This window comes from Leiobunum rupestre, chromosome 1, assembly GCF_980474605.1.
Source record: "Leiobunum rupestre chromosome 1, qqLeiRupe1.1.hap1, whole genome shotgun sequence".
Lineage (NCBI taxonomy): Eukaryota > Metazoa > Arthropoda > Arachnida > Opiliones > Sclerosomatidae > Leiobunum > Leiobunum rupestre.
The window spans coordinates 69,749,192-69,866,401 of NC_143384.1; the positions used below are offsets into that span (position 1 = coordinate 69,749,192).

At 36.4% G+C, this 117,210-nt stretch overlaps 1 protein-coding gene across 1 annotated transcript; it reads right to left on the reverse strand.

Annotated features, from left to right (window-relative positions):
* Positions 1-875: 875 nt before the first annotated feature.
* LOC149966214 (glutamate receptor ionotropic, NMDA 2B-like) lies at positions 876-112,693 on the reverse strand. The gene is made up of 14 exons (XM_090167503.1): positions 112,542-112,693; positions 67,771-68,021; positions 61,014-61,330; positions 57,043-57,263; positions 55,336-55,486; positions 55,074-55,257; positions 30,696-30,821; positions 30,420-30,640; positions 29,423-29,583; positions 20,248-20,429; positions 11,467-11,702; positions 8,883-9,064; positions 2,317-2,476; positions 876-1,767 (listed from the first exon to the last, which is right to left on the reverse strand). Exons 1-14 carry the CDS (start codon positions 112,691-112,693, stop codon positions 1,747-1,749), a joined length of 2,565 nt encoding a protein of 854 aa, XP_090023629.1. The 3' UTR covers positions 876-1,746.
* Between the last annotated feature and the right edge of the window lie 4,517 nt (positions 112,694-117,210).

A 117,210-nucleotide genomic window follows, 5' to 3' on the forward strand; every position in this document is an offset into this window, starting at 1 on the left:
CCGCGTGAGCCTTCGGGGTGCGTCAAGTTAATAAGAATTCTTCGGGAGAAAGACTAAAGCCCGGCTTGCACCAACGCTTGCAATATTTAAAAAAAATGTTTTCTTTAGAAAGTTTTAAAGTAGCTCTTTTTCAACAGATGTCGCTAGCGTCGAAATCAAAACAAGATGCTTACGCTATATTTTGACCTAAAAGGCGGGACATAAAAGTACCCCTCGCGTTGATTCGCTCGTTTGTTAATTTGACAATATATTTTGTATGACATTATAATTTAGGTTAAAGTCCACTAAGTAAAGTATAAGTTGTCTAATTATAATATTCTACAATGGTTCTCTGACGACGTTATTGTCTCGCTATTTTGCGATTTAGCTTCCTTTTCCATTAATAGATGGCACCACACTCTCCAGTAAAGTGGTTTGTTTCGAAGAATCTGATAGATTCATGGCCATCTCTAATAACAGGGGCCTTATCATAATGCAGGTAGAAATGATAGAGCTGACTGTTGCTTTTAAGTTACTTGCAACAAAAATAAGTCTTTTCAGTAGGCATAAGAGCCACGTAATGGGCAACTCCTGTTTGCTATTATCAAACAAAAAGCGTTTACGTAGCAGACGAAAATACAGAGGTTTATGAACTTGTGTTGGCCGCTACGTGGCTAAACTGAAAAAGCTAATTCAAGATGGCTGCTCAAGTTAAACAATTCGCGTTGAACGATTTAAATAGAATAAAAATGAAACTAACCTAGACTAATTTATGGGTTTTTTTGGAAATTCTTCAAAAAGTTAAGAAACAAATTAAAATATATGATTTTTTTAATTTCCTGAAACGTTTTTACAGATGATATAGTAAAAAATTTCTTTTCAATTATTGGCTGATTTCACAATTTTGAACGTAAATGAAAGTTAACAAGCATTTGTTTTAAGTTTTTTCAAAACATTTAAGCACTTTTTTGAGAAATATCAACAATTTAATTTTTGACACTTGACCCTTTTGATATTGAAATTACAATTGAATTTGTTCGTTTCGAAATGTAGATGGCGTTAGTGCTTGTCATTTTGGCACCAGTATTTGAGCTTTTGTTGGTACGTAGAAGACTTTAGCTAACATATGGCGCCATCTAACAGAGGGTGTACAAATTGAATTTTAAGCAGTAATTTTCCTGTTTTCTTTAAATATTTGACATAGCAAAATGTTTTCAAAAGTTTTAATCTGTTTCTTATATTCTCCGGTTGATGGCGCCAACGTAGCTAAAAATCATCTATTGTAAATGTTTTCAAGGAGAAATTTCTTTCTAAACAAACCTAGTAGATGTTTTGAATTTTTAAAACAACACTGCCATATCAACAATATTTATTACAAATTTAGATTATTCATAAAAATTGACGAAAATAGCTTCGTGTATTTGTAAACAATTTACAGATGTCGCTACATGCATACATCTTCAATATTATTTGGTTTTTTTAAAAGCTCTCTCAAAATTTATTCTTAAATTATACAAAATAACCGTCTAGAATCTAGATAAAAAAACAGAATTAATTAAATATTAAAATTTCGTTTTGCAAACTATTCGTAGTTATTTTAATTTTTGGAGATTACAAATATAAGCAATCACCTTAGCCAACGAGACTAATGTCATCTGTACTTCGAAACGTGTACCATAAAACTTAAAATTGAGCTCAAATTCATGAGATTGAAAGTTCCCAATATATTACTCTCGAATAAATGTCTAATAGTACATCCTTGTGTCGTCATGCTGTCATGCTTTCATGCTGTAACAATTAAAATACAGAATATCGTAACACTTTTTACACCGTTATATTTTTTTTAGATTTTTTTAGTACTTTTTTATATAAAAATTTGAGTCTTTTGAAAATTTCGATAATTTTTCTGGTAACACAGCCTCCTTGCTGAAAGAGCTCTTTACGACGTTCAGTCAAACATTTAATTTTATATGTTTTTTTTAACCTAATAGCCGTTTTTTGTTGTCGATAATTATTTTGTGTTTTTTTTCAATTTGTTAGAAAGTAATAGCTTGGTTTCTTACGGGTGGCTTGGTTGGCTGGCTAGTCGTGATTTTCGGACACGAAAACGCCCCGAATTTGAAATGGTGCTTAATTTATTTATGAGCTAAAAGCCAATTTTATGTGACTTAGCAGTCATAAAAGGCATTTCTTTTCCTTTTCAAATATATTTTTTTCCAATTTTTTCTCTGACATTTATTCAGCAAGAAGAGTGTATAACTCATTTTTTATCCAGTTTTTTAATTTACAAATGAAAAACACCGAGTATTGTAATAATAACAAAATTAATTATAGCACCGTTTCGATTTCCGCGATTTCGTCTCTGTAAACACGATGAGCCGGAAGTCTGTGGTGGTGAGGGCAACAAGGGGAAGTGACGTAGAAACGGCCAGTTTCATTGGTCGTGACGTAGTTACGGGTTAGGTCTCGAGGCCTGAGTAGGTTTTCGGGAATGACACTGCAAGCAAAAAAAAATATTACATCAAAAAGATCCCCGTATAGTATCGCCCCCTGTTGTAAAATGAGAGCAATTTTTTTTTATTTGAAAAAATTCTATAAAATTAATGAATGTGTGTAATATTCGTTTTTTAACTGAGGGGCAGTTCACTTCGATGATTAAGTTTGCACCCTTGATCGATTAAATCGAGCTAGTGATTAAGCCGATTAAATCACGATTAAACTTATTTAACCACGATTAAGACGATTAAAAAGATTAAATAACGATTAAAAAGATTAAATCCAGATTAAAAAGATTAAATCCAGATTAAAAAGATTAAATCCAGATTAAAAAGATTAAATCCAGATTAAAAAGATTAAATCCAGATTAAAAAGATTAAATCCAGATTAAAAAGATTAAATCCAGATTAAAAAGATTAAATCCAGATTAAAAAGATTAAATCCAGATTAAAAAGATTAAATCCAGATTAAAAAGATTAAATCCAGATTAAAAAGATTAAATCCAGATTAAAAAGATTAAATCCAGATTAAAAAGATTAAATCCAGATTAAAAAGATTAAATCCAGATTAAAAAGATTAAATCCAGATTAAAAAGATTAAATCCAGATTAAAAAGATTAAATTTAAAAGAATAAATCAAAATTAAAAAGATTAAATCAATTGTTTGGTGCTTAGCCTGGATTCTCTGATACAGAACGTGATAAGTGCATCTGCTCCGTTACAATAAGCGTTTTTGTCCTTAAACCCAAAAGTAAATTGTGGGTTTTGAACTTAATTAGGCTAGCGCTTTCAATAGGCCGATAAAAATTTTATCATACGAGGAGACTTCCCATCAGTACTTCCCCCGCGTAAACCTGCGAAAAAGAGGATTTCTCTGATTGGTCGGAATTTACGGCCAACTTCGACGATTTTTTTGCAGTCTAACGAATTCGCAATTCGCGAATCGGCAAGTTTGAAGCGATGGATTCTCCAAAGAAAAGGTTTGTTAATAAATGTAAAATGACAGACATAGTTTGGAGAATGTAAGGCCCCTCGTTATTGTGTGTCTAGATCGTTGTCCCCTCAAAGACGGAATCCAACTACGTCTAACGTCATTCGCGACTGCGGCTAGAGAGACAAACCGTAACGAAGAATAATCCCCCGTTGCCCTAATATGCTATTTTTCCCCAATGTAGATGTATTTAGCAGACAACACAAAGTAGAAAACCGAAAAAAACCTTATATCAGGTTCTATTTTGATATTTTTGCCAGTGTATATGTATTTAGCAGACAAAAAAAAGTAGAAAACAAAAAACCTTATATCAGATTCAATTTGGTATTTTTTGTCAGTGTAGATATATTTAGCAGACAACTCAAAGTAAAAAACAGAAAAAACCTTATATCAGGCTATATCTTGATATGTTTTGCTAGTGTAGATGTAATTATCAGACAAAACTAAGTAGAAAACCGTTAAAAACCTTATATCAGGTCCTATGTGGCTTAATTTGAAATATGAACTAGCTTAGGTATAAAAAGGCAGAAAATAAAGTTAAAATAAACAGATATTTAAACCAAAAGGCAACGATAGATAATTTTAATATTTTTTTCAAAATGAAAAAGTATTGCACCCATTTAAACGGTTTTGGCGTTTTAATTTATTCTTTAAAAACCGTTTTGTTTTCTAGAGTGGGGCCAAACTCGGAGTGAATTAGGGCGAGTAATTTTCCCTCACACTTTTCTCACGGTTCCACTAATAAAAAAGTCCCACTCTTAGGTCTTAGGTTTTGACTTTTTCGTCACTCGCGAGAAAAGAGTGAAGGTAGTCAAGGTCAGCTCTTTCACTCTGATCAATTTTCAAGACTATTAATTTCAAGTTTCCCGCCGGGAATGAGAGTGAAATTAGTGACCTTGCCCAAACCTCACTCTTTGCGGAAAAGTGCGATCGGCGAGTGACGAACAGCGAGAATGTTATTTATCTCCAATCTCACTCTTGAGTGAGTGTGAATCTCTAAAAATCAATAGCGATTTTGCCCATCAAAAGAGTTAACTTAGTCGCTAAATCTGGTCTGGCTGGTTCTCAACAACCCTGGTTTTACTAAACGGAATTGAAACCCAGTTTTATAAGCCTCCTCTGAAAAGGGTTCTAAAAATCACTATCCATTTTGCCCATTTCTGGTTTTAACCAAGGATTTTACTTAGTCGCTAAAACTGGTCTGGCTGGTTCTTGGTTTTACTTAGCGGAATTGAAACCCAGTTTTATAATCCTCCTCTGAAAAGGATTCAAAAAATCACTATCCATTTTGGCCATTTCTGGTTTTAACCAAGGATTTTACTTAGTCGCTAAAACTGGTCTGGCTGGTTCTTGGTTTTACTTAGCGGAATTGAAACCCAGTTTTATAAGCCTCCTCTGAAAAGGATTCTAAAAATCACTATCCATTTTGGCCATTTCTAGTTTTAACCAAGGATTTTACTTAGTCGCTAAAACTGGTCTGGCTGGTTCTTGGTTTTACTTAGCGGAATTGAAACCCAGTTTTATAAGCCTCCTCTGAAAAGGATTCTAAAAATCACTATCCATTTTGGCCATTTCTGGTTTTAACCAAGGATTTTACTTAGTCGCTAAAACTGGTCTGGCTGGTTCTTGGTTTTACTTAGCGGAATTGAAACCCAGTTTTATAAGCCTCCTCTGAAAAGGATTCTAAAAATCACTATCCATTTTGGCCATTTCTAGTTTTAACCAAGGATTTTACTTAGTCGCTAAAACTGGTCTGGCTGGTTCTTGGTTTTACTTAGCGGAATTGAAACCCAGTTTTATAAGCCTCCTCTGAAAAGGGTTCTAAAAATCACTATCCATTTTGCCCATTTCTGGTTTTAACCAAGGATTTTACTTAGTCGCTAAAACTGGTCTGGCTGGTTCTTGGTTTTACTTAGCGGAATTGAAACCCAGTTTTATAAGCCTCCTCTGAAAAGGGTTCTAAAAATCACTATCCATTTTGCCCATTTCTGGTTTTAACCAAGGATTTTACTTAGTCGCTAAAACTGGTCTGGCTGGTTCTTGGTTTTACTTAGCGGAATTGAAACCCAGTTTTATAAGCCTCCTCTGAAAAGGATTCTAAAAATCACTATCCATTTTGGCCATTTCTGGTTTTAACCAAGGATTTTACTTAGTCGCTAAAACTGGTCTGGCTGGTTCTTGGTTTTACTTAGCGGAATTGAAACCCAGTTTTATAAGCCTCCTCTGAAAAGGGTTCTAAAAATCACTATCCATTTTGCCCATTTCTGGTTTTAACCAAGGATTTTACTTAGTCGCTAAAACTGGTCTGGCTGGTTCTTGGTTTTACTTAGCGGAATTGAAACCCAGTTTTATAATCCTCCTCTGAAAAGGATTCAAAAAATCACTATCCATTTTGGCCATTTCTGGTTTTAACCAAGGATTTTACTTAGTCGCTAAAACTGGTCTGGCTGGTTCTTGGTTTTACTTAGCGGAATTGAAACCCAGTTTTATAAGCCTCCTCTGAAAAGGATTCTAAAAATCACTATCCATTTTGGCCATTTCTAGTTTTAACCAAGGATTTTACTTAGTCGCTAAAACTGGTCTGGCTGGTTCTTGGTTTTACTTAGCGGAATTGAAACCCAGTTTTATAAGCCTCCTCTGAAAAGGATTCTAAAAATCACTATCCATTTTGGCCATTACTGGTTTTAACCAAGGATTTTACTTAGTCGCTAAAACTGGTCTGGCTGGTTCTTGGTTTTACTTAGCGGAATTGAAACCCAGTTTTATAAGCCTCCTCTGAAAAGGATTCTAAAAATCACTATCCATTTTGGCCATTTCTGGTTTTAACCAAGGATTTTACTTAGTCGCTAAAACTGGTCTGGCTGGTTCTTGGTTTTACTTAGCGGAATTGAAACCCAGTTTTATAAGCCTCCTCTGAAAAGGATTCTAAAAATCACTATCCATTTTGGCCATTTCTAGTTTTAACCAAGGATTTTACTTAGTCGCTAAAACTGGTCTGGCTGGTTCTTGGTTTTACTTAGCGGAATTGAAACCCAGTTTTATAAGCCTCCTCTGAAAAGGATTCTAAAAATCACTATCCATTTTGGCCATTTCTGGTTTTAACCAAGGATTTTACTTAGTCGCTAAAACTGGTCTGGCTGGTTCTTGGTTTTACTTAGCGGAATTGAAACCCAGTTTTATAAGCCTCCTCTGAAAAGGATTCTAAAAATCACTATCCATTTTGGCCATTTCTGGTTTTAACCAAGGATTTTACTTAGTCGCTAAAACTGGTCTGGCTGGTTCTTGGTTTTACTTAGCGGAATTGAAACCCAGTTTTATAAGCCTCCTCTGAAAAGGGTTCTAAAAATCACTATCCATTTTGCCCATTTCTGGTTTTAACCAAGGATTTTACTTAGTCGCTAAAACTGGTCTGGCTGGTTCTTGGTTTTACTTAGCGGAATTGAAACCCAGTTTTATAATCCTCCTCTGAAAAGGATTCAAAAAATCACTATCCATTTTGGCCATTTCTGGTTTTAACCAAGGATTTTACTTAGTCGCTAAAACTGGTCTGGCTGGTTCTTGGTTTTACTTAGCGGAATTGAAACCCAGTTTTATAAGCCTCCTCTGAAAAGGATTCTAAAAATCACTATCCATTTTGGCCATTTCTAGTTTTAACCAAGGATTTTACTTAGTCGCTAAAACTGGTCTGGCTGGTTCTTGGTTTTACTTAGCGGAATTGAAACCCAGTTTTATAAGCCTCCTCTGAAAAGGATTCTAAAAATCACTATCCATTTTGGCCATTACTGGTTTTAACCAAGGATTTTACTTAGTCGCTAAAACTGGTCTGGCTGGTTCTTGGTTTTACTTAGCGGAATTGAAACCCAGTTTTATAAGCCTCCTCTGAAAAGGATTCTAAAAATCACTATCCATTTTGGCCATTTCTGGTTTTAACCAAGGATTTTACTTAGTCGCTAAAACTGGTCTGGCTGGTTCTTGGTTTTACTTAGCGGAATTGAAACCCAGTTTTATAAGCCTCCTCTGAAAAGGATTCTAAAAATCACTATCCATTTTGGCCATTTCTGGTTTTAACCAAGGATTTTACTTAGTCGCTAAAACTGGTCTGGCTGGTTCTTGGTTTTACTTAGCGGAATTGAAACCCAGTTTTATAAGCCTCCTCTGAAAAGGATTCTAAAAATCACTATCCATTTTGGCCATTTCTGGTTTTAACCAAGGATTTTACTTAGTCGCTAAAACTGGTCTGGCTGGTTCTTGGTTTTACTTAGCGGAATTGAAACCCAGTTTTATAAGCCTCCTCTGAAAAGGATTCTAAAAATCACTATCCATTTTGGCCATTTCTGGTTTTAACCAAGGATTTTACTTAGTCGCTAAAACTGGTCTGGCTGGTTCTTGGTTTTACTTAGCGGAATTGAAACCCAGTTTTATAAGCCTCCTCTGAAAAGGATTCTAAAAATCACTATCCATTTTGGCCATTTCTGGTTTTAACCAAGGATTTTACTTAGTCGCTAAAACTGGTCTGGCTGGTTCTTGGTTTTACTTAGCGGAATTGAAACCCAGTTTTATAAGCCTCCTCTGAAAAGGATTCTAAAAATCACTATCCATTTTGGCCATTTCTGGTTTTAACCAAGGATTTTACTTAGTCGCTAAAACTGGTCTGGCTGGTTCTTGGTTTTACTTAGCGGAATTGAAACCCAGTTTTATAAGCCTCCTCTGAAAAGGATTCTAAAAATCACTATCCATTTTGGCCATTTCTGGTTTTAACCAAGGATTTTACTTAGTCGCTAAAACTGGTCTGGCTGGTTCTTGGTTTTACTTAGCGGAATTGAAACCCAGTTTTATAAGCCTCCTCTGAAAAGGATTCTAAAAATCACTATCCATTTTGGCCATTTCTGGTTTTAACCAAGGATTTTACTTAGTCGCTAAAACTGGTCTGGCTGGTTCTTGGTTTTACTTAGCGGAATTGAAACCCAGTTTTATAAGCCTCCTCTGAAAAGGATTCTAAAAATCACTATCCATTTTGGCCATTTCTGGTTTTAACCAAGGATTTTACTTAGTCGCTAAAACTGGTCTGGCTGGTTCTTGGTTTTACTTAGCGGAATTGAAACCCAGTTTTATGAGCCTCTTCTGAAAAGGATTCTAAAAATCACTATCCATTTTGGCCATTTCTGGTTTTAACCAAGGATTTTACTTAGTCGCTAAAACTGGTCTGGCTGGTTCTTGGTTTTACTTAGCGGAATTGAAACCCAGTTTTATAAGCCTCCTCTGAAAAGGATTCTAAAAATCACTATCCATTTTGGCCATTTCTGGTTTTAACCAAGGATTTTACTTAGTCGCTAAAACTGGTCTGGCTGGTTCTTGGTTTTACTTAGCGGAATTGAAACCCAGTTTTATGAGCCTCTTCTGAAAAAGGGTATTCCTACTTGGGATAGAAGGGTCGCTGCAGTTCTTTTTCCAACTCTCTAATTTTTCTCCTTGCCAAGTCCAGCTCCTGCTTAGTCCTCCAGAGCTGGTTGTCACAAACCGGGTCCTTGCAGCGATGAAATTTGATCATGTCCGATGCCTCGAACACTGCTCCTCGAAACGAGAGGGACTTGCCCATACTCTGCGCGGAAAACAAATCAATTTTACCTTTATTACAATGTTTTCCCATCGAGACAGTTCCGCCATCTATCGATAAAATTTAATTCCTTTAAAGGAAATATAACCTCTGGTATTTGGTGATCCGCTCTTGCCTTTGGCTTTAGTAATGTTTGGCGCCACTGTACAGGGTCATAGCCCCCTGTATTAGAGAAGGCCAGGAAATCTAAAATCTCAAGGGGGCGGCAAAAGCTAATAAAGGATGAAAGATTGTCCACTAGGTGACGCTGTTTGGAGGCCTAAAATAAGGCGCGAAATTTAAAGCAAGTGTCGGCTCTAGTATAATTGCATTCTTTATCGACATTTGTCGCCACCGTGCAAATTTAAACAAGTTGATTAGGCACATTACCCAGCATAATTTACCTATATGGCGTGGCAAAAAGCACGCTTTTAGCTCATTGGGTAATCGTAATCACGTATCAGAAAAGACTATTTGTAATCACGCGCTCATTCGACCTCGCTTGGATTGGCTTTTCGGCAAACACGTAATTGTCGACTTGAAAATAAACGATTAAACGTTTTTGAAAGTCGATACTAGGTGGAAGCACCTTCCGGGCGATCTGAGCAACCATAGCTATCTTTGATACATAGACCCAATCAGAAATAACGTAGGCAATGATAGAGCCGACACTTGCTTTAAACACGCGTAAAATTAAAAACTGATTTTAACGAGTTTGAAAGTAAATTTTTGATACCATTGGCCTTCTCTAATACAGGGGGCTATGACAGGTAATTAGGAATCTTACGGGATAGGTATTTATCAATATTATAGTGGGGTGGAGGATTGACTAGGAAGAGGAGCCGGGTGCGATACCAGTTTGTGGCACTGGGTGAACGACTTCCGCGTTGACGTTTGTAGGCTCTGCGGTTTGGCGGATGCTTGTACTGCTTATGTTATATATGAACCTTGTTAGGTTTCCGTTTTTTAAATTGGTTTCGGAAAAATAAAATAGGGCAGCATTGAGTTGAGAATAATATAGAGCCCCATACTGGTTTTTCTGCATAGGCTTCAAGCAGGGCCGGATTACCCAATAGGCTGACTAGGCCTGGGCCTAGGGCACCAAAACTACAAGGGGCACCAAGAAATTTCGAAAAAATTAAATTTAAATTTACTTTTCAGAAAAAAATTATTCCGGAGTAATTTTAGTATATGCGTCCACATTTTTCAATACCATGTAAGGCAATATCGTTTATTAATGTCTACATTGAAATTGTATTTTCCATCCATTTGTCAATTACAAATTGCGGGAGCGCTTCGCTCGATCGCCACGGAAAGGGGCACCAAAATTAGCTTGGGCCTAGGGCCCCACAAGGTCTAAATCTGGCCCTGGCTTCAAGCTTAGCATTAGTGGCAACGGGACTGAAAATCAAGGAACTTTATCAAAGTACGCCTGGCGCCTCCTGTTGACAATATTAAACAGCCTTTGACAGAACCATTGAGTTGGGAATATTAATCTAGAGGTCCAATGAAAACGTCGGATTTCAGTATTTCGCGAAACAAGTTTTTAAACAATAAGAATACTGCCGTCTACTCCCAAATGACGAGAAAACTTTATCATTCTACCCGTGGCGCCGTCTATCTCTCAATGGTTCGTTCAAATATGACGGGTTTTCCGGCAAATTTTTTTTTTCAAAAATATTGGATGGTGCCACGGGTCATATGATAACGTTTTCTCGTCATTTTAGAGGAGACGGCACATTCGTAATTTTCAAAAACTTGTTTCGCGGGGAGCAGATTTGATTGGATCTCTAGATTAATATTCCCAACTCAATGGACACAACATAAATGTCTCGTGAACACGCATGCGCGCGCAGTCTGGAGTGAGACGAGAATGCATTGTAGAAGATGATTTTCCTTGATTTTCAGTCCCGTTTCCACTATGGATAAAATCCGGTCTGGGGCTCTATATTATTCTCAACTCAAAGTAGGGCAGAGTCGAGGTTTCGGACATTCACCAAAAAATTGTACGGGATTTTGAAATCCAGGATTTTAAGATTTCTTGTTGGGTTTGGGATTCCACAATTTCTCGTCGGATTTCATTATTTCTCGATTTCGCGTCAGATTTCTGGCTTTATTTTCCAAATTTAGAGATTTCTGGATTTCTTGTCAGACTTCGAGATTTTGATCAAATCCAGCCTGGATTTCGGATTTCTTGGAAAGTGTACAGGATTTCTCTGAATATCCGACCCCTCGGGCAGAGTTAAATACGTCATAAAGTGAGTTTCCATAAAATATGGTGATCCGTGGATTGGAAACGGAGGAGGTATATTCTATAATTATCTCGTACAAGATCAACTATAGCTATATTTTAAAATTAAATAGACAACATTTAGAGCACACGAAAGACTGGACAAAGGTTTTCTCACCAAACTCATGAGCGTGCAGCAGCCGCCTTTGTCCTGTTTGGCCAAGTGTTTCCGGAAGTAGCGGAAGTAAATGTGTTCCAGGACGAGCAAGAAGACGGTGAACAGGACACCGGACGCGAGCAGCAAGAACGCGGACATGAATTGACTGATCCCCAAATGGTTGCTGGCGTTTCTCTTGTGCTTGCTCGGTTTGCAAGCCCCTTGTAACCAAAACCGTTGGAGACGCTCCAAGTCGCCTGCAAAGACCGACCAGGAAGACAAAGAACCATTAGCAACGGGAACAGAAACGCTACTTAAAAACTTGTTGAGGTTATCGGTAATAGCATAAGCCTATCGAAGGTCCCTTATAACCAAATTTTTGACGATCACATACCCGTTATTAAGAGGTTATGTGGTTATGTTCTCAATTAGGCATTTCCCCAAATGAGTTTCGCGTGTTGCATGATGAATGCGCAGAAGCCGTGCGCGAACGTTTTTAAACTTAGAACCACGCGGGAGAAATCTCCCCCGCCAGAACTTAGCACCGTAGCCAAGGCTTATTCAACATTTTATTGCTTTCAAAGTTAAAATTAACAATTACCTTGGCAAAATAAGTCATCAGAACGTAACCATAGCTATTAGAAATATGAGTTGTGTTGCTGATGGTATTTGTTTTTCAAATTTGAGATTTATACGCGTTTTGTGTGGCATTTATCAACCCGAGCGTGGCTACTCTAACAAGTAAGATGTAGAAATTTGGAAAACGCAGATGGCACTACTGCCCTATCGTCGTACGTTAATTTTCTTCTCGCAAGGACAAAGGCGTTAACACGGGGCCCCTATGGTAGACCTTTTCTTATGATACGCTTATGGTAATAGTAAGGGTAGGGAGCGGTTGGCTCGCGTGGTAGGAAGTGCTTGCCTACGCATTGTAACCCGGATACCTGATTTAAAAAATGACATTAGAAGTCGCTAGCCGCTAGGAGCAACAAACACAACACCCCACACAAGGTGAACGCGGATTTTCTTGTGTACCTTTTTTATTGGCTAGACGCTTTAGCGCCTGCTGCCATCGGAAGGGGAAAATTCGGAAATTGTCTTCCCCTGCCCGTAAAACATTCAGCGTAAAGGCTCGTCCAATGAAATTTGTACACAACACTGCGTTAGCGTGTTTTAAGGCTAGCTGCGTTCTCCTTCTGTTTGTTGCTCTTAGCTAGCAGAGTTGGGAGTAGTATGGAGTCTTGGGTATAGCTTAGCTGATTATTATTTTTTATTTAGACTCTTTGAAAATAAGAAAGAGGTCTAAATTTTGATCTACTAATGCGACTGAAGAACACTGTTTTTTAACCATTTGTAGACGTGTAACGAAAAGAAGCAACTTTTCAGAATTTTTCAGTGCCCGAGAATCATGTCACAGCCCAGAGGAATCTTTCAAGCAAAATACTTTCCATAACTCCACCATAACCTAAGAGACAGTTCAGGAAAAAATATTTTAATAATTTTTACATGAAGGGCTTAACTTGGAAGAAGTAACTTGCGTATGAGCCTAGCTGATTATTACATACGCACGATTTCCACAAGTCAGGGAATTTAAAAAGGTTCTAAAAAGGCAAGGAATTTTAAGAATTTGTAAAAAGTCAGAGAAAAGTCACGGAATTCAATTTCGTCTTGAGACTATTTACTGTGGTACTGTGAAAAATTCTGTTTATTATATAGTACTTCGAAAGTTCCAGATGGTAACTATATTTACAATAATTATATTTTTCGTAAAACATAACATAAAATATATTAAATTTATAATATTTATTTATTTATTTATTTATTTATTTATAAATGCAAAATATAAAGTTAAAAATTGTCTGATTTTATCCTTAAGAAGTCGAGGGAAAGCACATAAAATGGTCATAGACAGGGAATTTTAATCATAAAATATTGTGACAACCCTGATACAACTTCGGTAAAATCAAAAGTTAATAAGGAGGAACTATAGTCTTGGATTGATATCATATTTTAGATGAGTTTTATATTTTTTAAAATGAGCTCTTAAATTGCGCTCGTCCAGCATGTTCTAGTCAAAACTTTGAGGCCTATTTGATAATGCCAAATTAGCAATTATTGTACTTTGATATATTTAACCAATACAAAACAAAAACTACATAAATATTATTATTAAAGAGGACTACTTTTTACGGCGTCGGAGTACACTTGGTGATAAAATCCCTGTAAATAGGTTGCCTCTCCAATATATCATACAAAAACAAAACTTTTTCCCCAAATCGATTTTTCAAAATATATTTAGTCACATTCACACACTATTCATTCTTACATCTCAGCACGCCGTGGCATTTAAAGATATGTTTCACGTGCGTGTTTAAAGGGTTAATTGTGTTGAATTTTGCGTATCTCAAGGTGCTAAATTTGATCCTTATCCAAATTATCAATTTCAAAGATTTTCGAAGGTCGAGATCGCCTTGTTTATAGCAGTTATTTTTTATTGTAAAATGGATTAATTTACGTGCGTTTTTGCCTTGTGCATAGTATACGTTGAGAATTAGAAAATATTATTTTGACACTACATGTTTCTGTGACATACCTAGGGCTACGCCAACGGGGAAATACAAAGGGACATGGACAGGAAACCCGTGGCGGAGGTATAACAACTATCCGATAGGGGTAGGTGGTCGTCCTCCAACGACCCACAGCATTATTTGCCTCCCAGATGCATATTACAAGAGCGCGCCACCCTACGGGCTCCCCGACTTTATTTTCTTTAAATTAAAAGTAGTAGATAAGAAACTCTTAGAAGTACGCGCCAATGTCACCAGATGGCATTCTTCAATGCGCAATAATACCTGACGGCCACATTTCCCCATCCATTCCTATTGATTGAGGATTGTTGGTGTTAGAAAATCAGCCACCCGCGGATGGCAAATCGATTACCATTAGCACGCCATTTTAAACAATCGATTACTGGTAATCGATTTGTCGGTTGCGCTTTATGACGCGCTGTAATCATTTTTAGGGTCCTTGCAAAGGAACCAACTATTTCGTTCTTGTTTTCATTCAGCCAAAGGCTAAAATTGCTTTCGCGAAATACTTCGCCGTTCGACGTTGATAATGTACACAGTGGCGAACCTAGTGGAAAGATAAACAACTACGAAACGGTAGCTAAGGTACTCCATGATTAAATTTAACTAGCTTCTTCAATAAACAAATATAACCCCTCCGCCCGTTGTTAGATGGCGCTACGGAAGATAGTTTCTTAAAATATACGGGTTCTCTTTCAAAATCGGAGCGCCGTGACTAAAGCAATAAACTTGGGAAAAAGGCCAAGCATCGAAGGGGAGGAACTTTGGATCTTCATAAAAGATAATCACGCTTCAAAAGCCCGTTCAATCTTTCCACAATAATAACACGACCTCGTTATTGACATATTCAAAAAGTTTCGTTAAAATTAAGCCTAAATTAACGCTCGCTTGTTCCGAGGAGAAAAACGGGGACCTTAAACAAAAGACCGCGAAAAAATTCCAGAAAAGATGAACGCGATAAATTTTCCGCGCTTTTGAATTTTACTTTGAAAAATATTTAAAGGCAGTTTTTTATTGATAATTTGAAACTTTAAGCTACGAAATTTGTATTAAAAAAAATGCGCCCCGTCGCAAACTGGTCACAAAAGAATGCATGCGCCCTATGTGTAAAGATATAGTAACTAAAAAGCGTTATTTTTAATAACATGTATCCCTATTTTTCCCAGAACTTTCTAGGTGTACGTGAAATCTCCTTTATTTGACATTTAAGAAAGATATTTTCAGCCTTGATTTTTACGAAAAATATGACTGTTCATACATTTTAAACATTTTTCATTTTTTTCAACACTTTTCAAAAAGCAATGAGTTATATTATATTTTAAAGCAAGTGTCGGCTCTAGGTGAAGTAGCTCTTTTTTCAACAGATGTTGCTAGCGTCGAAATCAAAACAAGACGCTGAAGCTACATTTTGACCCAAAAGGTTGTTGTTTACAATATATTTTATATGGGGTATATAATTTAGGTTAAAGTTCACTAAGTAAAGTAAAAGTGGTCTAAACATAATACTCTTCGTTATTGTTTCGATATTTTTAATTTTAGCTTCCGTTCCCATTAATAGATGGCTCCACGCTCTCCACGAAAGTCATTTTTTTCGAAGATTCGGATAGATTCATGGCCTTTTCATAATACAGGTGACAATGATAGAGCCGACAGTTGCTTTAATATTTCACTGAACTTTTAATTTTTTGAAATACCTGGTAAAATTAAAGTCCATACATTTTCTAAATGATAGATTTTCAAACCATTTGAAAAAAAGCAATGAATTCAATTACATTTTAATATTTCAGTTATGTTCCCTAAACTGTTATTTTTTTTAAATCCCTGATTTTGTAGCTAAGGTAATTGAAAAGAGTAACGAACCTATTTTATATAAAATAATCCCCATTTCGCGATTATTCGAATTACTGGATTTTGGCATAAAGTTTTATCTAGTTCTTTTAAATTCGGGCTTGGGAGAAACTGAATGAAATTTGTTTCGGAAGGGTAAAAAAGAAAGTTAATGAATTGTATCCTCGGGGGGGAACTACCTTCTCTAATTTCTTTTACCAACAACGAGGAAAAAGATTCATTTGTTAAAATTACTTTCACCCATTTTTCTAATTTCAACTTGATATTTTTCGTTTTAAAAATTCTCTTTGTGCTAATGAATGTTTCCCGAGCGAACTTCACCGACCAGGTCGGGAAAAAACCTTGTTAACTAGCGATCTGAGCGTTTTCTAATGTCCCCAAATTTTAGAACAATGGAAAAGTTTGCATTCTTTTACATTAATTTTGGTTACATTTTTATTTTATATAGGCTATACCAAGAATTTAATTAGGCAATACGCTGTACCATAAGTAACGTAAAACCTATAAGTATGTCAATACGTAATAAGTAAACATAAGTCTATAATATTTTCCAAAAGTTTGTCACTTTCGGGAATATTTTACTGAGAGCTAGTAACGGAGTGACGTCATCACATTAAGAAAATCTCCTCCTAGCGAGGCGCTGTCAAAGGCTGCGTGTGACTCGTTAGCAAGCGGACCCAAATTTACCACATCGTAGCGGATACAACAAGCGCGTGAAAATTGTTACATTAAAACGCCGGTGTGGCCCTCTAATTCGTAAAACAAAATTAAGGAGCATTTTCTTTCACGCGCCACACCAAAATTAAGGAGCATTTTCTTTCACGCGCCGCACCATTTGCGAGATTTCTCGCGTTAAAAAGGATACAATTTTTCTTAATACCTGTACTACAACTAATTATGCCAATTAACTTTGATAAAAGTATTCCTGGTTATTATTTTCATTTAGTTTTTGTGAAAGTTATTAGATTTGAATATTGAAATTAAGCTTTATAAAAATCTACCAAAAGGACATTAAGAATCTAATTTCCACCCTTCAACAGAAGGGTTTGATATGCAACGAGTCAAAATTTGCATTTATGTTATTTTCCCCTCAGAAACTAAGAAACAGCACTAATCCCATTCAAACTTTAGGCGCAACAAATATTCAAAGAGTCCAAAATTATAAGTATTTGGGTGTCAACGCCTTTGGCTTCTCTATCCACTGTATAATTGTTTATATATCAAATCTAAATCTATTTTACATAACGCTTTGGTTCAGCCACTATTTGATTATGGATCATTGTTCTATAACTCAGCCACCCAAAAAAATCTTAAAAAATTACAAGTAATACAAAATAAATGTGCAAAATATATTTTAAAGAGAAATAGGAGATCATCAGCTACAGATGCCAGAAATGAATTAGGATGGATGAATTTAAAAAAGAAATATTTATACAATCTATGCATAATCATGTTTAAGATAAAAGAAAGCCAGAGTATGCCCTTTATTTGTTTACAAATATTAATCACAATACACGTAACTTTCAATCTAATTTTTCACTAACTTATAAAGAATCTAATATTACCGACAAAAGTGTTCAAATACGTGGCATTCGTCTATGGAATTCTCTGCCAAACACTGTTAAACAAATTAATAGTTCTTTTTATAAACTAACGTGGCCTTCTTGTTGAAATGTCGCTCTTACGTCACAGTCTCTTACTTTGACAAGCCTACTATCGCGCGCTACAGTCGCGAGGAATATAGCTTTTTCTAGAGCGCGTGCAAATCGCTCGTGCGAAGAATACACAAATAAAGCTGGGTCTTGTGACGTAAGAGCAACATTTTAACAAGTTGGGCAAGACCACTTTTTATTTTATAAAATCAACAATTCCCTGCCGATGTTTAAAATGGAAACTAAGCGTTTTTTGGAATCCTTGAACATTTAGTTTTTAGTTTTAGTTTTTGAAATTTAATTTAATTTAATTTAATTTAATTGTGACGGACTCCATTGTAAACCACAGCTTTATTGATCTGAATTGGAATATCCATTAAAAGCTTTTATTATTATTATTATTATTATTATTATTATTATTATTATTATTATTGCAAATTTCCCAACAAATAAAGAGATTAGTGGTTTAGCCCTCTCCTTGGACGTAGCTTTGATTGTACAAAAGTTTCAACCCTTTCTCGAAGTCCTCTGAATAAGGCTTATATCTCAAAGATTCCGGTTATTATGGGCCAGAAATTCTTAAGTTTCAGTTCGAAATAGCGGTTTAACACCCACAAAATAAAAATTCTATAATTTTCAAAAAGGGAGTTGGATTTGTGTCCTATCCACCAATCCCTTAGAAATTAAAATTCCTTAAATCCCTTAAAAATTAAAAATCCTCAAATACCTTAAAAATTAAAAATCCTCAAATACCTTAAAAATTAAAAATCCTCAAATCCCTTAGAAATTAAAAATCCTCAAATCCCTTAGAAATTAAAAATCATCAAATCCCTTAGAAATTAAAAATCATCAAATCCCTTAGAAATTAAAAATCCTCAAATACCTTAAAAATGACAAATCCGTTTATAATTGAAAAATCATCAAATCCTGGTAAAAATGCATTGGATTTGCAGACCCCATAAATTTGTTTCTAAATGTCTGACCCCTCGTTTGGTTTACAAAGAATATACAAACGTAAATAGTTTTTGAACAACGGATTCTATCTCTAAACAGACGAAAATCTAACGGATAACTGAATTTCCCGAGTTAGTCGCTAGTTCGCTCTATTGTCCCCGAAAAGACTAATTGGATTACGTATCAAACTTTGCTAACTTTTAAATATCAACATTTGATGGAAGTCATTCTTGGTCGACGTCAAAACGTCCAATGGCCGAGGCCTAGCTCAAATTAGGGCCCTTCGTAATTCCGCTCTTTTGGCTTTGAACAACAATTTGAGCACGATGTTTAAAATTACCCGCCCCACTCCCGTTTTCGCGGTTCCCCTATTTGTCTTTGTAACGTGCTTTTCTATCAGGCGTGCCTAGTCCAGTACACCTCCGCCTCGTTTCTAGCTTTCCGAATTTCCAGCCCTTGTCTCGAAAACTAACTCCTTATTTCCCGCACCGCGCACGTAGGCGCGCGCGTCTGCCGCTGCTACCGCCAGGGGGAACGACGGAGAAGCTTCCGTATCGATAGTGGCGACTGTGTGATCAAAGAGTTAGCCAGCTAGCTTTCTTTCGCGAGTCCTGTTTTATTTATGTTCGGCCGAGCGCCCAGAGATGGCGCTACTATACCCGCATTAAATATGTGACCGGGTTTTCGGAAAAAGCAATATATAAAGAACTCGCTTGATCTAAGCCTTGGTCTACTGCTTTTATACGAAGCATTCCTCTGGGAACTTCAGATTAAAGGGAATAATTTTTCCGGTGGCAATTTTTGGGAACGGTAAAAGACGGCTCATATTTTTTTGCCGCGAACCAGAATAAGTGGGCGAAAGCAGCGCCTTCAAGTGGAATAAGACGGGTTTATCTTTCCGCCGTTTGTTGAAAGACATATTAGGTTTCTGAATTTAATTAGAAATGGTAATCTTTCTATTTAATCATACGTTAATATTTTCCTTAATTACGACATTTTCTATACAGCACAAGAGAGCTTTTTACCCAAACATCTATTGTTAATTTCGTCGCCGTTTTGCGTCCGCTTAATCTCGCGTTTCCCTTAGCCAATTACATCGCTTCGCTAAAAAGTTTTAGTTCTGTAATAACTTCATTCCAACACTGACTATCAGTGAAATAGTTTTCAACAGACATAACTATGGACTACTATTATAGACTTATGGTTCTGATTAACTATACGAACAGTTTTATCTAAAATTTATTTTGTGTTGTTACGGGTTCTACTTTACCAATAAAACTAAATAGAAGAAAGTTAAACCGCAATAGAACGAGAAGGGGTACTTTGAAATTTAAACGTATTAACAGCCATGTGATATTGAAAACTTTAGCAGTATAGAAATATGGAAAGAGAGTGACGTTTTAAACCAAATAATAAATTTAAACGAATAGTTTTATCTAAGCTTTATTTTGTGTGGTCACGGGTTCTACTTTATCAATAAAACTAAATAGAATAAATTTTTCCATAAAGCTGGTGGAACGTAGAAATTAGACAGTATTAACCGCGATGTGATAATCTAAACTTGTAGCTGCAATCTTTCTACACTATTTCAACAAAATAGGAAATTTAGAGCAATAGTTTTATCTAAGCTTTATTTAGCGTTGTTACGGGTTCTACTTCATCAATAAAACTAAATTGTAGAAATTCAAACATAAAGCTGGGTACGAGAAGAGGGTAAAAAAATAAACGGTACTAAAGTCAATTTGGGAATGGAAACTTACCGTTTTCCTTGTACTTAATCATCCAGTGGTTGAACAGGCTCAAATATTTGGACTTTTTGGGCATTGCGAATCCGTAGCCCGTCATGGCGTACCACGAACCCACGGTCAAAAGTCTGCATTCGTTGTCTTGGCCCACCAAGTAATCTAATACTGTGGCGTCGTAGATGAAGGCATCCAACTCTCTAAAGTAAAAACGAATTCAGGTTAATTTATCTCTTTTAGCCCCATTTCTGCCATTTATACTCTGAAATCCCCGAATTTATTTATCCTTATTAAAGTTTCCACTCAAACGCCCTCTAGGGAGCCACACTGCGAATAAAAAAGCCAACCACTTGAAACGAAACCATTAGGAAAACCCTCCTAAATACCGAGTCTATCCCTTAATACCCACAATCCCCCCAATTTCCGAAAACCCATAATTCAAGCTTTGACCTTGAAAAGCGTAATATATATTCTTTTGGGACTTGGTCTGGAATGAAACGGATCGTATTACTCAGTAGGCTAGACCGTGTTGTATATGTGCATTTAAAGTGACGTCATAGACACTCTAGTGGAAGCAGAACATTCACCGTTACCTTTGATATATTTCGAGTGGAAACACTCTTAAAATTTTATTTTATTTATACAGAGTATCCTAATAAAACGACTATTTAACCCACTGTCTCCTCAGCAAGTGCCAACTGTTAAAACGTAACCTAGTCTATAGATCAGAACTTTTCCAAATACGTTTCCCAACGCCATCTGTTGAAACGTAGCCCAAAAATTAGTTGACGCCAGTTTTTGGAAATAAATTTATCAGCGCCATCTGTCTCTAGGTAGCTGAACCAGGCGATAAAAAGTGCAAAATTATCGCTAAAGTGGAACCGGTCTGATCTCATAATGTATACATAATATCAAGTACGGTAATACTCTTTTCAGACAAAACTTAGAGAACAAAAGTTAATTTTTAAGTCTGTGTATGCTAACTGCAAAATGTGTTGACTTAAATGAAACGAAGCTTATATTGTGTTCGTCTGTAGAAAGTATCAAAGTAAGGATATAAAACTCGATAAAACTGGCCATATTGTAAGCGCCATCTCGGTTTTACTCGACAAACAAACAAACAGACAGTGAGCACTCGTTTAGAAAACACGTCGCTTAACTCGATCTCAACCGAGTATTCCCGCCTAGAAAATAAAACAGCCTTATATCAGAAAAGAGAGCGAAAATTTCCTTCTACTTCGCTCCATAAACGCGGCTGCGTATAGACTGCGAAAGCTTTTTTAGGGTTGCCCTAGGTTACGTCAGGAATGTTCCCAGGTCCCTCCAGAACACACCGGCTACTCTATACCGAGGGCCGTCCTTATCAAATCCCTCTTCGCCCGCGATACCGGGTTAGACTCGTCCGGGCGAGTCTCGACCTGTAAAAGGACGAGGGGGGGGAGAGAGATAGAAGATAGCGAGAGGGGGGAGGGCTGAAGATGAGGATCTGGAATCGGGGACAGAAAGGTGATAAAGTCAAACTGGCGCGGGGGCCTTGAGCCGCTGCCTGGTGGGATTTGCCTGGTGGGGTTGGAAGTGGGGGGGGGGCTAAGAGAGTGAGGGGGGAGGGTAAACATAGAGAAGGATGATTAGAGGCAGTGCAACAACAATAAATCAAAAGAAAAGCTTAGGAAGGAAATTCGGGTCAGCGTCTGATGATGGATCTTCGGGTGCTCCGATTACTTTAGCGTGTTCAGACAGGCCCATTCCCCCCCTCGCTTCCGACCCCCTCCGTTCATTGCTAAATTCTTCTCTCGCATTTCTGCGCCTACTAAAGTGGCTGGGGAGCCTCTGGTTTCTGTTGCCTATTTTCCTGGCTTCTTGAAGAAGCTTTTTTTCTTTCGTTAAGATATTCCAAATAACTTTGAAGCTATCTTTTTCGCTCCCGTGGAAAATTTGTAAGTATAAGAAGATTTTTGGAGAGAAATTTGATTTGGATGGCGGTCACGGCTCAAAGGCGGTTGCGTCTGATGATGGTAAAGAGGGGGGAGAAGACATTTAGCTAATTTTCGTGATTGTTTCTCTTATTTATAGCTGTTTTGGTTTCTGGTTGCTTTATCTTAATTGCTAACTCATTTCTGGAGTTGGGTAACTCACAAATGCTAGTTTTCGGAACATTTCGTAACTATATCTTTAATGAAAAAAATGAAGTAATAGATGTTTCTATAAAATAAAATGAATAAAAAGTTTAAAAAAAATACAATATGTTGCTCTTAAAGCAAGTGTAGCCTAGGTGAAGTAGCTCTTTTTTCAACAGATGTCGCTAGCGTCGAAATAAAAACAAGATACTTAAGCTACATTTTGACCCAAAAGGCGATACCTATAGCGTTGATTGGATATTTTGTAAATTGGTCAATATCATAAATTACCGTAAGTTTAAACCATATTTTTACATGGGATATATAATTTAGGTTAAAGTTCATTAAATAGAGTGTAAGTTGTCTAAATATAATACTCCACAAAGGCTTTCTGACAAAGTTGCCATTTGGCTATTTGGAATTTTAGCATCCTTTGCCATTAATAGATGGCACAACACTCTCCATTAAAGTCGCTTTTTTCGAAGAATCGGAAAGATCCATGGCCGTCTCTAATAACAGGGGCCTTTTCATAATACAGGTGGCAGTGGTATAGCCGACAGTTGCTTTAAGTAACAAAACATGTCTTTATTAGCTCGTAGACTTGTCAAAGTGAGAGGCTGTGACGTAAGAGGCAACATATTCTATTTTTTACTTTATATTCATTTAATTTTATAGAAACATCTATTAAGAGCAGTGCTGCAACGCTATTTCATATAAAGAATATTAATTCTTTTTTATCGAAATAGCACCTCCATACCTTTTTGGTACTAAGGCTTAGAGAAAAAGCAGGAAAACGATTACTTAATATGTGAAATTTTGAAATTTTAAAAATATCTTGAAATAATTTAAAGCAACTTGTCGGCTCTATCATTGCCACCTGTATTATGAAAAGGCTCCTGTTATTAGAGATGGCCATGAATATATCCGATTCTTCGAAAAAAGCGACTTTAGTGGAGAGCGTGGTGCCATCTATTAATGAGAACGGAAGCTAAAATTCAAAGTAGCGAAACAATAACGTCGTCAGAGAGCCATTATAGAGTATTATATTTAGACCACTTTTACTCTACTTAGTGAACTTTAACCTAAATTATATATCCCATATAAAATATTTTGTAAACAATTACTATAATTGAAGTTATTGACAAATTTACAAACGAGCCAATCAACGCGAAGCATACTTTTATGTCCCGACTTTTGGGTCAAAATGTAGCTTCAGCATCTTGTTTTGATTTCGACGCTAGCGACATCTGTTGAAAAAAGAGCTACTTCACCTAGAGCCGACACTTGATTTAAGTTAGCTTAAAGTAAGAAAAACTATTTAAATCTAAATGTGAAATAATAACCATTATTTATTATTAGCTTTTAACGAAAACTAGAAAATTAATCACATTCATTACAAGCTAAGGAACCCTTCAATCGTGTCAAGTTATATTACCAAGCTTCGTACATTAGCCCTTAATATACTGGCCGTTCAATAGCGACCTTTTGATGGGTAAATACTTGAGTAAATACGAGCCACCAAAAGCTTTTTAAATAAAAAATAATATCCCCATTTATTAAAGAGGTTAAGAACGCGAGCTACGTCTGGAGTGGCCAACTTATACCAAGGCATTTCCTAAGCCTACCGCGTGTATAGGTAATAGACTTTAGGCTTAGGAAATGCCCTTGGAAAAGCCTGAAATATTCGACGTATTAGCTTTCGCTGAATATATATAGCGGGTATAAATATATAAAGTAAATACGCCCTAACCAGATAAGACAGGCCAAGGCCAGCCAAATTTCTCCCTTCGCTATCCAAACTAAAAAGTTGTTCTCTATGGGAAAAGGCGCAAAAAAAGAGATAATAACTGTCAAAGGCTTAAGCTTCCAAATCCTCGTGGCCTCTTTTTGCCTCCGAGATAAAAACCGTCTCGAAGAAACAAAGTTAGGCTTAAGTTTTTATAAGCCTTTAAATACGCCAAGGCTTAAGGGATGGTCTTTTGAGGGTTCATCTAAAAAAATTCATTCCCTCGATACCTTATGCCCTGATGCCTAATGTCACTGTTGATGTTGCTTAGGCAAAAGTAACCAAATGTCTCGCGAGAATAGCACGAGGTTTTGAAACACTAGGCGGATTCCTTGTAATGACAGCAATATTTCATAAAAGATTCGCTTAAAATAGCCCGACTCCCTACAAAAAAAGCAATATTTCTTGCAAAATTAGCCAGATTCCTTGGAATAACAGCAAAATGTTTCCCAGATTCCGGGCAATAACAACAATATTTCTTGCAAAAGTAGCACAACTCCTTACAATAAATGCAAATTTTTTGTAAAAATAACCAGATTCCTAACAAAAACATCAGTATTTCTTCCAAAAAGTCAGATTCCTAACCACAACATCAGTGTTTCTTCCGAAATAGCCAGATTCCTAACAACATCAGTATTTATGTCACAAATAGCTCAATTCCTTACAACTTCAGTATTTCTTTCAAAATAGCCAGATTCCTAACAACATCAGTATAATAGTATTTATGTCACAAATAGCCTGATACCTTAAAAAAAAACCATAAATATTTCTAGCTACGTGGCTCTATGTAAACTGCAACGGCTAATTTCATTTTAAAAGTAATAGAAACTGCGCTTTGGGTAAAAATGTAAACCATTTATAATCAATGAAATATATTTAATAATTTATAAGTGTAGTATCGTTTCACATCAGCTGTTAAACATATCTAGCGATTAAAATTGGATCGATATATGCGATTAAATTAGATTAAACTTAATGATTTAAATTAGATTAAACTTAATGATTTAAATTAGATTAAACTTAATGATTTAAATTAGATTAAATAATTTAAATTAGATTAAACTTAATGATTTAAATTAGATTAAATAATTTAAATTAGATTAAATGATTTAAATTAGATTAAATGATTTAAATTAGATTAAATGATTTAAATTAGATTAAATGATTTAAATTAGATTAAATGATTTAAATTAATTAGAAGTTTCATTTAAACAAGGAATACCTCTGCGGGTGGTGCCATACCAGAGTGAATGAGAGGTCAAGAATAATCAGGCCTCGGACAACCAATTTAGAAGGACTCGATCTGGTTCACATTATTGACGGGATACATTTAACACGTTGTTGACGGTGCCGGGTGCCGTAGCATTTTACGTCATCTAATTTATAACAGGTCCTTGATAGCCTGTAGTCATAACAATGAGAATTTATTTTTGGTTATTACGAAGGAATTTTTTGTAATTAGAAGTTTCATTTAAACAAGGAATACCTCTGCGTGTGATGCCATACCAGAGTGAATGAGAAAAATCATATCACCTCGGGCTAGAATCGAACCCACGACCTTTGGGTTACCGTCCCAACGCCACTACCATTGTAAAACTACACTTAGATTAGTTGATTTAAATTAGGTTATAATAAATTAAACTAAATTATATTAGATTAGATTGAAATTAGGTTAAATTAAATTAAACTAAATTATATTAGTTTAGATTAAATTAGATGAAATTAAATTAACCAATAAGATGAAATTATATTAACCAATAAGATGAAATTAAATTAATCAATAAGATTAAATTTAATTAATTAACTAAGATTAAATGAAATTAATTAAATTAGATTAAATCAAATTTATTAAATTAGATTAAATCAAATTTATTAAATTAGATTAAATCAAATTTATTAAATTATATTACTTTAAATTAATTTAATTAGATTCAATTAAGTCCCAGAATTTGGTAAGGTACGCCAAAATTAAATTCGAAGTTTTTTCCGCTAGAAGGATAATATGAAATTATTCTTGCTTACATAGTGCATCTCAGCACTCGATTCTGTTGAAACGTTTAGTGATGTACTAGCTTGTTCATTTGTAATACAGAAACGAGCTGAAAATTGTTCCTCGGTTAGTTTTGGCCGGTGTATCGGAAGTTTTTGTGTTTTGCTAAAATCTCTTTATTTTAATCGTAGTTGGGGAAAGTCCTCCAGTCCAATATTGATTGGATTTTCGTTTTCAGGCGACTAAGTACGGTGTCGAGGTTTATGGTTAGCTGATTTTTGTGTTACGAGTAAATTGGAAGCGAATGGGCGCTTTTCTTCGTAATTAAAAGGTCTTGTGGGTTGTAAATTTCGACCGCTGTTTCCTCGCAGCTGCTCAAACGTTTTTACTTTTGAAATAGGAACATTGTCTTCCAAAGCTACGTTCTGATGTTTCTTGGCAAGACGGATGGATCCTGATTTAGCTCTATCTAACCGAGACTTTCCCGCATATGGAATTCAGATGAATTTCATATTTGAATTAATTTTCTACTCGTTTGGTTTTGGACAAAAAATTCCGTTAGGACTATTACCTTTTTTTTGCGTCGACGCTCGCCGTCGTGGCGTTTAAGCGCTATTGAAATATAGATTTTATAATACAATATTTCTTTTTTCAAATTAAAACTGTGATATGTATTCTGGAATTTGTTTGAGCAAATTTGTTCAACAACAATTTAGTAATTGATTTGATAAATCTTAAACTTGTAGAAACCAAATTAAAACCATGCAATATGCCAATTTCTAAATCAATTCTTTTATCATTTTTTTGTTTTATTTTGTTATATGGTTAATAACTTTCAATTTCTTCCGAGCACATTTCTAAGTTATTTCTTAATCATTTTCTAAAAACCATTTAAAATTAGCGTTTAAAGTCACACTTTAACCATTATTCTCGATACTCGCCTAATGAATTCGGTTTTTATATAATATATTCCACTTTCTAAATGTAGAACAGCTCTAATTACTTTTTAATTTACTTAATTTAATTCATCCTAAGGGCGTGCGAGTTCTTACCCCATCTGGTGGGAGAGGCTAATACTAAACATTCAAAAGGTTTCATCTTAATAGACCTTACAATAAGCCTGCTTTGTTGTCGTCTGCGAAATGATGCTTCAGCAATGAATCTAAGGATGAAGCTCTCATCATTAATTTGAAAAACCAATCGGGACTTTGTGGTTCTGCGGGACTAGCAACGTTGGAAATTTGCTGTACAATTGGCGAGAAATAGATATAATTATTTTAAATATAAAAAACTAGAAGTATATAAGGATAGTTACTTATTTAAAACCATATTTTCCCTAATGAAGCATTTTGAAAAATCGTCGAATATCCTTAGCAGTAACGTAAAATGACTACCTCGAAATTGTCCGTAAAATGCTCAAGGGCAGATACGCCGAGTACTTATTTATTAATTATTTAATTATTATTTCTCAACGCAGAATACGTTATTCCGAGTTTTCAACTATTTACGCACCCCTGATCATAAATACATTCTGTTATGAATACATGGTGATGAAATTTGCATTTCAAAAGCACAATGTGGCTTGACCATATTGTTTTTCCTTATTTCATTTTACGATCGATGGGTAATTGCTAGTCCAGATCGTGGTTTCTTCTCGAACGACCAATTTTTATGGTTGCTTGTATTAATTTATTGGCTGAGCTTTTTTAGCCTTCGGAATTTGTGTAAGCCTTCTGTTTAAACTGTTTTTTTTTTCTCAGAATAAATAGCAGAGCTGAAACGCATTGAAACGCTGGATTAAAAAGCAATTTGATACTTGGAATTTGTTTTTCCGAAATCTATCTAGACAACGAAATTCTTATTAGCCGTTAATTGGAGGGATAATTTTATTCCGAAAATGTCAAGTTTAATTAACAACGGTCCTAAAAATCACTTAAAGGGTTTTGACACGAGCCTTCCATCAATTTTTTGGGGATTATGTCACGTGAAATCAACTTATTTCATAGATAAAGAGTTCATCAAGCTAGAAGTATTCGAATGTCGTTTTGCCGTTGAAGAATCCAACTCAACGCGCTGCTACGTCATCTCAATTGCAGCGTCCAAAACGCCATCTGTTGTAACTCCTGTTAAATATCCACTATTGAATTTCAATGGCGTAAATTAATATAAGCAAGCAGTTATGCCATAAAAATGAAGAAAAATATAGAAAATAAATAATTCTTAGATATAAACAAGTCAGTAGTAAGCGCTAATAGGATGTCCCTTTGCAAAACCTACTAAACCTCAATTTATTAAATTTGAGATATTTCAGTTTCTTTATTTTGATGAACATGTGTATTTCTCTCTATGAGTTTAGCGAGGAGTTTTGGCGATTCAAAATTGAAACCTGCCCTTGAAATGGATCAAGGGTTGTTGCAAAACGTCACATTTATTTCATTATTTTCAGCTATGGTAAAAACCCGCAACAGGCTGGAGTTCCTTTTAACAATGATACGACAGAACCACTAGTTTGCTTACACTAATTATTGCTTTTAAAACCGCTGCAAGTTTTTATAAAGATAGGAAAGCGGAGTACTAGAAAAAAAAACACTTTTAAGATTCAAGGTGGAGTGCAAAGTGGAAACCCCACCCGAAATGAAATTTTGAATACGCCCTAGCTCTTGGTGGTAAGAAGAAGACTAACTTACCCACCCTTGACAGTTTTAAAAGCGTGATTTCTCCCCTTGACCGTTTTGAACGCGTGACCTACCCCCCTTGACAACTTTGAATGCGTAACTTACCACCCTTGACAGTTTTTCATACGTGACTTACCTCCCTTAACAGCTTTAGAAGAGTGACTTACCCCCTTGACAGCTTTAAAAGCGTGGCTAGCCCTCTGACAGCTTTGAAAGCGTGACTTACCCCTTTGGCAGCTTTGAAAGCGTGACTTACCCCTTTCGACAGATTTAAAAGCGTGACTTACCCCTTTCGACAGCTTTAAAAGCGTGGCTAGCCCTCTGACAGCTTTGAAAGCGTGACTTACCCGCCTTGGCAGCTCTAAAAGTGTGATTTACCAACCTTGGCAGCTTTAAAAGCGTGACTTACCCCCTTGGCAGCTTTGAAAGCATGACTTACCCCTTTTGACAGCTTTAAAAGCGTGACTTACCCGCCTTGGCAGCTTCAAAAGCGTGACTTACCCGCCTTGCCAGCTTTAAAAGTGTGACTTACCCGCCTTGCCAGCTTTAAAAGTGTGACTTACCCGCCTTAACAGCTTTATAACCGTGTTTAACCCCCATTGCCAGCTTTGAAAGAGTGACTTACCCCCTCTTTACAGCTTTGATTCCCTCTTGGACGGTAGATCTGTTGAATTGCTTCATGTAGTCGTGCATCTCTTTCTTGTTCTGCTTCAAGACGGCCCACGTGTTGCCGTGAGGAATGGTGCCGAAGCGAAATGGTGGTCTGATGGAATGAGGGTTCGTCAACTGCTCACGGACATAAATTCATTATCACCTACGTTGGAAGGAAAAACTGATGCATCAACAGGGTTGTCTGATTTCAGTGACTTAAATCGAGATTTAAGGCAAGTGGCAATAGCCCTGGAAACGCGATGCTGAAGCTACCCTGGGTACTGAGATCAGGAGCTTTTATTGCTGAGATTTCGTAATAAATAAGACTTTTCAAAGTGTCTTTAATACGAGAAACATAATATAATTAAATATCCATTTAGTAAATTACAAAGTGTCTAATTATAATACTCTACTGCAATTTTCTGCTTTCTTTATTAATTTGTATTTTGTATTTCAGTACGAATTGCTACTGATCGATGGCACATAACTGGCTTTTTTTTCCTTTTTGATAGAACCGATAGTTGCTTTAAAGCCTTGATTTAAACCAACTATGTATTTATGAAAATGTTGGGTCTGTAGCCATACCAATTCAGAGCCGCAAACTAAACTAAGTACTTAAGTAGTTATTGAATTTAATTCAGATTAATTTAAATTTTAGTTACCGCTGGACGCACACTATTAAAAAATAATACAAAGAGGGATAAAATGTTTAAAAATTTATAAAATCAATAAAAATAATATTTAGTTAGGGACCCAAGGGTGCCCAACTTGCGAATTTAAAATATCGCCATTTTGAAGGTCAAATCATCTATTTGGGTTCGCTTAAGATAAGCTAATACCTATGGTACGACGATAGGTCTCAAATCGAAGCCCAATTATTAAAGGTATACGGGCTACAATCGAACATTTTTCTAAAAGAAATCGACAACCCTGCCGATTATAATCGAATGAAAAATATATCGGCCACTGACCAGTTTGTCATCAATCCCCGAGAGCTCGTGGTGTTCTTCCCTGGTGATCATAAAGGCCGCCAAGTTGGCAGTGTAGATGGCCAAGAACACCACGGCGAACATGGCCCAGACGTTGGCGACAAAGCGGGCCGTGTAACTCCTCGGGCAATCCACGTTGACGGCAGCCCCGAACAGGATGGCCCAGACCAGCCAGTAGGTGCGGAATAGAGAGAACTTGTGGGCTACAAGGGGACAGTTCTTAATCCGGGCCAATGGTTGCTTTAGACGCGTACTTACAACGTGGAGGTTTGAGCTTCATGTCGTAGCCGACTGGACTGACCCATTCGAAGAGGAATATCGTGAAAGCGGCTACTTGGATGCAGATTAGCAGGATCATCAGCCAGGACGTGGTGTCGAATGGTTCTGAGGAAGCAAGGAAAATTTTAAACGTAAACATTTGTGGAAATGTAACGGTAATAGTAAGTGCAGGGAGCGGTTGGCTCGCGGGGCATGAAGGGCTTTCCACCTCCCTCCTACGCATTGAAACCCGGCCATCTGAATTAAAAGGCAATAAAAGTCGCTAGATGACTTGGGCCTAAGGGTATTAGCCAAAAAAGTGTCAGAAAGGTAAATCGTTCAGTGGGAGCTTGTTGCACTGAGGGGAATGAACTGGGATAGTTGGGCGGGTTTAAGAGTGAGGTACGAGCTACGTCATCAAAATTTGAAATTTTCTCCACTCCAGCGCCGCCGAGTGAGGCGTTTTAGAACGTATGTCTACGGGTGAGGAAATCGAAGAGAGAAAATCGCGCCAAACCATAGACTAAATATAATCTAGGAGGACGTCCTCCCAGATATAATGTTGCTAGTACTATTCCAACTAGTAGGTTATGTAAGTCTATAATGAGACTAGTTCTCGCTAGATGTTTTAGCAGGCGCGAAGGTAAAATTGACGCACTTTTGGGTCTTATGTCGCTTTTGGTATTAGCCTAGCCTAGCTTATTATTAACTTCGATGGTGGATCAATTAAATTCATATTTTTCCGATTGATTTTTAGGGTTAAAAGTTCCTACTATTTTATTGCATAGGTCGGACTCTCGCTTTTTAGTGCACTCCTACCCCCCTTTAGCACCAACCCGAGTGATCAAGGTGGTGCTAAACACCGCACTGTGTAAACTTTGGAAAACAACTATAGCGATGTATCGCGGATGTAGCAGAATGTGAAATGGAGGTTTTAATCTTAATTTACTAAACACTTTACACTGACTTTAACTTAAAATATTGTGGTAAATGAAAGTAAAATAAATTACATTGTTTGAATGAAAATAATTTATTGACTACAAGCACACTGCGTTGTATCACAGAAGTTGATATTATTATTGTATCGAAAAGTGAAAATCAAAAGTTATAAAATTGTTTTTATGAGTTTCCACTCTGTTCAAAGAGACATCTAAAAATGGCTCTTTGAGCAAAGTGAAGTCCCCAAAGACATATAGAAATGGTTCTTTGACCAACGTGAAAAACCATAAAAACATTAAGAAAGGCACTTTGATCGAAGTGAAAGATCACAGAAACAACTAAAGTGAAAAACCATAAAAACATTAAGAAATTCACTTTGATCAAAGTGAAAGATCACAGAAACATCTAAAGTGAAAAACCATAAAAACATTAAGAAAGGCACTTTAATCAAAGTGAAAGATCACAGAAACATCTTAAGTGAAAAACCATAAAAACATTTAAAATTGGGTATTTGATCAAAGTGAAAACCACAAAATTGGATTTATAAAAATGGCTCTTTGACAAAATACGGACTGTGTTTCCAAGCCGGAGTGTTAATTATTTCGGAGCGATTTGCCTTGACCAACTGAATACAGTATTCTTTGAGCCACGTGGCGTCATACGTAATGGCCACTTCCAAATACTCCGTGACATTTTGGGGGGACAATTGGCAGCGCAGTATAAACATCTGGCAATGAAATTTCAACGATTCCAAACCCATCCTGGACGACGCAATTAATAAAGACTTGCACGTTGAGGCGATGGACGGTGTTCGTTTGGTATACATAAAAGATACCATGTCCATCAGAGTAGCTTGATCCATAAGATGAGTAAATTCGATAACTTCGATGTTCTTTTCAGCCGTGAACAGCTGAGCAAGAATGCTAGAGCAGGTGGCTAGGACGCATTTGTGACACGCCACTCTAAAATCACCGGTGACGCATTCGACGTCGGTCAGGACGCGTTTTTCAAACATTTCCAACATGGGTGTGAAGGAATAATTAGAAATTCCATACTCGGTGACGCAGCAATACATATTTAAGGCGCCGTTTTGTAGCAACTCCTGATTTATCCAGTTTTTGTAGGTTGTAAAGCAGAATTTGTTTTTGAGTTGCGTCATGGTTCCGCCCGCACCCTGTTGAAAAGCGACGGAGCCTTGCCGGCCTAAGATTTCCACAACGCAGCTGCAGAATCGGAAATCTATGTCACTGTTTTTCTTCACGATGACGGTGGTTTTCGTCTGACCGTTAACTCGTCGCGTAATTAGTTGCAGTGACCATCGCGGTTTTTCTTCGGGAAATTCGGGGCTCACGAAATGATTGCCCAATGATAGAAAAGTCTCCTCGAAATCGATAATGGTGAAGAATACTTTGATTTCGTGACTTAACGAATAGCCGGTTGACGTTTCAACGTTCCATGTCGCCATTTTAATTAATTAAATTCTAAAATTAGATAGCGAAGGCTTTATGTTAGTGTTACCGGATTAAGGTTGAACGACGCGCACTAAGTCACGATTGGCAGAACAAAAACAAATTCTTTAACTTCGGAAACATGCTGGTGCATACGTTCCACTGACGGCTTCGAAATTCCTAAGTGTCTGGATTTTTTAAGTTACGTTGTCAAAATGTGACTCTGCTAGGGGCTACTGCCATTGTCTTTATAACCTATATTGCTGCGTTGTGCCTTTTTTGTCGTGATTTTAGAACAATGAAATATTTAGGGTACAATAAAATGATGATAACTTTTGGTGTGTTATTTATAACGACTAAACTGCGTAACAAAATCGCGGCTCAAGAAAATTTATAAGTCTTCTATAATTTGTTCGTCCAAAATATATACAGAGTGGCGATATTTTGCTCGGTAACCTAAGGCGAGAGCTAAAACCCACTAAATAGCTAGTTCTTAATCGATTTTTTTCAACGTGGGATCAAATCTGCAGTTTGCCAAGTTACAAGTTACAAAGCGATTGGTGGCGTTGGTTAGTTTGTACGAATAAAGCATTCGATTGCTAACCTTTGTGATAAGCCAGGATACACGAAGAAGAAAAATTGATTGGACGATACCACAGATAAGTTAATAGGCTTATAAGAACGGAGTCCATAATTGCGATTTCTCCGTCGTGTACCCTGCTGTATGCTATACTAAAAGGCTATCATGATTAAAACTACTGGTTTTTAAAGGCTCGTGTGAACTACTTTAAAAACTGACATTGGAAACGTATTAAATTGCTAGTTTTAAACGCAGTATAGAAATTTTCGTGTAACCATAGCTTAAAACTATTTTTATTGAATTAGCCTTTACAGTTAACTTAGAGCTACGCAGCGGTAAACCCAAGAAGTTCTTAAATTCCTGGATTTTAGTCTGTTAATCGGACGATCAGTCAAAAATTGTTGCAAATTCAGCAGCTTATGAGTTTCTGGTGGCTCTATTAATCTGAGGTATCTCGTGGTAACGTAAAGCGCGTATTTATCGGCGCACTATTTCAGTCATTTCAATTGTTTACGTCCGCTACTCAAAACAATGTTACAAGGAATAAGCGATTCTACTTTACTTCCTTTTTTAAAAAAATCTAAATTTTGAAACGGCCCATTGTTATCGCCCGCCTTGGTTAAATGACCTTATCAGGTTCTCCGTATCGCTTAAACAAGAAAAGGAGTAATATTCTTCGCGCAAATATCCGCGTATTAAAGAGACCACAGAGGAGTAGCAAATAAAAATTGATGGTGTGAGCGTCTTCTCGCTTATTAAAATGATTCCGTGTTCGGAAGCTGGCCCGCTTATCGCCTAGTTTTAAGCCCGGAGTGAATTATTACCTGCCATATGCTAATTAACTTAAACGCCGCCGGTCGACTGAGCCGAAAGATAGTCGACACACTAGGTCCCTTCGCGGCGCCCTCTGCTGTTAATATCCCCAAAGTCTATTTCCACCGTGACGCTGTTAATTGAATTTTTAACGCGCCATCTATAGGGTTAATTTGGCCACTTTTACGTCCGATTTTTCTAGTTCACTGGCCACGCGTTTGTTTTTCGCGCCAGTTAGGAGAAATTAGGCCCGGACAAGGACCAATAAATCCTTACAGGAACTCGCCGTTTTCTGTAGGTGGAATTTGCTAAAAATTTACGGACATGGGGCTTTAAGGCCGAAATGATAAAATGGATGCCCGACGGCGAAACACTTGTGTTTGGACTATACTAAAGAAGAAAATACTACGACGGTTTTTGTAAGCCCCATCCTCATATACAACTATAAATAATTTTGAATCGGAAATTGTATTGTCCAAACATATGTGTTTCATCGTCGGTTATCTGGTTTTATCTTTCATTTTGAAATTGTATAATACATTTAGGCAGATATATAGAACTACTGAGTAATAGGGAAAAAAGAACAGATGACACTAGCGCCATCTGTTATAATATTTTGAATTTGGGGTAGAATTGCAGACCACCTTCGAATTTTAATGGATTAGGACGGAACATTTCAACTATAGGCTTCGTACGTAGTTTAAATTTTTGTCATAAGTATCGCCGCCTACCGACCGACTTCAAAATTGAATATAGGAAAGCTGTCTGCACGTTCAAAATTATCTCAAAAGTCGTCTGCTATTTCTTCACATTTTTAGTTGACGGATATTGAGGCAGATGGCGCTATATTTCCTAAGCTCGAAGCTATTGTACAGATATAATTTTCATTAAGTTGCATTTTTTATTCAATATAAAACTCAGCTAGTAGATCGCGACACTTTTGACCTATGGTAAAACATGTAATTATCCCAGGAAAACAAATTCTAGTTTAGCTAGTTCTCAAGTGGCGGCGCTGCGGTCAAGTATATAAATATTCTGTAATACAGGTAATTTGAAGTAAACAAGGATTTATCTTCCAAATATACGTCTATAACTTTATCCTTACGTGTGTCAGTTAGATAAAATATTTACATATCTGCATAGTTACGGAAAAATGACGTCATAGCCGAGAAGAAAATGCCTCTAGCGAGAAAAATAGGCAACTGCACGCACTAACTATGACGACGTGCGAAAAGCACATATAAAGACTTAATGGGTTAGACCCAAGTCCTGTCAGTATTTATTTAAGCTTCAGACACTTACGTGCAACATAATTATTAACTTATGTTAAAAGCAATTGCAATTTATTAAATATATTCACAAAGCCAAATTTGGTCTGAATAGATAGTTGGCGTATTCATTCTCGAAAGAGTTGTCTTTCTGGCATGATGCAATTTGGATGAGCCAGCTTTTAAATTCAACACAATGGGAATAATACCTTACTTAGAATAAGCCTAATCAGATAATCAGTCTTAAGCCTCGGCGGAATTCCGTATCGGCAAACACTGATCGTCTACTGTTTGCCCTATCTTGGTGACAAAATATTGTAACTAGGAAGTTTAGTTTTTAGAAAATTAAACTTGCACTGTTTGTATTTCTTTTAGAAATCATGTTGCGAGCAAATAACGCAAAACCGAAAATTACGAGCATAGTTAAAAATCATACAAATAAAGTCATTATCCTTAACAGAGAAATCAGGAAAAAGTTGGGGAATTTGAAAAGTGGCCTAAACATTCAGGAAAAAGTCGGGGAATTTAAAAAGTGGCCTAAAATTCAGAAAAAAGTCGGGGTATTTAAAAAGTGGCCTAAAAATTCAGGAAAAAGTCGGGGAATTTAAAAAGTGGCCTAAACATTCAGGGAAAGGTCAGGGAATTTTAAGAATTTGTAAAAAGTCAGGGAATTAAATTTTATCTTGACACTTTTTGGAAGTAATTTAAATCTAGATCTTTAACAAATTCTATGATTATCATTTATTTCCTTGAAAATTTGGCTGATTTTTTCAACATTGCCATAACCTTTTTACTAAAATAGAAGTCAATTTAAATTTATTAAGTAAAACATAAAATTACACTTATAGCCTTAAAAAGTCAAGGGAAATCTCATAAAATGACCAGGGGAAACCGGGAATAGTCAGGGAATTTGAATCTAAAAATTTTGGGGCCACCCTACTTAAGTATAAATACATTTTGGCTGAAATCATTAGACCGATACACATATGACAAGTAGAAAGATTATTTTTCAGAGACTCGACGTGAAGTAGCTCTTATTTCAACAGATGTCGCTAGCGTCGAAATCAAAACAAGATGCTTAAGTTACATTTTGACCCAAAAAGCGGGACATAAAAGTAACCCTCGCGTTGGGAAATTAAAGTAATTTTTAACAATATATTTTTATGGGATATATAATTTAGGTTAAAGTTCCCTAAGTAGAGTAAAAGTGGTCTAAATATAATACTCTCTGACGACGTTATTGTTTCGCTATTTTGAATTTTAGCTTCCGTTCCCATTAATAGATGGCACTACGCTCTCCAGTAAAGTCTTTTTTTGGAAGATTCGGATAGATTTATTGCCATCTCTAATAACAATGGCCTTATCTCAATGCAGGTGGAAATGATAGAGCGGACATCCGAAATCTCACCAGATGGCGCCCAAAGAGAGATTCAGAAAAATATTTAAATATCTAAAAATCGCCAAGAAAATTGTTTTTTTTTAATGTTTTTTCTACCGACTTTTTCCTAAGTTGAACTTTTTTCATAATACATGACATAAAATTGTGTTAGTAGGCATTATTTTGTAAAAAATAGGTGAAGATGTAGTACAAATAAAAACATCAAAAATGACCTTTTTTTAAACAAGGTTATACAATTTGCTAATGTTTATTTATCGCACGCGATAGGTGTTTTTATGAATTAACGTGGCCTTCTTGTTAAAATGTAGATACTACGTCGCAACTTTAACTTTAGTAATATTACGAGCGCGCGCTTAGGGAGCGAGAAACCTCTGATTTTCACGTGCGCGAGCAAACCGTGCGTGTCAAAACTATTCTAATATAGCAGGAATCCATACCTCTACTTGGAATGCTGATCCTGGCGTATCGCGTATGATAAGATCACTCTGACAGCATTGGCCCCGCCTACGAAAGAAAAATTCCGCTCTACTCGCGCTCCATTCTCACGTTGTTGTTTGTTAAGTTGGGTGTAGGACTTTTCGTCGCGGGACAGTTCGGCCCAGGTCATTTTGTCCCCGGACATTTTGTCTCTTAGGATATTTCGTCCCCGGACTGTTTGTCTCTTAGGATATTTCGTCCCCGGACTATTTGTCTCTTAGGACATTTCGTCCCCGGACTATTTGTCTCTTAGGATATTTCGTCCCCGGACTATTTGTCTCTTAGGATATTTCGTCCCCGGAAAAGTTTCGTCCCCATTGAAAAAAAAACTGAAACGATGAAATAAACTTTAAACACTTTATTAAAACTCAAATTCAAGCAATCTTTGTCTTTGTATTTAAAATTTGTACAAGTAGGAGACTAATTTCAAAAATTCTAACGGATGTTTTTTGTCATAATTTTAAACGGCATTGCGAAGTCTCTTATTTAAATCAATATATTTCGGTTTTTTTCGAGAGTTGTTTTCACCCACGGCACTTTGTATTATTTTTAATTCGGTAAGTCCCTGTTCTCGTACAATGGAGTTCAAAAGTTTCCAAAGTTTAGGGTGACAACTTTCTACGTTGGATTGAAAGCCACGGTGCCAGGACTCAACATGCGTCCCAGGTACGTGTCCTCGTAGTAAGAGGCAATGCACAGCTGAATTCACCACGGCGTGTATCGAGTATAATTGATAATATATGACCGGCGCCACTTTAAAGGTCCCATAGATAAACTAGCAATCTCAGGTTCCTCTTTGTTGCAAATACTAAACGTCCGGGGGAAAAAGACGGAAGGTCCGGAGACGAATTTTCCGGGGACGAAATGTCCTTGAAGACAAAAAGTCCGGGGACAAAATACCCGGGGACGAAATGTCCCGCGACGAAATGTCCGGCACCGTGTTAAGTTAACATAGTGACGTCAAAAAACCGCCAGCCACATCGAGACGAGAATTTGCCGCGATAAGCATTCCAAGTTGAGGTATGGATTCCTGCCTCTGATCTTTTGAACCCATTGTCTAGGTATATTTTACAAAGCAAATAAATAAACCACACAGCGCCATCTATTAGGATATTTTGTTTTTGGTGGCATAAAGCCCACAATGGAAAAAATAAACAAAACCAACATTTGTGCATACAAGAAGAAGTTTGGCAAGCGAATCTGAATTTATAAAAAAAACTATTAGCGAATCGATCTGTAATATCGCAAACAGTCGAGTTACCACATAATCGCCCGCAGCTGCCGTATTGTGATCCGTATCGATTCGTTTGAATCGTTTAAGCACGCGCTATGCGCTATTGATAGATTCAGTCTCTATTTGTTAGCCTTGGAAGATCCCCCGATAGAGCAACGGTTAAGCCGTAATCAGGTTATTAGTCGCTGCCGCCCTCTAGCGAGAGCTTAAATTGATTCTTGTTCGGTTGTTTTGGTAATTACGTTCCGTTGACGCGCGTAGACTCATTGGCCCGGTCTGCAGTAGGTCTCGTTCCTATTCAGAAAATCCTTGAAACACCTTCGGGGATTATTGTATGTTCCTCAGTATCTTCAATACTTCATTGTGTTAGCCCGTCTGAATGGATACCATTAAAGAGAGTTAGAGTTTAAGATTATTATCCTAGGCTGAGTGTTGAGAATTGTACGTTTGTCGAACGAATTAGTAGACTAATATTTGCTACGCTATTGGATAAAATTGGCATGACGTCAATTGTATCTAGCACGTTTCTTGAGTTTGATTGACTCTATAAATGTTCTTATTTCTGACGCACGTAGCCTTAGTATCTACGTTGGAAATAATTAATTGAAATAACGAATTGCAATACACCAAATCCCTTATCGATACGTGAACCATACAGTTTAAATTGTCTGGGATGTCATAATTTACAGAAATATATTTAAATATAATACGATAATACCATTGGCCTTTCCCTATCATTTTACTTTTCATATCTGCACTGTCTCCTATTTTATCGGTGCATCTCCTTATAGCACCTTCTATAGAAATTAATTCCGTTTTTAAAAGTGCGCGTGACTTAATTTATTGCATCACTGAGGTCACAGATGCTAGTTAATTTGGCGGGCTCGAATGTAAATAAGATTTAATTCGTGTCGCTAATGTACTCATTTAGACTACAGCAGCGCCAACCGTGAAATAATTATTCCCTGATAGAAATGCTTCTTTCATACAGATGGGGTAAAGATAGTTTCATCCACTGGTATTTAAAACCATGATACGGTTATCAGAGCCCTCTATTTCTTAATATTTAGTATTTTTTCATCGTTCAATGCGACGTAACTGGTCCTTGAAATTTAGCTTTTTAATTTCTAGGGTGTAGCCTACCGTTGCCATACGTAATCATGATCTAGGCAATTTGGCGGTTTCAGTAAAATATATTTTGTTTGGCTTCTTCTACGCGATACATTCAAGATTTCGCGTTTTCGGGTCAATTGAAAGCGGAAGTTTGTCTGCTAAAATTCACATTTTCTATTTGGAATAACTTATAAAATAATTAATATTTTAATATGAAATTTCGACAGTGTTGACAACTATACATACTCTAATAAAATATTAAATATAAATTTTTGGGTGCAGGTAGACTTTACGATGGACGAATGGTCGTCCTTTTAAAGGCCGACTACGTAAATCTTCGGTTTACTCTGTCTTTCACTGGAAGTAGGCTGACTGCATGGCACACGTGTATTGCCGTAAGCCTACTTCCAGTGAAAGACAGAGTAAACCGAAGATTTATGTAGCCGGCCTTTAAATCTGTTTTTGTGTAAGCAAGTTTTCATCCATTGAACGGATATAAACGGTTTCGAAAACTAAAATTTAAAGATTTTGGTGTCAAGAGTATTTATCGTATGCCTATTAAATTAGTTGACACCGAAAATTTTAAAAATTGGATCTTTCGAACCCGTTTTAAAACATTTCTAGTGTCTAGTGTAAACGCGGCTTAAGTAGTTTACTCTGGTGCCAAAAGTGTAAATATTTTTGCTATTATTATATTTATTCGCTTGCTTAATTTACTCTACTTACACTAGAGTGTAAACTATCGGTAGAAAGCGTAAAATATAAATGCGTTTTGTTTAGAACACAAACTAAGTAGGCCAAGGATCCCGTACACTCTGAACCGAAAAAAAATCTCGAAATCAACTTGAAAATTCCAAAATCTGGTCGAAGTAGAATAATAAACAAACCCAGTATTAATTCAGGTGGCCGAGTTAATTGCGTAGGGGGGTAGTGGCAAGCTCTCCACTCCACACGAGCCAACAGTTCCCTACACTTACTATTACCGTTAACCTCTACAAGTTTTATGGATAGGGTTCATTCTTGGCTTCTTTTAAAACATGAAGAGCTTAGCGTTTCATTGAATATCCGTGTACGCAGGAATCCATACCTCTACTAGGAATGCTAATCGTGGCAGATTTCCGTCTCTATGTGGCTGACGGTTTTTTGACGTCACTATATGTTAACTTAACAAACAACAACGTGAGAGGGGAGCACGCGCCAAGTTAATTTTTTATCTCGTAGGCGGGGCCAAAGCCGTCAGAGGAGTGGCGTAGTGAGGGGCCCCCAGAACCCGAAATTGCGGGTGGGCCGTGCCCGAAAAGGGGTATTTTGAAATTTTATCTACTAATCTTAGAAGCAAAATTCAGCCCCGCTGGACCGGCTTTCTTTCCAAGCGAAGCGTGTTAGATCGGAGCTGATTTCTCCCTTTGGTTTTGATTTCTATCTCCCAGCTTTTTCTTTCGGACACAGCCTATTTTGCAGGGCTACCCTCAACTTCTAAAAACATTCCGCGGCCTGGAAGTCTTTGGCTTTTATTTTTAAATTACTGTCTATAGCTCACATAGTGCGCGCGTTCTATAAATAATCATTGAAGGGCAGAAGGGACAGAACTGTCTGAATCCACTATTACTTCAAAGTTTAAGTCAAGAAGAGGAGCAGAAAACGAAAAACTCGCAAACAGAAAGATGAAAACGTTAAACAAGAACTGCAAAAAATCCCAAAACTAACGACGTTTTTCTCTAAAAATTGGCTTTAAGGACACAACGGTTAGTGAACCCCTCATAGAAGTTGATTCGGCCCATTCGGATGTATCTATACAATCTGAGGAAACCGAACCAGTAATCGTGGGGGCTGACGAAACGGGAAACCAATCATGGCCTAACAGTGGATTGTGAACATTCTAATTTTTGAAGTCCCACTTTAGGTGGCCTGTCGTCGTCGGTTGCAGGCGGGCCCAAAATCTGACGCTACGCCACTGCGTCAGATTGATCTTACCATACGTGATATGGCAGGATAGGCATTCCAAGTAGAGGTATGGATTCCTGGTGTACGTTATTGTCGCCAACTGGAGTGATATGTTCTTGCTCTAAGCTACTTTGTTACACGAAATTGCTTTTGAAATAAGTGCAGTTTCTTGTCCAATTGAGGTAACTCCCATTGAATTAAATTTCGAGAACTGTCGCGATGGCGCTGGCAAATGCAATCCTCAATTCTGGTAAAGTAATACAGGATTTACGGCGAATACAAGGCCATACGCGGTGTGGAACTTGTCCCTCTTAGGGACTAATCAAACTGATGAGCTTGATTGGCCGTTTCTAGTTGGCTTCGAGATGAGCTGGACACTTAGCGGACTAAGGATGTAGACCCGAACGCGATTGTCTACTAATGAATGTCCTCGCCGATGTTGTTCGAAGCCCTGAGTTATGGAGAATAAACTAGCCGTGTCGAGCGCCACCTAGATCGTGTACCGTGTACTATATTGTGACCGACCAAGATTGTATTGGGGTTAACAGAGAATATATTAGTTTCATGATTTCCGGGAGATATGCTCCGCCTAGAAACTAGCGCCGCCGATCCAACGCCGCCGTCACCCCGAAACGCCTCCGCCGAGGCCGCCGCCACCGATAAATTTGTTCCCGCCGCCGAAATTTTGCCTTTTCTTTCGTCAGTTTTTTTTTTGAGTTTTCAAAGGGGGGCACAGTGTTTTCAAATCGACTTTTTGCGGCCAAAATTAAATACTGATAAAATGTAACATAACATTATATATTCTTATGTGATTTTATGCGTAGAATCTGAAAACATTTATCATTTTTTTCTAAGTGACACCAGGAGGTCAAACGTTTTCTTTACGGAACCTTTCGGGATTTTTTAGCGCAATTTATGTTTCGGGTGGTCATAGAAGTTACTTGAAAGTTTGGTAAGTCTATAATAAATACAACCGCTGAAAATTGAATATAAAGGTTCAAATTTCATCAAAATATGGCATTTTCAAATGGCTTTTTGGTAAAAGAGTGCAAGTGATTGCAAGTAATTGTACAAATATCTCGTGGTTAATTTGGTGTAGAATACAATGCAAAAACTATGAGTGGTAAACGTCGTCAAGGTGTGTAGATACAGCAACTTTTATAACATACAAAAAATCATATTTTCATCGGGAGTTTTATCGTGTCTTTGATCATCTTGTTTTCTTTGAAACTACTACAAAACGTACCACAGGAGGATAACATATAACTTTTCCCACCATCTGTTCTTATCTGTCGGTTTATTTAAAACATTATATACGAACATATTAAAAAATAATTGCTGTAAATAGTTGGCGGGATTTCGAACTTGGACGGCTTACGTTTACATTTTTATTCGAGTAAATTACGTATATTTAAAAAAGATTTTGGTGACAATTTATAACAATATTGAAGATTAGAGCCCTTTGAAGCCATTTTTTTTTAAATAATTAAGATATACATGTAGTAATCCAATAGCGTTTCAATTGGAAATATAAATTTTACTTAGCTTTACGCTGTGTTGACTGATACTGTACTGAAAAAAGGTGTGCGACCAGAAGTTAATGAATAATTGTGCCCTGAAAAACTTTGAACGTATCATATATACGCCGCAAAGTACGCAAATTGAACAACGTTGTTACGTGTATACAAGTGTTGAAAGCGTAACATACAGAAAAAAAATTATTAGATGATAGTGTCGTAAAAGTTGACTGAAAAGTGATTTGAAACCTCGATATAAAATGTCTGTTTTTCAATAATTAAAGGCAAAAATTAAAATCTAATTCCTTTTAAACCTACTTAAATATATATTTATCAAAATAAAACTGATATATCTGAAACATTCACTAGTTCAGCCGGTCTAGTCTGTTTTAACCGTTAGGTTTTCATCAATTATTAGAGCAAATGCCTCTGGCGGTGTATATCTACGTATATTGTTTATTTCTTTAAAGTTATTGAGTATCTGTGGTTCCCTTTTTGGACTTTTAAGGGCTTCTTTTAAAAGATTCGACAATGTGTTTTGTCCAGCTCGCATAGTACACAACTGGACAGTCTTCAAAACTTTCGGCAAAGGTTGCTAAGTCAAGCTACTCGATAGAGCTGCCACATGTCTTATCTTTGATCACGAACTCATCAGTTGCCAATCTATAGTTGGCCTTCCTAAACCATTCTTGTTGGGCGGGTTATCGCTATCTGGTGTAGTTTTGAGTCTTTGAATGGTGAAAGGAGTATCCAACCAAGTAGCATGCTTCTTGAAAAATCGGGTTCTAACACGCCAGCAGCTTTCGTATTTCGAGTTCGTGTTTCTTTATGAAAATTCGCCTGTTAGTTGGTAAGATTCATTATTTTATTAGTGTGTCTTCTCACTTCCAAAACTACAGCTAGCTTCGGCGTCCGAGATCGATTTAACCAGATCTTGATGAATGTTTGCCATTACAAGTTAAGAAATTTTGTCCAAAACAACCAAAGAAACCGGTAGCCCAAATGTCTTAAAATTGGCATCCGCTACGCAGTTGCATCTTAACTTTTTAAGAAAGGGAATAATATAATACAACTAGTGTGAAGACACTGAAAGGTAGTTCTGGACTGACGTCACAACGGCGTAAATTTCTAAATCGACCCGTTTACGTTTGAATGAATAAGTGTAGCTGCGCGTCTGAACGTAATCCGGATAAATCGAACTTACAAGTTAGTGCAGGATATTTCAAAGAAGATAATAATGTATATTAATATAATATACTATCAAAATGACTTAAATTGAGCCCTACGCCTAATTATATTCATAATATTTGCGCATATCCGAAGGTTTAAATCAACACTTCACCTATTCTTTATTTGGCCTGCTGGAATCGCGAAGAGGAAGTTATGAATGGAATATCTTAATTTTAGTTTAAAAATGGCTTCAAAGGGCTCTAATCTTCAATATTGTTTTAATTGTCACCAAAATCTTTTTTAAATATACGTAATTTACTCGAATTAAATTAAAAATGTAAACGTAAGCCGTCCAAGTTCGAAATCCCACCAACTATTTACAGCAATTATTTTTTAATATGTTCGTATATAATGTTTTAAATAAACCGACAGATAAGAACAGATGGTGGGAAAAGTTATACGTTATCCTCCTGTGGTACGTTTTGTAGAAGTTTCAAAGAAAACAAAATGATCAAAGACACGATAAAACTCCCGATGAAAATATGATTTTTTGGATGTTATAAAAGTTGCTGTATCTACACACCTTGACGACGTTTACCACTCATAGTTTTTGCATTGTATTCTACACCAAATTATCCACAGGATATTTGTACAATTACTTGCAACCACTTGCACTCTTTTACAAAAAAGACATTTGAAAATGCCATATTTTGATGAAATTTTAACCTTTATATTCAATTTTCAGCGGTTGTATTTATTATAGACTTACCAAACTTTCAAGTAACGTCTATGACCACCCGAAACATAAATTGCGCTAACAAATCCCGAAAAATCCGTAAAGAAAACGTTTGGCCTCCTGGTGTCACTTAGAAAAAAATGATAAATGTTTTCAGATTCTACGCACAAAATCACATAAGAATATATAATGTTATGTTACATTTTATCAGTATTTAATTTTGCCCGCAAAAAGTCGATTTGAAAACACTTTGGGGGGAGATATTTTCCCCCTAATGCCGCCGAAAAAAAAACAAATCCGCCGAGGATTTTTGAAAAATTGGCGAGCCCGTCGCCGCCGGGTATTTTTCGCCAAACGCCGCCGCCGACCCAAATTAAATCGGCGCTATGCTCTAGCTCCGCCTACATGGAGAGAGATTACGTGAAGAAAGGCGTGGTTTATCTACCAGGAATCACGACACGAGCCGGGAACTGTCCACATATTATCAGTTCACCTGAACTCATGATAAAATACGCGAAAAAGTTGATTAGTCCATAATTAAAAGGGATAATATAGCTAAATCTTAAACAAATTTGAAAATAAAAAACTTACTAATAACTCGTACCAATAGGTCTTCGAGCAAACAAAAAACGCGAATCTCGGATCAAATAGATCTTCGAGTAATAAACTACATAAAAACTAAATAAAATAGCCAGAAATTCCAACGGTAGACCGGTTTCGTTCTATTTGGAACTCATCAGTACCGTGCGGGAAATCTGGCTGGTGACTGTTATATCTAGATGAGAAACTAAACCTAAACATTAAAAATTTCAAGACGCGTTGCATAGCAACGGAAAGCCGAAAAGGGGGTGGAGAATAGTATATACGATAAGTTAAGTTTTTGAGGAGTGAAATAAATAAGTTGGCCTAAGGGTAATCTATAATATCTGGATAATAAAGTCAGTTTGTACTCTAATAAATGTAAAAACAATACCATCACTCTTCGGACTATATTTATCCACGCCTCGAAAAGAAGCTGCCCCGTTAGCATTAATGTTTCATGCGCTTCCATAGGGCCTTCCACTCTATGTCTGTGGGTTACTCTATGGTACCCTATGTCGCTATGTTTCTATCCCTATTTATAAGCAGCCCAAAGTCAAGGTTGCTAGAGACGCGAATCTGGTGTGCTCGCGCAGCCCTTTTCAAAGCCTTCAAATAAGAGAGGAGATGAAAGTGACAGGGTCTGACGATGACGTTACTAAAACATTCGATTAGCGCCTCAGGCGTTATAAAGAATGCTAATAAATATATCAAAAATACATTTCTTGTTTACGGCAAAAGTCAGAGCAAATATAGTCCGAGGACATACAACTTCTTAAAATCGGGACGTCGGTGACAGACCCTTGAAACGTAAAGGCAAACAAATTTACCATTTCAAATCAAGCGTGAGCACCCCTTGGCCCAAAGTAACCTCTGAAGTTGACAGGTATCATTAAAATGTACGGATCGCTACTCGGTCTATATATACTCTGAGTCAAACGAAACTTTAAAATAAAGTAAAATAAGCCACAGCAACCAGTACAATTAGCACGCATGTTTAGTCTTTCGTCGTGCCATCAGTGACCTGCAGAGGATGACCCACCCTTCAAAGGTGACTATTCCTTCACTTTTAAAGTCGACTTAGCGAGAGGCTAATAAGATTAATTTTTCGCGCGTAGGATTTTTTAATGAGACCGTTAAATTGCTCATTAAATTTGGATTAAAATAAATTCTTTGTAAAATCCGAGAACAATGTTCCACACACACTCTTAAGAGATCACTTTGAGAACTTAATTCTTTTAAATTGCCCAATCAAATCCAGGTGCGATAAAGTTCTCCATAATGTGTCTGTTCAAGATTTGGCGAAGTTTGAAAAACAAGTTGCCAAAAGTAGCAATATAGTCCGGCGTTTACGTCAGCATCTACATTCCTGAAAACGATCATTTGGCGAGAATAGCGCATTAATAATATTTTAATATAATATCAATTTAATTCTAAATTTTCATTTAACATTAATTTAATTCTTAATAGTAATTTAATTCTTAATAGTAATTTAATTCTTAATAGTAATTTAATTCTTAATAGTAATTTAATTCTTAATAGTAATTTAATTCTTAATAGTAATTTAATTCTTAATAGTAATTTAATTCTTAATAGTAATTTAATTCTTAATAGTAATTTAATTTTTAATAGTAATTTAATTCTTAATAGTAATTTAATTCTTAATTTACATTTAATATTAATTGAATTTTTAATTTTCATTTAATATTAATTTCATTCTTAATTTTCATTTAATATTAATTTAATTCTTGATAGTAATTCAATTCTTAATAATAATTTAATTCTTAATAGAAATTAATTCTTAATAGTAATTTAATTCATAATAGTAATTTAATTCTTAATACTAATTTATTTCTTAATACTAATTTGATTGCTAATAGTAATTTAATTCTTAATAATAATTTAATTCTTAATAGTAGTTTAATTCTATATAGTCATTTAATTCTTAATAGTAGTTTAATTCTAAATAGTCATTTAATTCTTAATAGTCATTTAATTCTTAATAGTAGTTTTCTAAATAGTCATTTAATTCTTAATAGTAGTTTAATTCTAAATAGTCATTTAATTATTAATAGTAGTTTTCTAAATAGTCATTTAATTCTTAATAGTAGTTTAATTCTAAATAGTCATTTAATTCTTAATAGTAGTTTTCTAAATAGTAATTTAATTCTTAATTTTCATTAAATATTAATTTTAAATGTAGTTATTTATTTCTTAATTTTCATTTAGTATTAATTTGTAAGTAATTTATTTCTTAATTTTCATTTAGTATTAATTTGTGAGTAATTTATTTCTTAATTTTTATTTAACATTAATTTTATTCGTACTTTTTATTTAATATTAATTTTATTCTTACTTTTTATTTCATATTAATTTTATTCTTACTTTTTATTTAATATTAATTTTAGTCTTACTTTTTATTTAATATTAATTTTATTCCTACTTTTTATTTAATATTAATTTTATTCCTACTTTTTATTTAATATTTATATATTTTATATATTTCTTAATTTTTATTTTATATTTATATATTTTATATATTTATATATTTTTTAATTTTTATTTAATATTTATATATATTTATATATTTCTTAATTAGTATTTAATATTTATATATTTTATATATTTCTTAATTTTTATTTAATATTTATATATTTTATATATTTATATATTTTTTAATTTTTATTTAATATTTATATATATTTATATATTTCTTAATTAGTATTTAATATTTATATATTTTATATATTTCTTAATTTGTATTTAATATTTATATATTTTATATATTTCTTAATTTTTATTTAATATTTATATATTTTATATATTTCTTAATTTTTATTTAATATTTATATATTTTATATATTTTATATATTTCTTAATTTTTATTTAAAATTTATATATTTTATATATTTTATATATTTTTTAATTTTAATACTATTTTAATATTTATATATTTTATATATTTCTTAATTTTAATACTATTTTAATATTTATATATTTTATATATTTTATATATTTCTTAATTTTAATACTATTTTAATATTTATATATTTTATATATTTATTAATTTTAATACTATTTTAATATTTATATATTTTATATATTTTATATATTTCTTAATTTTAATACTATTTTAATATTTATATATTTTATATATTTCTTAATTTTAATACTATTTTAATATTTATATATTTTATATATTTCTTAATTTTAATACTATTTTAATATTTATATATTTTATATATTTTATATATTTCTTAATTTTAATACTATTTTAATATTTATATATTTTATATATTTTTTAATTTTAATACTATTTTAATATTTATATATTTTATATATTTCTTAATTTTAATACTATTTTAATATTTATATATTTTATATATTTTATATATTTCTTAATTTTAATACTATTTTAATATTTATATATTTTATATATTTCTTAATTTTAATACTATTTTAATATTTATATATTTTATATATTTCTTAATTTTAATACTATTTTAATATTTATATATTTTATATATTTTATATATTTCTTAATTTTAATACTATTTTAATATTTATATATTTTATATATTTCTTAATTTTAATACTATTTTATTATTTATATATTTTATATATTTCTTAATTTTAATACTATTTTATTATTTATATATTTTATATATTTCTTAATTTTAATACTATTTTAATATTTAATTCTTTAAGTACGTTTTTGATTTTAACCTCCAGTTCTAACTAGATAGAGGGCTATATATAGAACAGACGAAACGAAAAGCCTTAAATATACTATCCCTCCAAGGGCCTCTCTACCTTTGGTAATGATGTCAACCAAAAACGGAATTTATGAAATTGGTTCTTTTATCAGAGTATAATTCGGCGCCATTTCTGTGGGGAAAAAAAAACAATTTTCTTTATACTCGCGACGTCTAGCGGATTAAGTTGGCAAAGTGATATCTCATTACGGGTTAATCGAACGAAGTAATGGCAGAATCACCCTCTCTTATTATTGCGGCCATTACTCCAATTATACGCGTCTTCCTTCAAAGGCCACTCGCGTCCAACGGCGAAATCATTATTTGACGCCCTCTACCGGTCGAGTGGGCAAATGCAACATTATCGTAATACGTACTTACGACCACTACGCCTACACAAATAAAGTAGGCTCTCGTCCATTTCCTTCGACATTAGCGCGAGCTTCAAGAACGTTACCCCGAAACGCCTACCTGTACGCTTACAGAGACAGTGTCGAAGTATCCGTTCTACACGTAGACGTACGTAATTGCTAAGCCTCCATTACCGTATAAGAAAACCCTTCTGAAGAAGAGGAATAATGGCTCTAAATTGTAGATCATTGGAGGCATCGGAGACGTGCGCGTATTGACAACCCTTAACGTCAGACTGGCCGCCTTCTACAAGCCTTCCCTCTCCGGGAAGTTAATGTCTCGGCCAAAGGCGGGGCCGATGCGTTACTGAATGTCAGTGGGCGCGTGGGACTAGTGTGGGCCTAAGATTGAAATGCCCAATTAGAGACTCATTTCGGGTTTCCATGGTAACGACCTTAGAATGGTCACGAGGGGTCAATTACCCGCTATTCAGAGTGGTCAATTGGCCAAGGCAAGGCCGCTTGATTAATTATAATGACGGACTGGAAGAGCGGGAAAGAATCGTTCTTTTTATGGGCAACAGTTCCTAGAAAAGTTCCCTCCGTTTTTGTTGATAATTTGTAGTCTAAGCCTTGACTCTAACAATTTATATTTTTGGTTAATTTTGGGAAGTTTCTAGAGCAGTAGACCGGTTATATCAAACTATTTCAACTCCTATATTTCACCGATTAAAATCCGATACTTATATTTTATCATTTTTAAAGCATTGACATATTTTAAACCGATATCGATATTTCAACCGTTACCACTTTTTACGTTAAATCCCTAATGATTTGCATGTATTACTTTATCGCACAGTGTAGCCGATGCCGCCGTCGCCGCCAACAACGAATTTTACATAATTACACAAAAGTTACATCTAGAAGAGTCAATGATAGGAAATATCATACCCTAAGTATAGAGCATAGCGCCGAATTAATTTCGGTCGGCGGCGGCGTTTGGCGAAAAACACCCGGCGGCGGCGAGCCCTCTGATTTTTCAAAAATCATTGGCGGCGTTGATTTTGGCGGTGGCGGCGGCGTGAAGGGGAAAAAGTGTCTCCCCCAATTTGAAAATTAAAAAAAAAAATCCAAAATGTTTGGGGGGAAAAAGTTACGTATTAAAACTCAGACAATTTCGGCGGCGGGAATAAAATTTAACGGCGGCGGCGTCGGCAGAGCAACAAAAAGTAAATGACTCGGCAGCGGCAGTTCGGCGCCAGAGAAAATATCACGGACGGCGGCGTTGAAACGGTGGCGCTAGGCTCTACCTCAGTATCCCATTAAGAACCTATACGACCGGGGCCCAGAAGTTGGTCATTTGCCCATTTTTGTAAATTTTCCCCTAGAAATCTACATACATTTGAAAAGTTAAGTGCGATTTGAATAAAAATTATTATAATAGTTAAGTAATACCCTCTTTTCACTAAATTTATAGTCGTATCATAAAAATTTTCTTTGTTGAAAAATTTAAGTACGTTAATTTTGTAATGGTGCAAGGCGTTTAAGATAATTGTTGAACTATTACTGCAAAATGTTCTTAATGTATTAAGTGGATTGAATGTCTCCTGATGTCTGGCCATTTTGTTTATAGATTTTAACCAGATACCGATATTTCCACCGTTATCACCGATAAATAACAAAATGTGGGTTTGTCAAATATCGGTTATCTGTGAGATAAAATACTAATTTTTCCCCCACCGCAATTTATTTATTAACTTAAATAAATATAATTGTAATAAGTATGACAGTTCTAATTATTCTAACGCGTTTTGGTTTTGTTTTACCAATGAGCATATAAATCATTACGTGGTTAAGGACTGAGAACTCTTCGCGGGCTGTATCTGGTCTATGGAGTGTCATGTAATGTGTGCAAGAGAAATACTGCCTCTTTCAAGGATCAACCAAGGCTTATTGAAAATTAAAATCGATTATTTCAAACACGTCCTACGTTTATGAAGCTAGTTATTTTCGAATTTGAGACCTAAATTTGTTTTTACCATCACACTATCATGGTAGTAAATTTGCCCAGGAATAGAGTGAAATTTAGTTGATTTTATAAAATAAAACGTGGTCTTGCCCAGCTCGTTAAAATGTTGCTCTTACGTCACAAGACGCGGTTTTATTACCATATTCTTCGCACGAGCGATTTGCACGCGCGCTAGAAAAATCTATATTCCTCTGGCGACTGTAGCGCGCGCTCGCAGACTCGTAAAAGTAAGAGACTGTGACGTAAGAGCAACATTTAAACAAGAAGGCCACGTTAATTCTTAAAAAGAACTATTACGCCATCCCTCCGAGATAGACTATCATTAACAGTTGGCAGAACATTTTAGCCAGCCTATTATTTTGAATTACATTTTATCGGTCAGGTTTCTCGCTTTATCAAAATCCGTCTATAAATATCGCTTCTTCGTAGAGTGAGGTACGTTCCGTCCTAATTTGTTTCTATTAGCACCGCTAGATGGCGCTCGCTAGATGGCGCTCGCTAGATGGCGCTCGCTAGATGGCGCTCTCTAGTTGGCGCTCTCTAGTTGCCGGCTTTCGTACTAAAAACTGTCGAAGTGTCTTCTCGTGTTTCGAGTGGCTTTATCACTACCGCTCCAATACCATCCGAGTACGCGGCGCCACTTTGCCTTGATTATTCATAGCCTACTTGAAGTATACGGCCAGGTCTACGCGTCCAGGCAGATAAGGCCGGTCTAAAGTTGACGACAAACCGCGGTTCTTCGAAACTTTATCTCATCGAAAAGCAACTCCCGTACTTCTATTTGTCCCAATAGTCACATTCAAAAGTCTCCGTTAGAATACGGAGGCTGCATTTAAATTTCGGATTATTTAGGCCTTTCCCCGGCCGAACTATTCGAGATTCGATCGCCGGAGGCGTTTTTAAATGTTTTTCGTTTTCCCCAAGCCGTTACGTTACGTCCCCTAGCGGCAAATTAGCAAAGTTTCGAATTAAAATCTTCCCTTTCGTCGGGAGTTCTTTCGCACCGCAATCACTTTTGTTTTTATCGTTATTACCTTATCTCATTTGCCGAACGCCAAAAGTTGTACGTGGTATTTTGGCTAAATTGACTGGTTAAGTTTAAAATATATATAGCCATTTTATACTTTAAAAGGCTTTTCTTGTTACCATTCAATGAGAGTTCTTAATTTGACGCCGAAATCGACTATTTAACTTCGTTCCTTTATTTTATTTTATTTTACAAATTTCAACACTCGAATATACAAGAAGTTCAATTACCATGTTTCAAATTGTATTAGTATAGGGTAAAATGATTTTGGGCCAGTCGGCTGTTTGACTTTACTTTGAAAGTAATTCGTTAAATATACGTTCATCGGTAAATTATCCGAAAGCTTCTTTACCGAAAGTTTAAAATGTTTTCGCGTTTAAACCCATTGAGTTGGGAATATTAATCTAGAGGTTCAATCGAAACGTCGGATTTCAGTATTTCGCGAAACAAGTTTTTAAAAATAAGAATACTGTCGTCTGCTCCCATCGGCGTCCCAAATGACGAGAAAACGTTATCATTCTACCCGTGGCGCCGTCTATCTCTCAATGATTCGTTCAAATAAGACGCGTTTTCAAGCAAAAAGATTTTTTTTCTTCAAAATAATGGATGGCGCCAGGGATCATATGATAACGTTTGCTCGTCATTTTAGAGCAGACGGCACATTCGTATTTTTCAAAAACTTGTTTCGCGGGGAGCAGATTTGATTGGATCTCTAGATTAATATTCCCAACTCAATGTTTAAACCTTATTCAGTATTCGTTTTCATTAGATGAGGTGGAACTGTTTTAGCTTTCATGTTTTAAACATTTAAATTAGTACAAAAAACAACAAACGCGCCACCACTGGAGAAAGGTCTTGAAAAATACCAGAAATTGTTTGGCTGAATCTGATCACGAGGTGCTGAAAGGGAGGTGCCGAGGAACTACTGAATTTGAACACAAATGTTTCAAACTCCGACGTGACGTGATTATTTATCATTATTCGTAACCGAAATCTATCGCTACGCCCTCTTTCAGCGGTAGGCGAAAACATTGAGAAGTGGTTTAAAGGGAGTAGAAAGTGTAGTGGATCAACAATTTTCATGTTTTGTTATTGTTTGACTCTAGGGTGTGCTATTCCTACCGCCTTTTGTAATAGTCGAACGCAGGGTTTAGCCTACTTTTCATTTCACTTCGGAACCCACAACCGATTTTAAGGGACCTTCTCCTATTACTCCACACAGCGACGACATTTACCATCTGTGCAATTTGTAGAAGACACCATACGGTAACAAACTGATATAGAGTAGAAGGCTATCAGCGAAACTTGTGAACACTTTTCATACGCAATGTCTTGTTTTTGAGGCGTGAAATTAACAAGTGGGCCTAAAGTTAATGTACAATATCTGGATTAAAACAAGTTTACCCGTTAGGATTAATGTTTCATGCGCTTCCATAGGGCCTTCCACTCTATATGAGTTGGTTACTTTATGCATTAGTGCTTCTAACCAGGGCCACCGAGAGCGAACCCGGGCCCCGGTAAAGTTTTAATTTTGGCCCCCACGAGAGAGCCATTACTACAGAAGATAGCCATACCTTTTTCGGAGAGAAACCCGGTATAAGTACACCTCGATTGTTCAAACGTGGGCCGCTAGTCTGCAAAGGCCCCGGTAATTTGTACCGGCTTCCCCCCTCTGTTGTCGGGCCTGCTTCTAACCGATTTCATCCATAGGGCCTTCCACTCTATGTGAGTGGGTTACTCTATCAGCGGGACTCTTATTTTGGCTCATATTCGGCCCTTTAGTTTCTAAATATTGTTAATACGCGTCGTCTGCTTTAATTTCTAACTGTTATCTGGTTACCAATTTCATTTTTAATTTAAGTCCTATATTATTATATAAACAGATTTTGCGTCCTATATAATCCTATATTTTTTAAATCCTATATTTCCTATAAAGAATTTAAATTTGAGACTGGGCAACCGGCTTTAGTTCTCAGGGAATTGAAGAAAAAGGAACTCACCTAGAAAGGCTTTGGGCGAAATGATTCCGGTTCTCTTGGCAACGGTGATGGCGATACCAGTTTCTAGAAACGGGACCGTGAAGTCCACCGCCTTCTGCCTCTCCGAGTTGATTTTGATGCTCGTCACCACGATGTCAGCTTTGTGCTCCAGGAGCTCGGCTATCAACCCGTTCCAAGAACCATTCTGCGGGAACGCCACGTCAAAGCTCGTTTTTAAAAGTGCTCTTTTGGGACACTCGCGCTACTGGATGAAGATACTGACCGCGCTAAGTACTCCCCAAGTGCCGTCTTCAACTCTAGAAAGGTCGTACGTGAAGCCCAGGTCAGCGGCGAAGTTTTGTAACAGATCTATGCAGAATCCAGAGCAACATTGGAAGTACTTGGGGTCCTTCACGGCTTCAGACATGTTCACGCTTTTAAATAATTCAGATTTGTTAGTTTGAGCTTAGATTTCTCTAGATTTGTTAATTTTACGGAAAAATTTCCAGAAAATTTTCCGCCGGAAAAAATAATAAATTGAAACATAAATTACTTTATAACGGTTTTTAATGTTTTTATGATAAAACTAGTCTAGAGGTTTAGTTTTACTTTTAGATTCGAAAAAATGAGGCGAAAATGCCGCTTTATTTAAATTTGCAAACATTATTAGACTAATCGTGGAATTAAAACTTTTTTTTATTTTTTTCCGAAAATACGGAAAATTTCCGCTGAAATATTTCGGACATACAACTCTAGATATTTCAGACAGTCTAATAGTTAATATATTCCTTGGACTCTTACATGGTCTTTAAATTTGAAAAAAAAACTACACATTTTGAGAGAGTCTACATTTGTTTACGATAAGTTTTGAAATTGGTTAAAATCGTGTAAAATTAAGAAAACAAGAATTAAAATATTTAAAAAAATTACTTACTTTTATAACTTAGAAAATAAATAAATATTTTCAGTAAATATTTATTTAAAATTAACGCTATCTTTAAAATAGGGGAAATTTGAAGCAAGAAAGTCTGACGTATGGGCGTCATTCAAATTCTTCTGTAATCTAACCTTCTGAAGTTGAATACACTGCTTTCGCAATAGTGCTTCTAAGGGAAAACTGATCGGGTCATTTTGGTCCTTATTATCAGATATCTGAATATAATCAATTAGTAAGATTAATCTTTTATATGCCCTTCGCTCAGCAAATTGATCTCCTGAATCATTCTCCGAAATAACCTATCTGAGCTGATCTGGTATAATTCATCTGACCTGACCCAGTTAGCTGTCTGTCGGTTTACAATGAATCCTGATTAGTTTCCGGTTTAATCTATCTGCTTGCCATTTTGACCCGTATCAACTGATCTGATAATCAGATATCAATCTGATCAATCGTTATTATTTCCTCGGGTCGGATAACCTGAGAATTGCTTTTAAGCGCTATACTTCAAGCAGTACCGGATTTAAAAATCAGCTAGGCTAGGATTTAAAGCCAGTATTCCAGGCGGCCGGGTTACAACGTGTAGGATGGTGGTGGAAAGCCCTTCATGCCACGCGAGCCAACAGCTCCCTCCACTAACTATTACCGTTAACCTCGACAAGTTTTTCTGGAAGGGGAAACCGAAGAACTCGGGGGAAAACCCCTTAAACCAGTAGAGAGAGAACTTGCAAACTCAATGCAGGAGTAGATTTTGGTGGGGGCCTATGTAAGGAAAACCTAAAACGCCAAAACTCGCGTGTCCCGAAGCTGAGAAAAATGATTTTCAAATAATAAAGCCACAAGCCTGATATGTTTTTCTCATAAACCGAATCAGTTAGTGGGGGCCCATATCCCTGTGACTAGTAGGCCTAGTCCTAAATCCGGCACTGACTTCAAGCTATTCAATGTCGAAATAAGGTCAGCTTTCATTGCATTTTTTAATTAACGCGCTACTAGCATATGAGGCGAGCACATTATTTGCGAAATGAGTTATTTTTGTTTGTGGTCACGTACCCGATGAATTCCGACTCTGGCGCGTATCGGCAGAGAACGGCCCTAGTCGATTTGCAGTCGCCAGTCTCGTTGTCAGGCGGGGCCATGTTGACATAAGGTGGCTCTTCCATAAAGGTCACCTTCAAGTTGAACTTTTCCGGCACCCCTGGTGGCGGCTTCGGAGAATTTCCTGGCCACACAATATCTTTGATTTCCAGACCATCTCTCGTCCATGTACCAATCTGTAGTGGCCGCAAAAATATTATTAACTATATTTTATTTTGAAGAAAGACCATTTTAAAAAAACATTTGATCAATGTGTTAAACATTAACTGTATGCTATCTCATTGTTTATGGTATTTACAGGGTTGCCACAGTTTTTTCACAATCATTCCCATACTTTTCCAGTTTTTCCATGACCATCTCCGGAGATTTTCCCTGACTGATTTTGTGCGAAGATTTTGTATTTTTTAACCTATATTTTAGTAATAGTTTCCTATTTGCAACCGAAATTAAATTCCCTGACACTTCCCTGATTTTTATACCCATATTCAAATTCCCTGACAATTCCAGGCTTTCCAGGTACCGTGGCAACCCTGATTTATTGGCAGAAGTACACAGGAGATAATTATGCATCTTATTATGATGTTAATATTGTTTTCTTCGCAGATTTCCGCTGATTTTTGACAAAAACGTTATGGAACAAAAATAGTGCAAGACTAATTACATCGCATAGTACATTACATTACATTACATTAGAGAAACATAAACTATATATTCCAGAACGTTTGGGTCATATAGAGTAACCTACTCACATAGAGTGAAAGGCTATCAGCGAAACACTTTTCGTACGCAACGTCTTGTTTTCGAGGAGTTAATTAAACAAGTTGGCCCGAAGATCATGTACAATATCTGGATAAATAAGTCAGTTTATACTCTAAGAAATGTTAAAACAACACCATCGCTCTTCGGACTATATTTATCCCCGATTTAAAAAAAAGGTTAACAGGTTAGGATTTATGTTTTATGCGCTTTCGTAGGGCCTTCCATTCTATGTTAGTGGGTTACTCTATGGTCGGGAGTACCTAGATGTTCGAAAAGAAAAAGTTCTTTAAAATCGGTTAAGGGGAACGGCCAAGCTTTTCCAAATATGGTGCAAAACAAATTTTTCGCGCTTTTACGTTGTTTTTCCGTCTCACCGACTTCTCACCAGGTGTCGCGGCGGACGCGCGCTTTTCGATTTCCCGAAATTTCTTTATTTTATTAAAAATTAACCACTCAATATTTTTTGATGCGGTTTTCGCCATAAATTTCAGTTTTTAATGGGCTATAGGGCTATCTAACTGGTTAAAGCTTGACCGTTCGCCTTTAAAGGGAGTTTAAGCGCGCATTCAGTTCGCCGGCTAACGCAATCAAGTACTGGGACGAATTTTCACAAATGGCACACCTTTCGCTAACCCAGGGTATGAGTATGGGTGTTGTCGAAATACATTTATTTGTTTCTTCGTGTGCCCGAGTGCTCCGCAAATGTCTCTCTTTGTATACTCGTATTTATTTCGCCAAATTCGTCTTAATTGTACAAGGCTTAGGCGAATTTCAATTCCATTAAGTATTTACGCTTTTTTAAGTGTCGGCTCTGAGGTGCAGTAGCTCTTTTTTCAACAGATGACACTAGCGTCGAAATAAAAACAAGATAGTTAAGCTACATTTTGACCCAAAAGGCGGTACTTATAGGTACCCCTCGCGTTGATTGGCTCGTTGGTAAATTGGTCAATAACATAAATTACAGTAATTTTAAACAATATTTTTTACATGGGATGTATAATTTAGTTTAAAGTCCATTAAATAGAGTAAAAGTTGTCCAAATATAATACTCCATAAGGGCTCTCTGACGAGGTTATCATTTAACTATTTGGAATTTTAGCTTCCTTTGCCATTAGTAGATGGCTCAACGCTCTCCACGAAAGTCGTTTTTTGCGAAGAATCGGATAGATTCAAGACCATCTCAAATAATAGGGACTTTTTCATAATACAGGTGGCAGTGATAGAGCCGACAGTTGCTTTAACAAGTATGCTGCTAGATAAATAGTAAGTTGTCATAATAATAATAATCAGTTATTATTAAATTACTTTCCAAATATTAATTTTGGTTTATCTTGATTTGTCTTACAAAATATTATTATCCTAAACGTAGAAGTCAGAGAACTGTTCACCTAACTGAATCGGATGATAAAATTCAGATTGGTTACTTGAGATAATAAATCAGATACAATTAGGAAGAGATTTTTGCGTGAGGGCAATATAAAATATTAACCTGATCTGAGACTGAGTAACTGATTATTAAAAATTTTAATCCATGGTTGGAAGAACTATGGTTTGAAAGTTCGCGGCAAATTTTAATGTTTTTAAAATATGTTTTAATTAACTATTTAAAAAAAATCAGTCATGTATAGTATCGTATCTCTGCATACAAATTATCTCATGTCTTAATTGTACAAGGCCTAGACGTATTTCAATTCAAACAAGTATTGACGCTTCTAAAAAGTAAAAGACCTCTACGGTTACCAATAGAAGTTTCTATAAGACCAAATGAACGAAAAATAAAAATATACAATGTTACTTTTACAATACTTGTTTGAATTGAACTACGTCTAGCCCTTGTACAATTAATACTTTAAATAAAAAAAATTATATAGGACTGAAAATGTTTTAAATCGCAGATTAAAATTTAGCGCGTGCTTTCGAATCATATTTTTTTCGGAGATATGAAAAGTCAGTTTTTATATTTTATATTCTCCTCACGCAGAAATCTCTTCCTAAATTGTATCTGATTCAATATCTGAAGAAACCGGTATGAATGGATGTAATATAGTTAGGTGAACAGTTATCTGACTTCTCCGTTTAGGATAATAATCTTTTGGAAATCAAATCAAAATAAACCGAAATTAATATTTGGAAATCGATTACCGAGTACAAATAAATTGCATATTCGGCTACCAGATCACTCGAATAAGCTGCTCTCTAAACTCGTCGATTATTTGATTTTTCTATCCTCATTGCTTCAAAGTTCAAAGAGGGGTTTTCACAACTTTTGGGGGGCGATAAACAGTACCAACAAAGTCGTGTGGTTCATTTAAATTAAAGGAATATTTTTCAGCAATGAAAGTTACTTTATACTCCTTTTAAATTTAATTTCATAATTTATTGAATAAAACCAGCTCCTAATCAAGTACTCGATAACCCGACTCGTTAAAAATATTAATCGAGGTTTTTTTAGTTACTTGACTCGCATAAGAGAAAGTTTGGCCTTAATCAAGTACTCGATTACTCGACTCGACTTCAATATTACTCGATTCGAATAATCGATAAAATAAAATTGATATTCGATAACCGACTCGATGGCCTAAAACCTCTAATCGCTCAGTCCTACGCAATTGTGATCTGAGAATCGCTCAGCAGGGAAGAGAATTACTGACGAGGAGACTACCCGAGGTGATAATCACCGATTTGGTTGAAACTAGGTGAGTATGTAGACCTTATGGTAACACGAAATTTCACCAAGGGAAAAGTTGCAATGGGCATTAGTTTTGCCATGGCAACCGAAAATGTTTTTGACAACACAGTCTGTATATTGTCCCATTGAAAATAACAATTGATCAATTTTTACATATTTTGATCAAATTGATCAAAATTCATCAAAATATCATAAAATTCATTTCATTTGTCAATTTTGATCTATTTTTTTTTGGTTTTGAAATTTGAATTTTTTTAAAAATATTTAGAAGTGCTCAGATTCCCATGTTATTTTCAATGAGAAAATATACATACTGTGTTGTCAAAAACATTTTCGGTTGCCATGGCAAAACTAATGCCCATTGCAATTTTTCCCTTGGTGAAATTTCGTGTTACCATAAGGTCTACATACCCACCTAGTTTCAACCAAATCGGTGATTATCACCTCGGGTAGTCTCCTCGTGAGAGTCGTGGCTTACCCTCTCCCAAATGCCGTTCCTGTTGAGATTGACGACGTCCAGTTCGACGTACTTCATAGTTCCGTCTAAGTTAAATTCCAAATCAGGCTTGTCGCTTTTGGGCTTGCTCGTGATGCTGACGTTCTTCAAGTACTTGAAGAAGTGTCCCCCTTTGGACCAGATGGGGTCTCCCGGCGTGTTGCAGTTCAGGTTGGGCGACAGGCTGGCGTTTCGGTTCTTGGGGTCTCCCACGAACAGGTCCAGGGCGTGTCCGAACACGTACACGGCTTTCTCGATTTGGTCCAAAAGGCGGCTGTGGGTACTGTTGAAGTGGATGCCTGCAATTCACGACATTTCTCGTTACTTTACACACACATCTCAGTCTCGTAATGCAACACCATTTATCTCAGGGTTGGAAAAAAGCCGGTTTTTTTTGAAAAAATCCAGACCAGTGGTTTTAATGGCTATAACCGTTTTTTTTTCGGTTATAACCGGCTAAAATATAAACAGTACCTTTTACTTATGTAAGTAGAAATTGTCTGCAGTTATTGTCGTAAATAAGAAACTAAACAAATAAAGCGAAATAACTATATAAAATAACTGAATTTTTTTTATTTCCTCGGGAAATTCCCCCTAGTTTTTGTGTATGACAGAAGCGAGGCAGCGAACTTTGGAACTTTAAACCTACCGAAAAACTGGTAAAAGTAAACCGGTTTCTAAATATGAAACAAAAAATAAACTAAATTTCGAAATAAAAACTATTAATTTACTAAAATATTCATATTGTAATTTTTTTTAAAAAAAGCCACAAAAATCTGGATTTTTTCAAGTGGCTATAACCGGATTTAACCAGGTGGCTATACCTGGTATGGCTGGTTCTATGCCAACCCTGATTTTACTGGGAAAGTATTAGACAGGTTAAGAAACCATTCTCATAAGTGTAGAATACTAGCTACACTCCTATAAGTTTTCCTACACGTTTTCGAAGACTGTCTTTAGTGGGCGAATTTGTTGATATTTCATTGGGTTTTTTCCGAAAATATCTTAAAATTCAAAGTGACGTATATGAAATCTTAAAAGTCAAAATGACTTATACGAAATCTTAAAACTCAAAATGAATAATACGAAATCTTAAATAATATTATTATTAATATTATTATCGAAACTACTTTATACTGAAATCTGAAAATCGAAATTACGTTACACCAAAATTGGAACTTAAAATTACTTAAATCATTCAAGCACAGTTTTGTACATAAAATTGTATATAAGAATATAAAAAAATTCTTTATACTGTTATCTGAATGGCAAAAATTACTTTTAATGGAAATCTTATACGTCAAAACGACTTAATATGGAAATCTCTTAAGTCAAAACGACCTATTAAGGAAATCTTAAAAGTAAAAAACGACCTATTTAGGAAATATTAAATGCTATAAACGACCTAATACGGAAATATTAAAAGTCAAAACGACCTATTAAAGAAATATTAAATATAAAAAACGATCTAATACGGAAATCTTAAAAGTCAAAAACGACCTAATACGGAAATCTTAAATTTCAAAAACGACCTAATACGGAAATCTTAAAATTAAAAAACGACCTAATACGGAAATCTTAAATTTCAAAAACGACCTAATACGGAAATCTTAAAATTAAAAAACGACCTAATACGGAAATCTTAAATTTCAAAAACGACCTAATACGGATATCTTAAATCTCAAAAAAGACCTAATACGGAAATCTTAAAAGTCAAAAACGACCTATTACGGTAATATTAAAAGTCAAAACAACCTATTATGGAAATATTAAAATTCATAATCGACCTAATATGGAAATCTTAAAAGTCAAAACGACCTTATACGGAAATCTTAAAAGACCAAATCTCCAATTTTCTTTTTCACTGTCTTGAGTTGCATATTTTATAAAGGTCGAAATGAAACCCCACCATTTATCTCTCCAGTAGCTTCATAAATCCCGTAGTCCAAAAGTCCAAACAGGTCTATTTGACCTATGGACCATCGCTCTTTTATTCCTTACAAGTTTTCCGCGTGACCATTCTGTGATCGTAATTTATTGCGGGCGCTTTGGAAATTCGCGACGACTTCGCCCTCTATCGGCGAACCCAATATCTCCAGATACGCCGTTTTATTCCTTTTCCCGTATGAGGTCGCTTTTGTAAATAACATTTCGCCGAGTCTATTCTTATTTTGTGTCTGCAACATGTCCAATAACGTTGCCTAAATTTATTTATACTTTCGTCAATCGAAAAATAGCCGAGGTTTAGAAATGCCAATAGTTCCTCTAGCGATCGCTAGATGGCGATGCGGACACGTTCCAAATACTGAAGCCTTTGCTTTTCCAATCCCGGATGTGTCTATGTCTATAGGCTTTTTTTTAAAGGGAAAGGGAAAGTCTTTTGGGCCATAGCTTGTTCCCGGGTACCATCAATTCAAATAACCCTGTCATTAGATTTTTGCTTATACCCTTACTATTTTATAGATGAGACGGAACTTATGAAGGAGCCATTTCAGTGTTTGTAGCCGCATGGATTAAACACTAAAGGATGTCCCACGAGCGAAAAATACTGTGTAACCTTGCCACACAAACCGGAAATTGTTTTCTATCCAGGGGCAAACAAACGGGCGTGCAATGATACTTCGTTTATATACTTACCAAAGATCTTTATTTTAAGATTTGAAGCTTTGCAGTTTCAACCTTTTCACTATTTACTATTTGTAATTTTAAACGAAATTGAAGATTGATAAAAGAAGCGGGTTTTGATCCATGTGGTTATAATCATCAACTAAAAGAGCAGACGAAAATCACGAAATTCCAAAATCCCGCGAAATTATTTAAAAAAATACGGGATGGCGCTACAAAATCATATCCGGTGCCCCTGGGGGTGTTAAGCGCGGGGGGGGGGAGAAACACGTTACGACCGAGCTAACGCGAACTCGGCATTGAAATCTTAGCTTGTGGAACATCTTTTGGTGTTTAATCAGGGTTGCCAGTTCTGCGAAAAGTCGCCCAATTTGGGCTACTTTCAAAACGATTGGAGACAAAAAAATTCTTGTGCGATTTGGGCGATTTTTGGGCTCCTTTGTCTGTCTTCAGTAGATCTATTTTTTAGGCTCGAACACGTGTTTGTTTTTCTAGTTTTTTAATATAAGATAACAAAGATAAGAAAGTGACAAAGTCAAAAGTGTAAATGTGTAATAGATCTCATTACTCGAAAATCACTATTCACTCGGAGAGTAGGCGTAAGCTTAATTTTGATCTTAGTTCCCCTCGCATTATTTATATTACTTGCATCGAATATATAAACGTTTTCAGTGGTGTATAATGGGTAAATGGGCAAAATATAAAAAAGTGTATAAAAAGGAGTGAGTTATGTGATTTCGGGATTAGTTTTGTTGACAAATTAAACCAGTCAAATTTAAAGAAATGTACCAAAGAAGAGGTGGTTTAGCTTTTTAAAAAGCGTATGTTTAAATTGCCAATTACGGCTACCAAGCCATTTAAATGTTGTTAGGAAGTTATATAAAATTTCTAGCGCGAATAAACATAAAATGTTCGGAATTTGTGCCTCCAACTGAACTTTTCAACGCATTCAACCAATCAATCTATAACCAATTAGTATAATGTAACTTCTTCATTTTTTAATAAAATGATTGGTTTGATTTAAAAATTTTGTTTAAGTGAGCTTGTACCATTTGGTTATTAATGTTTTACTTTGGGTGACAAATTGGGCTACTTAAGAAAGATTGAATTTATTTTGGGCGACAAATTGGGCTACTTTGAAATAACGTTTGGGCGACTTTCTCAAAAATGACCTGGCAACGCTGTGTTTAATCCATGGTTGCCGTATCAATTCCAAGTAACTGAACCGAAAGTGTTTTGTGGTGAGTTTATACACTTTAAGATAAATTTTTGTTTAGCTCAAATCAAGTTTTAAATCTGATGCATTTCAGTGACTAAATTCATGGCCATCGCTAATAACAGGGACTTTTTAAATGGGCTCCAAAGTTCGGTGGCAAAATGTGTGTAAAGTCAGTAAAGTGCGAACTTTACGGTGACTCTGCCCGCCTCTGCCAAGGCCGAGTGAGGGGTTGGGGGGGGGGGGATGAAAAGCATGCTAAATTTTCTTTTTTTTTGCCACCGAACTTTGGAGCCCCTTAAATAATGATAGAGCCGGCAGTTGCTTTAAGTCAAAGTGGTTTTTATATATTTTTTTATTGCTATTTAATTTTTCGGATTCTAGGACGCCTATTGGATAATCCGACACCTGTTCCACAATAATTTTTTCTCTTGCTACGCCTAATTTTTATTTATTTATTTTAGGCTAATACCCAAGGTACCAGTTTAGGCTTAAATCATTTAGTGACTTTTTAATATCATTAAATAAGGTCAGTGGCGTAGCCAAGGAGGGAGGCACAGAGGCAAGTGCTCCCCTCCCGAAAAGTATTTTGGTACGTAGAAATCGTGTTATATTTTTTCAACCAAAATCCTGGCTACATCACTAAATCAGGTAATAACAATAATAATCAGTTAGGCTAATATCCAAGGCGCCACCTAAGGCCCAAGTCGTCTAGCAACTTATAATGCTTTTAAACAGGTGGGCGGGTTAGAATGCGTAGGAGGTTGGTGGCAAACCCTTCATGTCACGTGAGCCAACAGCTCCCTACACTTACTATTACCGTTAACCTCTACAAGTTTTTAATGGGAAGGGGTTTTATTGCTTAGGTGGCAAGCCCTTCATGCAACGCGAGCAAACAGCATCCTACCCTCCCTATTAAATTGTTTTATAGTAACAAGAAAGGCTTCTTAAGTTAAAAGTTAAAAATGCCATAACCGAGAAACAACTTTGGTCCTATCACCGACGCGCTTGTTGCTATCAGGCGTATTATTCGAATTTCGCAGTTCCAAGGCTGGTTGTTTGGATGCCGCCTCCCTCAACCCACAGCGGCGCATTTTCGACTTTTAAGAATCTTCCGAGTGGAAAGAATTCGCTAACTTCTATTTCTCCCGCCGCGCCCCTTTCTGGCGCTGCTAAATTTCCCCGCCAACGGCTGCAACGAGGGTCGAGTCCCGAAAAAGGGACTATTTATCTCGCGGTCCTCGCTTCCGAAAGTGGAAATTCCTCGGGCCGTTTTTCCCCCATTGGCAAAGGCCCGTTCTTAGGCCTTGGCTTATCAGTCGCGCGCGCTCGTCTACTTTACGGGCGCCTCCCTTTATCGGCGCCGCGAAGGTAATGCGTTACGTGTAGAGAATTCGGTATTATTTCGTCGCCGTCGTGGATGGCGCACTATCTTGTAGGGGATTAGTTCCGCGTCCTAGGCCTAGGTAGATTTAGCCCCGGATTTGGCAAATGGGCTATTTCTGAATAGATGGCGGTGGCTCTAAGTAGTTTTCACGTGACGTCAATAGCTCTAAAAGACCGATTCGCAAATTGCTTACGGGGGAAACAAACATTTAGAGGGTGCGATTCTAACGCTTTTATGTATACTAGATGGCGCTTTTTTAAACGTTTTTTGACGGGAATTGCATACATAATTACTTATTTCTTAGAAACTACTTCTAAGTAGGGTGGCGGAGTTGTCAACACTATACTGTCGAAGCGAGAGGAGCCGGGTGCGAGCCCAATTTGTGGCACAGGGTGGAAACTCGAAAATACTCCTTCTGTGTTGATTTTGCAAGTTCCCACCGGTTAAAGGCGTTTTCCCTCAGGTTATTCAGTTTCCCATTTCCATAAAAAAACTGATGAGGTTAACGGTAATAGTTAGTGTAGGGAGCTGTTGGCTCGTGTATCATGAAGGGCTTGCCACCACCCTCCTACGCATTGTAACCCGGCCACCTGTTTAAAGGCATTATAAGTCGCTAGATGACTTAAGTGCCCACTAAAAACTATTTTAAAACGATCGAGAGCTAATAATCGAAATGCTATTTTTCCTAGGAATTGGATATTTTCAGATATCATAGCACGCGCAGAAGGTCAATAGATAATACGAAACGTAATGACCTTGAACCATGTCCTGAAGGTCATTCAATATCTATCTCGAGAACCGTTGGGCTTAGAGTCTCGATTCCAATGATAACGGTGTGCGCCATTGCATTTCCTGTCCAAATGACTCTGAACCGATGTTAATTGGCTAAAGCCAACGAAATAAACATAAAAACAAGAAGGTCGTAAATAAAGATGTCCAAGACGGCATCGACATTTTCAGGACAAATTCACTCTGGTACGATATCTTAGGCTATCATAATTCGGTTGACCTTGAACCATTTCTTCAAGGGTATTCAAAATGTATCTCGAAAACCGTTAGGTTTTGAAGGTCGGTTCCAATTCGAAAAGTGTGCGCCATCACTTTTTAGATCCTAATTGATTTCCACCGACATAATTTGAGCTTAATTTAAATAAATTTTTATGTTGATAATTAATCATTGAACATTTTTATTTATGATCTCCTAGTTTTTGGTGTGTATATTATTTGCTTAATATTGGCCAATTTACATCGGTTCTGAGTCACATGAGCATAAAATTCGATGGCGCACACCTTTCTAATTGGAACCGAGTCTCTATGCCCAACGGTTCTCGAGATAGATTTTGAATGACCTTGAGGACATGGTTCAAGGTCATTGAGTTTCAAATCATCTATTGAACCCATACGCGAGCTATGCGATCTGAAATCACAAAATTGTAAATTCACGAAATTAAAAAATCACAAAGTACAAAATAGCAAAAATATCACGAAATCCTTGAAAATGGTGATCGTACCTAGCATTCCGGTGGGGAATCCGGTCTGGGTGTAGGGTATTTTGGTGCCGACGACGGATTGGGTGACGATCCAGACGTAATTTTTGCTGGTCAGTCCCAGTTTTTCAGAGGCGGCGAAGATCTCTTTGGCCTCGTGCTGGTCGCAGTACAGGAACATCACCCGCGCCTCGCTGTTGGCCAACTCCTCCAGCTCCGACACGATCAGAGAACTGTTCTTGTGCTTCAGGATAATGATGTCCAGGATTTGAAATCTGAGAAAACAAATACCATATAAATTAAAATAAATTATAACTTTTATGTAGTTCTAAACTTTAGTTTAAAACTTTAAAAATACTTTATATTTATTATCAAAAGAGCATAGTTACATTTTTAATACGTTAAATATTAAGTTTTAAAGCAAGTGTCGGCTCTAGGTGAAGAAGCTCTTTTTTCAACAGATGTCGCTAGCGTCGAAATCGAAACAAGATGCCGAAGCTACATTTTGACCCAAAAGGCGGGACATAAAAGTACGCTTCGCGTTGATTGGCTCGTTTGTAAATTTGTCAATAACTTCCATTATACTAATTGTTTACACTATATTTTATATGGGATATATAATTTGGGTTAATGTTCACTAAGTAGAGCAAAAGTGGTCTAAATATAATACTCTATAATGGCTCTCTGATGACGTTATTGTTTCGCTATTTCGAATTTTAGCTTCCGTTACCATTAATAGATGGCTCCACTCTCCACGAAAGTCATTTTTTTCGAAGATTCGGATAGATTTATGGCCATCTCTAATAACAGAGGCCTTTTCATAATACAGGTGGCAATGATAGAGCCGACAGTTGCTTTAAATTTACGTTTTCAATAGTTCCAACCAAAAAAATGAAAGATTTAAACAATTGAAAACTTTATTTTTAGGCATTAAAAAACTTTACGCAAAGTAATGCAAATATACCCATTTTTTGATATAGGCTCGGATTTTGGGTTTGGACCTGAGTCACTCAATAACAAAATGTTCCTAGTTTTACAGATGGCGCTAAAAGCTGATTTTTACGTCCCTAAGGACGTAATTACGTTCTTTGATGCTACGGAATTGACTTGGAATATATTTTTCCAATTATCTAAGCCAAAATTTTCAACCAATAATAATAATCAGCTAGACCATAAGTCTAAAATATCGTTCCAGTTTGTCACTTTGGGGAATATTTTACTGTGAGGTAGTAACGAAGTGACGTCATCACTAGAAGAAAATCTCCCCCTAGCGAGGCGCTGTCAAAGGCTACGTGTGACGCGGGAGAAAGCGGACGCAAAACGGCGAAGAAGCCCGTAATGCAGTCTGTCTTGCGAATAGCTAGATCAGTAAAACTTTTGCATGTGAAGAATATTAAGTGTTATACTTTTGTATTATATACTTACAAGGAGACTACCCGAGGTGTAACACACCGATTTTGTTGAATTAGGTGTAGGGCGAAAATGTTTTCCCAAAATGGCTGCCAGTGGCAAACGATTTTATCAAGCCTCATTCAATAAACACTGGGGGCGCGACAGTCTAGAACGTTGTAGGAAATTCCAACTTATCATACTGCAAGTCCGAGATACACGCTTTAAAGCAAGTGTCGGCTCTAGGTGAAGTAGCTCTTTTTTCAACGGATGTCGCTAGCGTCGAAATCAAAACAAGATGCTGAAGCTACATTTTGACCCAAAAGGCGGGACATAAAAGTATGCTTCGCGTTGATTGGCTCGTTTGTAAATTTGACAATAACTTCAATTATAGAAATTGTTTACAATATAATTTATATGGGATATATAATTTAGGTTAAAGTTCACTAAGTAGAGTAAGAGTGGTCTAAATATAATACTCTATAATGGCTCTCTGACGACGTTTTTGTTTCGTAATTTTGAATTTTAGCTCCACACTCTCCACGAAAGTCATTTTTTTCGAAGATTCGGATAGATTCATGGCCATCTCTAATAACAGGGCCTTTTCATCATACAGGTGGCAATGATAGAGCCGACAGTTGCTTTAAGAAAACCATTAGTTGTTTTTTAAAGATTTCTAAGAGAAACTCGGTAATATGTAATTGGTTATAAGTGTCAAAGTCCTTCTGGACCTTCTTCGGTACAATCGCTTCCGCAGCCATCAAATTCCCAATAAGCTTCGCTCACAAACGCCGTCAAAAATAATTCATTAATTATCTTATACCGCTTACGTTTTGCTATGCGCTGTCAGGTGACATTCGCCTGTTCCGTTTCTAATTTAGCGTTACCAAAAACAAAAGAAAAGTTTCATATTCTCGAAGGACGAAACATTTTGTAGTGGGATTCACGTGTTTCTCGAAACGTGACGGTGTTGATTTTTTGGTCAAAACCAATCTTTAAGACGAAAAAAACCCCTTCAAAAATTGACCGAAAACGCTTGACATTGCTATATAGATTTACATAGTGATTTAAGCTTCCGCTTTGCATGCTGATTAAGCTTGGCCTTGGCAGAGTGAATTAAGCTTGTGCTTGGCGTGCTGATTAAGATTGGCATTGGCATAGTGAATTAAGCTGGTGCTTGGCGTGCTGCTTAAGATTGGCCTTGGCATAGTGAATTAAGCTGGTGCTTGGCGTGTGGATTAAGATTGGTCTTGGCATAGTGAATTAAGCTTGTGCTTGGCGTGTGGATTAAGATTGGTCTTGGCATACTGAATTAAGCTTGTGCTTGGCGTGCTGATTAAGATTGGCTTTGGCATAGTCAATTAAGCTTTTGCTTGGCGTGCTGATTTACGCTTAATCTTTGCATAGTGATTTGAGCTAGATCTGGACGTAGCGATTAAGCTTGAGCTTGGCCTTCTAACAAACAACCATGATAGCAGTATTGCCGGTCATATTCTGTTCAAAATGTCGCCGCCCACGAATATGTGGTGAGTTCCTCTAGCGCGTCTTTGGTCCACGATTGTAACAATTCCTGCCCTGATATCTCTCTCTGGATATTAAATTCGCGAGCCAGCGTTGCGCGGTTCGAAAAATCTCCGGTCCAAACAACATCGCTAGCGATGGAATATTTTTAACGTCACCCTTAATTGACAGCGAATCCCGAAGGAAATTGCCCCGTTTTGCCCGACTGTCAACAAGTTTGAGCTTACGTTGACGCTCCTTAAAGCCTATCTAGTTACCTCTTTCGAATGCCGTCCGAGGCTTAAGAAACGCGCTCCACTGCTAAATAAATTAATCATTTCTCCCCAAATGTGAAAGTACGTGGCCAAGTCTTTCGAAGTTAGCAAATGGTTGAATATAGTCCGGCGCTTAAATTGCCTTCTACATTTCGCGAAATTGAACATTTGGCGAGAAAATCACAATAATATTTTCATATTAATTTAACTTATTTAATTTAATTAATTTAATTTGATTATTTATTTTGAATATTAAATTAATTTAATTAAATTAAATTTAATTTGATTATTTATTTTGATTATTAATTTAATTTAATAAATTTAATTTGATTATTTATTTTGAATATTAATTTCATTTAATTAATTTAATTTGATGATTTATTTTGAATATTAATTTCATTAATTAATTTAATTTGATGATTTATTTTGAATATTAATTTAATTTCATTAATTTAATTTGATTATATATTTTGAATATTAATTTCATTTAATTATTTAATTTTATTATATATTTTGAAAATTAATTTAATTTCATTAATTTCATTTCATTAATTTCATTTAATTAAATATTTTTAATAATAATTTCATTTAATTAATTTAATTTTGATTATTTATACCAACAAATTAATTTAATTTTTAGCATTAATACCATGTAATTAATTTAATTTTGAATATCAATTTCGAATTAATTTAATTTTGAATCTCAAGTTATTATTAATTTAATTTTGAATATTAATTTAATATTAATTTTACTCTTAGTGTTAAATTAATATAAGAACATTTTTCACCTCTTTCCAAAAAATGTGACGCCTAGGCACGTGCCTAATGTGCCTAATGAGAAATCCACTACTATCTCTAGCCTCACTAGATAGAGGGTTCCAAATATCCAGAACAAACAGCGACGAATACTCCGTATACTCTTCTTCTATACCGTGGGAGGCAGATATTCATGGTCGTTTCTACCATTTAACGAAGTTTATGAAATTTGTTGTTTTGTCAGAGTATATTTTCGGCGCCACCTACGAGGCGTAGTAAGGAAAAGAGTAGCCCACGTTTCAGTCCAGCTTTACAGGGAAGCGAAGATAATCGTGTCAGTTGCGATTTCGACTTCCATTTTAGGGGACTCTTTGTTGGCTGATAAAAGGGCGCTTTTAAAAGTTGCTTCTTTGTCGCGCCTTTCGCGTTAATACCCAGAACAAGGGAACGCTTCCAATAAGTTTTGAAGGTTATTCATGTGGGAAATCATCGCGAAAGAAGAATATAGGATCTCAAGCCTTGCCAAAGTTTCTTTTTTTGATCCTCAGCTTTCTGGATATCTTTCGAATTTGTTCATTAGGGATGGCAAGCGATGGATATTTTTGGATACTTCCAAGTTAGGACTAATACACTTCTTAATTGAAGTGAAGCTTCCTTATCACCCGACTCAAACAGACACTTCAATAAAACCCATTCAACCTGGACATGCAAGCTACTCTTTATATGGTATTTGTAAAAGGGCAAAAACGCGGGATGGTGTCGGGAAAACTCGTTTTAGGACCAGGGGCGTAGGAACCGGGAGGGGCAGGGGGGGGGGGGTAAACTATGGTTTGGTAAGAAAATATTTGTTGTAAATGTGTCAAGTTTCTCGTGTTAAAAAATTTGGTCCATTATACTCAACAGGACGAAAACCTCTCTATCAAAATCCTGTACGATAACTGTAGGAACAAGAAAGAAATTTTCCAAAATCACTACCTACAATCATTGCCGGGTGATGAACATAGTTATTAGTTAATGGCTGCGAATCAACCTCGATAATCGATTCACAATTCCAAACTTAGATGGCGCTTGCCCATCCAGTAAAGAAACGTATATTTAAATCTCAATTACAACCGACCAATTTAATCCGCGGCTCTATTTATCTTCGCCAAAAAAGCCATTTTCTAAATCTCTTAATGCGACTTCCATCAGTAATTTCAAATAATTTCAGTATAGCCGGGTCTTTATTTTTTTCCCCGTTTTTCCAGATTGCATTTTCCACCGAAATTCCCCCTTTTCAAATCTTGAAACTCGACCGGCTCTTTTGGGGATATTTTGGAGATTCTTTCTACGAATTTTAAGTTTGGCTTTTCCAAAATGGTCCCTGGATTAACTTCCCCTCTCCTTTCGCTAATCCTCGACCAGTGGCTCCTATTTCCCGTTCTTCTCTCGAGAGCGAGGGTTTCAAAATACACGGGAATCCTTTTTAATGATTCCATTCGTTAGGCCTTGGCCCGGGCCTTGGCGCGTCTTCCTTTGAAGAGGGACTCCATCCAATTGCTCCTCTTCATTTCTACGTCGACTTTTAAAGTTTTATGTAGCGCCGCTTGTAGTTTGGAATTGACTTCTTCTAGTTATATACAAGGCCTAACGAAGGATTATTTTTAGCGAATGGCTAGCTTATAGTATGGTGCGGTTTATGGCCGTCTTTCCATTTGGATGGGTTATTTTATCTATATATTTTACATCGTTAGGGGCTAACTACTCCGTTAAAATCTGTACAATTACAAGACTATGAGTAGAGTTGGTAATGCTAAATTTGTAATCACTCAAAGCTACAGGATTGCAGACCGATTGCGGGCATTTGAAACAGAGTACAACCTCTGGTAATGCTAAATCGTTAATCAGTTCCGTAAACACGCAAGTACAGGCGAAGCTACAGGTTTGCACACCGATTACAGGAAGTGATCAGCAGTTCGATGTCTATTCTGATAAGATGATTAATTTAATTGCCCTGTAATTACCGTAATCACTCTGTAATAAATTATGTCCTATCTACGTAATCCCCAAATTAACTCCGTCTCCGTTATAACACTCTCTGTAATCACTGTAACCTAGGAGCAACAAACAGAACCCCACACAAGAAGAACGCAACCCGTAAAAAGTCGTGTATTTTCTTGTGTACATTTTTCATTAGTTAGACGCTTTAGCGCCTGCTGCCATCGGAAGGGGAAAATTCGGAAATTGTCTTCCCCCTTTCCGTAAAACGTGCAGCATAAAGGTTCGTCCAATGAAATCTGTACACAACAATACGTTAGCGTGCTTAAAGGCTAGCTGCGTTCTCCTTGTGTTTGTTGCTCCTGGCTCTAACCGTTCACATATTATGTAGTCGGTGAACACACAATATTTGTTTCTATAAAATACGGTAGGTCACGTGAAGTGTTTTTTTCCACGTCACTAGCTATAGTAATAATATGGAAGTTAAAGTCCATAAAGATTTTGGAATTTGAAGTCCACGTGCGAAACGCGCGTGCAAATAAAGTACAAAGAAGCTTAAGCTCGCGATGCGGATAAAATACATTTTATATTCGTATTTTTTTATAGTTTTATTTTATGGAAGCACCTATTGTGAACGCCATAACAGAAGGTCTAAAAAGTTAAAAAGTAGGGGACATCTATTTGTGGGAAATTAAGGAATTTAAAAACGCTAGCATAAATTATATTTCAGTCTTGTTCAACTTGTTTAAAATATCCATGCGCGTCTTGAGATTTTAGCGTTGATGCGCTCGAACGCTTTCGCGCGAGCTCCCTAAAACAAACATAAAAAAAGCACGAGCCTTTTACGCTAAAATATTAGGGAGTGCGTGGATTTTTTTTTAACGAGACGCGAATAATTTATGGCTGCGTTCAATAACTCTAAAAAAGCTCAGCGCTGAGCTCAACGGTCAGCGGTATCTTACTGAACGGGTTTTTTGACTTCCGGTTTTAAACGTCACGTTGCCGGTCCGTTGAGCAACGAAGTCATCGGCCGTAAGAGCAGGTTGTTCCGTTGCTCAACGGTCACGTGACGTCGCAGCACGGAGGAAGGTTAGCTGCAGACGCCGCAACAGACGATATTTTACTTAATTTACAACAAGCGTAAAAAGCGTTCAACAAGATCCTACGTCACGTTAATAATAACTTTTCAGATACTTCGTTGAGAGTTACTGAACGCATCCTATAATTACGTTTATCGATTCGTGGGCTTTCAATTCAAATTATAAGTAGCCTACCACTGGCGCCGCCAACGGCGAATAACGCAAACATTTCCCGGGCGTTTAGGATATTCATTGATTATTATTTCAGATTATTTATTCTTCGCGTCAAATGATGAAAATCGGTCAGCCTCGGCCCAGTTCCCAAATTGTTATTGCGTTGGCTTCTGAAACATCTAGCTCGTATTTGGATAACCTTGTTAAGTAAGTATCGACTCCGCGAGATGGCGTCCCGGTCGGCTGCCGCGTCGAATGTTTTGTTTTCGTAATAAATTAGCGATCGGTTGGCCGGTCAGCGAGGGTGGGTCTGCCTGTTTCGATTCCTGGCGCTCCTTTGCAACGCGAATAATGAATTATGGAGGGGATGGGCAACAAGGGTTGCGTTTGTGTCAACAAATCCATCCCGGCCAAATTTCAATGTTTGTCACCCTCTCGAGCCGGCCTGTTCCAAAACGCACTTTCGGGTCGATATTCGAAGCCGAACCCCGATTGTGTTTCCATGTCCGCCTTTTGACCCATTTTTCGAAGATTTCAGATCCCTTAATGCTTTTAAGGGAAATGCATTCGACCAGAAGTCCACGAGAAGACCAGAGTGCTTTGGCAAACGAAAAATATTTTCCTGCACAATTAAATACGCCTTATTTTAAAGCGACGGTCGGCTGTGTACAAAACGCTGATTGAAACAGGACTGTCTGACCGAAATCTCGATTTATATCAAGTTATTTTTTTTAAATTATTGATTTAAGTCGCCTATTATAAATCAATGTATTTAATCTTAGAGTAAACAACTCATATAGAGCTATCAGCGAAACTTGTGAACACTTTTCGTACGCAACGTCTGGTTTTAGAGGCGTGAAATAAACAAGCTGGCCTAAAGGTCATGTACAATATCAGTTAGGCTAATACCCAAGGCACCACCTTAGGCCTAAGTCATCAAGCGACTTTTTAAAGCCATTAATTCAGGTGGCTGGGTTACAATGCGTAGGAGGGTGGTGGCAAGCCCTTAATGCCACGCGAGCCAAGAGCTCCTTACACTCACAATTACCGTTAACCTCTGGATAAAAAAGTCAGTTTATGCTCTAAAAAAATGTAAAAACAACCCCATCGCTCTTCGGACTATATTTATTCACGCCTCGAAAACAAGCTAGCCGTTAGGACTAATGTTTCATGCGCTTCCAAAGGGCCTTCCACTCTATGTGAGTAGCTTACGCTATGGTATTTATTATATTCAGAGATATTTCAATTCAATTTTATATTAAATATAGGCCTATATGAACTAAATACAGGGCCAATAATCCCCAATGTATTTTAGCTAGGAATTTGAAATTTTAAGGACACATAGGACTTGCAAGGGGTCACATGACAACGGAAATTTCCATGACCTTGAACCATGTCTTCAAGCTCATTTAAAATGTATCTCGAGAACCATTAGAGATACAAAGTTGATTTCAATTAGAAAAGTGTTCCCCTTCACATTTTAGGTCTAAATAGAATGCCAGCAGCTTGAAACCCTGCGACGTCACCAATGTTAAACGACTATTGGAAAAAAAACGTGAGTTTTCATGACAACCACTACGGAAGCTACGGCTGTGACGTCACTAACTTTTAAAAACGCATCAACTGCTAGCACTCTATAGCTTTGATATAACCTAATTTGACCAATAACAAGTCGAGGGAATTTAGACAAAAACAGGAAGGTCGTGATGAAAATAATGTACCAAAGACCTGGTTGAAGGGCTCATCACTCGAAAGGTAATCAAAGTATCAAAATTTGATAGACATACTCATCTGGTAGGAAAAGTCGCTTGATGACTTAGGCCTTAGGGGGTGCCTAGCTGATTATTATTATTATTATTTTTTTTTATAATTTATAAACTCGGATGGCCTGTAACTCATGGCTCAAGGTCATTCAAAATTTATCTCGAGAACCAATGGATTTAGAGAAATGGTTCCAATCAATCCAAAAAATGTCGAGGTTAGCTGTAATAGCGAGGGTAGTTAGCTGTAATAGCGAGGGTAGGGAGCTGTTAGCTCGCGTGGCATAACTTGCTTGCCACCACCCTCCAGCGCATTGTAACCCACACACCGGAATTAAAGGCCGTAGAAGTCACTAGCTGACTTGGGTCTAAGGTGGTGCCTTGGGTATTAGTCTAACTAATTATTATTACTTAATATAATAATCACATTTTATTTCAAAAGTAAATCCGAAATTGGTTATATTTGATTCAATTACAATGAGAGAAATTCAATTTTATTCCGATTTGATGAAATTAATTTATCCGAACAGAATTTTATTCAAATTGGATTGACTGTAGCTGCATCCAATTATTCCATTAATTTATTTTTGTAAGACTTGCTGGTTTCGATGTTCGGGAATTTAGTACGCATTGCCACCGACAGATGGCGGAAGGTTCACTTTTCGCTCAGAGTTGCTGAAAGCTTCTTCTACCTAGAAGCACTTCTCGGAAGAGTTTTGTTAGTTTATATTTACTTTTTATTTGACATAGCCAAGACTTGCTTTAAAGCAAGTGTCGGCTCGACGTGAAATAGCTCTTTTTTCAATAGATGTCGCTAGCGTCGAAATCAAAAAGGCGGTACTAATAGGTACCTCTCGCGTTGATTGGATCATTTGTAAATTGGTCAATAAAAGAAACTACAGCAATTATAAAACAATATTTTTTATGGGATATATAATTTAGGTTAAAGTCCATTAAATAGAGTATAAGTTGTTTAATTATAGTACTCAACAATGGTTCTCTGACGACGTTATTGTTCTGCTATTTTGAATCTTAGCTTCCTTCGTCATTAATAGATGGCACCACGCTCTCCACGAAAGTCATTTTTTTTCGAAGATTCGGATAGATTCATGGCCATCTCTAATAACAGGGGCCTTTTCATAATACAGGTGGCAATGATAGAGCCGACAGTTGCTTTAAATGAAGTGGCTTCAAAGAAAATACCCTGCGGTGGTTTTTCGTGGTAGTCAAAAGAGACCGCTTTATGAGTAATGACACCATGACGTGCGTCAATGGAAGTTCTTGGTTTTCCGTATACATTCAAACATTTACTTTATAGTATAGTCATCTGCAATAATTTAGTCTTGCTTTGCTATTGGACAAGATGCTAACTATAATTTACTACACCAAAACTTTGTAGAATGAAACGCTGTATTTTTATTGGTCGTATTTGATATCCGGACTGGCGCATTTGCTACTTTTAGGATTAGCTTCCTGAAATTGAACCAAATTTTCAGTCGACGGTGGGTACCTAATTTACCTTAAAATTAATTACCGCTACTTCACGGACGTAAGGTTTCATACAGTTAAGTAATTATTAATTTCAACAACCTAAATATTTTATATCATATATTTACTTCCGAAAATTTCCACGAAATTAAATAAGTCTATTACCATAAGTTTATTATATATATCTCATAAGTGTTAGACTTCCTTTTGTGACTACCTCTAAATTAAATACTTTCTAAGAGTAATACCACGATATCGTAGGTAACATAATATAAGTGTGATATTAGTGACAATTATTTCACTAACATTTTCCGCACACAGTGGCGCTAAAAAAATGTCTAATGAGGCCAAGGCTTAAAGGAATTTGAAATGCTTTAAAATAGATGTGTAATGCTAGAAAAAATAGACAAAAAAAGACAAACTCACAAGGACTTAAATTTACGTATTATGGAGTTGCTAACAGCAACATCAAAACAAGAAGGCCAATGTCGCTTTATAAAAGGGTCTATTTTTATTTATTGAACTGAATCATAAAGTAGGCTATTCTTCAGTAGAGGTAACATTTCTGTTTATTTTCTGAAATTGAATTGGGCTGACTAACTGAAAGACAAACTCACAAAGACTATTAAATTTACGTATTATGGAGTTGCTAATCCTACAACTAAAAGTGTCGAAACAAAATGAACGTCAGATCAAAAAACCATTAACAATTCTGCAAGTGTCATACTTATGGTTATTATGTTACTTATGATGGAATGTGTACTTTTATTTTACGACATTTGGTAATTTTAATCTTAACCCTCAATAGAGTAGCATTAAAGGGAACATAAACGGCACTTATGGACGTATAATAATGGAGGCTAATGGGACCTCCTCGAGCAGATGGCGCCACTGGGTATTTCTTTAAGATGTTTACATTGGTAGTCAATTTACATTTGCCGAGACAAATAGATCGACTTCAACTTCCCGCTGAGACTTCATCCACTTAATGTAGCCCTAATTCCAGACATAAAGTCATTCGCTATCAAAGTGCCAAATTAAAGTAACTCCATTTTGAAAGAAATTGATTCTTACGGAAATTGAGTTATTAACAGTGAAACTTGCTTATCATCTTAAAAGGAGTATAAACTTCACGAAACAAATTATCGTCTTAAAGGGAGTATGAACTTCATGAAACAAGTTATCATCTTAAAAGGAGTATAAACTTTATGAACCATGTTATCATCTTAAAAGGAGTATAAACTTCATGAACCAAATTATCATCTTAAAAGGAGTATAAACTTCATGAACCAAGTTATCATCTTAAAAGGAGTATAAACTTCATTAACCAAGTTATCATCTTAAAAGAAGTATAAACTTCATGAAACAAGTTATCATCTTAAAAGGAGTATAAACTTCATGAACCAAGTTATCATCTTAAAAGGAGTATAAACTTCATGAACCAAGTTATCATCTTAAAAGGAGTATAAACTTCATGAACCAAGTTATCATCTTAAAAGGAGTATAAACTTCGTGAAAGAAATTATCATCTTAAAAGGAGTATGAACTTCATGAAACAAGTTACCATCTTTAAATAAGCGGGTGCTTATAGCCAAGGTTATAGTCTTGGAGAAGGATGTATTTATTGATAATTAGGTAGAATGATTATATTGAATCGATCCTTTGGCATCATGGCCAAATTTTAACCCTTCACGTGAGGGGGGAGGGAAAAACGTCACCAGCGTGTGCTTCGATAACGATGTATGACGTCAGTTTTAGGGAACCAATGAGAAGGAGCTTACTGCTAGGGATTGTGCGCTAAAAATTGTCTGAAATAATTTCCCGAAATATCAAAAACTAAATTCTTATCTTGAATAAGTAGTAAATATCATAGTTTGAATTTTTACGTGGAACCCTGTCTTTTACACTTCACAGGAAAATATTGCATTTTAAATCCGGTGAAAATCTTAAATCAGACAAAAAATATATTTTGAAACGTCAGGTTACCATTTTTTGTACAAAATCCATTAAATTTTTATCTTTGAAAGCAAAACTAATGCAACGTCAAATTTCAGAAATATGGTCGCGTTTAATAATAATAATAACAATCAGCTAGGCATTATATTAGGCCCAAGTCGTCTAGCAAACCTTTTCCTGAACATCTGTACACCGATTTCGGGAATGTGTAACTGATTACAGCCTTGCGAAATTGGTTAACAGTTACGTTATTACATTAGTACCGTCAAAGCTACAAGCTTGGATCCGCCTTTTACGGGAAGTGATCATATCCTTGAAAAGATAAACAGCGATTTGAAAGTTGCCACCATTTTGCAATGAGATAATTTACAGACAAGTTTCAATACAAACAAAGACCTCTTCAAGTCTGAAATTTTGTAAATTGGTTCAATTGTTTTAATGTCTTTCGATCTCAAATCCCTCGGGGTATAAACATATACCGTTTCACCAGATACTACCCTACCTACGATATAATATAAACTATACCTCTAACTTTACATTCGCCGTATCATCAGGTGATATTTACGAAGTGTAAAAATTTGGTCAGCCAGCGGCAAGTGTACCCGCGACTGAAATCCGTTCGTCCCTCTCGCAGACGTTACCCCTTTACGACCTTTCGTAGCATCGTGAATTTGGGTAGTCGTTGTCTGTCCTTTTGCGACGAATCTCCCTGGAGAATGAACGGACAACTTACTTTGTAAAGTGCTCTATCTTAGGTAGACGTCTGGGTCAACTCTCGAACGAGGCTTTGTCACGATAGCAATGAAGGTACCAGCCGTAGGTTAGCGTTACGCAACGGCAATAGCGACTGTAAGAGTGAAATCACGGCGGGAATCGGAGTGTTTTCTATATACTTAGCGATTAGATTGGCTGCGTATTGCCAATGGGACTGGGTCTTAATGCTTTTAACCCGTGTTTATTTTAGCTTTGTTTTAGCCTGATTAAATCTTGGCCTTAAAAACAGCGCCATTATTGGCTAATAAAAGTAAGGCCAGTGATAGAACCGTGGAGGAAACGGAAGGAGACGTATTGTAAGACAACTTTAACGCGTCAACCTGATGTCAGTGGCATCTAGGAGCAACAAACGCAAGGACAACGCAGCTTGCCTTTAAACACGTTATCGCAGTGCTGTGTACAAATTTCATTGGACGAACCTTTACGCTGAACGTTTCACGGAAAGGGGGAAGACAATTTCGACGTCAGCAGGCACTAAAGAGTCTAACCAATGAAAAGTGTACACAAGAAAATGCACGACTTTTGACGGGTTGCGTTCTAATTGTGTGGGGTGCTGTGCATCTAGGAGCAACAAACACAAGGAGTGCAAAAAGTCGTGCATTTTCTTGTGTACAATTTTCATTGGTTAGACGCTTTAGCGCCTGCTGCCATCGGAAGGGGAAAATTCGGAAATTGTTATCCCCCTTTCCGTAAAACGTTCAGCGTAAAGGTTCGTCCAATGAAATCTGTAAACCACACTGCGTTAGCGTGTTTAAAGGCTAGCTGCGTTCTCCTTGTGTTTGTTGTTCCTCGGTGGCATAATGGGGGATGACAAAAAGGGGTTTTGGGGACGGTAGAGCCTCAGATTATCTCGCTGACTCTCTTTGTCTATGACGTCCTCACTATGGAGAAAAAATCGGATGCTTACCCCTATTATTGTTGACCCCCATTTTCCCGTTATTCTGTGACGCGTTCAAATTTTCTTACAATACGACTTTTTACATTTTCTCCATGATAAAGCGCAGAAACTGTTATATATATTGGAGTGCTGGCGGTGTGGTTAGCACTTTCGTTTCGCAGCAAGAGGAGCCGGGTTCGATCCCAGCTTGTGGCACTGGGTGAAAACTCGGAACAACTCCTTCTGCGTTGAGTTTCCAGTCTCCCCACTGGTTTTAAGGGGTTTCCCCTTCCATAAACACTTTTCGAGGTTAACGGTAAGTGTAAGTGTAGGGAACTATTGGTTCGCGTGGCATGAAGGGCTTTCCACCACCCTCCTACGCATTATAACCCGAATTAATGGCTTTAAATGTCGTTGGATGACTTTGGCCTAGTTGATTATTATTTTTATTATAACTTTTTCCAATAACCACCCTATTATATTAAAAAATAATAAGAACCAACTAAGGACGCGAAACTCGGACCAAATAGATATTTTGAGTCAAAAACGAACTAAAAATTAATTAAAATAACAAGAATTTCCAAATACAGACCGGTTTTGACATATTTGGGACTCATCAGTACCGTGCGGGAAATCTGGCATGCGGTACTGATGAGCTCCAAATAGGGCAGAACCGTTGGAAATTCTGGTTATTTTAATTACTTTTTAATTTGTTTTTAGCTCGAAGATTTATTTGGTCCAAATTTCGCATTTTTATTTTATTCTCGAAGACAAATTAGTACGAGTAATTCGTAAGTTTTGTAATTACTTTAAATTCGTTGAGAGTTTACCTTTTCTGCTTTATTTTTGTGATGGGCACTCTCTTCTCACCGTGAGATCAGTGAGAGCAATTGAGAGGAGTAGAGATGCTCTACTAAGCTTCTAATGGGGAGGAGCGTGAGATCAATTTCCAAGCTATGAATTTCAGTGAGAAATTAATTGCCCCCCCCCCCTCATTAGTTAGTAGACGCCGGACTCAGGAAATCAAAATTCTTATTTGGAATCTTGGATAATACTAATACAGATGCATTTATATTTTATTTATATTTTACTCCGTAACTTAATTTTTAAACGTGTATGAAATACATTTTGTAGGATAAATTTTTATATTTTTAAAATGAAATTTTATGGTAAATCCGCCACTGAAATAAGGCGAAGCGTCTACAGCTGACATCGGCAATTCGCCAAAACGACTACCTCAGTACCTTTATAAATATATTGGATACCGCAAAACTGGTGGAGATAACAAAATGGTGAACAGTGTGAGAATCTGAGAGGAGGTGAGATACGTAAAACTCAAAAGGAGAGGAACGTGAGAGGAGTGTGAGAGGAGTTTCACAAAGTACGCGTTTCAGAGAGAGGAGATTGAATGGAGATATTTTATGACTTCTATAAACGGAAAAGAGCGTGAGATGAGATCAGATTTTTAAACAAAACTAGCGGGAGTGTGCGCGAGGTTAGATTAATTAGCGAAATTCGATGAAAGGAAATGAAAAATATAGTTTACGGTGGTTAGAGGAAATGAGTTATTTGATATTATTTCGAATTTTATTCCCATTATTTTGGAAAATACGAGCAATTTGACTTCCCCACCTGGTCGTTTTGAAAGCGATTCTAAGCGAACCGACTTGGACGAGTTGCTTGCCGAACCAACACGAAGCGATTTCTCACGCTGGTTTTGAAAACTAGTTATCTAAAACGAAGCGATTTTAGGGGTAAGTGTGAACCTGGCTTTTGAAGCTCTCTGGCGCTCTGTTAACTCATCGTAGGAAAAGGGGAAAAAACAGGCATAATTCTTAACTCCTTCAAATTTTTCCATAACCTTTTGAAACACCCTGTATAATTAAATATTTAATTTCCAGAATGATTTCAATCGCAATGATACTTAACTTTTATGCGTGTATGCGCAAAAGTTTAAATATTGAGCTATTTTTAAATAATTCTTCCGTGAATCGTGGAAATTTTGTAACAACATTTTCTACCGGCATATCGCTGTTCTGAGGTAAAATGTCTCCGGGTCTTGGATTTTTTATATCCTCTATCGATTTTCCTTGAATATTTGAGCCTTTTGAAGAAAAAAAGTAATACTTTTGAGATATATACATATCACTCGGTTCCGCTGTGAGGCTAACCAAAATCGAATCTTGGAAAAACAATATTGGTTCTTTAACCTTCTCTGTGTTTCGAGAGTAATATGTGTCCACATAAGAGTCGCGAGTATGACATCGCTTGGGATCAAAATAACGTATCTCCACTTTATGGGTATTTTCGGATAGAAAATATATCCTACACGTTGCTACCATAGTTTTGTAGCGGACATCGAAATATTTTTGAAGTTTAATAGCTGCATAATATAGCCGATAGCTACGTGTAGCGGATATCGAGAAATTGTCACAAGTTCAACGTCAAAAAAACAGTTGGGCCGATATTATCTACATATAAGTTTAATACAAGTTTCATAGCCTTATATTTAAAATCAAATATTTTTAGCGGAATAAATAAATAAATAAATTCAGGTTATTCAGTTTGTAATTATCAGATGTCTGAAGATAGTAAGGCAGATCCGATTTATCTTTTACGTACTCTCCACCAAGAAATCTGATCTGAAATTGTTTCTGATTTATTATTCCAACTTCAACTGAACAGATTCAGTTCGCTCAATTTATACATTTAGTTGTAGAATATTTTGAAGACCAATCAAAATAAACAGTTATTTAAATTTCTAAAGGATTTAATGGATGGAGATGTAAAATCCAAAATTGTGAGGCATCCGAAACCCACTCACCTTTGGCTGTCGGCTTGAAATGAGTTCAGGTTAGTTTCGGGTTAAACTATCTGATTCGCATTTTGACCCGTATCAATTGATCTGATAATATCTGAGCGTAAATACAGATAATCTGATAATATCTGAGCGTAAATACAGATAATCTGATAATATCTGAGTGCAAATACAGATAATCTGATAATATCCGAGCGTTAATACAAATAATCTGATAGAATCTGAGTATAAATACAGATAGTCTGATAGAATCTGAGTATAAATACCGATTAACTGATAATATTTGAGTGTAAATACCCTTAATCCGATAACATTTAAGCGCAAAAGCAGAAAATCTGATAATATCTAAGCACAAAAGCAGATAATCTAATCATATCTAAACGCCAATGCAGATAATTTGCTATCTGATCGTAAATGCAGATTATCTGATAGTCAATGCAGATTATCTGATAGTAAATGCAGATCATCTGATAGTAAATGTAGTTTATCTGATAGTAAATGTAGTTTATCTGATAGTAAATGTAGTTTATCTGATAGTAAATGCAGATCATCTAATAGTAAATGCAGATCATCTAATAGTAAATGCAGATTATCTGATAGTCAATTCAGATTATCTGATAGTAAATGTGGATTATCTGATAGTAAATGCAGATCATCTGATAGTAAATGTAGTTTATCTGATAGTAAATGCAGATCATCTAATAGTAAATGCAGATCATCTAATAGTAAATGCAGATTATCTGATAGTAAATGCTGATTATCTGATAGTAATGCAGATCATCTAATAGTAAGTGCAGATTATCTGATAGTAAATGCAGATTATCTAATAGCAAATTCAGATTATCTAATAGTAGATGCAGATTATCTGAAAGTAAATGCAGATTATCTGATTTCTGAGCATTTATTCCGATTATCTGATATCTGATCATTTATTCATATTATCTGATATCTGATAATTAACTCAGATTATCGGATATCTGATCTTTCTGAATTATTGTATCGGTTCAGATAACGTAAATGTTATCTGAGTAGCGGCTGCAAGCACTCTCTACAATAACCAGATGCTTTATAGTCACATTTTATAGGTCGGCTATAAATATATAAAATTTTGTTGTATCTCTAAATTACTGAAGGTTTTATTTCGCGTGTTTTCCCCGCTAAGATAACCGAATAAATTTCTCTTTAGGTAAAACAATAAAGATGGCATTCCAAAAGAGGCCAAAACCGTACATCAATTCTCTAGTCTTTCAATTTTAAGATATTGAATAGTCCGAGCTCGAAAGCAATCTATTTTCGCCGTAGCGTTCGTTCGAAAGAATTCTTGTTTTTCCGAGGTCCCGGAGGCAACGGATGTCATAATATTTGCTCCGGCAAATAGTGGCTCAGCCTTATGGACGATAGACGGAGGCCAGGCATAAGGCTTACAAGAAAACATGCCAGTTCAAATATTTGCCGATTCCACCCACCTCGGCGCTCTGTCGTTCCCATTGTCTCGGCTGCTCATCCACGAGAGAACTCTGCTTTCAACCCAACCAGAAGCAGACGGAAATAGAGAGAGAGCCAATATTTATCATTCCCCGGGAGACAAATAGCGCATCGTGTCCATTTTAAACGCGTAAGTAACGCTGTAGTACCGATTCGAACCTTAAGATGGCGCTATTTGCCACCTACTCTCATTAAAGCAAATCTCAATATCAGGAAAGGTACCATCAAAAATGTATTTACGTATTTAGAACCTAAAAGACGAGCCGTTTGTATTTTAAATCAATGTTACCTAAGACTAAAAGCAATGACATACGAAGGTATTGGGCCTTCGTTAGTAGTAGCGAGTAAGTTTGATTTCTATTATATCTAAACTGAAATGAAATTTCAAATTTGTTTTGAAATATATTTTGAAGGACACAAATTATTCACGTTCTTTCGGTTTTCGCAAACAACCTTTGAGCCATTCCAGATGGCACTAAACAACTAGTCAAATAGAGGGTTTCTAATTGAGTGAGAAGCTCACGTAGTTTTATACAGGCTAGTGTCCTTTTAAGGTAGCTCCTAAGTTCTCAGTAACGTAAATATGTTCTTGACAATTTTTTTCAAATCACACGTCGATGTTCTCACCCGCTAGAATCGCTGCGAATTCTTTCCACAGATTTCCGAAGTCTATTGTAAGCTCTTTCGGATTTTCCTTTTAAGGGCGAAGCATTGGTAGTACATTATAATAACTGGGAAAGTAACTTAAGTAAGACTCTCACGTTCTCAGTATCCTAAATATGTTTAAGCGGACGTCACTAAGAGTATAACTCTGTCTTTGGTAACTAACGTTTCTAGAATTTTATAGTTCAATTGAAAACTTAATTTCGTCTTCAACTAAATAAAATCTTTGTGTATACTGGTTAATCTGAAAGGTTTAGCAAACGAGTATGCCTTAACCTCTTGGCTCTGCTATTTTGTGGGTATTAGCTGTCACCCCCCCCCCAATTTATTTTTACAATATTAATTGCTAGGAAATATATAAAAGCTGAATTCACAGGTGGCTGTTTCATTATCATCGAATTCTCGAAGTTTGGTTCTTTTTAAGCCCTACTAAAAAATTACTTTTATCGCCATTGCTAACAGAGGGAAATTATATACTGATACACTCGGAATGCCTTAAGGCTTCATTACCATGTGGCAAACTTGCAAGTTAGTTGCTCCGTAGAAATTGTTTCCACAACATTTTTGCCACAAAAACGCTTTGGTGGGTCAAGATTTGAAGTATGACCGAGGCTTAGCTTCAACTATTTAAATCTGATGATTTTAGTACACATCCTATTGTTTATACGAAACTAAACACAAATTTTACAGTTAATTAACTTGGTTAATATAAATGTACATATTTTGTAGTAGAATAGGTGTTATACAGGGTGTCCACTAAAAAACGATCCAGGGCGAATATCTCAGAAACAGTTTCCTCTAGGAATTTAAAATTTTTGTGTTACGTAGCTCGTGCAGGGGGCCAAAGAAAAATGATAACCTCGATGACCTTGAACCATGTCTTCAAGGTCATCCAAAAACTATTTCGTGAACCGTAAGTGTTAGAAAGTTGGTTCTAATTAGAAAAGTGTTCCACGTCACGTCTTATGTCAACATAGCGTAAACATGATCGGATTCAACCAATAGTAAGTCGAGAAAAATTTTACCAAAATCACAAAGGTCGTAAAAGGGAAAATTGCAAGACAGCGCTATTAACTCCAAGAAATGTCTTGCTACATTATCGAAATTTGCTAGACAATCGCATCAGGGTAGAATATACTAATATTCGGAAAATGGTATGACCTTGAACCATGTCTTCAAGGTCATACTTAAATTATCTCGAGAACAATTAGGTTTAGAGCAAAAATTCCAATTAGAAATTATAATTTCAAAATTTTTTCTAGTTTTTAATACTTAAAAATGTGACGAAGAACAACTTTCTAATTGGAAGTTTTGATCTAAACCTAATGGTTCTCGAGATAATCTGAACGTTTTATGGAGAGGGGTGAATTTAGGCAAAGTCTTTATGGTTCAATCAAAGTTCCCACATAAAAACAACTTAATTTAAAAAATTTAGAATTTTTAAGTTTACCATTTACAAAATGCATCTGATACACCCAAACTTGGGTTAATTGGATAGGCCGAAAACAGGGTTAGTCCAGGGCGGTCTGTCCCTGTTCGAAACTATGCTCAGCAAACAAAATTAGGCAAAAATGTGTGAATATGTCTTAAGAAGTAAGATATAAAATACAGCACTCATCTCGCCTAAACATTCCTAGTGCCTACACGTATAATTTCTTGATGATAGTTTAGTTTATCACACCGCACTAATACGCAAACGCAACTTCAGCGATTTTCCTGTTGATATCGGCGAAGTTTATTCGAATTGGCAACTGATCTTCCATCCCATTTTACAGCTCTCTTTTCGGATGAAATTCTTCCAAATGCGGTTAGCCAGGGAAATATTTTGGGCGGCGTTGATTCGATTCCGGGCCGATAGGTGGCGCAAGCGACGTTGGAGATTTTTGCGGGAATAGGTATTTTGAATATTTTATTGGTCTCTCGCATAGAGTATATCTCGCTCGAATTCGTAAAGCTACCGAGTACTCGTGACGTCTCGTGATTTTAGGTTCGAGGATTTCCAATGGGCTTTTGCGGCTATCACCCGAATGTCCGATTTGATTTATTTTTTAAGAATATTTTCTCGGGGCCTGGTATTTTGGTTTTCGGTTTTGCCATTTCTATTTTGGCTCATGGCTCAAAGAGCCGCTTGTGTCGAAAGCTTTTGTTGGTTATTTCTGTTAGTTAATTTCGCTATGGCGGTCGATATAAGCCTTTAAATATATTTCGCGTTGATTGACTCTTTTGTAAATCTGTCAATAACCTAGATGATAGTAATTCTTAACAAAATATTTTACATAGGATATATAATTTAAGGCAAAGTCCACTAAGTAGAGTATAAGTTATGGCAAAGGTTCTCTAACGACGTTATTGTTTCGCTATTTTGAAGTTTAGCTTCCTTTGCTATTAATAGATGGCACCACACTCTCCAGTAAAGTCGTTTTTTCGAAAAATTAGATAGATTTTTGCTATCTCTAATAACAACGGCCTTATCTTAATGCAGGTGGAAATAATAGAGCCGACAGCTGCTTTAAGATTTTAAGTCTTATGCGAGGGGTCGGACATTTGGCCAAATCCCGTACAAAATTTGGAAAAAAATCCAAAAATCCAAAATACAAGAATTTTACTTCCATAGACTTTGTATGACAAATCCACAATAAAAAATCCTGAATTTTTAAAAAATCCAAAATCCCGTACACAAAACAGGCAAATGTCCGACCCCTCGGTCTTATGCCTAGTGTGTAGGGAACTGTTGGCTCGCGTGGCATGCAGGGCTTGCCACCACCCTCCTACGCATTGTAACCCGGCCACCTGAATTAAAGACTTCAAAAGTCGCTTGATGACTTAAGCCTGAGGTATTAGCCTAGCTGATTATTATTTTTATTATTTTTAACAGCCGCCTGATAAGGACATTCTCGCGTATATTGTAGCGGCTGACGAAGGACTACAGTCCGAAAGCTCCCAATCATTTTATTTTAATAAAATCATTTTTTAAATTCCATGAAGTAGCAGTACTTTTTATTATAAATCATTACAACAAATTGAAATAGAACCATGGAACAAAATTTTAAAATTCAAGATTAACTGTAATAGTTAGTGTGGATAGCTGTTGGCTCGCGTGCCACCACCCTCCGACGCATTGTAACTCTGCAACCTGAATTAATTATTGGCTTTAAAAGCCGCTTGATGACTTGGGCCTAAGGTGGTACCTTGGCTATTAGCATATCTGATTATTTATTTATTTACATCAGTAAAGTGATGATTTTCTTAGGTCCCGTAACCAAACTCCTTCGCTAGAGGGCGTTCTCGACAAAATACTAACCGTACATTGAGGAACGTCCTTTAGTTAATTAATCCACGCGTCTCTAATCTGTGTACAGATTTCCAGGAAGTGGTTAGCCGATCGTCGATAAGTGACTTCACCGTTAGGTCTATTTATAGCACGCCAATAACCAAGAAGCCACAAAATAGGCGTGGCAACCAATTATACTTGACCTATGAATTCCACCGCACGAACTGGCCCTTTAGGTACGTCAAACACTCGCCTAAGAGATAACTAAGCTCTCTAAAACTGAGTAGTTATTTGCCCCGTAGCGTTCCCGTCTCAAACGACACCAGTCGCGTAATCACGATCGGGGTAAAGTCACTTCCACCTTAAGAAAGGCTGTAGCCTCGCGAAGACGATCTCTGTTTCTGTCCCGGAATGGCTGCTGGGGAGCTCTTTCTTCTCTTTTCCGGCTGAAGTATTTGAGCGGAAATGCGAACGCAAACAGAGGTAATGAGAAAACGATCCGGCAGCCGTTCAATTTCCCCTCGTTTCATATCTCTCGATACTGGTGCTCTCTGGTATCAAAAACACATCCTCGGGAATTTCGGGCCCTCGCAAAAATCTGTTTGCTTTTCAGAAAGCTCTTCTCTCGGATCCCCGTTGTTCTGGTCGCGATGCGAAAACGGACGTCACGAAACGGGAAATGCTAAACTTTTTATCCAATCTCGTTGTATATGATTATTATTTCTTTTAGTCTTTTCTCCGCTGAATGTTTATGCATAAGGCAAGTGACTGTGTTTGTTGTTGTCGTTGTTGTAATTAGAGCATAGCGTCAATTTAATAGACGATAGCATAAATTACAAGGTAAAAACCTGATAAATTATATTTCTGGAAACATTTGATCGGTAGAAACCTCTAAAAAATATTCACGTGGTTATAAAATTGCTTAGACTTTTAGACTAGAACACGTTTTTAATCTAGGGTTATTGACGCAGCTCGTAGTATTTTTTGACCACGGCCAAACCCGATCGCGGAAGCGCGTTATAGAAGTTGGCAGTGCTATGACGAATTTCGGGGAACATTCGGTCGGCGGCGGCGTTTGGCGAAAAACACTCGGCGGCGGCGGACTTACAGATTTTTCAAAAATTCCTGGCGGCGTGTTTTCCCCGGTGGCGGCAGCGTGAAGGGGAAAAATGTACCCCCCTTTGGAAAATTAAAATAAAGTTACGTAGAAAAAAAATTATTGGCGGTGGCGTCGGCGGCACGACTAAAAGTAAATGACTTGGCAGCGTTGGATCGGCGGCGCTAGGCTCTAGATGTAATGGCTTGTGTCAGTTGCCGGTTTTACGGGCCTTTCAAGAGTCGAATCAGGCTAATTTGTTATAGTACCTTCACTTAGAAATCTGACCTCAAAATCGTATCTGATTAACTATCCCAAGCAACGGATCCGTAACTGATCTGTTAATATTCATATCGCAAGTTAGCTGAACAGTTATCCGATTTATAAGTGTGGTTTACTGGGGAGTCGGGGTCTGGCGCACTGGGAGATGTTAGCTCTGATCAAATAGTCCTATTCCCTCCTCCGACTTGGATCAGGTTTGGGCGGGAAACTGAGCTTCGGCTCAGGCTAAAGGAGAAGGTCCAGGCAAACTGGCCCCTCGAAGGATTTGGTAGCCTGCCGTGCGGCGGCGGGTCTCTGTATGAGGCGCAGTGGTCCTGTTTCCTGGCCTTTTTTTGGCACACCGGGATTTCCGGTGCTAGCTGTGCCGGGTTATGTGGACCGCTCTATGCCCGTCGTTCCCCTTTAGGAGCTCTCTCCAAATGGTATGACACTTTACCTACGTAGATAGGGTGTCGTCTGGTGATGCTACAGCATCCACTCTAAATCCCACTGCTGTGTGTGAAGTGGGAATTGGTCCACCCATTGCTGCGCCTTCTGAGTTGAGCGGCTTGCGTCGAAGATGTGACCGTCAGCAGTATTGTTCTCTCACTGCCTTGGCTGTTCTGTCACCTGTCCGGGCTGTGGACGCTGGCGTATGGCATAATGATGATGACCTCCAATGATGTTGCTGAAATATTGCAGGTACACTGGGCTAGAAATCTGCCTGTTTTTACGTAATGGTATAGTTTGGTACTTTAAACCGAAATGAATTATTTCAAGTACCTAAGAATACGGGACTGATTCCAAGTGTACGCTTTCCACTTCAACTGTCAGTTCTTAACAGAGATGATCGCCATCTATTATTGAGTTTTGTGATTAAAAAGCAAGGTGGTTCCTGAAGGTTCTTTACATACAACAATGCATTCTCGCTTTTTTTGCAATTTACGTCACGGTCTTCCAGTAGAGGCTGGTACCTGGTACCTGAAGCTACGTTCCCTTTTAGTACAGGGTTGTACTCAGAGGCGTACCGGTAGGGGGCAGAGGGGAAATGTTCAACCGGACACCACTCTAGAGGTCTTTTGGAGGGGCACCAAAAGGCCCAAAATTATTCCAACTACACACTTTGCTTATATTCAAATGTTCCTAAAGGTCCTTAGACGCTTTTGACGTTTCGAATCAATGCGCGCGTAGAATAGGTGCTTCTATAAAATACGGGAGGTCATGTGACAATGGTTTTCTACGTCACTTACAAGGAGATATCCCGAAGTGTAACCCACCGATTTTGTTCAAACTCGGAGTATTGGTATATCTTCATGTAACTTCAGAAATCCTAAAGGGAATTTATTCAATAGGCAATCGTTTTGCCATGGCAATGAAAAATGTTTTTGACAACAACATATGTAAATTTTCCCATTGAAAATAACATTGGATTCTGACCGATTAACAAATTTTAAAATTTCGAAAATGCCAAAAATAGACAAAATAGCTAAAAATTGACAAAAAACATCAAAATTCGTCATTTTTTGATCAATTTGACGTCAAAATCCCATGTTATTTTCAATGGGAAAATTTCATATTTTGTGTTGTCAAAAACATTTTTCGTTGCCATGGCAAATCGGTTGCCCATTGAATAAATTCCCTTTAGGATTTTTCATGATACATGAAGGTCTACCAATCCCCTGAGTTTGAACACAAGTTGGCAAGCCAAAATATACCTCTCCTCGGAAGAGTTTTTAATTTTCAGTAAAGCGTAATTGTATCCGTAGTTCTGCGGTAGAACGCTCACCTGTCGTTCAAGAGGGCTGGGGATCGAATCCCGGCCGATTAAAAAATTATACTACACCCAATGACAAAAAGAGGGCGCTTTTGGAAAAACCTTTTCCCTGATTCTAAGAAACTGCGTACGCAGTGATTACCCTTTGCTTCGAAAATGCGAACGCGTTCGCAGGCCTGACAGACAGACACGGTGGTTGTATAACCCCTCCTAGGGTACAAAGTCCCCTCGGAGAGGTAAAAATCGGTAGGTTACACTTCGGGATGTCTCCTTGTTAGTTGTAGCTCTTGAAGGTAGAGAGCATGCGCTGCAGTCGCGAGCCTCGTTGGAATCTGGAACCCGCGTACAAAACTCGCGTGCCAGTAAAGCACTTAAATAACTTGCCCTCGTGACGCAGTTAAAAAGTTTTGTGATTCTAATTTTTATTGTTTTTTTTTTAGAAACCTCAATTTAGTTTGTAACGATCTTAATGACAGAACACTGTTGGATTTCGTTGGGAATTTAATCAGTAGAACAGATCCAACGACATAATATGTAAAGGAGAAATGAATATGTATTCCTAATTTATTTTATTAATGACGTACATCGGGGGTGCCATATCAAAATTTTTTACCGGTTGCCACAGCCCCTCGGTACGCTACTGGTTGTACCTGAAGTGACGGTTTTCCCCTTGAGCTGCAATCAAATCAGCACAGTATATACATGTATATTTGGTCGCCCTAAAACTTACGTTTCCCGACCAGGCCCGTACAGCCTCTGGGGCTCGATTTGGAACGAACGATGTTTACCTCTCCCCGAAATAAAATAGTGATCTCCAATAGTTACGTCTCTATTGGGGCCCGAAATTTATATTATTCCGTGGCCCGGGCCCTCTCTCGGTGCCGTGAGATATAAGAGAGCGTCCATTTTACGTAATGTTTTAGTTGGGAACTTTGAATGAGAATAAATATTTTATTCCCAAATTTCAAATTTATAAGCTCGCCAGGACCATTTTGAAGGTCCAAATCACCAGAATCAAGATCGAGATCTCCCTGTTTATTGTAGTTATTTCTTATTAAAAGATTTGGCTATATCACCGAGATAAACATTTTGAAGGATGCAAAATATTGTGTATAAATATTATATCTTGGCGGGAGCTTCTGTATTTCAGTTTAGTAGTCAAAGCTTTTATTTCGTTATTCGCGAGTCCTTTAGTACCAATATTTTTATTAAACAAATATAAGGCGAATTTTCGTTCAGATTTCACCCATTGATTTTAACAGGAATCCATACTTCTACTTGGACTGCTTATCCTGCCGTATCACGTATGGTAAGATCACTCTGATGCCTTTTGCCCCGCCTACGAGATAAAAAATACCCTCTGCACGCGCTCTCCTCTCACGTTGTTGATTGTTAAGTTAAAATAGGGACGTCAAAAAACCGTCAGCCACATAGAGACGAAAATCTGCCGCGATAAGCATTCATAGTAGAAGTATGGATTCCTGGTTGGGAATATAGTACTTCTAGTGCTACAATTTGTATTGGATGGCTGGGGCACTTTCTTGAAATTACGTACGAACTGAAACAGTTATTATTAGTCGGTGGCGTCATCCAGCGCTGACAATAATTTAAGCTAGCAGCGCTATCTACCACTACCGTGAAACGAGTATAAGCAGACCACATTTAAAAAAAATTACCGTCTTTGAAAGATAGGTAACGTCACCGACTAATAATAATTGTTTTGGCTCGTACATGATTTCAAGAAAGTTGTCCTCGAGACCGCAGCCACAGAATATAACAATTGTGGCTCTAAAGTAAAAGTACTATATTCCAAACTCAATGGTGTCGCCAGGAAAACGGTTTTTCGAGCCACTGCTCTACGTCTTCAGTTTCGTTTGTGAAGTTGAACTCCTAAAGATCCTGTAAATCATTCCAATGATGTACAATTCTTATGAAATGGTGCAATAGAATCTAATCAGGGCCTATTTTAGTGGGTAGTTCTGCCGTATTTGGGTAGTTCTAAAATTCAGAGCTACCCAAAATTTTAAATTGGGAAGTCGTTTTGGGTAGTTCAAAATTTGGATTTGCCAATTAAGGCATTGTACTAAGAAGTATTATAAAATACTCCGGCAAACTTTCGCAATAGCGCCATTGAATCGAAAACAACGTTTTTACATTTGGGTACTCTTCTGGTAAACCCTTAAAATATGCCCTGAATATAATAATTCCATTTTTAATATATATTAACATACTTTTAGCCAATTTGTTAAAAAATCGACACTAGTGTATACTATAATCTAAGCACCCTGTATAGTTGAATCAAAGAACGTAATTAGATTACTCAGACTGTACGAAGGTTACTTTCTGTAACCTAAATAGGTTATTGTAGCAGCCGCGTCGGTTTTTCGTTTGAGGGCGGAGCTTAGGTAGTAGATCATGATAACTTAATTGCTTCGAATTTAAGATTCGTAAGTCATCGGTAAACTAAATAGGTTATTGTAAAAACTCCGTTGGTTTTCCGTTGGAGGGCGGAGGTTAGGTAGTAGATCATGATAACTTGCTTAGAATTTAAGATTCGTACGTCCTCGGTAACCTAAATAGGTTATTGTAGCAACTGCTTCAGTTTTCCGTTTGAGGGCGGAGCTTAGGTAGTAGATCATGATAACTTAATTGCTTCGAATTTGAGATTCGTAAGTCATCGGTAAACTAAATAGGTTATTGAAACAACTCCGTCGGTTTTCCGTTGGAGGGCGGAGTTTAGGTAGTAGATCATGATAACGGTCTTAGAAGGGTACATCCTCAGTATCTTATAGATGGCGCGCCGATCTTGTTCGTTGGCGTATCTGGGGAGAAATTTTAATTCCGTCTTTATCCCTGGCCAACCTTTTCCTCTATAAAGTAGCCGTTTATTTGGTGTTTATATAGTGATATCGTATTTTTGTTAAGCTTCTTATAACCTTTAGCTTTCTCTCCGGCGTTCGGAGTTCAGTTTTCTCGACAAATCTGTTTTTCTTCGGGGTGAGGGGGAGAGGAACTCATGGTCGGAGGATAAACAAGACTTTAGACGACTTTGGCCCGGAATGAAAGAAAAAGCGAAATACTTATTTAATACTGCTATAAAGATCGAATGCTCTCGTGACAAGACTAGATATTTTCTCGTCCTTTACTACTGACTTTAAGGGTCATATTGTGTACATTGAGCAAAGCGCAAAAATATAGTAACTTAAAAAAGGCTATTTTTGATAAATGTTTACATAAAGTGGTATAGGGTCTTGAAAAAGGGGTGGGGGGGGTGAATTAATTTCAAATCACCATAGCGAAGCGCAGAAATATAGTAACTTAAAAAAAGTTTTTTTGGGAAAATATAACTTAAAGCAGGAATCCATATCTCTAGTTGGAATGCTTATCGCGGCAGATTTTCGTCTCGATGTGGCTGACGGTTTTTTTGACGTCACTATGTTAACTTAACAAACAACAACGTGAGAGGGGAGCGCGCACAGACGGGATTTTTTTTTCTCTTATGGGCGGGGCCAAAGCCGTTAGCGTGATCTTACCATACGCGATACGCCAGGATTAGCATTCCCAGTAGAGGTATGGATTTCTGTTTAAAGGGAGTATATAGTGTCTTGAAAATGGGAGGGGTAGTAATTTAATTTCAAATCGCCATAGTGAAGCGCAAAAATATAGTAACTTAAAAAGACCCTATTTTTGGGTAAATTTCAGTTTTAGGGAATTTGAACTTCCATGTTTATGGTGGATCAACGAATGCTACATTTCGGAAGACAGGTTTAAAAGAAACTAGAGGTGACTGGCACTAACTACGATATAACGGCGGCGCAAATTTTTAATGTCACATATTCCTAAAGGTTCATGATAGGTGTGTGCAAAATATTTGGTGAGATTCAATAACTCGATCGAATAACAAATCGAATATTCATCGAATCCAATAGCGCTTGGAAACGTTGGCGAATATTCGTTTTTCCTGATCAAATAATTGAATATTCGGAAATGGAGGAAAAAAGTATTAGGTATTTTCAAATAGTTGGCAACTGGTAGAATAACCGCAGGTCATTTTCTAATTTGTTGAGTTTCAAGGTTATCAAAGGAGAACGCAATTAAAATTGGCTAAATTATTGGCGTGCACTGTTTTCTGTTTTGGAATTTTCTAGAATAACTAAGTAAAAGTAAAATCAAGTCTAAAACAAAAGGTTTGAGTAACGTTGTTGTTAAAAAAGTGCATTTGTGTAAAATTTTGAACTTATTTGAATGATAATTCAAGAATTTATTAAATTATTGAATAAAGTTTTACAAAAGATACTAAAATGTACTATATTATTGTAGGTTACGGTTATGAAGCCCATATTATTAGCCAAAGGCCCAAATGAAATTATTTTTTTATTTTGCCATTTGCAAGTAAAACGTCCAGTGATTTCAATTATTTTTTTACATAATTTTGGACATATTTACAAATTAAATTATTAATTTTTTTTGTCAAATATGCAAACTATTTGGTTATTTGAAAACCAAATACGTTGAATAATTTTATATTCGAAATATTATTCCTTATTTGATCAGTTAACTGTATTGGATTTTGCAATAAAATATTCGACCAAGTTAATTGACGTTTTAAATATTCGATTTGGTATTTGGCTTGCCTCGAAAAAAATATTTGATATTCGATTCAACCCTCAAAAAATGGTATTTGCACATCTCTAGTTCCTACGCGTGTTATATTAATCCATTTTAATGTCTGTGCGTAAATTTCAAAGTGTAAATTAAAATAAATATTTAATGTAGATTATTATTTTTAAACTTCATTATACCGTTATTTTAGAATAACGCTCGTAAACAATCATCAAATCACGCGTTTATGTAATTCAACGTGGTTTTCTCAGAATTACCTGTTCTATACTTACCCTGGACGTAATTTACTTAGGTATGCTTAAATGTAGTACTAAAAATAAATTACTACAACTGTTTTTAAATCTTATCTATGTTAGTTAATTAATTTTAAATTTGAAATATAACGAAATAGAAGGTCTTTTTCAAAATTATATAACGCGCACGGGTATACTTATAAATTCAACCCTAAACAGGCCAATTTAGAAACTATCGCCGATTTACCGGAAATTGGTCCAAGTATCTTTCCGCCAAATGTTCTAGAGGTTTTACTTTACTTAAAGGCCTAGGTATTCTTCTGCCTGACACCCTTTAAATTTACTTTCCTTCCAAACAAATACCCTGGTGGTAAGCCAATGTGTTCTGTAGTTGGCCTACCACCAGGGTATTTGTTTGGCGGGAAGTAAACTTGAAGGGTGACAGGCAGAAGAAAGCCTAGGCAACTGACTTGTGAGTATAGTTTGTTCCAACTGCATCCCTTTACAAATGTATATTTCAAGCTTTTTCCGAGCAATATTCTACACTGTATGTATAACTATAAAGTAATATAATATAATATACGTAACGAAAATAGGTATAGAAATTTCGATCGTAAAATCCTGACTAATCTTCTGAAAGACTGTTGAAGGTTTTAACATCCATTTCAATAATCCTTTATATTTTTTCACAAGCAAAATTTATTTTTCGACTTTCAAAGCGGATTAAAATTTCCCGTAAGCCCTTGCTGAAATGTCAACAAGCGGGTGGATTAAGAACCAAAGGTACTTGAGGAATAACTGCTAAATTTTTGTTTATTCTTTTTTACAATGTATTGTATGATATATATAAATAAAAATTAATAGAGTAGGCCTATAAGTCTATTAAGACTGGGCCAAAGATAACTTGTAAAATATATTTTTTTAATTGATTAAAATTGAATTGAATAGAATTTTTGTTTGGCGACGTATTTGGGAAGACATTTTTGTAGTAGGTAGATCGTTAATTTTGATAAAATCTTACTTACTATGCTATTGCGTTGAAAAATTATTGCAATTTCTTATCTAAGTTTGAAAAAAATGTGACTTACTACATGTTTGCGCTGCAAAATTAGTTTATTTTAATCTGTTAGTTTTGGAAAAATGTTACTAACTACATATGTTTACGCTGCGAAATTAGTTTATTTTAATATGTTTTTTTGGAAAAATGTGACTTACTACTCTTTTTCGCTGTACAATTAGAGCATTTTGTTATCTTATTTTTTGAAAAATGTAATTTACTACGCTATTGCGCCGAAACATTAGTGCTATATGAAAATGTGACTTACTACGCTTTAGCCCTGGAAAATTAATGCATTTTGTTATCTTATTATTGGGAAAATGTGCCTTACTACACTTGTGCCCTGCGTCGACGATACCCAGTTTTTCCATCGTCACTCGCTGTGTTTATAAATCTATTTTCGCCCGTGAACGTCGCGTCAGCGGAATTTATATCTATTTTATTCCAGGCTTCTTGTCGCCGGTAATCGTTCAAGTTTACTTGTGAAACTTTCGCGATTGGGTACTGCCCCCAACGCTGTTATTTGTTGCTACTTCGATAAAGAGATTAAGCCTATATTACGAAACGCGTAACAAAAACGTGAATATTTGATTATTCTTATGATATCAAAAGTCAAAATTTCAGCCAGAGATTCAAACAGTAGACCGGTTTCGCCCGTGTGGGGCTCATCAGTACTGTGTAGGAACTCTGGCTATCCTCGGAAATCTGCCGATATCAGTAAAACTAATAAACAATCAGAGTGCCCTATATTATGATTTTTAACGCTCATTGTGACCATAGAGTAGTATCATAAGTCCATAAGTTGTAAGGAATAATTTCATCTAGTTAAGTGTGACTAAGACAGCATGTTCCATCAGTCGTAATATGTGGTATCATAAGTCTAAATTTATGATCTATAAGTTCTCCAGTTAATCGAAATATTTTCTTATAGCCGTTTGTGGAGTGACGTAGAATTTACGTCATACCGCAAAATATATGCGCCTCTAGCGAGATCAATAAGCAACTGAAAATAGAAACTCTGAAAGCCAACAAACAAGTTATTCTTGAAATGGCTCTCAATAAAAATCTTACATGTGGAAAGGAAGTGTTACCTTGGATTACTAATAGTAGTTCCTACCTGGATATATCACTTGGAATAAAACCTGACAAGCAAATGGCTTTTGCGACAGCAGCGCCGCTTCGGCGAAGTTAACGGAAAATTCTCGAAACTCCCGTAACACGTAGCCTTCTACAAGGCAGAACCCGTAAAAAACACTTAGCAATGCACGCGGAACGCTAGAATGATATATCCAGGTAGGAACTACTATTATTTATCCAAGATGTCACACTTATGTGGAAATTATTATTAACTTATGGTAATTCCATTCTGTATTTTTAACTTTGGCAGCCATTTAAGAGGATATCTGTCAAGTGATCAGCTAATACTACTACTATATATTGAAATCTCGTTTAAATAACAATACGATGAATTAAACACGGTTTTATACTTCGCAGTTGAATTTTTAAAACCGCAATAAAAGCGTTCTCTTTCATATTTCAAATTTCAATGAAGACGAATTGATGTTCACTTGTTATTTTTCTAGCGGCCAGCACTCAAGAGTGATTTTAAATTAAAATGCTCTTAAATATTAAGTTTCAATCTGTAGGAGAATAGAAGCGTAGTTTTTGGTAAAGCAGCGTACAGGAAGACAAAAATACGTGTTTGGACGAAGCTCATAACAATGCAAAAGGCGAGTAATAGTATTGTTCAAACAGACTTTTCTTTTCATCGCGTTTCTTTGCTTAGTAAAACTGCCTAAAATGTGTTTAAATTCCATTTGAACCAAACTCGTTTTCGTAAGTCATTGAACTGAAAAACGCTTAATATCACATTTATTCCACCAGGTTAAACATACACTAGTTACGTTAAAAGCAAGTCACAGCGCATGCTAGCCGACGATTTGTAGTAGTAGATTATAAGCCTTTAACCGTTTTTAGTTCCACATCGATATATATATCGAAGTGGGACTATTGCTACATGGACGGAATGTCGTTAAGTGTTGTTTGTTTGTTTGTTTGTCGTGGAAAGCGACGACACGGTAAATGGAGCTGCGAAAAATAATTTATATAATAATTTATATAATTGGCGACGCCGGAATTCGAACCCAGATTTCTGGCCGCGTAGTTTCCAAAACCGACGCCTTTATCAAGCGAGCCACGCTGTTCTCTTCAAATTTCATGCTTGAACTTTTAGCCTTGAACACTTTTGTTTTTGGCTAGTTAAGTTGTCGCAATTGTCGTTCCTTTTTCCGCGTTATTTTACGTATATTTACAGCGTTTAAGGTCTAGTGAACCTCAAACGAAGGGTGACACGGGCGGGAAGTTTGAATTACAGTGTGGGGCTACACAACTTTTACCGATGGCCAGTTTCAGATCTGTCAGGTAAACAGGGGGCACAATTTCGACGTTAAAGTCACCTCTTTAACTTAGGATGGTACTTTTTATATCTGCCCCTTTCGACCAACCCCCTTAAAGGGAGAGTGACCGAAAAAAAACAAGTTGGTTTCATTTGATATAACTCTTTGACGCGCACACAGTGCCGTTAATTTCAGCCCCCTCCGACCAACCCCCTTAAAGGGAGAGTGATAGAAAAAAAACAAGTTAATAAATTCATGGGTATTATTTTTATGAATTTCCGAATTTACATGACTTTTGGTGCCTAAACTACCCAAATGTTTGATATAAATTTCCTAAAATAAACCCATTTTAATCCCAGTTTAAGAATTTCTTTAAATCATATTTCCACTAATATAATTCCAATAATTTAAAAGAATTATGTTCGTCGTGTTTTTCTTACCTATAGGACAACAAAAAACGTTTAAAGTGTACTAGATTCTACGTTCACATTAAATTCAAAGGTCAAAGAGGTTTTTTCCCGATTTATTCGGTTTCCCCCTTCCATAAAAACTTGTTGAGGTTAGCGGTGTAAGTAATAAAAAACGCGAATAGGAAAAATAGTCCATAATCATGGACACTGTATCTCTAACCGGACGGGAGAAGCTGTAGCTTCCACCATACAAAATCACCTGCCGCCGCCACCGTCTCTCTGTAAAGGGGGGGAGGTTCAAGAATTTTGAAAGTTTCGGGCTGTCAAGGCCATAAAATTCGTCCCGTGGTCAACAAAACGTTCCGTTTGAAATGGGGGTTTACATTCTTTCGAATCGAGCACGGCCGACTATTTCAGATAATACGAAGTAGGACAGTGAGGGGGTACCTCTTTCAGGCTACTTTTCCCGTCCGGTTAGACAGTGTCCGTGCCATAGTGGAAAGGGACCAAAAAGCTAAACCCTAAACAAATTTGAAGAAATTAAAAACTTTCAATTAACTCGTACCAATAGGTCTTCTAGCAAACATTAAGACGCGAATCTCGGACCAAATGGATTTTCGAGTGAAAAACTAAGTTTTTTAATTTCTTCAAATTTGTTTAGGGTTTAGCTTTTTGGTCACTTTCCATTATGGACTGTTCTACCTATCGCGTATATTATCACTTTTTACAATGCATTCCATAGCCGTGGTTCTTTTTAACTTAACGCAGGAATCCATAACTCTACTCGGAATGCTTATCGCGGCAGATTTTCGTCTCGATGGGGCTGACGGTTTTTTTTTGAAGTCACTATGTTAACTTAACAATCAACAACGTGGGACGGGAGCGCGCGCAGAGGGGATTTTTTCTCTTGTAGGCGGGGCCAAAGCCGTCAGAGTGATCTTACCATACGCGATACGCCATTATAAGCATTCCAAGTAGAGTTATGGATTCCTGAAAAATCAAATTGATATTTTAATATTGATTATTTCTAAAATATTTTAGTATATTCACTATTTCTATATCATATTTTTGTATTGACCATTTCTATATCATATTTTAGTATTAACCATTTCTATATCATATGTATAATAGTGAGTGTAGGGAGGAGTTGGCTCTCGTGGCATGAGTCCACCTTATTTACAGCCATTAAAAGAAGCTGGCTGACTTGAGCCTAAGATGATTATTATTATGACTATTAATTGTCCAAAAAATTTCTATGCAAGTATTATACAGTGGCTTACTTATGAATAATTATGTTACATATGATCTTATGAAATCGAACTTTCCCTTCCAAAATTTGCTGGTTGTAAGTAGTTACGTATTACACCGATAGATGGGGTAGTTCATGCGTATGAACAAATATAAGCTAAATGCAAGTATTATCGCCTTTCGTAGTTGAACAAACATAGTAGGTCAGTGGCATCTTTAAAAGCATTTTTGGCCCAAATAGGCAATCGATAGAAAACGATGTCTAGGCAGATGAAAGTGTTCCGTCCAAAGAAAAGAATGTTTATGAAGGCTCGATGGCTTCTAATGCTCTCTGGAGTTGTGCTCGGCCATTTGGCGACTGCACGCATATACGCCGCTATTACGGTCCACATTTTTATCTCCCATTCGCCTTGGGTCGGCTTCTCCGCACACTTTTTAGAAACATCAGAAAACAAGCTCGCAAAAGGCTATAAACGTGCGGCGCTTCATTGGCGAGACCGAGTTACATAAGGAGGAAAAAGACCAGTTATAATATTATAATATTGATTTTAAATTACATAAATTATTCATTAATTTATATATCAATTTAATTATTTATTAAATTATATATCAATTTAATTATTTATTAAATTATAAATCAATTTAATTATTTATTAAATTATATATCAATTTAATTATTTATTAAATTATAAATCAATTTAATTATTTATTAAATTATATATCAATTTAATTATCTATTAAATTATATATCAATTTAATTAATTATTAAATTATATATCAATTTAATTATTTATTAAATTATATATTAATTTAATTGTTTATTAAATTATATATCAATTTAATTGTTAATTAATTTATATATCAATTAATATATCAATTTAATTCTTTATTAATTTATATATCAATTAATGTATCAATTTAATTGTTAATTAATTTATATATCAATTAATATATCAATTTAATTCTTTATTAATTTATATATCAATTAATGTATCAATTTAATTTTTTAATTATTAATATATCAATTTATTTTTTTATTAATTTATATATCAATTTAATTCTTTATTAATTTATATACCAATTTAATTTTTTATTAATTTATATATCAATTTAATTCTTTATTAATTTATGTATCAATTTAATTCATTATTAATTCATGTCATTTTAATTCATTATTAATTAATAATTTATATATAAATTTAGTACTTTATTACTCAATACATCAAGTTAATTTATTATTAATTTATATATCATTTTAATTCATTATTAATTTATATATCAATTTAATTCTTTATTACTTTTTATATCAATTTAATTATTTTTTAAATTATATATCAATTTAATTATTTATTAAATTATATATCAATTTAATTATTTATTAAATTATATATCAATTTAATTCTTTATCAAATTATATATCAATTTAATTATTTATTAAATTATATATCAATTTAATTCTTTATTATATAATTTTTTATTAAATTATATATCAATTCATTCTTTATTAAATTATATATCAATATAATTATTTATTAAATTATATATCAATTCATTCTTTATTAAATTATATATCAATTTTATTCTTTATAAAGTGGTATATGAGGTGATATATCAATTTTATTCTTTATTATTTGATATATCAATTTTATTCTTTATTATTTGATATATCAATTTTATTCTTTATTAATTGATATCTAAATTTTATTCTTTATTAATTGATATATCAATTTATTTCTTAATTTTTATTTCAAAGTAACTTAAATCTTAATTTTAATTTAATAGTAATTAAATTCTTAATTTTAATTTCATAGTTATTTAATTCTCAATTTAAATTTCAGAGTAATTTATCCTAGCTGATTATTATTATTATTATCAGGAGACATGACTAGGAGTTCACAGCCGGGCGCTTTTCCCAACGCGCACTGTGAACGAAAAACGTGTCTTTCCCTTCTCTAACTTTTACACCCCAAACCGTGGTATCTCCAGTCTCGGAGACGGACCCGAGATGAAATATTTTAGTGACGCTCTCTAGCGAGGATTGTGGGAACTGCCGCTGAAGAAAAAACCAGTTCTGACTGGGTTGTAGAGCCGCCTCAGCGTGAGCCCGCGAGAAGGGTTTTTTTCTCCCAGATGACGCCATGTTGAGAGTAGAGTATCTCACGCGACGGCCGAGAAAAAAAGGGAACGGCTGAGAGAAAATTCGAGGGGTGGGTAGAAAGCGGGGGTTATTTGGAAAAACAGGTTTTTGTGTTCACGACGCCGTGGTCCATTCACGGCGGCAGTAGCGTAGCCAGGATTTTGTTTCGGGGGGGGGGGGGCACACTATTGAAAAAAAAGTAAAAAAATAAAAATATTTGTACGTACGTACGACCATACGTTTCGGGGGGGGGGCATGTGCCCCTGTGCCCCCCTGGCTACGCCACTGCACCGCGGCAACCGCTGTAAACTCCTAGTCATGTCTCCTGTTATTATTAATTCTTAATTTTAATTTCATTCCAAATTATAATATCATATGATTTAATTTTATAATAACTCTTTAAAGTTTATTCTCTAGCCCCACTAGATAGAGGGCACCATATTCCGAAAACAGACAGCGACAAAGAACTCCATATTCTCTCTTGAGAGTCAGTTCGCACTTATCCAAGGGCTCATTAACTTAGGCAATGGTTTCAATTCTAAATGAAAAGTTGTCCCATTATCAGAGTATAGCTCTGACGCCATCTATGATTCGTCGCACTAAAAAAGGGATGGATCATGGACCTCGTTCTTTGCGACTCCCTGGTGAATGCGGTGCCATAAAAGGAATCGAAATCTAACTAGCCTCAAACCTCTGAAGGTCACTTCGCCCTAAGGTCTATTGAATTCGGAGCTAGAATCCCGACTGTAATAATGGCGATTTTAAAAAATACCATTGGTTTAAATAGGCTATTTTATTTACCTGTATTTATGACAATGTTAACAAAAATATTTTCTGTAGCAATGTCAATTCAACGCTATCTATATTACAAGTACTAATTAAAGGTTATTAAATATGATTAATTTAAATTTTAGTTTACATTACTAATGCACGGAAATTACTGTTCAATTTGCAAGAAAATAAATAGTTTAAAAATCAATAAAATAAAAAATAGCAACCATGGTTGAAATTAAGAATTGGGAGTATTGTTAATGGTCCTTAGATTATATCGAGAATAGAGTTAAAGTAAGTGTCGGCTCTAAGTGAAGTAGCTCTTTTTTTCAAAAGATGTCACTAGCGTCGACATCAAAACACAATGATTAAGCTACATTTTGACCCAAAAGGCGGGACATAAAAGTACCCCTCGCGTTGATTGGCTCGTTTGTAATTTTGACAATAAGATAAATTATTGTAATTTTTAACAATATATTTTATGTGGGATATATAATTTAGGTTAAAGAAAACTAAGTAGAGTATAATTTGTCTAATTAATCTCCTCAACAACGGCTCTCTGACGACGTTATCATTTGACTATTTGGAAATTTAGCTTCCTTTGACATAAATTGATGGTCCCACGCTCTCCAGTAAAGTGGTTTTTCTGAAGAACTGGATAGAATCATTGCCATCTCTAATAACAAAGGCCTTATCACAATGCAGGTGGCAATGATAGAACTGACAGTCGCTTTAAGTAGAAAAACAAATCGTAATTGGCCGGTGTCGAAACAATGAGCCAATTTCAAGTATCTTAAAATCAAACTATGACGTCTTAAGCCTGGTTTTCACTTGGCGGTTTTTGGGCGAAAAAGCCCGGCGTCGACGGAAAATGGGCGAAAATTTCCGTCGACGCCGGGCGGAAATTCCGTCGGTTTTCGGTTTTGTGTGGCGATTTTCATTTCTATTTTTTTCGCTCAGTTGGGCGATTTCGCTCTTTTTCAACCAATCAAAAACCATTTTCGAAAGGTGACGGTGACGTCAGAGGGGATGGTTAATTTCCCGCTTCTTGCATCCGGAACTCGGCCACGTGCTTTTCTGTGAATTTTGGAACGTGTTTTTTTTATACCCTTGTTGCCTTCTTTTCCAGTATGTTTCTTTCACACAAACCGATCTTTCATAACTCATATTTCTTCGAACACGATAGATAATGTAAAATAACATTAAATTTAAAATGCTTACATGAGCTTTAATCAATTTTTTAAATTGTGCTTCCCTCCTCCCCGAACAAAAATCTAGGCTACGTCACTGGTGTTGAAAATATTATCCCAAGATTAAGAATTGGGAGTATTGTTAATGGTCCTTAGATTATATCGAGAATAGAGTTAAAGCAAGTGTTGACTCGAGGGGAAGAAGCTCTTTTACAACCGATGTCGCTAGCGTCGAAATCAAAACAAGATGCTTAAGCTACATTTGGTCCCAAAAGGCAGAACCTAAAAGTACCCCTCGCGTTGATTGGCTCGTTTGTAATTTTGACAATAAGATAAATTATTGTATATTAGTATATTTGGTGAAAAAATGCAAAACAAAAATTGGTAATGGTCAAGTCATTACAGTTACACTAGACGCTTAAATAAAACCTGTTCAGCGATTGCCTAGAAGTAGTAATGGAGAGATCCAGGACATACTTGTAAAAGCATTATATTTCAAAGCGCACGCTGTTTCATATTTCAATATTCGCCACCAAAAACTACCGCTACGCCCCCTTTGACTCGCCATGAAACTTCGGCGTAGCTGATGGTCCGCAGGGCCCGTGGCTCGGGGGGCCCCGCTCACCATAAAAAAAATTGAAAAGGGGGGCCCAAAGAGATTATTGCGGGGGGGGGGGCTCTGAGTTCTCAGCTTCGCCACTGCATTGCAACCTAGATAAGTAACTTTGGCGTAGCTGATGGTCCGCAGGGCCCGTGGCTCGGGGGGCCCCGCTCACCATAAAAAAAATTTAAAAGGGGGGCCCAAAGAGATTTCTGCGGGGGGGGGGGGGGGCTCTGAGTTCTCAGCTTCGCCACTGCATTGCAACCTAGATAGGTAGCGGCTAAAGCAGACGCTATTAGTGTTTCCTCATCGTTATTCGTTAATTTGAATATAATTTTGGCATCGTTTGCTTATATTGTGATAAGTTTATTTAAGAAAAACGAAATTATTACTTTCAAATTTGTCTGTAGCAGACGCTAGATCATAGGCATAACCTCGGAGAAGCTAGTGCCGTTACGCCACCCGGAATATAAGGAATATAGCTTTTTCTAGCGCGCGTGCGAACAATATACTAATAATCAGCTAGGCTAATACCCAAGGCACTATCTTAGGCCTAAGTCATCAAGCGACTTTTGAAGCCATTAATTTAGGTGGCCGAGTTACAATGCGTAGGAGGGTGATGACAAGCCCTTCATGCCACGCGAGCCAATAGCTCCCTACACTTACTAAACTTGTTGAGGTTAACGGCAATAGTTAGTGTAGGGAGCTGTTGGCTCACGTGGCATGAAGGGCTTGCCACCACCCTCCTACGCATTGTAACTCGGCCACCTAAATTAATGGCTTCAAAAGTCGCTTGATGACTTAGGCCTAAGGTGGTTGCCTAGCTGACTATTACCGTTAACCTCTACATGTTTATATGGAAGGAGAAACCGAAGAGCTCGAGGGAAAACCCTTTTAACCAGTGAGGAGAGAGTTGCAAACTAAACGCAGAAGCGGGATCTTGTGACGTAAGAGCAACATTTTAACAAGCTGGGCAAGACCCCTTTTTTATATTCTAAAATCAACTATTGTAACCTATAGAATTATCCTTTAATATATGTTATCATGCACCTTTGCCCGTACTGCAATGTAACATTGTCCCACCACCCTGTGGCCGGAGTAGAGGCTTTGTAGGAAGTCTCCGAAGCCTAATACGAGAAAGCGGTCGCCGTTGGTCATTCTCTCTTTCTTCCGGATGGTCAGTTTCGTCATTTGTCCGGAAAAGACAACAAAGAGCAGCGGGGTCCCCCTTGACCGCTCTCCCTCCTTGTGTCTTTAGCTCAGTCCAACGGCGCCGTTTGACTGGTCACTACGCGCCCCCCCTGCACTGCCCTCCCCTATAAGGGTTGATATTCTTTGGAGCGTGTCCGTAATGGTCTGACGTATTTGGTCGTGTTCGTCCGCTGTCGTGTGCGGCAGTCATGCGCGTTTAATCCGTATTGCACTTTTTTTTTTTCACAGGCTGAAGTTTAGGCAATTGTGATTTTCGTGATCGTCTCGGTGGATATCGTTTTCCGTAATCGATTGTGATGGATATACTTAGTCGATTATAATGGAGGGTAATGCAGAAGATTTATTTCACTTGTTTAGATTAATCGATTACGGTGTGCGTTAATAATTTTAGGAAATAGGCTTTTCAATAAAATAATAAAAACAAGATGTCACGGACATTTAAGTACCCAGAATCCCCCGATGTTAAAACTATATTTTAAATATAAATTTAAATTTGAACAAATTTTCAATCATCTTGTACATTAATTTAATAAACCCAAGAGGAATTTTAATGAAAATGAATTTTTTGAGTTACCTGGTTTTGAATATAAGGTAGCCATGTTTTTGGAGTTAGATGGCACCTGTATCAATAGGCATTGCCATAAAATAAGCTACGCTTGCGGAACTTGTTTTTATGTAGCTCATTCTTCACGAAATACGTAGAAGTTCAGTTCAGTTTATGCTTAGAAACAGGGTGCCTCGTCAAATTTACTCTTATGTAAAGGGCTTTTCGTAGTAAAACGTCATCAATACGTCACCCGTGACGCAGAAGCAACATCAAAACAAGACGGCCAATGTTACTTTATAGAAAGACCTATTGTGATTTTCGCGTTCGACTCCGGGTTATCGTTTTTCGTAATCGATTGAGATGTATATACTTAATTGATTAGGAAGGCTGAAAAGTAGTCGTCTGATTTAATTTGATTCGATTATGGTATGTCGTTAATCGATTATTGCACTTATGTAATCGAATAGGACGTGACTAGTCTTATTGGACCGATTACGATTAGACCATACGCGTTGTCTATTAATAGACTTAATTGATTACGACATCTCAGAAATTGATTCGTTAATTTAACTAGCTTAATCAACCGGTATTGGCGAGACGATTTTAACTGAATAAATTGATTAAAATCGTAATTAAAAGGTAATTAAAATAGACAAAAAATTTACTTCAGTACCAATTTTAAAATTAAATTTGAATTTTATTATTAATAATTTGTAAATATTTGAATCGAAAATTAAATTGTAAATATTTGAATCGAAAATTAAATTGTAAATATTTGAATCGAAAATTAAATTGTAAATATTTGAATCGAAAATTAAATTGTAAATATTTGAATCGAAAATTAAATTGTAAATATTTGAATCGAAAATTAAATTGTAAATATTTGAATCGAAAATTAAATTGTAAATATTTGAATCGAAAATTAAATTGTAAATATTTGAATCGAAAATTAAATTGTAAATATTTGAATCGAAAATTAAATTGTAAATATTTGAATCGAAAATTAAATTGTAAATATTTGAATCGAAAATTAAATTGTAAATATTTGAATCGAAAATTAAATTGTAAATATTTGAATCGAAAATTAAATTGTAAATATTTGAATCGAAAATTAAATTGTAAATATTTGAATCGAAAATTAAATTGTAAATATTTGAATCGAAAATTAAATTGTAAATATTTGAATCGAAAATTAAATTGTAAATATTTGAATCGAAAATTAAATTGTAAATATTTGAATCGAAAATTAAATTGTAAATATTTGAATCGAAAATTAAATTGTAAATATTTGAATCGAAAATTAAATTGTAAATATTTTAATCGAAAATTAAATTGTAAATATTTTAATCGAAAATTAAATTGTAAATATTTTAATCGAAAATTAAATTGTAAATTAGGACATATAGATTTGGATCGAAAATGAAATTGAAGTCGTGTAATCGATTTCTAAACCGAAGCCTTAGTCGAGCTAATCGAATTTATAAACCGTTATAATGGGCAGTAATATTTTCGATTGACGTTAAGACTTTCATATCCTAAAGTCAGTCGACGAAAACATAACGAGCGCCTCCTAGTAACGGCTACATTAATTAAAATCAACTGAATTCCAACAGCGCGGTATTCGGGGGGGGGGGGGGGGTGGACCTGTGTAAATGGCTTTCGAAACTGGGCCCTTACTCGGTATAAATGAAAATTTAATAATCCGCCACCAGAGTGCGCCACGGTTAATCATACCGGTCGTAAAAGCCCGCGGCCATTAGGCAACGTCGGGATGGGCATCGTATCGCCTCAGGCGGAATCACGTGTTAACCCGTTGTCCTTCCAAATTGGAAGCCCTCTCGACTTACGAAGAATCGGCCGTAGCGCCCCCTATTGATCGTTGCTCCGCCGCTAGCGACCTATCGACCCGAGCAAATAATTATATAACATTTAGAGGCAGTCGGCCTGCCCCCTAGCGAACGAAGGCGAAAATAATTGCCCATGTCGGTAACACGTGTTCCTTTACGCGCTGTTTAGTCGCCCAAGAAAAGGCCCAATTCGCCGTGGCCATTATATTCGGCTGAGCCATAGACGCCGGAAGTCCACGAACATATCCGCGTTGATAGGGATAAGTAATAAGTGTGACCTCACCAGTGACCTTTGTAGCGGCGCGCCGTAAGGCACGCGTTTACGAAATTTGAGGAAACTCGCTTTGATTCACTTGTTGGTTCTTTATCGTGGCGCTTTGCAGTGCAGAAATGCACCGGAAAATCGAGTAAAGTTTGCGTCTTAATAGTGTTAGAGAATCAACGTGACAGTGACCTTCGTAGCGCCGCGGCGTAAGACACGCGGTTGGGAAAATTGAGTAATTAGATTGTACCTTTATTGAGTAGTAGCACCAGCTTTGGCCATGGCCGCCATTGTGGGCGCGAATTTTTATGAGTAGGAAAAAGCATGGGTGACGTCGTGTGACGAAGCACTGCCTTTACTCTATAGTATTAACATAAATGTATAATATTGTTACATAAGTGTGACACTTCCTATTCTTCAATGCAAAATTGTACTGAGAGCTATTCGCAAGACAGCCTGCATTACGGTCTTCGTCCCCACCCCTGTCCCCACGTATCCCCCGTTGGCGTGGCCGTTACACATATCTCACCCTGATTAATCAGTTATTGTGTGTGTGCTGGTGTCTAAGGCCTCGGGTCGACACCGATGTTTGTGTATCTCAAAAAAAAAAACTAATTATTGTTTTCAGCTCAAAATTGGGAAATGTCCGTTTTATACAGAGGCAAAAACGTGTATAAAATTTGAAAAAAATCGGTTGACATCTTTGGGTGAGTTGGCGTAATTTGTCAGTAATTTGTAGAAAAGTTTATTGGTTAATAAGTTTAAATAGCGCTGCGGAGGGTAAGGCAATTGATAAACAGGACCTGACCCTTAATGAGACGCACGTAGTCAAGGTCATATCAAGGTCAAGGGTATCATCTCGTTTGTAAGTAACGAAGGAAAACTCACTTGTTGTTTTGTTCCAGGATCTCGTCCCTGACTGCACGGACAAAGTCGTCATGGCCGCCAATTTGTGACGTCACGATGGAAAACCGGAACCAGTCGTAGCGTCGCAGGATGCTCAACATGGCCGCCGATTGGTGCTTCACTGACGGGGCCATTTGAAGGACGTGCGAGTCGGAAATTCGCTGAAAATTATAAAATGGCTGTTATATTAAGAATTGTTTGGGCTGTCTAAATATAATATGTTCTATAGCGATATTTATAAAACCTAAGTCTACTTCTGGTTAAAGATGGGCAAAACAGATAAATTAACTGCCAAAATATCGATTAACCATTAAAATTGGGGTTAACTGTTTATTTATAGATATTATCCACGGATAGAAAGAGATATAACATGCAAAAAATAATTTCATTTTTAGGATAATCGTCGGTTGTGGATACAAGAGTTAAAGTGATTAATCCTTATCCAAACGCTGACCAAAGAATATAAAGCCCCAGGAATGAAAGGTGTAGCTCCGTCTAGTGGAACTTTTGCGCCTCTCGTTTTTAAAGAGAGACCGGGTTGCGTTAACCGTTTCCGGTTACTCTGATTTGCTTTGCCGGAAGTTTCTAGTTCGGTCAAAACACGCGGCCGCAAATATCAATCCTTCCATTCCTGGGGCTTTAAATTCTATGACACTAACTGATTTTGTTAGTCTATATTCAGGTGCTTTAAGGGAGTATAAGCTTTTCAGGAATTTGGGGCAATTAATAATTCCCTCCCCTCATTTCTCTAAAAGCGTGTTGTACGTATTGGTTTTTAAATTTGTTTTGTTTCCCCGCTGAATATTTTTAAGGATAGAGACATAATATTTTCTCTAAATATTTTTATAGAATAGCCTACGAAATTTTTAAAAATAACACAAAATTGAAAATTATTTTACTATCTATAAAAATTTCGATTATTTTTCTAGATTTCAATTAGAATACTATAGAATGTGTATAAAAATATTTGTAATTTATATTGTGTGTAAATATTTCTATAGAATTGTTTTTATTTGAAAAATATTTCTGTACAATTTCGATAACATTTTTATAAATATTCTATAGACACCTTTATTAAAGTAATGAGAGGTCGTATTGCACATAAATATTTCTATTACATAGTGCTTAAGCCCAGAATAGATTTACTTCGAAGATATTTATCTAAGATTTCGATAAGAATTATATAGAATTTCTGTATAAAGCTTAATTTAAGTAAACCAAAATATATTTATTTTCGAAAACTATTTCTATAAGATTGTATAAATTGAATTTGATGTCCATGGTCAAGTATCAGTCGTGTTATTTAAATATTGTTATTTCTATAAGATTTCGATAACAATTCTATAGAATTTCTACAGAAACCATTATTTAGGTATGGAGGGGTGATATTCCCAGCTAAGAATTATTTATGTTACGGGCTGCAAATAGTTTTCTACAATTGCTTTATATCCCAAATTTAACTTTAATAGTTAAACGTAAACTCTGGGGCTTCAACAGCTTTTTATCGATCCAAATGGAAACTTTTGACATGAATATTTAAACGGTTGTTATTCAGAATTTCTAACAAGCTGCTTGTCAATATTAAATTGCGGGTCTTGAATATTTAAAACGGGACGGAAAAGGGATGCCAGCCACCCAAATTACGAATTAGGCTTTTCCAAAACTCTTAAAACACTGGCTCTGGAAAAAATTTAAATTTAATTTTACCGTGACCCGGTTTCCTAACTTTACAACTTTCTATAGAGTTTAACGTTCAATTCCTTTTACCGCTCTCAGAGAACTCGCGTAATGCAATCTGAATTATAAATCGAACACTAAATGTAATCTAAGAGCTCTCCGACGTAAAATGGAAACTCCAAAAGAAAATTTGGTTATGGAGACCAATTTTGAAAAGCGACCGAAGCCGGTTTGCGTAACATTATCACGAATTATTTTAAGCTGAATAGGACCGTTCAATAACGTAACGACAAAAGTATATAATATATTTTTACGAGATAAGTAACTATCATGGAATATTGCTAAAGTTATTTACAACCGAAAAATATATACTTATTTAAAAACCATATCACGCAGTGTATTTCGTCCTTAGGCGGAGTAATACACGAAGAAGAACCACCTGAGACCTTTATTAATAATAAATAAAGCTTGATTTTTGATTTGATTTTGATTTTGAGATACTTCTTTCGTAACCGATATATTATGTACTTCTGGTAACAAATGCTTTTGATCTCTCAATTGTAATATAATTATTTTTCTTATGTAATGATGCTTAAATAAAATAAGAAATTCAGCCAAATTTATTCATGGTTACACTAAACTAAGCCTTTTCGAGTAAATCTTTTTGCACCAATGACTTTGACTGAAGATCTTGCTGTAGATACATGTTTAATTATTTGTCAGTTCAACACTTCATTACTAGGTGGTTTCTTGTCGCTTGTTCCGGGATTTCGGAGAAGGGTAAGAAGAGCAACGCTATGACGTCATTTTACTCCGATTCTGTGGTGGCGAATAGTTCAATTCGGAGTAAAAAGGTTATTTAAAAATGGCTGCCTGTGGCCTTTTCAGCAGATAAATTCTGGCTAGCAGACGACAAAGCGAACAGATTATGATGCAGAGTAATTATTATCCCCGGAACGGTCGAATAAAATATTTTAGGGTAAAAAGAATACACTTTTAGTCCGAGGCGAAAAGAAACCAACTACTGTAGTCACCGCTAATGCAGGGATTAGTGCGCCATCTTCTATCAGAAGAGTGTAATGTAATTTTCTGTTATCCAGAACTGCCGTAGATGGCACCACAATAAATAATGAAGTGCAGTTTTTCAACATGGCATGTTCCAAATTACCACCTAATTTTTGTTGTCAGTGAAGTTTCGAATTTTAGAAAGATGTTTTAGTTTACACTAAATCGGGGCTTTAAATGTTATTTTTAAGCGTATTTGCGATTGCAAAAAAAGTAAATTTAAAATTCAAAAGAGAGAAAATACTGAGAGAAAGAGAGAGAGAGAAAAAGTGAAAAGGGAACGTTTGAGAAATTTTGACAAAAGGAGTTTTGACAAAAGGAGGAGAAAATTCGGAAAGATCGAGATTAGAAATATTTCACTGCTTACCTTTGACTGCGTTTAGTTCCCAATTTTAAGCAGGTTTATTGAAAATAAAAATAATTCCTTTTACTTAGTAATGTTCAAGTTCAGAAAAACATCTTTCTAAAATATTTTATTTTGATTATTTCTTTCCAATTTAATTTATTTTAGTCTAACACCCTTAAACTAAAATTAACGTCACTCGAAAAATAGTCCATGGCAGCAGGAATCCACGCCTCTACTTGGAAAGCTTATACTGGCGTATCGCGTATGGTAAGATCACTCTGACGGCTTTGACCCTGCCTACTAGAGAAAAAAATATCCTCTGCGCGCACTCCCCTCTCACGGTGTTAGTTGTTAAGTTAACATAGTGACGTCAAAAAAACCGTCAGCCGAATCGAGACGAAAATCTGCCGCGATAAGCATTCCTAGTAGAGGTATGGATTCCTGATGGCAGTTATGAAAGATTAATAAAATAATAATAATCAACTAGTCTAATACCCAAGGTTTAGCCATATAGACCCCCGTTATCTAGCGACTTGTAATTACATTAATTAAGGTGGCCGGGTTACAATGCGTAGGAGGGTGGTGGCCAGCCTTTCATGCCACGCAATCCAACAGCTCCCTACACTCAATATTACCTAAAACTCAACCAGACTTTATGGAAAGGGGAACTTAAGAAATCGGGGGAAACACCTTAAACCAGTGTGGAGAGACCTTGCAAACTCTACGCAGAAGGAGTTGTTCCGAGTTTTCACCCAGTGCCACAAGTTGGGATTGAACACGGCTTCCCTGGCTGCGAGCCGAAAATTTCAACCACTTTGCCATTTCAAAGAGAGTATTGCCCAAATAGGGAAGGGAAAACTGATACTCACTCGTGCAGGGTTCCACAGTCTATAATGTAGTACATATATAGTTCTATACACCACGATGGAGCATGGAAATTTGAAAATTTCTAAAAGCTTCCAACAATAGAATAACCTTTGATAGTTACTTTGATTGAGTTTTTCTTTGACATTAGTTTTGTGGATAGAAGGCCGCTCCATGACGGCTACTTCGCGAGATTAAAGACAAATTTATTCAAAAGACAATTTGAATTCCGATCATTTTTAGTATTTCTGGGGGAAGGAATTGGGGGTGGAAACGAAATATTGATGAGCTGGTGCTCCGTCCGTTACTTGATTATTGATGGGCTCTGATACCATACCATAGAGTAACCCACTCACATAGAGTGGAAGCTAGGAGCAACAAACACAGAACCTAACACAAGGACAACGCAACCCGTCAAAAGTCGTGCATTTTCTTGCGTACAATTTTCATTGGTTAGACGCTTTAGCGCCTGCTGCCGTCGGAAGAGGAAAATTCGGAAATTGTCTTCCCCCTTTCCGTAAAACGTTCAGCGTAAAGGCTCGTCCAATGAAATTTGTACACAACACTGCGTTGGAGTGTTTAAAGGCTAGCTGCGTTCTCCTTGGGCTTGTTGCTCCTAGGTGGAAGGCTATCAGCGAGACTTGTGAACACTTTTCGTACGCAACGTCTTGTTTTCGAGGCGTGAAATAAACAAGTTGG

Bases quoted from the DNA above. Each gene is read 5' to 3' on its own strand.
- LOC149966214 (XM_090167503.1), bottom strand. From the start codon at position 112,693: ATGGCCCCGTCAGTGAAGCACCAATCGGCGGCCATGTTGAGCATCCTG. The intron at 20,430-29,422 runs GTAAGTCACTCT...TTTTTACTTTAG, and splicing joins ATCAAAGCTGTAAAGAGGGG to AGAGTTGGATGCCTTCATCT. The intron at 11,703-20,247 runs GTAAGTTTCCAT...CGGTCTTTGCAG, and splicing joins GATTAAGTACAAGGAAAACG to GCGACTTGGAGCGTCTCCAA.